Source organism: Podarcis bocagei (genome assembly GCF_964188305.1).
Source record: "Podarcis bocagei genome assembly, chromosome: 13".
Lineage (NCBI taxonomy): Eukaryota > Metazoa > Chordata > Lepidosauria > Squamata > Lacertidae > Podarcis > Podarcis bocagei.
In genome coordinates this window covers 2,779,551-2,888,609 of record NC_138138.1, presented here as the reverse complement: position 1 = coordinate 2,888,609, position 109,059 = coordinate 2,779,551, and the positions used below count along the sequence as shown (strand labels likewise).

Sequence of the window (109,059 nt, the reverse complement as noted above, 5' to 3'; positions counted from 1 at the left end):
CCTGGGTGTCCCTTAAGGAGGAAGAGGTGCAGAAACTTCTGGGCCAGCCTTTGCTCATCTGCTCTGTTCCTTGTCCTGGGGAGTCCTGCTCCCACTTTCTCGCTCTCTAGGGGGCCTGCAGCCTAGCAGCACACCATGGGGAGCCCCACTCTTTGACCACTGCCAGGCTGCCCGCCAGCTAAAGGCAGCGAGTGGTGGATGCCACTAGGCTGTTTCCATAGACTGTACTGGTTCCAAGGCACATGCAGACATTATTCCCGTGTGCGGTTAGGGACACTGAGCATTCCTTGGGAGCAGAGATGATGGCCCTGAGCACCCTAAGCCCAAACCCTATTTGGCCGTGAGAGTGAGGCTCCATGTCTCCAAAGGAAGTGGAGGATTTCATCCTTAAGGAAGGCGATGGATTGGCTGTGGATGACTTTGCCGCTGGAGACAAGGCTCCTCAGAGAAGCTGCTCGTGACTGTCAGATGTCTCTGGAAGACCTTTCTATACCTACAGGCCTTTACAGCTGATTGGCCAGCAATGCTAATGATTATCTATAGTGCTTTATGTGCTATAGTGGCACACCACCTTGATGTTTACGGAGGTGTAAGGAGAGGGAGAGACCTCTAGTGGGAGACACCTTTGGTCCCCACCCTGAACTCAGCTCTCACCTGTGGCTCTAAGAAGCCGTCAGCCTGTGACAGCAGCCACATATGGGAAAGCTAGCTAGTGCTCCTCTGTGTGCAATGGATGGAGCAAGGTTTCTTTGCTCTTCAGAAAACAGTGTGTCCATTTTGGGGGGAAACCCCTCAACCAACAGGTTTGTTTTAATAATTGGATGCTCTGTTTCTAAATTCCAAACTCATTTGCTTGTGTCTTGCTACATTTCACACACTGATGGACGGGGATGCTGTTCCCTGCCCCCCTCCAATACTAGTACAGGCATACCTTTTTATAATAAATTTTTATTGATTTTGCATACAATTATACATTTTTATCCAAAATACAACCAATTGTCTCTTTTTTGAACTTCCTTCAGCGTCTCTGACAATCATCCATGTTTATAACTTTAGTTACACATTCCCTTCTTTTGTATTGCCATTATACTTCCCTTCTCCCACTATTTCATATTAACAATACTTCTCTATTTTTACAGTTCCTCTTGAAATCCCACTAGAGTTGTATTCACTCCACATATGTTTTTCAGATAATCTACAAACTTTCCCCAGTCTTTGATGAACTTTTGGTCTTTGGTGTATCTGATTTTCCCAGTTAATTTATCCAGTTCCGCATAGTCTGTCAATTTCAGTCTCCATTCTTCTATCGACGGTATTTCCTCTTGCTTCCATTTCTGGGCCAACAAGATTCTGGCTGCCGTTACTGCATACTGGAAGAGTTTACAGTCTTTTCTTCTTATTTCCTTTCCTGAAATCCCTAAAAGAAAAGCTTCCGGTTTTTTTACAAAAGTATATCTTAACAGTTTTTTCATTTTATTGTATATCATTTCCCAAAAGCTTTTCACTTTCTTACATTCCCACCACACATTAAAAAAACGTCCCTTCTTTTTCTTTACATTTCCAACATTTGTTACACGTCTTATACATCTTTGCTAACTTTACAGGTGTGATGTACCATCTGTAAAACATTTTCATAACATTTTCTTTCAATGTCGTACATGCAGTAAATTTTATATTCTCTTTCCACAATTTTTCCCATTCATCAAATTGAATATTATACCCAAAATCTTTTGCCCACTGTATCATTACCGATTTAACCTCTTCATCTTTCGTGTGCCATTCCAACAATATCTTATACATTTTTGACAGAGTTTTATATTCATTGTTTATTATGTCTATTTGAAAATTAGATTCTTTTTCTACATACCCCTTTTCTTTCAGATCTTTTTTGAACATTTCATTTACTTGAAAATAATGCAACCAATCATATACATGATCTTTAACTTGTTCAAATGGTTTCAGTTTCCATTTTCCTCCTTCTTTAATTACCAATTCACCATATGTACTCCATTTCCCTCTCATTAATTTTCTTAACGCTCATTACCTCCAACGGAGACAACCAATGTGGGACTTTTGGCTCCAATATATTTTTGTATCTCTCCCATACTTCTATTAAAGAACTCTTGAAGATGTGTTTTCCAAAGCCTTTATGAACTTTCTTCTTGTCACACCATAAATATGCGTGCCAACCAAATCTGTTATCAAAACCTTCGAGATCTAATAATTCCTTATTTTCTAATTTTATCCATTCTTTTAACCAACATAGGCAAGCTGCTTCATAATATAGTTTCATATCTGGCAGGGCGAAGCCACCTCTTTCTTTTACATCCGTCAATAACTTAAATTTTATTATTGGCTTCTTCCCCTGCCAGATATACCTTGAAATCACTCTCTGCCATTCTTTGAAAATTCCTTTTTTTTATATATAGAAATTTTTATTGGTTTTTCACCTTTTATAAAGACAAATACACACAAAAAAGACAAAAGACAAAAACATGTATAATTTCAGAAAATCCTACTTTCCTAACCTTGTTCCCTGACTTCCCCCCACCCCCCCTTCATGCATCCCCATTCCCAGAATTGTGTCAGCAAATTGGTATTTCTCTTCTTAATCATCTTAAAATTACATCTTTTATAAAGAAAAGTAAATTTTTTCTAAGTTGGACTCAAGTTCTCTTCCATTGATTTCCCAATTTGTCTTAAATAAAAGTCATATTAACTAAACCCAAAGGTCTTGAGTGTTTTTACAATTCTATTCTTCCCTCCCTCCCATCCCCGGTTTTCGTCCCTTCCCAGTACATATCCAAAATATCAGTTCTTAGCCTGGGTTCCTCACGTCCGAGGCTTTCAAGTCTCTTTCAGTCCCTCTCCGCCGGTCTTGTTGGTAATCCTTTATGTCGGTCGTCGAATCTCGAAAAAGTTCTGTCACCCTCCAACCATATTCTCTTCCCACAAGAACATTTGGAAACAGCTGCTGGAAGATTTCCACAAAGTCTGCATCTTCAGAGTCAAAGTCAAAGTGGAGGCCCCCATCATATTTCTTTATTTTAAGTTCCTGTGTTCCATAAACTCCCGGGGCCTCCTCCTTCATCTTTTGCATCTTTCGCAGATTTGTGTTAGATGTAATCCAAAAGTCTCCTTGTTTATATTCCACAGATGTCAGCTTCTGGTTGGTACTTTCCAACTTTACTTTCTCTTTTTCTTGTTTAGTCTCTTCCACTTCTTTAGATATCATTTCCGATTCAGCTGTGGATTCTTTCTCATCCAGGTCCTCAACACATTCAGCAGAGCTGCTTGTTCCAGAAGTCAAGGTCATAAGTTGTTTATTCATAGCCAGACTCTGCTCTTGTAAGACTCCCACCAGATGAAACATTCTTTCGATTTCCACTAGTAACTTTCCATCCACAGCCATTGTAATTTCACAGAATTCCCCCTAGAGGGAATCTGGTTACTTAGTAATCTTTCTCCAACAATCCTCCAACTTATTGTTATTACTTTGTTTCCAACAAATTCAACTCAATTGCAACTCATTTTAATCCAGAGGGATCTTAAATAACGATTTTTCCACTTAAACTGTCCGTTTGACAGCTTTGACAGCTGTCAAACTCCGCACCTCTTCCACAAGCTCAAAAGCAGGACGCTCCCGGGCCCGGGAGGGGGGGGGGTTGTTTACAACTGAAAGAAAGCTTCCAACACTCCACTCTCCAGCTCAAAATTTCTTTTTGCCAAATCTTGGAAGTTAATGTCTTTTTCAACTCACCCCACAAAGGGTAGGCACTCCAGCTTAGTTCTTATATCGTTGCTTTAGATCGTCTGCAAGAAGGGGGGGGGTGCGGACTTCCTTTTAGCACATCCCCCGGTCGTCTCAAATTCACGGGATAATATTCAAAAAGTCCAATTCCGTTTTACTCACGGGTTATTCTTTTCAGTCCGAATTTCAAGGAAGGGAATCAGCGCTCTCCAGTCATGGCTCGCGGCTTCGCTCAACCGAGGTAGCGATCGACTCTCAGCACCACGCCACCCTCCGTATCCTCTCCGCAGCCTTTAAAAAGGCTCTTCGTGAATCGGGGGGGCGCTTAAGGTGCCCACCGAGTCTTCAGTCCGCAGGCTTCAGCGCCTGCGGTTTTTGAGGGTCCCCGCGTCGCCGGCGCGGCAAGACCCGTCCTCAGTTGAGCCGATTCCCTCCGCAGCTCGGAGGGAATCCGCCATTTCCAGATCGCGCCAACCCGGAAGTCGAAAATTCCTATACCCTTTATAATGGGTATAGTCTGAAATAAAAATAACATCTTTGGCAGTACGCTCATCTTTACCGTGGATATTCTTCCCCAAAAGGATAATTTCATTCTACCCCACACCTCCAAGTCCTTCTTTATTCCCTTCCAAACCAGAATATAGTTATTTTGATACAAATCAATATTCTTAGATGATAACCAAATTCCCAAATATTTTACCTTTTTCACCACCTCTATCTCTGTTTGTTGCTGCATTATTTCAATCTTAGTTTGTTCCATATTTTTTACAATCATTTTGGTCTTTCTCTTATTCAGTCTAAATCCAGCTACCTTTCCAAATTGTTCCATCTCATCCAATACCTCTTTTACACTTTCTATTGGTTCTTCCATGGTCATTACCAGATCATCGGCAAAGGCTTTAACTTTATACTCATTTTGACCTACTGTCACCCCTTTTATTTGCTTGTTTTGTCTAATTGCATTTAAAAAGACTTCCAGAACCGTTATAAATAACAATGGCGAAAATGGGCAACCTTGTCTTGTTCCTTTAGATATTTTTATATCTTCAGTAATAACATTGTTAACTATCAATTTTGCTCTCTGTTCTGTATAGATTGCCTTTACCCCATTGAAAAACTCTTTCCCCACCTCCATATGTTCTAAATTTTTCAACATAAACTCCCATATAACATTGTCAAAGGCCTTCTCAGCGTCCACAAACATTAAAATTGCTTGTTTATCATTCCTGGCAGTCAGATATTCTAAGACATTAATTATATTTCTTATATTATCTTTCATTTGTCTGCCTGGTAGGAAACCTGCTTAATCCTTATGTATAAATCTTGTTAATATCCTTTTCAATCTCTTCGCTAAGATTCCCGCAAATATCTTATAATCCGTATTCAATAGTAAGATAGGCCTATAATTTTTAACTTGAGTTAGATCCGAATCCTGTTTGGGAATCAGTGTAATATAAGCTTCTTTCCACGTTTCTGGGATGTCTCTTTCTTTTAAAATGTTATTCATAACTTCCATCAAAGGGATCATCAACACGTCTTTCATTTCTTTATAATAACTAGATGTAAATCCATCAGGTCCCGGAGCTTTCCCTCTCTTCAGCTCTTTTATCACCTCTTTTACTTCCTCTTTTTCTATTGGGGCATTCAGCTGGACTTTTTGATCTGTCAGGATCTTCTGCACCATTTTATCTCTTAGATATCTTTCTATTTTTTCATATTGTTCCTTTCTTTATTTCTATATAATTGCCTGTAAAAGTCCAGGAATCCTTTCCTAATTTCTTTTGGATTAGCTGTCTCTTTGCCGTTTATCCTAATTTTGTTGATTATACTCTGCTCCTTTCTCTTTTTAAGTTGCCACGCAAGCCATTTTCCTGATTTGTTAGCGAACTCAAAGTTTTTCTGCCTTAACCTTTTAATGTTCCATTCGACTTCCTTATTTATTATCATTGCGAATTGAGTTTGGAGAATATTGATTTCCTGCTTTGTTTTCAAATTGTTTGGTTTTTTGATCAATTTTTGCTCATTGTCCATAATCTGCCTTAGAATCTCTTTTTTCCTTTTTTCCTTGTTTTTATTCTTCAATGAGTTCTGCTGGATAAAAAAACCTCTCATAACTGCTTTGCTTGCGTCCCAAACTATGTTCATCTTAGTACCTTTGTTGATATTGTCCATAAAGTATTTGGATAATTTCTTTTGTGCTTTTTCAACAACCTTCTGATCATCCAACCAGTTGTCATTCATTCTCCATCTAAAAGTTCTTTCTTCAAAACCTTTTAACTCCATTCTTATTGGATTGTGATCTGAGATTACTTTGGCTTGTATTTCGATTTGTTGGATTCTTGGAGTCAGTTCGTTCGATACCCATATTTGATCTATTCTTGACATTGACTGATTCGGTTCTGAGTAATACGTAAATTGTTTCTCCAATGGGTGTCTTAAGTCTCCAAATATCGATCAGGTTGCAATTCTTCGTCATCGTAAAAAATGTCTTAGGCAGTTTCCCTTCTTTGTTCTTTACATCCCTTAGTCTATCCATTTCCAAAGATACCACTCCATTCATATCTCCCATTATTATAATTTTCTGATCCATATATTCAAATAGTTTTTCCTCCAATACTTTATAGAAATCAGTCTTATTTCCATTTGGTGCATAGATCCCGACAATTATTAATTTTTCGCCTTGCCATTTGATTTGGACTGCTATAATTCTTCCTTCTTCATCTTTGAATATTTGGTGAGATTCAATTTTGTTTTTGATATATAAGACAACTCCCCTTTTTTTCTCTTTATCCGAAGATATAAATTCATTCCCAAGTCTTTTGTTGATCAGAATTTTCTTGTGTCTTTTTGCCACATGAGTTTCTTGTAAACATATAATGTCCAAATTTTTCTTTTTTAGAAATTGTTCAATTTTGTTTCGTTTCCTCTTATCATTCATCCCATTAATATTCCAATTCCATAATTTTAACGCCATAGTGTCTTCCAATTAGTTTGTTTCCTTATAATCTATCTACCTCTTCTTCCTGTTCCTCTTCTTCTTCCTCCGATTTCTTTCCATTCTGTTCCTCTTCCTCTCCTGATTCAGATTCCTCCTTGGATCCTGTTCCTCCTTCTGCTCCCTTGGCCTCTTCTTCTCCCACCTGTAGTTCCTTGTACCTTCTCGTAAATTTCCCTATTTCCTCTGGGCTTATCAATCGTCTTTTCTTGCCTTTATAGAAGAACGAGACTCCCTCCGGAAATTCCCATCTAAAGTCAATCTTATTTTTCTTGAGAATCTGCACCAGTGGTTTATATGGGTCTCTTCGTTTCAACAGCCTTATTTAAAGATGATTATGTAATTCCCGTCAATATATAACCTTTTCTCTCTGTTTCTCTGTAATATCAAATTTCTCATCTCTCTGTCTGTGCTGGTCCCGGGGGTAAGGTACCGTGAGTGTAGCAGAGTCCACACGAAGCAGGGCGAGGTCCGATGCAGAGAGACGGGCGGGGAACAGGAACGCTGGAACAGAAGGCTGAGCAGGTAACAGGAACACCGGATGGTCGGGAACAGGAGGCCGAGCAGGGAACAGGAGTACTGGATAGTCAGGAACAGGAAGCCGAGCAGGGAACAGGAGTACCGGTTAGTCAGGAACAGGAGGCCGAGCAAGGATCAGGATCACAGGAAGGTCCGAAGCCAACAACGACGTTGCTCCCGCAACCTGGGGCCGGGATGAGTGGGCTTTTATCCTCTTCTAAGGTCAGGGGCGGTCCCGACCCCCAGGAGCCCCGCCTACTCTGGCCTTAAGGCGAGCACTCCTCCTGGGGGCAACCAGTTCCCTTCGCCTCTCTGCCCTAAGCCTCTGCAGATCAGGAGAGGCCGAAGGGTTACTGGGCCCTGGAGGAGGCTCACCTGTGGCCACTGAGTCATCAGGCCCCTCTGGGGCCAGGAGGACTTCACCTGGGGCCAGCTCCTGCTGCACTGCCACAGGTGCAGGCTCTTCAGCCTCTAGGCCTTGCCCCAGTTCAGCCGGCCCTGGAGGCGGGGACTCCTGTGCAGGCTGGGATTCCTCTGTTTCATCCTCCGAATCGGAATCCCAGGCCATCACACTGTCCTTAAATGTAATCAAACAGTCTCCAGGAAATTTCTTTGCTTTACTTGTCCTTACTTTCATTCTAAATGCATTTTGTACTGTTTTGGCAACATCTTCCTCTGGCATCTCCAACCACTGCGCAATTTCCGTTGTCAGTCTCTCTCTTATATTTTCATTCTGTATTTCCGGCACTGATCTCAGCCTCAGGTTCACTTCCCTCTGTCTCAGTTCGTTCATAGCAATTGAGTCTTTTATTTCTTCTTGTGTTTTGTTTATTTCCGCCATCTCACTCTTCATCCTAGTACAGGCGTACCTTGGTTCTCGAATGCCTTGTGACTCGAACGTTTTGGCTCCCAAACACTGCAAACCCGGAAGTGAGTGTTCCTGTTTGCAAATGTTCTTTGGAAGCTGGTCATCCGATGCGGCTTCCGACTGAGTGCAAGGAGCTCCTGCAGCCATTCGGAAGCTGCGCCTTGGTTTTCAAAAGTTTTCGGGAGTCGAAAGGACTTCTGGAACAGATTCCGTCTGAGAACCAAGATATGACTGTAAGCCCATCTTTCATGCATTGTTAAGGAAATATTTGGACCCTTTTAGTAGTTGTGTCTTTTCTTTGCTTCCCTGGGTTTTTCTCTTCAGCAAAGCTTGTCTTTGATGTTGTGCAAGAGGCCGGGTCATCTTTACCACCATTCTGGTTGCATTTTCTTACCAAAAAGGCTTCCATGACATCCAAAAGGATTCAGCTGTCCCTCCTCATCTGCATCTCCACTTGCTTCCTGTTCCTTCTGCCGCCTCCTTTCTTTCTCCATCATTCTTTTCTTTCCTCATGTCACCTGCTTGCCTTTGTTTCTCTCTCTTCTCTCTCACCTTCTGCCTTTTTGCCTCCTTCCGGCACTCTCTCAGACTTGCCGCCTTCTTTCACAGCCCTCCAAAGACCAGCAGTCTCCCCGTTGCTGTTTCCTCTCTGCCAACATCTTCTCCCACGTTTCAGTTCTTTCTTTTTCTCACCACCTTATACTTCCTTTCATCTGTTCTTGTTGCCTTTCCTATGAGCATTCAGTTATCCCATCCATGTTGAGCAGCTACAATTCCCTCTCCACAGCTCCCCCCCCCCAGTGCTGTCTGAAGTGAGCGTTTGGCCTGAAAAGATATCCTGAAATGGGCACAGGGAGGAGGAAAAGGGCATTAGGAACTTTGCCACTGCAAGGAGGGAGCTTTTCGCTTAGCCCAGCTCTAGCTCAGGTTACAGGCAGTGGGGTGAGGATGCTGTAGGCATTGCTAGAAGAAGCTGGGCCTGGAATCCCTATTGTATTGCAAAGGCTCACTTCTGGCCCTTCTCCTGCCACACTGCAGCACTGGTTGAAAAAAGGAACCTTTATGGCATTAGTCCTGAGGCCAGTGCTCCCTTAGTGGGTGGTGGGATTACCTAGGGGGCTACGATGCAAGGGGGTGGAGGGGCACGGAAGGTATAAACAACTTTGAAAAGCTAACATCACTGGATCAAGTTCATCTTGTTGAATTAATTAAACTAAATAGTTTTAATTGGATTTTGAATAAATGTGCATTGAATTATGACTGAATTTTATTGTTTCTTTAATGGGTTGTGCAAACTGCTATTCTGAATAAAAGTGGTCTTTCTAGGGTAGGGCACTGGGCATGCATTTATGGAACCAAGGGGGTGCCCCCCCAAAAAAAGTTTGGAACCACCACCTTAGACCATAGCACAGAGTGTGATAACAGCATTTCAACCAGGTAACAAAATTTACATAAACTTACATTAAAAAATCACTACTTGCTCACTATTCAAAATTCATGATAAAGCATAAAGCATACTCTTAAAATAACACACATTATTTATTTAATACAAAACATCATAAGCTTATATCAAGGTTCATTTCTCTTGCTTGCAAAACTTCAGGGCAGTTTGCAGCCATTGTGCCCATGTCCTTTTCCCTTGGCATGGCAGCCTTTTCTGCAAAGGAAGCTACCCTTTGTGCCACATAATGATGAAAATCCAGTTTCTTTTTAGCAGCCCAGAAATTCATTTTCCTGAAACATGGGTCTAAATAACAATTTCTGACGTCAGTGTATAATCAACATTCAAAATAGAACGTGCCAAATCCTGCACTCGAGGAAATGGGGCAAAATGAGTGCCTCATTAGAAGAACATGTCACAGCCCAAACATTGTGTCTTGGTGTGTGATGCTCCTCTGGTCTGGTCAGCCTTTAATGGAATCTAATACACATTTGGAACTACAGTGGTACCTTGGGTTAAGTACTTAATTCGTTCCGGAGGTCCGTTCTTAACCTGAAGCACCACTTTAGCTAATGGGGCCTCCTGTTGCTGCTGCGCTGCCGGAGCACAATTTCTGTTCTCATCCTGAAGCAAAGTTCTTAACCCGAGGTACTATTTTTGGGTTAGCAGAGTCTGTAACCTGAAGCGCATGTAACCCAAGGTACTACTGTATGTCCCTTGTGATTTTGCTCTTAAAGCGATATTATTGTCATGAATTTGTGGGGTGCCTGGGATCCCCTTCCAGTTCCTGGGTGCCAGACACTGGATTTAGTATGTTAAAATGCAAGCAAGCCTAGTGATGGGTCCTTAACTGGAACAAAGGGAGTGGCTCTCTGCCAGAGGGCAAATGAGAGGCGACCCACTTTCAACTCAGTTCAAAAGACAGAGTGTATAGAGTTGGAAGGATTGCAGCTGGGGGTGATGTGGGCTGGAGGAAAAGTCCTGGCCACCCTGACATGGGGAGAAGCGGGACCCTCTTGAGTGTAAGGCTGGAAGCCCCTCCATCCCAGGCTCAGGTAGTATATATGTGGAAAGACACCACAATCTCCGCTTCGCCTCATTGTCCAAAGGGAAACTCAGAACCTGGGTAAACACGACTGGCGCCCCTGGAACCTTACACTGCTCAGCGATTGGGGGGCAGCGTGTAACAGTATTAAGCAAGTAAGATTTCCCGTTTTATGAAGGGGAGCATTCACTTCTTTAAAACAGGCTTTTTTCTGGTGTTCAGCTGCAGTTCTGAGGCTGTTTGGCTCTCTTCTTGACACAGAGCACTTGCTTTTCAGAAGGGGCAGAAACAAATGCTTGCAGTGCGAGGGTTGGAGGAAAGACACAGAAAATAACGCAATATTTGGTATTCTTAATCAAACAACCGGTGATATAACCAGTGACGTAGCGTGGGTTGTCAGCACCCGGGGCAAGGCAAGTAATTTGCGCCCCCTAACCCGTGGATTTGCGCCCCCTAACCCTAACCCCCAGATGTTGCACCCGGTGCAGCCGCCCCCCCTGCACCCCCCACGCTACGCCACTGGATATAACGGAGGGGGGGGGGCAGCGTTGTACCACATGTGAAATGCGGCCTTCCACTGTTCTTCATTTCTGGGGCTTAGTGGCATGTTATGCTGGAAGAAAACCAACTACTATAGTGTGACATTATCTGCTTGTGTTGAGCAAATGTATTTAATTGCACAGGCAGCAACTGCTTACTAATTGTACCTTTTTGGGGGTGTAACACTGATATAAGAAAATATATCGGTTATCTTGCCCATGATTGAATCATAGAATCATAGAATCATAGAGTTGGAAGAGACCACAAGGGCCATCGAGTCCAACCCCCTGCCAAGCAGGAAACACCATCAGAGCACTCCTGACATGTGGTTGTCAAGCCTCTGCTTAAAGACCTCCAAAGTAGGAGACTCCACCACACTCCTTGGCAGCAAATTCCACTGTCGAATACAGTGGCACTATTACTTCCCTTGATCTAGATGCTATACTCCTATTGATGCAGCCCAGAATTGCATTGGCTTTTTTAGCTGCCGCGTCACACTGTTGGCTCATGTCAAGTTTGTGGTCAACCAAGACTCCTAGATCCTTTTCACATGTACTGCTCTCAAGCCAGGTGTCACCCATCTTGTATTTGTGCCTCTCATTTTTTTTGCCCAAGTGCAATACTTTACATTTCTCCCTTTAAAGTTCATCTTGTTTGTTTTTGCCCAGTTCTCTAATCTGTCAAGGTCGTTTTGAAGTGTGATCCTGTCCTCTGGGGTGTTAGCCACCCCTCCCAGTTTGGCGTCATCTGCAAATTTGATCAGGATGCCCTTGAGTCCATCATCCAAGTCATTGATAAAGATGATGAATAAGACCGGGCCCAAGACAGAACCCTGTGGCACCCCACTAGTCACTCTTCTCCAGGATGAAGAGGAACCATTGATGAGCACCCTTTGGGTTCGGTCAGTCAGCCAGTTACAAATCCACTGAGTGGTAGCAGAGTCAAGACCGCATTTTACCAGCTTCTTTACAAGAATATCATGGGGCACCTTGTCGAATGCCTTGCTGAAATCAAGGTAGGCTACATCCACTGCGTTCCCTTCATCTACCAGGCTTGTAATTCTGTCAAAAAACGAGATCAGGTTAGTCTGACATGACTTATTTTTCAGAAATCCATGCTGACTATTGGTGATCACAGCATTCCTTTCTAGGTGCTCACAGACTGTTTGCTTAATGATCTGCTCCAGAATCTTCCCTGGTATTGATGTCAGACTGACTGGGCGGTAATTATTTGGGTCCTCTCTTTTCCCCTTTTTGAAAATAGGGACAACATTTGCCCTCCTCCAGTCTGCCGGGACTTCGCCTGTTCTCCAGGAATTCTCAAAGATGACTGTCAGTGGTTCTGAGATCACATCTGCCAGTTCTTTTAATACTCTTGGATGCAGTTCATCTGGCCCTGGAGACTTGAATACATCTAAACTAGCCAAGTATTCTTGTACTATCTCCTTAGTTATTCTGGGCTGTGTTTCCTTTGCTGAATCATTTGCTCCAAATTCTTCAGGTCGGGCATTGTTTTCTTTATCGGAGAAGACCGAGGCAAAGAAGGCATTGAGGAGTTCAGCCCTTTCTGTGTCCCCTGTTTGCATTTTACCATCTTCTCCTCTGAGTGACCCCACTGTTTCTTTGTTCTTCCTTTTGCTACGAACATACCCATAAAAGCCTTTTTTGTTGCTTTTAACCTCTCTAGGTTGCTGCTGCCAGGATTCAATTTGGAGTTTAGTTTTGAGTGCAGTTTGGTGGTTAATCTTAAACTGCATATTGTCACAACAAGCAGGCTGGAACCCATAGTTGGGACTAGCCACAGTACATAACACGGTACTGTATTTAGTAATCTTGTGAGAGTTTTCCAATATCCATTGTTTAAAGTTCACCAATAAATATTTTGGCTTTTGTTTCAACTCCAGTCCCTGGGAATAAATACTCTCTCAACAGTGAGATCATCAAACTCCCTGTCAATTAAACATGCAGAGCTCTTTCTCCCCCCCCCCCACCCGCCCGTTTCGCGCAAAGAGCACATATTTAGCTACACAGAAACAAATATTTCCTAATAAGTTTTTCCAGATGAATGAACAGTTACAAAAGGCTGCCTCCGAATGTAGCACAAAACATAAATAAATCACAAGATAACCTCTGCAATATAATTACAGGCTATTTTCCATCGTAAGCAGGGAGTCATTTGGTTCTTTGTACTCTGTCTGAAGATATCTGAGGTTTTTTTGTTTGCTCTGGTTGCTTGTTAGACAAGCTAAGGTCAAACTCAGTCTCACACCCCTTGTGTACTTACGTGCACAGAAGCAGACATAACCAGAAAAGTTAAAGGCACAACAATTATATTTCAGTTCCCATGCATAGTATTTTTCTGGATTGCACCACTCTGGGGGGTGGTAACAAGCAGTGGCGTAGCGTGGGTTGTCAGCACCCGGGGCAAGGCAAGTAATTTGCGCCCCCTAACCTGTGGATTTGCGCCCCCTAACCCGTTGATTTGCACCCCCTAACCCTAACCCCCAGATGTTGCGCCCGGTGCGGCCGGCCCCCCCTGCACCCCCCACGCTACGCCACTGGTAACAAGGTGGGTCCCCCTTACTTGGAAGATGTGGGGCATGCCAGCCGAGAGTTTGCCATTTTGTGCAAATGGCTGGGGAGAAAAGCTACTTCAGCCGGTACTCCACAACATCAGGAAGTCAGACAAAAGATAAGGACATTGTCTATGCCTCTTAACATGTTCTATGAGTGGGCTTCAGGTAGCTAAAAAGTCAAAATGTTGCCTTTCTTTCTGACAATTGTGCATTGAGCATGTTTTTCTACAAGCACCATATGCAAATGTCTATGGAGCTGTTGCTCAAAAATTAAGTTGACCGTCGGCTTCCAGGTTTTTGCAATTTCTAGTTCAACATCTAGTATCAGAGACCCCTGCCTGCTCCTCAGAGTGTTTGTTTGACCTTTGGAGTGTCTGCTTTGTCCTTTGGATTCTCCATGCTTGGTACCAGGTCAGGGCCACACATGATGTTCCACCCCTGCTCCACAGCAACGAAGGATAAGTACATAGAACTCCATTTGTCCTCTGTTACCCCCCCCCCAACTCTCCATTTCTCTCTTGTCAGGGGGCTTATCAACCATAGTTAGCAGTTATGTCCAAACTGTGAAGCTATTGTTGGCATCCATCTCAAGCAACAGTGGAGTGTGCCTCCAGGGTGAGGTCCAACCCCTGCATTAGCAGCATCAGAGTGACCTCCCTGGGGTGCAAGCCTGTGTATAGAGGTCCTGGGCAGTCCAAACACAAGACCCGCTCTCGGCCACGCTGTTGTGGTCCAAAAGAAAGCAGAGCCAGATGCTTGGCTGCAGGAGTTGCTATAAGGAGGCGGACAAGGCGCCATCTAACTGTCTCCACCCTGGATTTGTGGAGGGTTTCCTCCTGAGCCTTTTCTTCTCCTGAAGATACCCAGAAAGGCAGTGGAAGTTTAGGATCAGAGTTTTCCTTCTCCTAGATAGGATCCCTTCCCAGGCAGATGAGCCCCATCTGCCCCTCACTTCCCTCTATGGCAGGGGCAGAAACCGCTTTCTTGACTGTTGGACTCACCCACTATTGGTCTCATCTGCTCAATCCACTATAGCCCCTCTTCGCATGCAGCAAAGCCCCTAACTCCCCAAGGGTTTGAGACCCATTGGCTACCCTCCCCTGGTTTAGCTGGCAGTCGAAGCCGTTTCCTGGGATTGTGGCCACTGTTGCATGCTGACAGCTTCTAGGAGCCACAGGTAACCTGGTTATTTATATACTTCTCCTTGACCCAAAGACTGCCAAGGTGGTAAAGGACATAATCAAGCAAAAATTACAATATTTTATAATAAAATGTGATAAATCAATCAGTAAGTAATGTAAGAGCAAAATCACAACATAGGTCAAACAAAAACCTCATTGAGCTCTCAACAGCCCTCTATCTCTCACACCTAGGGATTAAAAGTATACCAAGGCAATAAGAAATGGTTTTAAAATGGGAAGAATTAAGATTGACAAAATTGAGTGAGATGTTGAAAATGTGGTCTGAGTGGATCAAGGTGGTGTTCAGCATGTATCAAAATTTCCATCTTTAAATATGTTGTCCTGCTTTGGAGTCTTCATTAAGATGCTCATTGAAGCCACCCGTTACCTGCAGTGGGAGAGAACGTGGTGTTGAGACATGCATTATGTATAGGCACAAGAAGATTTCCCCTGTCTTTCATTTTATAGGTTCATTCTGCTGTGTCATCTATTTCTCCTGAAAGCTGGTTTAACTGGGCTGATTTCTAAAATTAATTCTGGAATCTGAGCCTATGAGGTATTCAGTTCTTCCTGCTTCCCCAAGGCCATCTCTCTCTTGGAAGGTTTTCCGTTCAGGAGGCCTTCAACCACAGTCTTTCAAAGAGCAAATGTGCAAACTGAGCCATCTGGCCAAAATGTGGCAGTGACTCCTCTAGTGTCAGCCATGTGTTGAGGCAGCTGTACATACTGGGCTGCACCTGCACCTGACTCCCAGACAAACCTCCCCTGAACAGCTGTTGGGTGAACAATGAAATTGGGAAGACAGGTGAACTTTGTTCAGTTGATCTTGGCTCAAACATTAAAGCTCTTTAAGCCTTCACTTTTTCTTAAATGCGCTTTGAACTTTGTTATGGGTTGAACTGTTCCTTTATGCTCGTTTAAAAGGTAACACTCTCAGGAAATGTTCTCTTGCAAAATGCATTGATGGCAGCCTGGATCAGAACAGCAAAGCAGGAAGACTCCTGAATCCCAGCTGTGGATGTTTGGCTGAAGAAGGCCGTGGCTGGGGGTGGCTGGGCCTCGTTGCACTTCCACTCTACTCAGGCCTGGCCAGCACAGCCAATGGTCAGGGATGATGGGAGTTGTGATTCAGGAACATCTGGAGGGCCTGACCCACCCAGTGGCCCCGCTTTCCTTGAAGGTGCCCCAGGCTCTGCCTTTCTCCCGGGGTGCCCCATTTCGCATGGCCTCTGGATGTGGGCCACGGAAGCAGCTCCTGGATGCCACAGGGTAACCTCCACTGGCATAGATAGATGGTTAACAGGGTGCCATTGCAAAGATTGTGGTGTCTGAGGTTTAGGATTCTTAAAATGCGAGACATGCTAATTGGAAGGCAGAATCCCATGTGTTGTTATCTGCTTAAGAAGACGGATTAGTATTTTGTGTTATCTAATTAATAGATGCATGTTTAGATTATAATGGTTCTTTACAACTTTGTCCCTTTTAAAAAAAAAAGTGATGATGTTGTCTGATTCTTATTTGTAACAAGGTGTTATTATTCCTATTGTTATATTTGCACAATTGATAATGGCATAGAGTTCCATGACATTTTTGTTTTGTTTTAAACGTAAATAATATCCTTTGATCTGAAAGGTGGTTTACGATAAAACACGCTTCAGTCCATTCTCACATGTTCACAGCTGCCCACTGCGGAGGAACGGCAATGAGGCTCAGCAAAGCCCTCTTCTGCCTCATCTCCACCCCTGCCCCTGCTCTGTAACAGGAGCGGACCTCTCCTGTCTCCACGCAGCCCTCCCTGAGCACAAACATATCATACATGGGCTGGTTCATATATGACTGCAACCTCAAGTGAAGGGTGGCACAGGGGAATGGGCTATCATAGATCATCACCTCAAATGCACGTTTTGCTGTCTCACCAGTACCATCCATTTACAGTGGTACCTCGGGTTAAGTACTTAATTCCTTCTGGAGGTCCGTTCTTAACCTGAAACTGTTCTTAACCTGAAGCACCACTTTAGCTAATGGGGCCTCCTGCTGCTGCCGCGCCGCCGGTTAGAGTAGTCTGTAACCTGAAGCGTATGTAACCCGAGGTACCACTGTATATCGAAATCAGCCCTTCCTGCTTCACCCTGCCTAACATGTAAACTTGCACAGAGTTCGCAGAGAACCGAAGCATCTTAAGTTCTGTGTCCTTTCTCCGCATTGAGGAGTTTTCTAAAGGCAGAAAGAAAGAGAAGGCAGGAAGACCTGAACACTTTATATTCTGAAATAGACTCTATCAAGCAGGTAAATCAGAAGCAAGGAGCCCTCCTTTTTCCAGGTTCTGGGTGGGGGCTGGCCTGACCTTCACGCTCTACCCCTTAAGAAGTTGTGCACCATTTGCAAAGCTATAGAATTCTGGCTGAGCAGTGACTCTCAGCATGTGGTGGTGATCCATTGCCAAGTAAGTGAGCTGTACCTGTGGGAAAAGGAGAAGAGGCCCCAGGACTCCTAAAAGGGGGCAACTGTACCCAGAGAAATTGCCTTATGCAATTAGCATATCCACAGGATCCCTGCAGGGTTGTGAGCCTGCTAACAGCCTGCTTGTTTGGGAGATAGGGAGCCTGGAAGCTGCTCTGCATCTCATCTGTGTCTTTAATCTGGGCTGACGATGGTCCTTTAAGTGGAAATCCTGCTTATTCCTCAAGCAGATTAGGAGCTCTGCAATTGAGGGTGATGCTGGAGGACGTTCTTGATAGGGATGAGGCCTCTTTTCAGAAGGAACAGTCAAGGTCCTCTGAAACCCTCTGCTTTCTTGAGCTTTTTGGCCTTCTTTCGCTCCCTATAAGTGGTTCTAAACTTAATATCTTTCCTCCTCACTGGATGCAGATGGCATCTCCTGAGTGTCCACAAGGCTGTGCTGTTGTCTTTGAACAGGCCTCTGAATGTGAGAGCATCTGCGTCCCTCTGGAGCTTTACAGGTCCCTCTGTAGGGAAGAAAGTTGGAATGGCCTATTCCTCATTGCCTGAGGGAGGGAGGCAGCCTTGGTTGTTTTGTACTCTTCCTCTGCTGGAAATTGGTAGGACACCTCTGTGAACTGCCTTCTCACCTTCCATAGACACTATATAATCAACTCTTCCTAATCTTGGAGACTGTATTCAGTGGGAAGATTCCCTAAAAAGGCTGTGAGATGCCAGGGAGAAGCGTAGAGGACGCCTGCCCAAGCTCTCGATGCTGCTCTGACCCATCGCCATCGGAACGTCCTCCAGCAGCATCTGGCAAACACAGAAACTGGCCTTGCTGTGGATTTCTGTTTTGAGATGATGCAGGAGGACATTCTGCCCAGCTCTCCTTCCTCTGGTGTGGGGCTGATGGCTTCTTCTGTCACCTCACATACTGTCAAAGCCTTTCTTAGGCAGTTGCTCCTTAATTGGAGGTTTCCACTTTTTCTTATAGGGGAAGTTCTTTTTGTTACTGAAATAAAAACATCTGGAGCAGATCATTAAGCAAACAGTCTGTGAGCACCTAGAAAGGAATGCTGTGATCACCAATAGTCAGCATGGATTTCTGAAAAATCTTCATCAATTGATAGACTCCTACAATCAGGAGCACTGTCTCCCTCCCCCACATTGGTCAGTTTAAAGCCCTCCTGATGAGGTTTCTGAGATTTTTGGCAAAAACATTTCTCCCAACCGTTGTGAGGTGCAGCCTATCACTTGCCAGAAGTCCATCTTCAAGAAACTGCAGTCCGTGATCTAAGAATCCAAAGCGTTCCTGTTTACACCATTTGCGAAGCCAGCTGTTCACTTCCACTATTTTTCCCTCTCTCCCTGGGCCACGTCGTTCAACTGGGAGGACAGATGAGATGACAATTTGTGCATTTAGTTGCTTCAATTTCCTGCCGAGAGCCTCGTAGTCTCTTTTGATCTTCTGGAGGCTATTGCTTGCAGTGTCATTGGTTCCCACATGAACCAAGAGGAAGGGGTATTTGTCAGTGGGTTTTATGATTCCTTGCAGTCGTTCAGTTACATCTTGGATCTTAGCCCCGGGGAGACAGCACACTTTCTGAGACATCTTGTCAGGCCCACAGATCACTGCTTCTGTTCCCCTCAGTAGGGAATCCCCTATCACCACTACACGCCTCCTCTTAGGTTTGGTCGGGGTTCTTCCGTGAGCTGTCCGTTCCAAGGTCGCCTGCACATTCCCTGAGGACTGACTTTGCTGCTCGTCTTCATATACCTGATCGACTGTAATGAGGGAGAGATCCTCAAATGGAGTCTGCTCTTCGTCTTCCATGCTAGGGGAGAGGACCTCAAAGCGATTGTGTATTTCTAAACAATCAGAGCGAACCCTGGGCCTCCTACTTCTTTGAGTCACGTTTCTCCATATATCTGGCTCCTGTGTTGGTGAACTAGCCTCCTTCTCAGGGGAGTCCCCTGTCTCCTCCTTGGTGGAGACGGTGTGCTCTGTTGCTTCCAAGAAGAGCTCCAGCTCTCTAATTCTTTGGAGCGTAGCTACAGGCGACTTTGGAGCGTAGCTACAGGCGACTGCAGCTGTTCCCTCCCCCTCCATCTTGAGAACGTGTCGTTGGGGGTGGCTACAGCGGTCCTCCATCATAAAAAGCGTGAAGACAGGACAAATAACTCCCCCCACAAAAAACCAAAAAAAACCTAGGTCTCCCCCAACAAATGTTTGAGACTAGCTCCCCTAAATCTAAAAGATGGATCAAACTGTGCACGCTGCTAGGCGCGCGCCGCTGCCCTGCTAGCTCTGATAAGCTCCTCCCACAGCTAATGCCCTGCCTCAACAGAAACCCTGCCCCCTCTGACCTTTGCACAGGGAGAACAGCTAATCAGCCACAAAGAAACACACAAACACAAGAAAACCCTTTTTGCTCCTTCTTCAACTGCTGCCCTGCTAGCTCAATTTTAATACTCTAGGATGCAGTTCGTCTGGCCCTGGAGACTTGAATACATCTAAACTAGCCAAGTATTCTTGTACTATCTCCTTCGTTATTCTGAGCTGTGTTTTCTCTGCTGAATCATTTGCTCCAAATTCTTCAGATCGGACATTGTTTTCTTTATCGGAGAAGACTGAGGCAAAGAAGGCATTGAGGAGTTCAGCCCTTTCTGTGTCCCCTGTTTGCATTTCACCATCTTCTCCTCTGAGTGACCCCACTGTTTCTTTGTTCTTCCTTTTGCTACGAACATACCCATAAAAGTCTTTTTTGTTGCTTTTAACCTCTCTAGCAAGCCTGAGTTCATTCTGTGCTTTAGCTTTTCTGACTTTGTGTCTACACGTGCTGGCTATTTGTTTGAATTCCTCTTTGGTGGTTTCCCCCCTTTTCCATTTTTTGTACACATCCTTTTTTAATCTTAATTCAGTTAAAAGTTCTTTAGATAGCCACCCTGGCTTCTTTAGGCACCTTCCATGTTTCCGTCTCATTGGTATTGCCTGAAGTTGTGCTTTTACTATCTCCCTCTTAACAAACTCCCAGCCATCATGAACTCCCTTTCCTTTTAGTATTACTGTCCATGGGATCTCACCCAGCACTTCCCTAAGTTTTATGAAGTCGGCTTTCTTAAAGTCAAGAAATTGAGTCCTAGTATGCTTGGCTGCTAAGTATTTGTCTTTACAAAAGACTGGCCAGGATCCCCAGGGTATCCAATCAAGTAACCATTAACAGGTAGCCTGCCGGACAGGAGATAAACAACACTCTCAGATTTCTGTTGTAGGTATGTGGTGTAGGTATGATGTTTCTGGGGGTGGTCTTGGACTCCAGGACAGGCAATTTAAAATGTCTATATAAGGGCGGGCAGACCTTGGTTCTGGGTCCTCCTTCTCCTGCATGTGAGGGGAGCACCCTGTTGCAACAGTTCAATAAAGATCAGGCTTATGAGCTGCTTTGCTTCTCAATATTCTCTGGTTGGCCTGTTATTTTCTCCGACCAATGGAGAACCTACAAAGGACTCCGGGAGTTGTCGGCTCTGCAGGCTGGTCTGCAGAAAGGGATGACTCCGCCTTCCCTAGAGAGGCGGCAAAAGGGAACCTGCCTGAGTCTTCCTGTTGGAGGAGCCACCAATCAGGAATGTTCTCCAGCAGCATCTTCAAACAGAAATTCTTGCTAAAACAAGTTTCTGTTTTGCAAAAAATCAACTGGTTTTGTAGCAGTATCACTTTAAACCAGGGGTCAGCAAACAACGGCCCCCGGGCCAGCTAAGGTCAGTCCCCATGTGGAGCTAAACGGCATGGCACTGGTTCGTGGCACGGGGACTCACTTCCGCTATGCTGGAGCGGCTTCCTATTGGCTGCAGGAAGTCACGGACGCCTCTTCCGTGCCTCCTCCAGTGTGTGCGGAAATAGCACGTGTGCGGAAATTGCACACACTCCAGCCCAGCAAGAGGTCTGCGGGGGAGTGCACCGGCCTGGGCTTGGTAAGTTTGCTGACCCCTACTTTAAAAACACTTTTTTTTTTAACTCAGTATATCAGTGTGCCATTTGTTCATCAATCTGAACTTCCCACCATAGATATGTTGACTAAGTAATTATCTATCAGTAATTTGTACTAATTGCTTGTCATACATTTTAATAAGATTTTGAAACATTGTGAAAAGGGTCTTAAAATACAGTCATTGCTATAAATCATAGGTGTCAGAAGAAGATTCTAGTAATCATTTTTGAATACACTTGTTTTCCAGAATATATATATTTTATAACGTATCGTGCCAGACATTGCAAAGATGCCTAGACTTGTCTTGAATAACAACCAAATCTATTCTCTGAAGGGAAGAAATATCGACACAGAGCTACTCCAAGTTGCATTTGGGCTTCTTTGCTACAATTTATTGCTTTGTTTTGATATTGTTATAATTTTAAAATACCATAAAATACTGAAAAAGTATGAAAAGAGGGTGGAATGCTACTGAATCTCAGGGTTTTGTAAACTGCCTTGGGATAAGAATTAAATAAAATAAAATGAAATGCTGATTTTTCTGTTTATAGGGTGGAAAAGGAAGAATAGGAGTAGTGATATCTGCATACATGCCCTTTGCAGGTGTGTCTGCCAGGTAAGAGGAAGCAGGTCTTCCGCTTGCCTACGTCTAAAGCCCCAACCTCACCCCTTCCAAATGTTTTAGAGTACCATTTCCATCTGCCCCAGCAAGTGCAGTTAGTGGTCAGGGAATGTGGGACTCGCAGTCCAAAGCATGATTTATTTATTATTATTTATTACATTTGTTGGTCACTTTTTAACTTTAAAAGTTTTGAAGTGACTTACAAGATAAAATACAATGGATAAAAACAGCTAAAGTCAGAAAATTTAAAACAATACAAATATAATACAAAATAACTAAAATGCTCATTCAATAACATAATAAGTACAAATGAATAAAAACCAAACACCAAAAAGAATAGATCACATTAGTTCATGTTTCTCTGTGGAGAGCATTCCACACCTGGTGGGCCACCACTGGAAAGGTCTGTTCTTGTGTGGCACATGGACAAGGGCCTCTGATGAAGACTGCAGGGTCCAGACTCATTTTTCTGGAGGGCACATGATGAGGTAAGGCTAGATTAAAATACGAAGTGGAGAAGACAGGATCCTCAATGGTGCCTGTTCACTTCCAAGATTGATCAGTATAGCCAGTACCTGGACTCTGTATCTTTGCCGCCATATCAAATGACCAAGAAGTGGAATCCAGGGCCTAGCTATTTGTACAAATAGGTTGAGATCTACAGATGTGGTTGAGTTTGGTTCTCAGTGGTGCCTGTTGAGGCCTGGAGATGCTAGTGGACTGCAGTCTGAGATTCAGTTGCATTGAGCAAAATCTGCCCTGTGCCTCCAACAGTGGAATTGCGATAGTGGGGTAGAAGAGATTTGGAGGGGCGGAATCACACCTGGCAGCCAATGCCCCCCCCAATTGGATAAAAGGTAAAGGGACCCCTGACTGTTAGGTCCAGTCGTGGCCGACTCTGGGGTTGCGGCGCTCATCTTGCTTTATTGGCCGAGGGAGCCGGGGTACAGCTTCCGGGTCATGTGGCCAGCATGACTAAGCCGCTTCTGGCAAACCAGAGCAGCGCATGGAAACACCATTTACCTTCCCGCTGGAGCAGTACCTATTTATCTACTTGCACTTCATGCTTTCGAACTGCCAGGTTGGCAGGAGCTGGAACTGAACAATGGGAGCTCACCCCGTTGCGGGGATTTGGAGGGGCAGAATCACACCTGGCAGCCAATGGGTAGATGAGTCTAAAAAGCCCAAGACACAATTTTTCATGGCCCTCTTGCAGTTATGATGGCTCATTTACCCGAAGTAATGTATTTAGTGTTAAAACTGGCAGCGCTAGTGCAATGGCATGTTTGGTGAATGATGTGCATCTTCCATGTGGAGAGGAGCATGAGCCAGTTTATGTCAAGAACTTGTGCTTGATAGAGAAGTCACTGTCATATGTGTGAATAAAAGGATGACTGGGTTTCTTGCGTTTTTCTTTTGGATAACTTCTGAATCAGCCAGGAGGATATACATATCTTTCCACAACTTCCAATTTCCTTTCTTTTTAAAAATGTAGTTGTACTTCTAGCCTGCTCTTCTTGGGCTGGCTTAGTAGCCTTGCATCCAAGAGGATGAGCCGGTCCAGGCCTACATAGCTGGAATGGTGCTGCATCTTTGTTCCATATCCTTCATTGGGCCCATAATTTTCTTTTTCCTCCAGAAGGACCCAGAGCTCATCTTAAAGCATGCTTTGGTATTCGAATGGCAGGGAAACAGCTGTGACTTCCCTTGCTTAAAGCACTGCCCTGATGGCTCCATGCACTGAGTCTCCCTCTGCCCTACTAAAAGCACAAGAAAAGGTAGGAAGTCTCCAGGGTTGGACTTGTTTTCTGTCCTTGGGTTCAGAGCAAATGTCAGGTGGATGGAGCATTTCAATAGGGGCAGAAAGTCATTCTTGGCACTCAGTGGAGCTTCAGTTACCAAAGCAACTAACCTTGGTTGAAAATGAGGAGAATGTTGCATAGCAATTCCCACCCCCACTCCTTAAGTATGTAGTTAATTACCCTTCTAAGGTTGAAATGTGCTAATTGATTCTATGACTCATTTTTAAAAATGTGCCTGAGGGTCAGGGCTTGTCTTGTCCTGGTGGAGCAGGGAAAGAAGCACCCACATTTTAATACGTTTTTGGCCAGTTTTCAAAACGAAAAAGATTGCCAAGGCAACTACTGTAAAAAGATCCATGTTCAAACAATAATGGCCCTATCAGATCTAGAATCGAGTGCGTTTGCCAATTAACCCAGAACGTGATTCAGTTGGTATGAATCTATGAAATATCCTGATTTCAGAGCAGCAAAGCTACTCCCGAAAACAATATAATTTTTTCCTCCCCTTCTCTCAGCAGTGCAGATCAAGCCCTAGATAGATTTGCTATGAAGAAATTATTTGATGATAAAGTTTCTGCTTTAATGCAACCATCCCAGAAAAGGTATTTTCATTTATCTTCTCATATACTTCTGTTTAGGCAAGTACCATACTTCCCTCCCTTCACCACAGTCGGAGGGCCGTTGCCTGCATCTTTCACCATCCATTTCACCACCCTTCCCTTCTTGAGGGTGTGTATATTTTGCTGGGCCCATATAAGAGGGAATCTGCATTATAAAAGGCGTGGTTAACCATGTTTTGGCCCAAGTCCACACTGAGGGTTAGGCTGCCCTCCAAGGGCCCTGTGTGCAAAGTGTGCATATGCACACACACACACACACACACACACTTGCCACACACACAACATGACTACAGACAGGCTTCTGCATTTTGTTTTCCCATCATGGCAACTTTGGGCTTAGGAAGAACCTCCCCACCCCCAGTCCAGTTCTGCCACAGGGTGGGAAAACAGTACAATGAAGGTGCCTGCTTGATCTCAATGGGTAGTTCCCAAGTGCAGGTGCTGCCACGCTAAGCACAGAATCATAGACTCACAGAGCAGGAAGGGACCCCAAGGGTCATCTACTTCAACCCCCTACAATCCAGGAATCTCAGCTAAGCACTGTTCTTCAGCCATTTTAGTTCTTCAGAGTTGTTTGCTATACTAAAGTCAGATTTACAGGCAGCTGAAATTGCCTTCGTAGTAGCAGATCTTGATTACCAGATCCTGTTGATCATACCAAACAATAAATGTAGCATGAGAACCCCAGTTTGCATGTAAGAAACACAGATAACATATTCATAGAAGTGGTTACAATGCAAACATGACTTGAAGTTATATGACTGGAATATTCATTCAATTTAGGATTAAATTAGTGGGCCTTGTAATACCAGAATGGGAAGAGGAATTAGGGCACAACAATTGGCCAAAAAGAACAGAAGCAATCAGCCTGGCAGCTCGGGTTGGTAACCCTAGTTACCCATCCATTCCCTTCACCAGAAAGCAGATGAGTATTGTAGAACTTGTTTGGAGAGGGAGGCTCTTGCTAGCCATTGAGAGGACAATGTTTGGTAGAAAGGCAGGCCAGGCAGTACATCTGTTTGTCTCTCACTGCATAAAAGCTTTCCCAGTGAGCTGCTGCGCTTTTCTCTGGAGACCTACACAGCTGCTGCTGAAGTGGAAAAAGAACAACACATCCCCTCTGAGGCTTTAATAAATATTTAGCCTTGAGAGATCCTTTCCCATTCTGCTCCAGGTCAGCAAATAAATGCAGCATTATTTGGGCGGTTGGGTGTGCTTGCAAACATTGCTTTGAAAGGCACAGATGAGCAGTGCCGTGGGATCGAAAGGAACAAGATGTTTCCATTGGCCCCTTTGAGAGGATGTGCAATATAAACTGTTCTGATTTTCTCACAGCCTTTCTCTTCCGCAAACAAGGATCCATGAAAAGCAGAAGCCCACAGAGCAGCATTTGCAGAAGGTGCTTCATGGCAGTAATTGCAGCCATGGAGGATGGTCAGGGTGGAAGGTGTCAAATTGTGTCTTCAGTGTACGACACCCCACCCCCCACTTGCAATATAATCATTTTTGAAAGGCTTGGGGAGAAATTCAGTTTTATGGCAGATGCAACTTCCTGTCCATTGGCATACCTGCAATGCCTTGTGCTGTACAGCTCTTCAAACTGTGTCGGGAATTGGGATTGTACTGGAGCATCCTTCCCCTTTTTGCCATTTGCATATTAAGTCATTACTAATATCTATGAGACAAGTTAGTAATGACTTAATTTAATTGCCATCGGTGTAAGCAGGCCTGTGCAGAGCTTGTCTGAGGCCTGAGGCTTGAGTCTTGTTAGAATAAAGTTATATACTGTACTCAGAGAAGAAAGCAGCCTGTCACTGGTGGGAACTGGATTTAAGTGATTACTAAGTGCACCTAGGGACGCGGGTGGCGCTGTGGGTTAAACCACAGAGCCTAGGACTTGCCGATCTAAAGATCGGTGGTTCGATTCCCCGTGATGACGGGGTGAGCTCCTGTTGCTCGGTCCCTGCTCCTGCAAACCTAGCAGTTCGAAAGCACGTTAAAGTACAAGTAGACAAATAGGGGGAAAGGTAAACGGCGTTTCCGTGCGCTGCTCTGGTTTGCCAGAAGCGGCTTAGTCCTGCTGGCCACATGACCCAGAAGCTGTACGCCGGCTCCCTTGGCCAATAAAGCAAGATGAGCGCCGCAACCCCAGAGTCGGCCACGACTGGACCTAATGGTCAGGGGTCCCTTTACCTTTACCTTTAAGTGCACCTAATGAATCTGGATGCAATGAATTGTGTCTAGGCCACTAATGGAATTTCCCCCATTTGCTCAAAATAATTTAGAAGAACGGCATTTCTGTGCACTCTGCCACTCATCACGGTGTTTTGTGCATCAGAAGCACTTTAGTCATGACCCGGAAAAGCTGAATAATGGGGAGGAAGGATGGGATGCAAATGCTAACAAATCGTAATAGTAACTGCTATCACCTTAGTAATTCCAAAGCAGTTTGAAGGACTGCACTGCCTACTGTTGCACGGGAGTGTGAGCAGACTGTGCCTTAAAAAACACGGCCAACTATAGGAAGAGCTTTTTCATGTATTGTGTTTGCTTTAATTTATCTACTATGACCGTTTCCCCTTTCAGCTATGCACAATTCTTAAGTGGCCTTCTCTCTGGATCTGTAAAAATGAACGCATCATCTCTCTTCCTGCATTACGTTATCCTACACAGAATTCTGAATTTTGATGCTGGGGGGGGGGGTGACTTTATTCTGCTTGCAGTTGTCCTTGCTCCTAGCTCTATTCGCATGGGTCCTGATTTCATGCTAATACAAGCTCTGCAGAGGCAGGTTTAGGATTGTGCAACCGGTGCAGCCCGTACCGGGTGCCGTGTTTCAGAGAGCACCACAACAATGCTGTCAAATGGAGTGGGGGAGCCGGGGGTGTGTGTGTGTGCCAAATTTTAGCACAGGACACTGCAAAATGTGGGGGCCATACCTTTCTCTCACCAGTGGTGGCCATAATCCTTAGAGGAACAGGTGGTAAATAAATCTAATAATTTCATTTATTTGCTTGCCCGACCTGCTCCATCAGCTGTCACACCATCTGTATTGCTTTGGCCTTGGGCACCACTTCCTCATCCCCTAATGTAAGGAAATCTAACCTGTGGCCTTAGTCCCAGCCAGCACGGCCAGCAGTCCAGAACACAAACAAGCTGTAGGAAGGCATCCTCCAGGTCTTCAGTCTGGCTTGGTGATCTATAGCAGACACCCTATTGTATCCTATTGGATGGGAATAGAGAAATCCTCACTGCTTGGAGGAATTCTGGGTAGTTTGTGGCATCTGTTCCCCAAGTGGAGGCCAGAAGGCAGAATCTCTCTAAAGTGAGAGCACTTCCTGAGGATGGAAGCGCAGACCAGCTCCTGCTTGCCCACCTCAGGACTCCTGCCACAAGGTAAATGAAACTGAAACGATATCAGTGCCCGAGAACTGTGGGATAATTGCTGTTGCATCAACAGAAGACGAAAGCAAAAGACATCCCTGGGTGGTCTTGCCAACTTCTAATCACATGCAGCTAAGCAGGCACATGTGGCCTAAACCAAGCTCTTGCCTGGGTAGGTAGCCTGGACGTGCATTCTAACATAACAGTGTAATCCATGATGCTATGGGAACACCCATTTTTAAAAAGCCAGTCCCCTTTTTTCTCAGATGGTCGGCTTTTTCTGAAGGTGTAGCAGGCCATGCAGCCAGTTTATACATCAGGAATATAGTAAGTAGTAAGCAGCCCTTCAGTCCCTTATCTGCTCCTGGCTAATCTAAAGTTCTTAATGGAGCTCATAGAATCATAGAATCATAGAATCATAGAGTTGGAAGAGACCACAAGGGCCATGGAGTCCAACCCCCTGCCAAGCAGGAAACACCATCAGAGCACTCCTGACATATGGTTGTCAAGCCTCTGCTTAAAGACCTCCAAAGTCGGAGACTCCACCACACTCCTTGGCAGCAAATTCCACTGTCAAACAGCTCTTACTGTCAGGAAGTTCTTCCTAATGTTTAGGTGGAATCTTCTTTCTTGTAGTTTGGATCCATTGCTCCGTGTCCGCTTCACTGGAGCAGCAGAAAACAACCTTTCTCCTTCCTCTATGTGACATCCTTTTATATATTTGAACATGGCTATCATATCACCCCTTAACCTCCTCTTCTCCAGGCTAAACATGCCCAGCTCCCTTAGCCGTTCCTCATAAGGCATCGTTTCCAGGCCTTTGACCATTTTGGTTGCCCTCCTCTGGACACGTTCCAGTTTGTCAGTGTCCTTCTTGAACTGTGGTGCCCAGAACTGGACACAGTACTCCAGGTGAGGTCTGACCAGAGCAGAATACAGTGGCACTATTACTTCCCTTGATCTAGATGCTATACTCCTATTGATGCAGCCCAGAATTGCATTGGCTTTTTTAGCTGCCGCGTCACACTGTTGGCTCATGTCAAGTTTGTGGTCAACCAAGACTCCTAGATCCTTTTCACATGTACTGCTCTCAAGCCAGGTGTCCCCCATCTTGTATTTGTGCCTCTCATTTTTTTTGCCCAAGTGCAATACTTTACATTTCTCCCTGTTAAAATTCATTTTGTTTGTTTTTGCCCAGTTCTCTAATCTGTCAAGGTCGTTTTGAAGTGTGATCCTGTCCTCTGGGGTGTTAGCCACCCCTCCCAGTTTGGTGTCATCTGCAAATTTGATCAGGATGCCCTTGAGTCCATCATCCAAGTCGTTGATAAAGATGTTGAATAAGACCGGGCCCAAGACAGAACCCTGTGGCACCCCACTAGTCACTCTTCTCCAGGATGAAGAGGAACCATTGATGAGCACCCTTTGGGTTCGGTCAGTCAGCCAGTTACAAATCCACTGAGTGGTAGCATAGTCAAGACCGCATTTTACCAGCTTCTTTACAAGAATATCATGGGGCACCTTGTCAAATGCCTTGCTGAAATCAAGGTAGGCTACATCCACTGCGTTCCCTTCATCTACCAGGCTTGTAATTCTGTCAAAAAACGAGATCAGGTTAGTCTGACATGACTTATTTTTCAGAAATCCATGCTGACTATTGGTGATCACAGCATTCCTTTCTAGGTGCTCACAGACTGTTTGCTTAATGATCTGCTCCAGAATCTTCCCTGGTATTGATGTCAGACTGACTGGGCGGTAATTATTTGGGTCCTCTCTTTTCCCCTTTTTGAAAATAGGGACAACATTTGCCCTCCTCCAGTCTGCCGGGACTTCGCCTGTTCTCCAGGAATTCTCAAAGATGACTGCCAGTGGTTCTGAGATCACATCTGCCAGTTCTTTTAATACTCTTGGATGCAGTTCATCTGGCCCTGGAGACTTGAATACATCTAAACTAGCCAAGTATTCTTGTACTATCTCCTTAGTTATTCTGGGCTGTGTTTCCTTTGCTGAATCATTTGCTCCAAATTCTTCAGGTCGGGCATTGTTTTCTTTATCGGAGAAGACCGAGGCAAAGAAGGCATTGAGGAGTTCAGCCCTTTCTGTGTCCCCTGTTTGCATTTCACCATCTTCTCCTCTGAGTGACCCCACTGTTTCTTTGTTCTTCCTTTTGCTATGGACATACCCATAAAAGCCTTTTTTGTTGCTTTTAACCTCTCTAGCAAGCCTGAGTTCATTCTGTGCTTTAGCTTTTCTGACTTTGTGTCTACACGTGCTGGCTATTTGTTTGAATTCCTCTTTGGTGGTTTCCCCCCTTTTTTTGTACACATCCTTTTTTAATCTTAACTCAGTTAAAAGTTCTTTAGATAGCCACCCTGGCTTCTTTAGGCACCTTCCATGTTTCCGTCTCATTGGTATTGCCTGACGTTGTGCTTTTACTATCTCCCTCTTAACAAACTCCCAGCCATCATGAACTCCCTTTCCTTTTAGTATTGCTGTCCATGGGATCTCACCCAGCACTTCCCTAAGTTTTATGAAGTCGGCTTTCTTAAAGTCAAGAAATTGAGTCCTAGTATGCTTGGCTGCTCCTTTCCGCTGTATAGTAAACTTCAGAAGAGCATGATCACTCGCGCCTAATGATCCATCCACATCTACCCCACTAACCAGGTCATCAACATTGGTTAGGACCAGATCTAAAACGGCTGTTCCTCTTGTTGCTTCTCCCACTTTCTGGACAATGAAGTTGTCTGCAAGGCCAGTGAGGAATCTGTTTGACCTTATGCTCTTGGCTGAGTTTGACGTCCAACAACTATCCGGGTAATTGAAGTCCCCCATTACTACTATCTCCCTTCCTTTTGCATGCTTGGCCATCTGTTCACGTGCGATAACAACCCATCACTGAACAGTTTCAAATTGAAAGCTGTGGGTTATTTGTTTGAATGCCTCCCCCCACCCTTTTAAAATACTTTTTATCTTCTGGTTACAAAATTGTACACACAAATAATAAAACATGAATGACTAACAAAAAATGGGTCATTAGGTGGGTAAAATACTAAACATATTATTTTATAATAATGAGGTGATTACAGTAAACCAATAAAACGAGTTATTCCATCAACTTGGAAAACACAAAGCAAAACAAGTCAGCTAATGAGTAGTACCTGCTTATCTACGCCATATTGCAATATACTGACAGGATTGAGCCAGCAAGAAATCACAGTGGGCAAGCTGGAGTTTTTATTAGCAAAAATAGGATCTGCACAGGAGTGTCTGGCCTAATGAGCATCACAACTCATCTCTGGAAGGTCTTGCACACATGAAGCAGTTGCTGAGACTGAAAGTCCCCTGCTCTCCAGGTCCTCCCCCCCCCCCCAGCAATCTGAGACTGCACCTGCGGGAAGGTAACTTCTCCTTGGCCCTCTTCATGCCTCTCCTGGTTCTGGGAGAGCTGGTGGGGAGGGGAGCTTGCCGCAGTAGAAGGGAGAGACGCCTGTGTCTCTTCACCAGCCGGACTCATCTCTGCTTCTTGGCCTCCCTCTTCTCCTGCTTCAACTTCTGCCTCTGGGTCTGAACTGCTCTCTGCCCCAGACTCTGCCCGCTCACTAAGCCCTGTTTCCTCTTCAGCTTCCGACACCTCCCAGTCTGCTCCCTCTTCTCCCTCTGACCTCTCATTGTTGTCCCACCACCAACCCCCGGAGCCTTCTTCCCCAGGGGGTTCCCTTAGGGGTTCCCCAGATGGGGTCTCCCAACACTCCTCTGCATCCAACCAGCCTGTGACATATACTCTGTACATCTTACTCATCTCTGTGTTGTTTCATTAGTATATTTAATAAAATCATACCATACAGTGTAAAAATTATCTTGCTTTTTCTCTCCCCTTGCTACCTTCAATTTTTGTGACAGCTTTTTCATTATGGCTGTTTGCCAGATGACATTACAGTGGTACCCCGCAAGACGAATGCCTCGCAAGACGGAAAACCCGCAAGACGAAAGGGTTTTCTGTTTTGGAGGCGCTTCGCAAGACGAATTTCCCTATGGGCTTGCTTCGCAAAACGAAAACCCATAGGGAAATCTCCGGGGACCTGTTTTAAATTGCTGGCGGTCGGGAGCAAAGACTTTCGCCCACAGCCGGCCTTCAGAAGAGGTCCTGGACCTCTTCTGAAGCCCGGCGGGGGGGGCAAAAGTCTTTGCTCCCCCCCGCCTGCCTTCCCGGTACAGCGGAGACTTCTCCGCTGCCCCGGGCGATCTTAAAATGCTGGCGGGCGGGAGCGAAGTCCCGCCCCGCTCGGGATGGCGGCACAGAGCTGCCTGCCGTCCCGGGACTGCAGGCAGGTCTGCACGGCCACCGGGAGCGGGGCGGAGCTTCTCTGCTGTCCCGGGGAGATTTTAAAATGCTGGGGGTCGGCAGCGAACGCTTCGCTCCCGCCTGCCAGCATTTTAAAATCTCCCCGGGACAGCGGAGGCTTCGCTCCCGCCCGCCAGCATTTTAAAATCGCCCCGGGACAGCAGGGGCTTTTAAAATGCTGGCGGTCGGCAGCAAAGCCCTCCTGTCCCCGGAGCTTGCGGGGCGGGAGGTGGGAATAAGGGCTTTTCTTCCCACCGCCAGCCTTCAGAAGAGGTCAGGGGACAGACTGTCCCCGGACCTGGTCTGAAGGCGGTTTCCCTAGGAACGCATTAATTGATTTTCAATGCATTCCTATGGGAAACCGTGCTTCGCAAGACGAAAAACTCGCAAGAAGAAAAAACTTGCGGAACGAATTAATTTCGTCTTGCGAGGCACCACTGTATACTAGCGTTCAATATTCATTAATTGCAAGGTTTTCCAGGTTCTGGATATTATCGTTTTAGCTGCTGCTAATAAATGTGTTATTGATTCCTTACTTCTTAATTGGTCCAAATCTGAAGTATATAAATTATGCTGGGTTATTGGGATTGTCTGAGCTGCAATCTGAGAGATCTCTCCTTCCAAAATAGTTGCATCTGTGGACACACATTTGGTAGGCACCTGTCATTAGACATCCTTCCCAACATAACAGAGAGCTATTGGGCTATTGGGCTTTACATAAGACAGGCACCTCGGTGCTAAATGCCACCCCGGAGCAATTGATAGTGAACGTTCCCTAGTGATAGCTGAGAGATATTTATATGGGGCTTTTGTCCAAAAATTGTTTCCTTTATCCTCTTCAAAGTTTGTATCCCAATATAATTCCCACCAGCCTTTTAGATTTTGTTGGGGGCAAAATGGGTTCTCAATAGGGGTGTTGTGTTTTACATATATGAATGAAATTAATCTCTTGGTCATTATACTATCTCTTATTACTATCATTTCATATTCTGTCCGTTTCCTTGTAGCCTCATTTTTAATTTTTGTAAATGTAAGAAATGATCTCAACTGATATCCTAACAGCCATGAACATTGATTATTTTCTCAATGGACTTGCATCTCTGCTGCTGTAAGAGGTTTTCCTTTCCCATAATAATCTTTCAGATAGCTCCAGGAATGGCAGCTGGTCTCACAGCTCAGAAGATGTTATGCTTTAAAATTTTAGTTAGTTTCTTTTTTTAATCTGGGCTTGCTGCACTCTGACTCCCCTGCATTCCATGCTGGAATGCCAAGAGATGTAACTTACGGAGTTTACTTTTTAATTGTGTTTTTATCTTTCTCGCTGTTGGCTTTAAATTACTGCCCCGGAGCTGCCATGCACAAGCAGAAATGAATCAGCACCTGCGAGACAAGGTTGGCCAGTGGCGTAGCGTGGGGGGTGCAGGGGGGGCCTGCCGCACCGGGTGCAACATCTGGGAGACACGAGTGCTAAAATCCACGGGTTAGGGGGCGCAAATTACTTGCCTTGCCCCGGGTGCTGACAACCCACGCTACGCCACTGAGGTTGGCTTGTTGCTGCTTAAGTTTGGTGAAAGACAAAAGCAGGAAGGATTTTAGATGGGAAGTTGTAATCACTCGCTTCATCCATAGGGCTCACAGAAGGGGCAGTTGTGCCTCTGTTGCATTGAACAATTCTAGCTAGCCAGAACATCAGGGGGTGTCGTTGAACTCCTGTACCCTCCTCTCCACCCCGCGGTTGGCATCCAGCCCCTGGATTTTCTACCTCCATGATGGCACTTACCCATGGTCAAGCCCGTAGGTCCCTCCTCCAAAAGCCCCAGGACGTTCCCCACAGTAGAAGTCTACACTGGACTTTTTTGGAGAAAGGAAATACCATTTGGGAATGACCTTGCAAGCCTAGAGAGTCCTGTTGCTATAAACCAGGGGTAGGCACCCTAAGGCCCGGGGGCCGGATGCGGCCCAATCCCCTTCTCAATCCGGCCTGCGGACGCTCCGGGAATCAGCGTGTTTTTGCATGAGTTGAATGTGTCCTTTTATTTAAAATGCATCTCTGGGTTATTTGTGGGGCATAGGAATTCTTTCATTTTCCCCCCTTCAAAATATTGTCCAGCCCACCACATGGCCTGAGGGACGGTGGACTGGCCCCCGGCTGAAAAAGGTTGCTGACCCCTTCTATAAACCAACCACTGCTAGATTGCTGTCTGGGATCCCCTGCTAATTTTGAATCTGGTTTTGCCACAGCTGACGAGGTGTTTAATTGGTGTATTGATCTGGACCTTGGTGGTGAGGTCTTTGCTGACAGTGGACAGTACCAGCTCCCGCAGGACAAAATTACACTGATCGTGGAGATAATTCGACAATTTGGCCAGGTAGCCGGATTCAAACTGAACAAACAAAAGACTAAAGTTTTAGAAAAAAATTTAACAGTCACGGAGAAGGAGAAATTTCAAGAAGAGACAGGTTTGACAGTGGTGAAGAAGGTGAAATACCTAGGGGTTCACTTGACATCTAAAAATTTGAACTTGTATAAAGACAACTATGAAAAATGTTGGTTAGAAATTAAAAAAGATCTAGAAATATGGTCAAATTTGAAATTGTCAATGTTAGGCCGAATTGCAGTTATTAAGATGAATGTATTGCCTAGAATGTTATTTTTGTTTCAAACCTTACAGATTCTGGACAAGATGGATTGTTTCAAGAGGTGGCAGAAAGACATCTCGAAATTTGTCTGGCAGGGCAAAAAGCCCAGAATAAAATTTAAAGTACTTACAAATGCAAAAGAAAGAGGGGGATTTGCCCTGCCGGACTTAAAACTGTACTATGAAGCAGCAGCGTTTTGCTGGCTGAAAGAGTGGATGCTCCTCAAGAACACAGATATCTTGGATTTAGAAGGTTTTAATAATGCATTTGGTTGGCATGCATATTTATGGTATGATAAAATCAAAGTGCATAGGGCCTTTAAAAATCACATTGTCAGAAAAGCGCTATTTAATGTTTGGATAAGATATAAAGATTTGTTGGAAAACAAAACCCCTAGATGGTTGTCACCCTTGGAGGCTAAGGCATTGAAGAAACTCAATATGGAGGCCGAATGGCCAAAGTATTGGGAAATCTTGGAACAAGATGGAGACAAATTAAAATTACAAATTCATGAGAAATTGAAACCTAAAGTACGAGATTGGCTCCATTATTATCAAATAATGGAGGTCTATAAACAAGATAGGAAAATTGGCTTCCAGGTGGAGAAATCAAAATTAGAAACTGAATTGTTAGAACCCAATACTAAAAATTTGTCAGGAATGTATAATTTGCTGCTGAAATGGAATACACAAGATGAAACAGTTAAATCGGCTATGATTAAGTGGGCACAGGACATTGGTCATAACATTATGTTTGTTGACTGGGAATGGTTATAGAACACCGGCATAAAATTTACGGCATGTAATGCCTTAAAGGAAAATATTATGAAAATGATCTATAGGTGGTACATGACCCCAGTCAAGCTAGCAAAAATTTATCATTTGCCTGATAATAAGTGTTGGAAGTGTAAAGAAACTGAAGGTACTTTCTATCACCTTTGGTGGACGTGCCCGAAGATTAAGGCTTTCTGGGAAATGATATATAACGAAATGAAAAAGGTACTTTTCATAAAGGCCAGAGGCCTTTATCTTGGGCATTGTCGGTCAATTGGTGTCAAAGAAAGATAGAATCTTTTTTATGTATGCTACGACAGCAGCAAGAATACTTATCGCAAAGTATTGGAAGACACAAGATCTACCCACTCTGGAAGAATGGCAGATGAAAGTGATGGACTATATGACACTGGCTGAGATGACTGGCAGAATCCGCGACCAGGGGAAGGAGACGGCGGAAGAAGAATGGAAGAAATTTAAAACTTATCTTAAGGACTATTATAAACTTGATGAATGTTAGAATGTCGAGGTTTTGAGAAAGAAAGGGCTACAGCGATATAAGATTAGACTGAAGGAAAGATTAAGAAGACATATGTGTGACAGAACTAATTTAGAAGTTGCTGGAAAATTTTGGACATTGGGATGCAGAAAGGGGAGGTATGGGGGAGTCCGAGAAACAAGGTTTATGAAAAAAGGTCATGAAACTATATGTGTTTGTATGTCTTTTTATATGTTTGTATTGTTTTAAATTTTTTTTTTGTAAAATCAATAAAAATTTATATATATATAAAAAAACGAAAATTACACTGATCGTAGGAAAAGACGCCCCAAGGCCAGCATGGACTACTGGAATGGTGTGTAAGGCCACCTGTGCTAGTACCTGGAAAGATTCATTCACCCCCTGGCACTGTCCACCTCTGCCCCTGAGCTAATGGGGGTGGATGAGCTTGGAAGGCAGGATTGTTTCAGGGCTCTCCACCCACATGCACTTGCCAGTGCTATGGCTGCCAGACTTTGATGCCTTGAAAGAACAACATCCCCGGGAGATGGACAACTCTTTTTTCCAACATAGAGAGCAGCTGCCAGCAAGATGATTGGACACCACTTCCATGCTCCCATGCTGATGTGGTAGCTACTATTGAGGCCCCTAATCTTAAGGGAGCTAACTCAAAATCTCATGCTTCTGTCCAGGGCTCGAGCTCTAAGGAGATCCTACGCAACTGGCCAGTTCTGCATTACCATGGACTGGAGGCTGGACTGTTAGCGGACATTCGGGACATTTTAGGGCCATCTATGAAACTAGACAATGACCTCTGCTGCAGCTGGGTGGACATGTACGAGCAGAGCGGCAGCATTGAACTGGTTTTCCATGACTTAGTGTTGCAGAATAACTTCTGGTATCTGTTTGCAAATAGGGAGCTCCTTGTTGAGTTAATACAGGCCTGTAAATATGCTGAGTGCAGACACATAATGGAAGTTGGGCTGCAAGGAGAGGAAATGTGAGGCAGAGCGGTAGAGGCAGGGAGAGAGCGAGGTTGAGATCCCAGCGTTTGTCACCTCCCCCAGTAACATCCAGATCTGCTCTAAGAAGCTCCCAGGCGGCAGGCAGCCCCATGAGTCTTTGGAAGCGGACAAGAGACTTGTAAGGAACTGTCTCTGTTGAAATGAAGTGGGAATTACTGATCCAATTTCCTTATTGGATCAGTTATTCCCCCAAGAACAAACCCAGGTTGCTCTGGGTGTATATAACTGCAAGTAAACATTTTTAATCTAATGACCAGAATGGCTGTAAATATTTTATAATCTATATTTAACAAAGAGATTGGTTGGTGGGATCCTTGGGAAGAACCACGATGCTTGAATGCTTTGAAGTTGCAGGAAGTGGGCTACTGGCTAAAATAGTGTTGTGTTGCATTCCACCCCAGTCTCTGAGCGGTGAGGGGTTGCAGCAGGCACTTACCCAGGGTTCGTGCTTCCTCTGCAATGAGGTTATTTGCACATGTATACAACCTGAGCCTACGATGGAGGAGTTCACAGCATTAACGCCTCAGGATGGTATTGCTTCTCCCAGAGCCACAGCCTTGGATTCCAACAGAAATCAGGCATCGCTGTGTCTCCCAGCTGCCCAGCCTGCAGCTTCTAGCTTGCACACCCCACTCAAGTTTTTTGTCTTTCAAACTACCAGACACGGGAGGGAAGGGGCCCCCTCATTTGTCCTCTGGCACAGAGCCACTTCCTTCGTTACCTTAACAACCCAGGCTTAGGCCGTTACCTCATCAGGAAGCTCCTCTGGCTATTCCTGGAATTGAATCTGTGTGGGATGCAAGAATTGGAAGGAGGCTGGGGCTTACAGCTCCCCCCCCCCAACACATTGCATAGCCTGGCCGTTTGTGGAAGTGTGTGTTCCTTAAATGTTTTGTAAAAGGGTGTTTCAAAACCATCACAACGGGTTGTAAATAATAAAATAAATAATAAAATTATTATTATTATTATTATTATTATTATTATTATTATTATTATTTATTAGGGCCACATGATTTCCCCACCTTCAAGTTTTAAATTACTTCTTTTATCTTCTCCTCTGATACCTATTTTCCATACATTTACTGTCCTCTTCCTTTAGTATAGGTATTGCTTTGGTATCTAGTAATTTATTCTAGAGGGGGGGTGGGGAGGAGTACAGAGAAGAAAAACTTATTAAATTCTGATTTTGTTCTATAAAACCTTTCTTCTGTTTTCATTTTTATACCTGTAATTACAGCTTTGTTTCTCATTTTTTGCAACTAGCAGCTAATAGTTTGGATCCCTTACCCCAATATTCTTAATACTTTTGTTTTTAATGTAGAATTTGTACAATTTTTTTATCAATTTCTATTGCTTTTAGTTCTTTTCACATAATATGTTGTTGTTGTTTAGTTGTTTAGTCGTGTCCGACTCTTCGTGACCCCCTGGACCAGAGCACGCCAGGCCCTCCTGTCTTCCACTGCCTCCCACAGTTTCGTCAAACTCATGCTGGTAGCTTCAAGAACACTGTCCCACCATCTCGTCCTCTGTTGTCCCCTTCTCCTTGTGCCCTCCATCTTTCCCAACATCAGGGTCTTTTCCAGGGAGTCTTCTCATCTCATGAGGTGGCCAAAGTATTGGAGCCTCAGCTTCACGATCTGTCCTTCCAGTGAGCACTCAGGGCTGATTTCCTTAAGGATGGAGAGGTTTGATCTTCTTGCAGTCCATGGGACTCTCAAGAGTCTCCTCCAGCACCAGAATTCAAAAGCATCAATTCTTCGGCGATCAGCCTTCTTTATGGTCCAGCTCTCACTTCCATACATCGCTACAGGGAAAACCATGGCTTTAACTATATGGACCTTTGTTGGCAAGGTGATGTCTCTGCTTTTCAAGATGCTGTCTAGGTTTGTCATTGCTTTCCTCCCAAGAAACAGGCGTCTTTTAATTTCATGACCGCTGTCACCATCTGCAGTGATCATGGAGCCCAAGAAAGTAAAATCTCTCACTGCCTCCATTTCTTCCCCTTCTATTTGCCAGGAGGTGATGGGACCAGTGGCCATGATCTTCTTTTTTTGATGCTGAGCGTCAGACCATATTTTGCGTTCTCCTCTTTCACCCTCATTAAAGGGTTATTTAATTCCCCCTCACTTTCTGCCATCAAGGTTGTGTCAGGTGGTTGATATTTATTCCGGCAATCTTATTTTTTATATATATATAAGATATTTATTGAGATTTTCAAGAAATTACAAAAAAAAGAAAAATACAAAATAAAAATAGTTAAAAACAATTCAGTCTTTCCGTCACATATTTTTCATTTGCTTATTTCCCGGACCTCCTCACGCCTCCCTTTTCTGTATTCCAGTTCAAATTGTTAATTCAGCAAATCCCTCCCCTCTTCATTCATCTTAATCTTCAATTTTAAAATATTATAACATTAATTTTTTACCTATTAATAACCATTTTCTCATATTCTCTTATAGCATTACAGCTAAAGACCACTTAGTTTCTATCCAACATCATTCTAACATTCATTAATTTTACAGTATTTCTGTAGATAGTCTTTAAATTTCTTCCAATCTTCTTTCACCGACTCTTCTCCCTGGTCTCGGATTCTGCCAGTCATTTCTGCCAGTTCCATATAGTCCATCACCTTCATCTGCCATTCTTCCAAGGTGGGTAGATCTTGTGTCTTCCAGTACTTTGCGATGAGTATTCTTGCTGCTGTTGTGGCATACATAAAGAAAGTTCTATCCTTCTTTGGCACCAATTGGCTGACAATGCCCAGGAGAAAGGCCTCTGGTTTCTTCAGGAAGGTATATTTAAATACCTTTTTCATTTCATTATAGATCATCTCCCAGAAAGCCTTAATCCTTGGGCACGTCCACCAAAGGTGAAAGAATGTACCTTCAGTTTCTTGACATTTCCAACATTTATTATCAGGCAAATGATAGATTTTTGCAAGCTTGACTGGTGTCATGTACCACCTGTATATCATTTTCATAATATTCTCTCTTAGGGCATTACATGCCGTAAATTTCATACCTGTGGTCCACAACTGTTCCCAGTCAGCAAACATAATGTTATGTCCAACATCTTGTGCCCATTTAATCATAGCAGATTTGACCGTTTCATCCTGAGTATTCCATTTCAACAGCAAGTTATACATCTTTGACAAAATCTTAGTTTTAGGTTCTAACAGTTCTGTTTCTAATTTTGATTTTTCCACCTGGAAGCCAATTTTCTTATCCAAGTTATATGCCTCCATTATCTGATAGTAATGAAGCCAGTCTCGCACTTTATCTTTTAATTTCTCAAAACTCTGCAATTTCAATTTGTCTCCTTCTTGTTCCAAAATTTCCCAATATTTTGGCCATTTGGCCTGGCAATCTTAATTACGGTTTGGGATTCATTCAATCTAGCCTTTTGCATGATGAATTCTGCATATAAGTTAAATAAACAGGCAGACAACATACAGCCTTGTCGTACTCCTTTCCCAATTTTGAACCAATCAGTTGTTCCATATCCAGTTCTAACTGTAGCTTCTTGTCCCACATAGAGATTTCTCAGGTGACAGATGAGGTGATCAGGCACTCCCATTTCTTTAAGAACTTGCCATAGTTTGCTGTGGTTGACACAGTCAAAGGCTTTTGCATAGTCAATGAAGCAGAAGTAGATGTCTTTCTGGAACTCTCTAGCTTTATCCATAATCCAGCGCATGTTTGCAGTTTGGTCTCTGGTTCCTCTGCCTCTTCTAAATCCAGCTTGCACTTCTGGGAGTTCTCGGTCCACATACAGCTTGAGCCTTCCTTGTAGAATTTTAAGCATAACCTTGCTAGCGTGTGAAATGAGTGCAATTGTGCGATAGTTGGAGCATTCTTTAGCACTGCCCTTCTTTGGGACTGGGATATAGACTGATCTTCTCCAATCCTCTGGCCACTGCTGAGTTTTCCAAACTTGTTGGCATATTGAGTGTAGCACCTTAACAGCGTCATCGTTTAAAATTTTAAATAGTTCAGCTGGAATATCATCACTTCCACTGGCCTTGTTATTAGCAGTGCTTTCTAAGGCCCATTTGACTTCACTCTCCAAGATGTCTGGCTCAGGGTCAGCAACCACATTACCTGGGGTGTATGAGACATCCTTATCTTTCTGGTATAATTCCTCTGTGTATTCTTGCCACTCTTCTTGACGTCTTCTGCTTCTGTTAGGTCCTTTCCACTTTTGTCCTTTATTATGGTAATCTTTGTACGAAATGTTCCTTTCATATCTCCAATTTTCTTGAACAGATTTTTGGTTTTTCCCATTCTGTTGTTTTCCTCTATTTCTTTGCATTGCTCATTTAAGAAAGCCCTCTTGTCTCTCCTTGCTATTTTTTGGAACTCTGCATTCAATTTCCTGTATCTTTCACTATCTCCCTCGCATTTTGCTTGCCTTCTCTCCCCTGCTATTTGTAAGGCCTCGTTGGACAGCCACTTTCTGCTTTCTTGCATTTCCTTTTCATTGGGATGGTTTTCGTTGCTGCCTCCTGTATAATGTTACAGGCCTCCATCCATAGTTCTTCAGGCACTCTGTCCACCAAATCTAAATCCTTAAACCTGTTCCTCACTTCCACTGTGTATTCACAAGGGATTTGATTTATATTGTATCTTACCGGCCCAGTGGTTTTTCTTACTTTCTTCAGTTTAAGCTGGAATTTTGCTATAAGAAGCTGATGATCTGAGCCACAGTCAGCTCCAGATCTTGTTTTTGCTGACTGTATAGAGCTTCTCCATCTTTGGCTGCAGAGAATATAATCAATCTGATTTCGATGCTGCCCATCTGGGGATGTCCATGTGTAGAGTCGTCTCTTGTGTTGTTGGAAAAGAGTGTTTGTGATGACCAGCTTGTTCTCTTGGCAGAACTCTATTAGCCTTTGCCCTGCTTCGTTTTGAACTCCAAGGCCAAACTTGCCAGTTGTTCCTTTTATCTCTGGACTCCCTCCTTTAGCATTCCAATCCCCTATAATGAGAAGAACATCCTTCATAATAGGTAGTTGTTTGTAAACTTGTTTTGAACTTGTTGCCCTGTGTCTTGGCTCCAGGGAAGAGACTTCCTGTTGTAACTGTGTATTTTGTGCCTCGTAGATTTTATTCACTCTTGATTTTTCTTGCATACATAGACCTTTAAACACTGTCTTCATTGTTTCCCACAGCAATTCTGAAACTGTTCCTTCTGTATTATTTTTCTTTTTTAAAAAAAATCTAATGATGTCAAGGACAGGACCAAAATACCAAATATGGGTCACAATTTCTGACAGAGTTAATAGGAACTGTGCACTCACTGGAACATGGTCTGTTATTTTGATTTTGTCAATATGAGCTGTCTGCACTTCCTTTAAAAGTCTATTTTAGATTGTGAGCTAAAAAAAGGGTGACAAATGTGTGGATTGTGTCCCCTGGATTACTCTCATTCCATACATCCCTTAGACCCCACTCCTACAATGTTCTCATCAATTTTAGTTGTTTCTTGCTTTTAAACTTTTAAACTTCAGTGTTGTTTTACATTGCTTTTTCCATGTGGAATCGGAAAAACATGAGAAAAGCCTCTTGAATTCTAATTTTAATCTCCCCCAGTTATTGACTTGTAAGAAGAAAAGCTATTGAGGCATGGCATAAAAAATCCCACTTCCCGTATGAGTTATTCAGAGTTTAAAGACAGCCTGCCCTCTCTCTGAGTCTCTTCCAAACCTCAGAAAAGCAAGCTGGTCACTTACAACTCCAATCCTAAATGCCCAGTAGCCTGAATGCCAAGTGTCTGGGCACATGGAGATCCTAAAACCCTGTGGTTAACAATTGCTGTCAAATTAAGAAACTTTATTAGGAATAAAGGGTGGGGAGGAAGCTGGCAGAAGGTCAAAACAGATTGCTAAATAAATCTGAACTCTGTGGCTCTAAAAGGACATTATTATTATTATTGTTGTTGTTGTTGTTGTTGTTGTTGTTGTTGTTGTTGTTGTTGTTGTTGTTGTTGTTGTAATGAATATAGGGGTTGCTCGTGCGTAAGTTGCCGCCACTCCTGGCTATGTTGCCTTGTTAAACCTTTTCTGTCTGGACAGCCCTTCACTTCGCGGCTGCCTCAGTCGCTAGCAGAATCCGTCAGTGGGCGTTTCTTAAACCTTTTCCAGCATAAAAGCTGTTTGACGCCAAGTCTCCTCCTACTCTACCTGCGTGGAAGTCTTCTGCGCAGGGAGGGTGTGGGTAGCGGAGGACCCGTGCTCTCCCCGCTGGTCTCCAGCGAGGAGTCCTGGAGCCCTCTCGCCGATTCCCCCATCTGCCCCCCTTTATCCCTGGTGTTGCGCTGATTTCCTTCCCCCGCTGAGCTACCTCTCTCCCTGCTGGGTCCCTCTCCAGCATCACTTGAGAGCCTTCCCTCCGCCTCTGGCTCCGATGTCAGTTCCCTCACAATTATTATTATTATTACTACTACTACTACTATTACTACTATCATACAGGCAGTGACCACTTTAGGCGTGTCCAACTGACGCAATCACTGACGCATGCAGCCTTTTGGACCTGGAAGAAGGCCGAATGGGGGCAGACCAGGGGTGGGGGGAATTCGACATGTGGGTTCCAGGAACAGAACCGCCATGCAGAATGATTGCCGCCTGTAATTAAAAAACAATGAAATAGAAATAAAATTATATCTCTACCTCTATCTGTATTGATCTATCTAAGACCTATTAAAACATACAGATAATTCCAGTGGAAAGGGCACAGCATCAGTCTTTTCCTTAAAGGCAGTCAGATTCCCAAAGCCGTTTGGAACAAGAAGGTCTTCACTTGCTGACGGAAGGACAACAAGGAGGCAGCCATTCTAGCTTCTCCAGGGAGAGAGTTCCAAAGTTTGGGAGCAGCCACCAAGACGGCTCCAAGAATCCTAGCTGCACCAGTTCTGGTTTACTCATAAGCAGCAAGGATGGTCAACTTCACAGAAAGTCCAGTTTGGAAGCCTGATGCTAAGAGGGAACCTGGATTCCTGGTGCTGCAAGAAGCGGATCAGCTTTTTTAAGTCTTTTGCTTAATGTGGGAGGAGTGACCCCCAGACTCTTTCTGACCATTAAGATTTTGAGTCAGTCACATATCTCATGTCTCAAGTATCCTCTTTGCATGTGAAAAGGACTTGCAAGGGATACCTGACAGACTGGCTTGGAGAAAAGGTGGGCAGCTCAGTGCTTTTCTTCACATGGTGGAGTTATCCAGTCTGTTAAGGTCATCTTGAGTCCTGATACTATCTTCTGCAGAATTAGCTACCCCTCCCAGTTTGGTGTCATCTGCAAATTTGATGCTTCTTTGGGTTCGCTCAGTCAAATCCATGAGCATTGCACAGCCCACATTTTACCAGCTTCTCCACAAGAATATCATGGGGGACTTTTTTGAAAGCTTTATTGAAATCAAGCAATGTTATATCCACAGCATCCCCCTGATCCACTAAGCTTGTAACTCTCTATATATTTTAAAAATAAATAAGATTACTCTGGCATGACTTGTTTTTGAGAAACCCAAGCTGTCTCTTAGTAACCACAAAATCCTTCTCTGACTGCTCACAGTCCAACTGTTTAATGGTCTGTTCCATGACTTTTTCTGGTATTGATACTAAGCTGTCCTCTCCCCGCCCCTAACATTTGTCCACCTCCAGTCTGCAGGAACCTCCCCTGCTCTCCAAGAACTCTCAAAGATTATAGGTAGAGGTTCTGAGATTACAACTGCGAGGTTCTTAATACCCTTTGGGTGCAGCTCATCAGGGCCTGGAGATCTGAATTCATTTAAAGTAGCCTGGTGTTCCCTGACCACCTCTTTTCCTCGCTTGGGCTGCAGCTCCCTCCTTGCCTTGTTTCTTCTGTTACCACCATGTTGGTCATTGCTTTCCTTTTGGGTGAAGACAGAGGCAAAGTGGTGTTGAGCAGTTCTGCTTTCTCTCTGTTACCCAGTAGCATTTCTCTATCTTTTCCATGCAAAGGACCTACCATTTACTGTTCTTCCTCTTCCTTCAAACAGAAATGAATAAACTCTTATTATTACTGCAAACTCTTATTATTACTGAACTCATTCTGAAAATTAGCCTGCCTGACTTTCTCCCTGCAAGTGTTGGCTACTCATGTAGATTCCTCCCTAGTGATTTCCCCTTTCTTTCTTCCATTTCTTATACTGTACATGCCTTTATTAACTCTCAGCTCATCTGTGAGCTCCTTATGCAGCCACACTGGTTTCCTTAGATGCCTACCACTTTCCTTTCTTGTTGGAATTGTTTGCAATTGTTCCTTCAATATTTCACCTCTAAGAAACTCCCATCCACCCTGCTCCCTTCTCTTTGCATATTTCTGACCATGGATTTTCACCCAGTTGTTCCTTAAGCTTTTTGAAATCAGCTTTTTGAAATCAAGTCCAGAGTGTGCATCTGAATACACTCCATATTCGATAAAGAAAACAATGCCCGACCTGAAGAATTTGGAGCAAATGATTCAGCAGAGGAAACACAGCCCAGAATAACTAAGGAGATAGTACAAGAATACTTGGCTAGTTTAGATGTATTCAAGTCTCCAGGGCCAGATGAACTGCATCCAAGAGTATTAAAAGAACTGGCAGATGTGATCTCAGAACCACTGGCAGTCATCTTTGAGAATTCCTGGAGAACAGGCGAAGTCCCGGCAGACTGGAGGAGGGCAAATGTTGTCCCTATTTTCAAAAAGGGGAAAAGAGAGGACCCAAATAATTACCGCCCAGTCAGTCTGACATCAATACCAGGGAAGATTCTGGAGCAGATCATTAAGCAAACAGTCTGTGAGCACCTAGAAAGGAATGCTGTGATCACCAATAGTCAGCATGGATTTCTGAAAAATAAGTCATGTCAGACTAACCTGATCTCGTTTTTTGACAGAATTACAAGCCTGGTAGATGAAGGGAACGCAGTGGATGTAGCCTACCTTGATTTCAGCAAGGCATTCGACAAGGTGCCCCATGATATTCTTGTAAAGAAGCTGGTAAAATGCGGTATTGACTCTGCTACCACTCAGTGGATTTGTAACTGGCTGACTGACCGAACCCAAAGGGTGCTCATCAATGGTTCCTCTTCATCCTGGAGAAGAGTGACTAGTGGGGTGCCACAGGGTTCTGTCTTGGGCCCGGTCTTATTCAGCATCTTTATCAACGACTTGGATGATGGACTCAAGGGCATCCTGATCAAATTTGCAGATGACACCAAACTGGGGGGGTGGGGGTGGCTAACACCCCAGAGGACAGGATCACACTTCAAAACGACCTTGACAGATTAGAGAACTGGGCAAAAACAAACAAGATGAATTTTAACAGGGAGAAATGTAAAGTATTGCACTTGGGCAAAAAAAATGAGAGGCACAAATACAAGATGGGTGACACCTGGCTTGAGAGCAGTACATGTGAAAAGGATCTAGGAGTCTTGGTTGACCACAAACTTGACATGAGCCAACAGTGGGACGCGGCAGCTAAAAAAGCCAATGCAATTCTGGGCTGCATCAATAGGAGTATAGCATCTGGATCAAGGGAAGTAATAGTGCCACTGTATTCTGCTCTGGTCAGACCTCACCTGGAGTACTGTGTCCAGTTCTGGGCACCACAGTTCAAGAAGGACACTGACAAACTGGAACGTGTCCAGAGGAGGGCAACCAAAATGGTCAAAGGCCTGGAAACGATGCCTTATGAGGAACGGCTAAGGGAGCTGGGCATGTTTAGCCTGGAGAAGAGGAGGTTAAGGGGTGATATGATAGCCATGTTCAAATATATATAAGGATGTCATATAGAGGAGGGAGAAAGGTTGTTTTCTGCTGCTCCAGAGAAGCGGACACGGAGCAATGGATCCAAACTACAAGAAAGAAGATTCCACCTAAACATTAGGAAGCACTTCCTGACAGTAAGAGCTGTTTGACAGTGGAATTTGCTGCCAAGGAGTGTGGTTGAGTCTCCTCCTTTGGAGGTCTTTAAGCAGAGGCTTGACAACCATATGTCAGGAGTGCTCTGATGGTGTTTCCTGCTTGGCAGGGGGTTGGACTCGATGGCCCTTGAGGTCTATTCCAACTCTATGATTCTATGATTCTATGATTCTATGATCCATGTTCTCTTCTGTATCAGGAATCCCAAATGGAGAGAGCCACTTTCTCCCTAAGCAGCTATTTTTCTGTGTGAAAATGGTTCAGTTAAACAATATTATTCCTGCACCTACTTAATGAGTTGGTACAATCCCAGAGGGGCTGAGATTTTTTAAATGTATAAATCAGGTTTCAGCCATTTGGACTCCTGGAGTTCAAAATTATCTCTTTTGACGGCACTTTGAAATACAGCCTCTCACATAATTCCCCTTCTTTGTTCTTTAAGTAGTGTGGGGCCAGAGAATAAAAAGTGTCTCTATTGGAGTGGAACCAGCCCAGCTGCTGAAGGGAGATGTTATGGTAAGCATTAACTGGACTTCGTTGATGTTTAAATGCTCTGGGTGTATTTTTTCTACAGAAAAACACTGTCTCCATCTTCCTTGGAGGAAGAAAACCTACAAATATTTAGTATTTTAGCTAAATTTAGGCAGCTCAAAAGGTTATCCAGAGATGAGCCAAAGTAAAGAGTCATCAAGAAAACCATAGATAAAAAGTCACTTAGTACATTATACCGGGTATTACTAGTACATTATACTGGGTATTATTATGACTTTATTTACAAACTAAATTGGATCCTTTCTGTTCAATATGTCTAACAACAAGGCAGAGAAGTAAGACTAGAAGGCCCTATAGAACAGGGTTGGCTAAAATTCAACATCCTGTAGATTTTGCTTAGCTTTGAATCAGGTTCTTAGGTTGCAGGCTGCACTGGGCAGGAACGGTGCCGTCTGAAATGGTCGAGATCTAGAGACAAGACTGATTAAGGTGGATGGACAGCCCATGTTGCTTTCCAAGGACTAAGAGTAGCTATGGTCTCATTCTTACTATAGCCCTGTGAGGTGACTCTGAGGGATTATGGCCAGAGGAACAGTCTGCATTGCCTGAAGCTATCCAGCAAGATTCATGGCTAAGCAAAGTTTTGCATCCTGGGGTTCTCATGGCTAAACCAATGCTTACTGTGCAGCACACATCTGCCCCACAGTACAGTATATGGATTTTTTTGCTGATATATTCTGCTACATACCTAAGCATTTTGTGCCTGCATGAATACTGGAAGTTGCCTCACCTGTGTTTTCCTCTATTTCAGCTGAAATGCTGCCATAAAAAATACGGATGTACCACCTGTGATATTTTCCGCCTGCAATTCCACACAGGGGCTGTTCAAGGATATAGTCTGGTGTTTGACAAAGAGGACTTGGAGAATGCAAACACAGGCAAGTATCCATCTACCTTTGAAGATGGCAGAGGAGGATTTAAGCACATCTATGTGCGTAAACAGTACTTCTGTCTTGTCAGGATTCAGTCTCAGTCTGTTAGCTGCCAACCGCCTCCAGACACTCACACAAGACATTCACTGCCTTCACTGGTTCTGATTTAAAAGAGAGGTAGAGCTGGGTATCATCTGCGTACTGATGAACACCCAGCCCAAACCCCCTGATGATCTCTCCCAGCAGCTTCATGTAGATGTTGAAAAGCCTGGGGGAGAGGACGGAACCCTGAGGCACCCCACAAGTGAGGGCCTAGGGTTCTGAACACTCATCCAGACAGAAGTACTGTTTTGGGGGGACAGGGCGGGTAGGTGTGGAGGACTACCTAATCCTGAATGGGGTAACTGCCCCTGAAGGACCAGGTGCACAGCCCACTCCCAACAGAGCAAAAACAAAAAAACCCAACATTTAAAACACCACAGATTAAAAACTATTTAAAAGCATTTAAAAGCATTTCCAGCAGCAGCCATGTCCCGGTGGCCTCCCAGGAGCCTTTTAGCTGTTCCGGGTGGGGGTGGGGGTGGGGGTGGGCCCTGCCCCCGAGGCCAGGTAGAAAGGGGCCTTGCAGAGCAGGGGGCAGGGCCTCCTTTCAACACCCACATAAATAAATACGTTGTGCACATTAAAAAAAAACAAAAAACGTTTGGTAACCAGGCATTGATTTTTTAACTCCTTTGTCCTTTGGGCCAAAGCATCAATAATTTTTAAGTGTCTTCCGATGAAATAATCCTTCTATAAAATCTTGATTTCCATATGTGCCCGACTGTTCACTGGGAAATTAACTTTCTAAAACAAATTGTGGTACCTTTCACAGATGAACATTTCCCTGATTATGGGAAAGCTGAACTGTTGTTTTAGGATCCTCAGAAAAAATCCAAGGTGAGTACCCCTCAAAAAATTCCTGCCTTACAGCTGAATCCTATAAGTTGTAACTCCAGACTAGACTCACTTGAGTCCAAAGGGCTCACTGAGGAAGGACTCAATGGCTGGGAACCAAAGGACGTTGTACATGTTTCAGCACTCCCTTCGGGAGGAATGGGGGCTGATAATCTTCAGTACGTAGAATCATATATATTTTTAGAGGTGGAAGGGACCTTGAGGATCATGTGACCCAACCCCATACAATGCGGGAATATGCAGCTGTCCCGTGAGTGCAAGTCTGTGATTTGTGCCTTTGCATTTCAGCCTTCATCTGCAATATCCTAGTTTCATTTAGAAACATTTCCCCTGCCTTGGTCGGCAAAGACTCTCATCCCTGGAAGAGAGGGGAGTGGTTGTGGCCGGGAGCCCGAGCTCCGCCCCTAGCAGGGGGCATTAGCCCCCTGCCTCCTTCTCTCACCTGGCTGGCGCCCACGCCCCTCGGCAGGCACCCAACCAGGTGCCTCCGAGGGGGCGTGTACAGCAGCCTTTTGCTGCGGCGCCAGCTCCTCCTCGGCCTCATTCTTCTCTCCTTCGTCTCATCGCGAGTCACCCACCCTCCACTCCCTTTGAGCTCAGGGTCTTAGTTCATTGGCCTTGCTATGGACCTTAGGTTGGTCGCCCTGGTTGTCTGGGGGGCCTGGTAGGAATTTTTCCATTTGGCATTAGGCTTTTTGGTTTTTTCGCCTACCTCGTAGCAATCGTCACAACTTTTTTGTGGTATTGGTGGGTAGGTTAGGCATTGGAATAATGTGTTGTGGTGTGTCAAAGGGCTAGGTGTGGCCATCGCCTATGCCTTCAATTTTTGGGTATTCCGTTAAAGGAATCTGGCGGTCGTGTACTCTGTCCGATGCCTGCTTGGCGGGGGGCCATGGCACGACCCTCGGTGACATCAGGGGAGAGCCTATAGTTGGATTAGCATCAACAGGCTCCACCTACTGGTGAATAAACCCCCTTGTTTTAGACATCCAGTGCCTAAGCCAATACAGTGGTGCCTCGCAAGACGAAATTAATTCGTTCCGCAAGTCTCTTCGTCTTGCGAGTTTTTCGTCTTGCGATGCACGGTTTCCCATAGGAATGCATTGAAAATCAATTAATGCGTTCCTAGGGAAACCGCCTTCAGACCAGGTCCGGGGACAGTCTGTCCCCGGACCTCTTCTGAAGGCTGGGGGGGGGGACAAGGGCTTTTCTTCCCACCCCCAGCATTTTAAAAAACCCCGGCACAGCGGAGGACTTCTCCGCTGTCCAGGCGATCTTAAAATGCTGGCGGGCGGCATTTTAAAATCGCCCTGGGACAGCGGAGGACTTCTCCGCTGTCCGGGGCGATTTAAAAGCCCCTGGGAAGGCAGGCAGGGGGGACAAAGACTTTTGCCCCCCGCCAGCCTTCAGAAGAGGTCCTGGACCTCTTCTGAAGGCGAGCAGGGGGCGAAAGTCTTTGCTCCCCCCGCCTGCCTTCAAAAGCCCTCCGGGACAGGCAGGCAGGGGGGAGCAAAGACTTTCGCCCCCTGCCAGCCTTCAGAAGAGGTCCTGGACCTCTTCTGAAGGCGGGCGGGGGGCGAAAGTCTTTGCTCCCCCCCGCCTGCCTTCAAAAGCCCTCCGGGCCAGGCAGGCAGGGGGGAGCAAAAACTTTCGCCCCCCCGCCCGCCTTCAGAAGGTGTTCCCGCCCCGCCGCCCGGTTTCGGAGCATCGTTCCGAAGCCGGGCGGCGGGGGCAGGCTTCTCCCCGCCGCCCCTTGCTTCAAAAGAGGTCCGGGGACAGCGGGAAGCGCTTCCCGCTGTCCCCGGACCTGGGGCTGCAGGGAGAAGATCGCTTTTTCCCCGCTGTCCCCGGACCTCTTTTGAAGCAAGGGGCTGCGGGGAGATCGCTTCTCCCCGCCGCCCCTTGCTTCAAAAGAGGTCCGGGGACAGCGGGAAGCGCTTCCCGCTGTCCCCGGACCTGGGGCTGCGGGGAGAAGATCGCTTCTTCCCCGCTGTCCCCAGACCTCTTTTGAAGCAAGGGGCTGCGGGGCGCTTCAAAAGAGGTCCGGGGACAGCGGGAAGACCCGCTGTCCCCGGAGCTTGCGGGGCAAGCTTCGTTTTGCGAAGCAAGCCCATAGGGAAATTCGTCTTGCGAGGCAACTCGAAAACGAAAAAACCTTTCGTTTTGCGAGTTTTTCGTCTCGCGAGGCGTTCGTCTTGCGGTGTACCACTGTACCTTTTCACTGCTGTAATCAATAAAGTTGTGGCCTTTTCTTGCCCATTAACCTTATATCACGTGTCCTTGCGTATTCATTCCACATTGCGGGGATCGGGTCCTCGAACCACAACCAGTAGCTGGCAGTAATCTGTGTGAAACTGATTTCAGTGCATCTCAGAATGCAGCTCTTACTTCATCCCTTAGGAAACCATGTTAGAATTTTATTTGTTTTTAATCCTATGTGAAGCCCACTTTACCTTGATGGTTTGAAAAAAGGTAAGCCCTCAGTATGTCCCCTGAAATGAAGCTGCATAAAAGGAACAATAAAAAACAATTGTTTATTTGTGCTTCTGTTTGCGCTTCAGGAGGGTGAGTTTTGCTTTTTCTGGGGGTACTCAAGGGTACACATCCCCCCCCCAAAGGTTAAAAGTGTGGCATTTACTTGTAAGAACTTCCTGGTGAGAACAGGCACCTTTTGTTCTAAGAAAAAGCACTGCTTAGAAGGCTTAGGACAAAGACCCCATGATACAAATTGGCATTCAAATGGGAAATGCTACCTTGCATGTATAGATATGGGTTTAGGCCAACTCTGGGTCTTGCTGTCAGGGTTTCCTCTGTGCTAGAGATGTCAACAGGATTTTCTGGACTCAGTACTTTGCAGTAGGCCTTCCACAAATTGAAGTGGTGGGTGGCTGAGATCTCATCACCATTGTGCTTTGGCTGCTCTAGAAGCAAAGTAAGAAAAGAAGCAGGATCAGGGCCTCCCTCCAGCTAAACTCTTGCTTGCATGTTGCATCACCACTGCGGTGAGCTTTGGACCTTATTACACAACCATGTTATCTGCAGTGATAAATTCCTTGGGCTGTGGTGGGGCGTGGGGAGGAAGCCCAGAACTTCCAGTTAACTTTATTGGGAAATGAAAACATCAGAAATACTGATAGTTAAAACCCTAGGCATGATTTTATGGGCTTACATTCATTAGTTATTTAATGCAGAGGAAAAAATGCACCTTTCAGTTCTTCCCCACACCTGAACTGTCAGCTCAAAGAAAACTAGAACTTTGGGAAGAAGCAACTGAGCATCTTCACTTACCGGTATGTGCTAGCTTTTTCACATACAGAGAGTTTTGAGGTGGGGAAGAATTCAGCCATGAGACCTTCTCGCCTATACTACTATACTATGCCTTGCAGCATAGCTTCTCTTTCCCTGCACATTTGAGTCACTTCTTGTTCTAGTTCTTGATGAGGAAGTGAAACTCAAAAAAGTGATTCTGCCCCCCATAGTGACCTCAGTAAACTAGCCAGTGCTGATTGGGGGGGGGTGTATTTGGAGATGCCTAACCTAAACTTCTGGTTCTCATATTTCAGGACGTGAACAACTACAGAATGGCCATGGTGTATTAGCGGAGTTCAGCTGTTCCGATCCACTGATTTGCTGGGATTCTTACGAAAACATGAGTGCTGATGAGGAAGGTGAGTTGCTACCAGGAAGTGAACAATACAAGCGATGAGGAAGCCAACAAGGTCCCTCTCAGCCTGTCCAGCTGTGCTTGCAGTCTTGCTGTCATTCATGGCTTTTGTTTTTCCAAAAAACCTAGTTTATTAGGTTTTTCACATTATTACAATAGGACAGTACAGTACCGTATTCACCTTGCCAGCTTCCCTGATGTCCTCTGACCTCATGCCCTCTTTTTTTAAAAAAGCCATCAGCTAACTCAGTTGTTTGGCATGTTTTGCAGTGTTCAGATGTGCACACAGGGGCTTAGACTAAATGAATGACAATGCTCTACTGAAGTCCAGATTAGGATCCATTAAGTCATATTGACAAATTCCACATCAGCTGCAGTTTCATATTAAGCAAGGCTGTTATTTATAGTCAACAGTAGCAGACAGGGCCAAGTTCAATGGTTGTTTATCATCTGCAGAGACCTCCCTGGTTTTAATTAGAACTCCCACAGCTTTGCAGTTTCCCAATATTGTTTCCCAATATTGATTGCAAGCTACATGGTAGAAGCTATGGAAGCAACAGTGGGTGATATGTTTCTTGGAGGCCGGATCTGCTGCCCCTATGAATCCTGCCACCCGAGGCGGTTGTCTCACCTTGCTTCATAGATGAGTCAGCCCTGCCTATGGCACAGTATAACTACATTGTTTGTAATTACTTTATTCCAGCTGTGGTTTGTTTTCTTGCACATATGTTCTTTAAAAGATTCTCCACTGGTGTAGAAGCCAACTTGTGTGCAGTAAAAAGAAGAAGGATAAAGTGAAATTTGGGATTGTTTGGAAGCTGAAGTTGAATCCCACATTCCTGTTATTTATTTATTTATTTAATAATACAGAATTATGGCATTCGATGGTCCTGGTAGATAGATGCCAACAGTGCCTGCAGCAATTTAGCAGCAATCCATGAAAGTGCCAGGTGTCAGTAAAAAGAGATTTACACTTGGAAAGAGAGGTCCACTACAGCGTTAGTGGAAAGCAGCCATTGGTAAAAGACTCTTGCTGACTTTTGGTGAAGCTTTCAAGGTTAGGACAATAAGTACTGTGAAAACCAAAGCTTTAGAAACTGCCCTTGTCTCTCTGGAGTTATTAAGAACTGCATCCAGGTGAGCAGCAGCTGGCTTTCAGGAATTCACCTATGACAAGATGATTGTTTTTCCCCTGGGACAGTTGACTTTTCAGTTTATCTTTCTCCCGCCCTTTCTCCCCTTTTAACTCAAGGTAAATAGTAGTTGAATGGGGAGGTGCCCTCTTGCATATTTAAATACTTGGTTTCCCAGAGGGCTGCTCTGTATTACAAAACTCTAGATTTGAGGCAAGATTACTTTGGCTCTGGTGCTTTGGAAGGAATGCAAATGCCTACTAACAAAAACAGCCCAGTCAGTGCCGTTTCTGGTAAGTGAATAAATGTGTGGTTTGATTTCTGAGCTGTATATGCAGTTCTTTGAAAGAAGTGTGTGTGAGAGAGGGGAGGGGTGATAGAAATTTGGGAGACAAAATAGGTGAGTTTATTTTTAAATCCAATATATTATGTACTGTTACATTTCTCCATTTCCATGTGGCAACCAAAGCTTTATCTGACAAAACTTTAAATTCGCCTTTTAACTGATAGCTCTGATAGTGATTTCTTATCTTTTATTGCAGAATCTGTTGTCAAATTAATAAAACACTCATGCTGCTGTGTTCTTAGACAAGCTGGTTTTTCCTGACACAGAGAATGGGTTTACAACACAAACGTTTTCTTTAATTTTTTTCATGGAGTTCTTCCAGAAAACAACAGTTGAAACCAGGACTATTTTTCTAGAAAAGGAGGTGCTGAAACTCAGTATGAATGCCTCCCTTGTTCTCTTATAATGGCAATGGTGCCCACCTGAGAGGTTCCCTATCAAGCAAACTTAGCAGATGAATGTGAAACTTATTTAAGATATCTCCTCATATGTCAGAATCTAGTTCTTCTCTAAATTCTTTTCCCACTTGTGAAGAGATCCATGCTTTGAGCATGGAAGGCAGTTGCAGAGAGAGGGTCAGGAGGGCTTGCATGAGAGGTTAAAAATAATAATAAAGGTTTCTTTGGCTATGTCTGAAGCAAGAGGAAGAACAAGGAAGCAATAGGTCCCTTGCGTGCAGAAGACAGACAAATGCTATTGGCTGACAGAGAGAAGGTGGAACTACTCAACACCTACTTTGCCTCTGTCTCCACCTAAATGGAAAGCAATGCCCAACCAGGTGATAACAGAATAAATGGTGTAAGGAAGGAGCTGCAGCCCAAGATAGGAAAAGAGGTAGTAAGGGATCACCTAGCGACTTTGAATGAATTCAGATCTCCAGGGCCTGATGAGCTGCACCCAAAGGGTATTAAGAACCTCGCAGTTGTAATCTCAGAACCTCTACCTATAATCTTTGAGAATTCTTGGAGAACAAGTCATGCCAGATGAATCTCATTTCTTTTTTTGATAGAGTGGCAAGCTTCGTGGGAATGCTGTGGACATTGCGTAGTATCTTGATTTCAGTCAGGTTCTCAACAAAGTCCCCCATGATAGGTGGATTTGTAGGTGGTTGACTGACCAAATCCAGAGTGCTCATTAATGGTTCCTCATCATCCAGGAAAAAAGTGACCAGTGGGCTGCCTCCGGGTTTTGTCCTGAGTCTGTTGTTGTTCAATGTCTTTATAAACAACTTGGATGACAGAATTGAGAGGATGCTCATCCAATTTGCAGGTAACACCAAACTGGGAGGGGTAGCTAATGTCGCTGAAGGCTGAGTATATTTAGCCTGGAAAAGAGGAGACTGAGAGGAAATATGATAGCCATCTTCAAATATCTCAAGGGCTGTCACATGGAAGAGGGAGCAATGCAACAGATTAAAGTTGCAAGAATGGAGATTCCAACTAAACATCAGGAAGAATTTTCGGTCCACTTAGCAGAAAAACACCCCCAAAGCATAATATGTCCCCCTCCATGTTTGACGGTAGGGATGGTTTTCTTGGGGTCGTAGGCAGCATTTCTCCTCCTCCAAACATGGCGAGTTGAGTTGATGCCAAAGAGCTCGACTTTGGTCTCATCTGACCACAACACTTTCACCCACTTCTCCTCTGGGTCATTCAGATGTGCATTGGCAAACTGCAGACGGGCCTGTACATGTGGTGTCTTGAGCAAGGGGACCTTGCGGGCTCCGCAAGATCTCTGTCCTTCACGGCGTAGTGTGTTACCAACTGTTTTCATGGTGACTATGGTCCCAGCTGCCCTGAGATCATTGACAAGTTCTGGGCTGTAGTTCTGGGCTGCTTCATCACCGTTCTCATGATCATTGCAACTCCACGAGATGAGATCTTGCATGGAGCCCCAGACCGAGGGAGGTTGACAGTTATTTTGTGTTTCTTCCATTTGCGAATTATTGCACCAACTGTTGTCACCTTCTCACCAAGCTGCTTGGCAATGGTCTTGTAGCCCAGCCCAGCCTTGTGCAGGTCTACAATCTTGTCCCTGACATCCTTGGACAGCTCTTTGGTCTTGGTCATGGTGGCTACTTTGGAATCTGCTGGATTGATTGCTTCTGTCGACAGGTGTCTTTTGTACAGGTACTGTAACGAGCTGGGATTACAGGTAAGACCTCTCCCTTACAGCAGGTGCTTCTAATCTCAGCTCCTTACATACAGTGAAGATACCAGGTAGCCTGACATCTGGCTGGTTAATAGGGGATCAAATACTTATTTCACTCATTATAATGCACACCACTCTCTGACTATTGTCTTCTGGGCTTCTGGGGGGTTTCCTGTTGTTATTCTGTCTCTCACAGCTACAATAAACCTACCATTAAAGTTATGGGCTGGTCATTTCTTTGTCAGAGGGCAAAGAGGCAAATTTAGCAGGGGATCAAATACTTTCCCCCCTCACTGTAACACCGGGAAGCCCAACTTAAGCTGATTTAGTTCAGTGGCCCAGTGCATCTTATGAAAACCCTTCTCCCCGAGAAGATAGCAGGAACAGCTGGCCCTAGGAACTGGTTCCATCAATATCAGCATTTTTTGATTCCATATAAGTACACTTGGAACTTTTTAATATTAGAAGCCTTGAGTTTCACACACACTGTCCAGTGAAGGAAGTGGATGATTGCCATGCCTGCGCCCACCCAGAGAGAGAGCAGGGGCAGCTCGGGTGGAGCAGTTGCCATGCACTCGCTGCTGCCTCCCTTCTCCAATGGGCAATTTGACAAAATGGGTTGTTTTCAAAGATGCCTTGCTCTTGAGATTCAAGTACTAGAACTTTGAGTTCTAGTCTTTTCATTTCAGGCATCAAAGTTTAGTTTGTTAGCTTGAATACTGTTTGATTGCCTTTGTAGTAATTATAGTCATCATTGTTATACAGCTTTTGAAATGCCTGTTGCCAGACAGGCAGCCCCTTTCCTGGCCACGGCTCATAAACAAGAAGCCTGTGGCATGGCTCATTTGGTTGGGATGTGTTAACATTAGAGAATGTTTTCAGGAAGTTTTCATAGGGTTCAAAGAAAGTTTTGTGGGCTGTGGTGTGGTAATGATTTGCTGGCGTGAACTGTAGATTTTTGCAGACTTATTTATTTACGTATTAAATTTGTATTCCGCCCTTCATCTGAAGATCACTGAGCAGTTATGAGTATGTATGTAATGAAGGTGCCAGGGAGGACTCCTTGGGGGGAGCATTCCACAAATGGGAGCCACCACCGAAAAGGCGCGTCCTCTTGATGCCACCCTCTGGACCTCTCGTGGGGGAGGCACCCAAAGAAGGCCCACAGATTATGATTGCAGGGTCTGAGTCTGTCTGGGAGCTCTTACAGCCCTGAGCCCTTTAAGGCTTTATAGGTCAAAACCAGCCCTTTGAATTGGGCCTGGAAACTAATTGGCAGTCAGTCCAGTCCAGCCAGGATCAGTGCAATATGCTCACACTGTCTTGCCCTGGTGAGCAATCTGGCCGCTGAAGTCCACATCAGCTGGAAGTTTCTAAAGCATTTTGCGTTGTAGTAATCTAACCTAGAGATTAGCAAAGCATATATGACAGAAGTTAAGCTATCCCTGTCCAGATAGAGGCACAGATAGAGGCCACCAGCCGAAGCTGATGGAAGTTTGAGTTTATCCAGATGAGGACCCAGAGCTTGCTTTGTTGAGTGCGGGAAGCTGAGTGTGGTTAGGACTGAACAAATCTTTTGCAGCTTGCTGCACAGAGATGCATAGAGAGTGAGCCAAATGAGGATGTGGGCATTCAGAACAAATATTTGCATAACAGTTCCGGGGAGAACCTCACAGAACACTATCTGTGTCATTTGGTGATGCAAGAATTAAGGTGGACTCGTGTTGGGGTCCAGCATCAGTTGACTAAGGCTTAATGGTGGTGAGATGGGCAGAGGGGAGAAGAAAATAACATTTGTGAGAAAGAGTTTGTAGCCTGAAATACCTTCTGAAACACCACTGCTTCACTCTCGCTTTGCTGCAAGGGTTCAAATTTCACAGAACCTGACTGCACTCTCTGGCTCCTCCCTTATGTTTACATTTTTACTCTTTTTCTTCTGAATCCAAAGTTTCCTGCTTCTCTAGTGAGAGCGATTTACCTTCAGCAACTGCTGCATCGAGAATGGCAAAGTAGCTAAAACTGATGGTGTTTTCCAGCTGCTGCAGTTTTGTGTGTGTTGCGTTTGCTGTTGTAGTGTGTGAAGCTGATTTTAAAATAGGGCAACCATTTTGCTGCTTCAAAAAGTTATGGGGCTTCTGTAATTCCTCTGCAAGGTAAGATACCATTTTCTTTAGACTCTGTTTGTTTGTATGTGAGTGAGAGAGACATGCTATGTTCATACAATGCTTTGTGAGTTTGTGTTTAGCAAAGGAGGCAAGGCAAAACAGCAGAAATGACTTACCCTTGCAGAGAATGCAGTTCTGGGCTTGTACAGCTTTGCCTAAGGGCGGAGATTTATTTCTTACGTGTGGGAGGGCAACTAGATTACTTCCTACCTAAAGAGGGATAGCTGGTGGTGCAGGATAAGCAAATAAGTTTCATATATAGCGTTATCCAACCCAATTTAGAAAAACTGGGTCAAAACTGTCATTACTGGGCCCTACAGTTCATGAATTTACCTCGCTAGTTTGCTTCTTTGAATGTGCTTTCTCAAGTCCTGAATGGCTGGAAAGGAGATAGCTGTGAGACAGGTCAGAAAAAGCTGAGAAACAGAAGTGGGTGAATTTTGCACAGAGGAAGTTTAAGAACTCTCTCCTAATCAACTTTAGTTGGTAAGTGTTTGTGACTTTGGCGTTGCTTTTGTTCATGGGATCTGCTTTCAGTGTGTTCGTTTGTAGGCATAAAAATACACATGCAGCCATATTTCTCTGTGTGGCTGCTGATCCCATTCAGTTTATAGTTCAGATTCAGGGCTGGCATTTTACCAGGTCTCTCGGTCATTCAAGAAGAATTTCCTTTCCCCCTTTCCTGGAGGGAGTTGAGCTTAAGAGAAACGGTGTAGGGAAAGAAAGGGGTTGTTTTCAGTTTGATGTAGACAAATTCCATCGCCACTAGCTCAGCTTTACAGTTCCAATCTGCTTTTGGTTTCTTTTCTTTTGGGGGAGGGGAGGGCGGAGTTTGGACAGCTGTGTTACTGTACCATTTTTGCAGAAGGCTGTTTCCTTGGAAAAATGAGAGCAAGGTTTGAAGTGAAATGAAGTATTTCAGCTGTTAATGAGAGTGTCAGCATATTTGGTGAGGTGATCATTTCAGTCAAGTCTTGCTCTCCTAGCCTATCTCCCTCCCCCTTTTTTTGGAAACTTCCTTTCCTTTCATGCTGTGCCTGAGCATATTAGTTTCGCAGCTTTTGATCAGTCTCTTTGGCTTTTAAAGATGTGAGCAGGTGAGGCAAGTGGCAAAGAGACTTGCCAGAAGTGTCTTCACAGCAGAGACTTTCCATGTGTGGGACTTCAGAAACAGGCAAATGACCAAGCACTGAGTGGCTGACAAAATGCCAAGCTTATGTGCTTTCCTAGAATCCAACCGTTTGTATTTTGGTTCTTCTTTTAAATAGAAATGAGAGGTTTGTTTTGCCCTGTTTAATAACAGCTTAGAATAATACTGAGTGCCTCATCTCTAAAATTCTTCAGTCAGGTCGAGTCAAGGTAAGTTGAGAGATGCAGCCCGTTAAATTGGAAGGAAAACTTTTTGCAGACTTCACTGGCGCATGAAGAACAAGGCCCTTCTTTGTATGGTGGAGTTAAAAGGGGGCAGGGATTACTGAGGAACCATGTAAGCTCCTTATGATTTGGTATAAATAATTTGAGTGACTCATATGGAAAGGAATGTTCCTTGAAGGTCAGGTGAAGAAAATGTTACCTGCTGCGTATTCTCCGTAAATATTTTATTTTATCAGACATGCAAAGCACACAAGCTGGGTGTTTTGCCTGCCTAGTGCTTGTCCCTTTCTTAAGTTTCACTCATGGAAAGCCATATCACAGTGGCTTATTCAGCCTGAGAGGATGATTTGCAGGGTTTCTCAGGGGTGGGACAGAGCAACTTCATCCCCACTGAATCTCTCCACCCAAGTTGTGTATCTGAAGGATTTCCATAACTAGAAGTTCCAGGACGTTTCTAAAAACAGCATACTGTACAAAGTGGATCTAGCACAGTTTGAAAGGCACATGTGCAAGATCCCTGCCATGCCTGTGGAGCAAGGGGGTGGTGTCATTACCCCAAGAGATGTTAGGTAGCTTTGTTAGTTCTCCTTGAACACGGTACAGTGGATTGTGGAATCTGTTCCAGGTTTTATAAACCACCTCAGAGTTTGGGCAAAGTGAAATAAATGTATTCTGCACTCCACCAAAATTTCCAGAGAGAAGCTGTTTTGCTCATTCCTTGCATCAGTGCTTGTCTCATAGTGGGCTCTTGCAGGTGAAAATCTGAGTTGGGTCTAAAGGGAATCTTCACTCTGGCAGTGACTGCTGAAATTATTGTCCTTTGGCAATTCTAACTATATGTGAAGCTGTGGTCCTAGCCTCTGGCCATGTCATGAGGTGAGTGTTGCCATCTTTTGCAAAGGTGATTCAATCTTCTCTCTGTCCATGAATAGCTTTAAACATGACTCAGCTGAGAGGCCCCGGGGAAGGATTGACTTGTAGGGACCATACAAGCTGGGAGACTATTGTTCATTAACAGATTCCTATCACATGCTCAGATCTCTGCCGTCTTTTCCCTATGTGGTGGCATAGAAAGCTGCCTTATCCCAAGACAGACCAGTGGACCATGCAGCTCAAGACGACCACAACTGGCAGCTGCTCTCCTGGGTGTTCCAGCTCCACCTGAAGTTGCCAGAGATTGAATCTCTCACAGAGCTCCAAGGGTTTGCAAGGAGCAGCTTGTAGGAGGTTGGACTGGGACACTGGTGCGCCTCCCTCATGAGTAAAACCTGCACTCTTATCATAGGTTTTCCCTCATGGGCCTGGGCTGCATAGCAGGATTGAGGCGGCCACAGTTTTTATCAGGAAAACAGCTTGAGGGGTTAACCCCACCTTCTCTTACTGCTGCACTAAGTCAATGTGGGACCATGTTTGCTCAAAAGAAAATAATTACTCTGCAGTTGACGTTTTGTTTTTCCTTTAAATGGAAAAAGTTTGATTGTTCCATATAAACTGTACAATATTTACATGTAACTATAGTTACTGTAGTAAACAAATCCACAGAGCAGATTTCCCTCTTTGATCAAGCTGTATAATCACAGGTTTGAGACACATCAGTTGATATCAAACCTGCAAGCTCTTGCTTGGAATCCAGTGCGCTGCTGACAGAATGGCTGTGCAGTCATTCATTTGTTTTTCCAATAGGTTAGGGCTCTCTCAAAAGACCGTTAAAATTTTCTGCATGAGCTTCAAGTGCAGAGAGTGTAATGCAGAGCTTTGGAGAAAGCACCTTGTTTATTCCCTCAAATCATAATTCTTTTGAAAAGCCCATTAGGGTACTTCATAGAATTGTGGAGTTGGAAAGGACCCCGAGGGTCATCTAGTCCAACCCCCTGCAACGCAGGTATCTTAATTCAAGCATCCAAGACAGATGGCCATCCAGCCTCTGCTTAAAAACCTCTAAGACAGGAGAGTCCACCACCTCCTGAGGGAGTCTGTTCCACTGCCAAACAGCTCTTACTGTCAGAAAAGTTCTCCGGATGTTTAGTCAGAATCTCTTTTCCTGTAACTTGAAGGTCCTGCCTTCCAGAGCAGAAGAAAAGAAAAGCCTGCTCCATCCTCTATGTGACAGCCCTTGAGATATTTGAAGATGGCTCTCATATCTCCTTTCCAGGCTAAGCATGCCCAGCTCCTTCCACCGCTCCTCCTAAGGCTTGGTTTCCAGACCCTTGATCATTCTGGTTGCCCTCCTCTGCGCACCTTCCAGCTTGTCAGCATCCTTCTTACATTGTGGTGCCCAGAACTGGACACTGTATTCCAGGTGTGGTCTGGAATAGAGTGGAACTATGACTTCCCTTGATCTGGACACAAGACTTCTGTGGATGCAGCCTAGAATAATAGCATTAGCTTTTTTGCTGCTGCCTCACACTGATGCCTCATGTTAAGCTCCTGCCAAAGTGCAGAACCTTACATTTGTCCCTATTGAAATTCCTTTTGTTAGTTTTGGCCCAGTTCTTCAATCTGTTAAGGTCATCTTCAGTCCCAATTCTATCTGCTGCGGCATTAGTTACCCTTCCCAGTTTGGTGTCATCTGCAAATTGGATGAGCGTTTGTGGAGCTTATGCCAATTAGGGGCAAAGAGTGCCAGAAGACCTGCAGCAGCAGGTGGTATTTCTAGGAAGCTGGGAAACGGACTCACCCTCCTTTCTCTCCCATCCATTTGCCTTTGGCTGCTGTCCGCCTCCTCTGGAGTAAGGATGTGCTTAACTTCAGCTGGGCTATGTACTATAGTTTTTAAAACAAGTGAAATAGAATTATAGCGTTGGAAGGGTCATGAGGGTCATCTAGTCCAACCCCCTGCAAATGCAGGAATCTTTTGTCCAGCGTGGGGCTCAAACCCACAAGCCCAAGATGAAGAGCCTCCTGCTACGTGTGGAGTGAGATAGTGGATTATCAGGAGCACACATGGAAGTAATTGTTTTGGGAGTGGGGGGTAGCCAGAATTTTATTCTTACTCTCTCCTCTTTAAAACCGTGGTTTGTAATTGGTTTTTAAATTACCGTATTCTCTGTGGGCCACTAAAATGATGTTCTGAGTGAAATAAAGGTAAAGGGACCCCTGACCATTAGGTCCAGTCGTGACTGACTCTGGGGTTGCGGCGCTCATCTCGCTTTATTGGCCGAGGGAGCCGGCGTACAGCTTCCGGGTCATGTGGCCAGCATGACTAAGCCGCTTCTGGCGAACCAGAGCAGCGCACGGAAACGCCGTTTACCTTCCCGCCGCAGCAGTACCTATTTATCTACTTGCACTTTGACGTGCTTTCGAACTGCTAGGTTGGCAGGAGCAGGGACCGAGCAATGGGAACTCACCCCGTCACGGGGATTCGAACTGCCAACCTTCTGATTGGCAAGTCCTCGGCTCTGTGGTTTAACCCACAGCGCCACCCGCGTCCCTTCTGAGTGAAATACCCTTAAATTAAAGACCCCTCTCTATATTGCATGATGTTGTATCTATTGTTAATGAGGAAGTAAAGTATCACCTTCTTAAATATTGAATAACCTCTTCCCCTCCACAAGTGTTTTTCATTCGCTTGTTTTCTAAAGCAGAAGTTGGACAATGTAGAAAAATCATTCCCATACTTGGGCTGCTCATAGAACTGATGCAGAAGTCTAGTCACCTCAGGGCTGTACATTTGCAAATAAATAAATACATAAATAGCCAGCACTGTAGGTTGTGGAGCCAATATACAAATGCAATTTTGCACCAGAATAATTCAGTTTTCAGAAACAAAGTAGGGAAATGTGCTTTTCACCCCTTCCACGCAATGCTCTGTTTTTGTGAGTCTTGTTACAGAATTAATTGTATAAGGCGAGTAAAATGATTGTGATTTCATCATCCATTCTGGCACAGTTAATGATAGCAATGTCTGCTGCTATTTTTATTTTTATTATTATTATTATTATGTATATATATTGCTACAAAAGTTGTGTGCCACCTCCCCTCCCTGAAAGATCCCAGCGGGTTCCAGGCACTCACCCAGGGTCTGTGCTCCTTTAGAGAATTGAGACATGGAGGAGATTGTCGTAACTTTAAGAAAAATGGTTTATTCACCTGTTTACACTTTCAGTCTGCATGGAGGGCATCCAGATCTTACAGCATAGTCATTTCAAGGGAGCCAGCTTTCAGCCCACCTACCCAAGATGGATTCCAGTCTTCCTTCCTTCCTCTTCTTCCCAGCAACCCTTCCTCAAGACTCCCCCCCCCACTCACCTCCCACCCAGTTACCCTGCCATCCTTCCAACCCCCCAGTCTCTGTTCACACCTCAGGGGGGAGGACAGCTCTCTTGCATTGTGAAGGGCTCTCAATCGCCCTCTCTTGTTTCTTAATGGCCCTAGCTTGGCCATGTCATTTTGCCCAGGATAACCCAGGAATTCCTCGGCAGCTTGCATTTCTCCCTTCGCATTCCAAATAATCAAAATCTCATCATTTACTAAAATCTAGGGTTTAGGAGGGGTTTCCCCCCCAAAAAAAAGTCTATAGTGTGTGTGTGTGTGTGTGTGTGTGTGTGTGTGTGTGTTACCTCGATATTAGACAGGATGAAAGCCAATAAACTGAAGCTCAGGCCAGATAAGACAGAGATGCTGTTGGCGGTGGGGGCGGTTTCCTAGACCAGATGGCTGTGAAGATGCCTCCTCTGAAAGAGTGGGCACGCAACCAGTGGGTCCTTCTGGATCCTTTACTGCAGCTTGAGGCTCAGGTGGCCTCATGTCACAAGTCAGTAATCACACTCTTCAGAGTTGAAGTCAACTCATTATTAGCAAAAATACGATCTTCTCGGACTTGGTTGAGTGTCAGGCCTAATGAGCACAGCATCTCATCCCAGGTAGGTCTGGCCCCATGGATCACTTGCCAAGACTGAAAGCCCCGCCTCCTCACAGCCTCCTTTTCCTTAATGTGGGGCTGTGAGGGTTGAGGGTTGTCTGTTTGGTTGTGGGTTGCTTTGGGCTGCCCTGGGCAAGATAAAGCAACCAAAAATTTAATAAATAATAATAAACAATATTAAATAGTTTCTTCTTGCCCCCGTTCCCCAACTCTACTCTGTTTCGTCTTATATAATGCCTGCTGTATTTCTTTGCAGTCCTGCGCACCCAGGACCCCACGGGGGGCAACTTGTATGCTGAAGCGAGGAAGAAAAGCTGCTGTGAGAGCCCCCTTCCCCGCAGGGCCCCAGCTGCTGCAGTCACCAGCCCTGACCCCAGGGACTATGCCTTGTCCGTGGGCAGCGACTCAGGACACTCTACAGCCTCTCTGAGGACGGACAAGACTGAAGAGCGTCCCCTGCCAGAAACCCAGAGTGTCCTGAGCCCCCTGGAGAAAGAGGGGCTGGCGCAATTGCTGAGCGGCCTTGGTCTGCAGCACTCAGCCAGTCCTCCTAAGGATATGACCGATGCCCAAAGCACATTCAGTGGGACTCGCCACATAGTACCCGCCCAGGTTCATGTGAATGGAGGTGCGGAGCACAAGGACAGGGAAACAGACATTCTGGATGACGAGGTGTCCAGCCACGACCTCCACAGTGTGGGCAGCCTTGGGACTTTGTCCTCCTCCGAAGGGCAGCATTCCAACCACCTTGGAAACTTCCGCTGCCACAAAAGCAGCCAGAATTCTCTTCTGTCAGATGGCTTTGGAAGTAATACTTTGGAGGAGGAGTACAGCAACACTCTGGTCCCAGATTTGGACATTGATGGAGACGCCAGATATGAGAGGCACTTTGGAGGCACCGACCCAAAGCTGTCTCAGCAGCTGCCGAGAAATCCTGCCGTTTCCACCGAGCCACAGGCCTACAGTCTCAGTGGCTACCCAACCCAGACATGGGTGCGGGAACAGCACATGGTCGTTGCTCACCAGTACGCTTACAGCCCAGAGAATGAAGTACGGCTTGGTATTCATGGTGTGGCTGAGAACTCCGGCAACCTGCGCAGCCAAGCCAGAGGTCCAGATACCCCTGTGCGGGGATCCAGCAGCAGAGATGCTGTGCAGAGGAGTCTTGGGAGTATGCCACCGTCCAGCAAGACAGCACAAATCCCTGGCCCTGAGGTTTTAAAATTACAACATAACCTTGAACTGGGATTGAACGTGGGAAACGATTCAGCAGGCTTGCCATCCTCCCCCACCCTGGATATTGATCAGTCCATTGAGCAGCTTAATAGATTAATATTAGAACTGGACCCAACATTTGAGCCTATTCCCACATGTATCAAGACAATCAGCAGAGACACAAGTCAGCTGAATGGCCTTGCAAGCCCTAAAATGGACATGGGAGGGTTTGGGATGAGCCCCAGATTCCATGGGAAGGCAGAGGTCCTGGAGAGAAACCTGCCTCAGCAGGGTGAGTGATTCTTCATGATGCATCAATGAAATATGTTTTTCTTCAGTGGTTAAAAGCTTCCATTTGCCATTGCATAGTGTGAATATGTTAAAAGTTTGTCACTGAGAAATGGAGTATCTCAGTATCTCCCTATTACAGATCTCTGGAACATTGGGATGGAACTGAAGTCATTTATCTTTTTTCATTAATATGTTTTTTTCTACACCTTATATCAAAATAATTTCTATCTTTATATTTCAATCATTATATTAAACCCAAAGAGGCACGCATAGACCATGAAATCCCAAGATTCAAAGTGGCCAATCAGATCTTCCCTGTTACGATTTGGGTCTCTCGTGTCACTTCCTCTCCCTCCAGATCCTCCCTAGGAGAAGATGTTGGGGGGTGAGAATGGCAGGCGACTCATCAAGTAGTTCTCATTCTTTTCAGTTGCTTTAGTTTTGTGAGGTTCAGGTTGGGGAGACAGATGAGTAAGGGGAGAGTATATTCAAATATTTATTTATTGTTATTTTATTAGTTAAATTTGGGTACCACCCTTCATCTTTAGCTCTCACAAAATGTATAAGAAAAACAAGAAGAAAAAAGCACAAACCAGTAAACCCCCTCCCTCACTCCTTTCACAAACACATTAAAAAAGGGTATAAGATGTTAATCAAGCCAAAGGCCTGGTTGAAGAGAGACATTTTCGCCTGGCACCTAAAGGTGTACAGTATAAAGACAGTCCAGAGTTGTGAACATTTTTGGAATTATGAGCAGCGTTTCTTTTGGAGACAGTTACAGTGGCACCTCCAAGTTAATAAGAAAGAGCTGTTCACAGAGTTAGTTGCTCACTCCTCCTCCCAAGCTGGAATGAGCATATCCTATTTGTGTGATTGTACAAATAACCCCACGTTGTATATAGTCGAGGGGGCTGCATGTTTTTGTGCCTCTACAATGGGAAGATGGTCAGAAGCAAGGTTTAGGGCTGCTTAGAATAAATCTTAATTATTTGGTAATATTCTATCTAGCCCAGCATTCTGTCTCCTTAGCAGCATACATAGACCCAGCAGAAGTAGACTTACTTTTTTATTTTGTCTATAATGCAGGTACTTTACTTGTGATTTGCCATTTATGGGGGTGGAAGTGTCATTATTCATTTACTTTTTTCCCCTTAGGAGAAACTCATGAGACAATAATTATGAAAGACTCCCTGTATAAATCTTTCCTTTTTATTATGAACAGAGTTCTCAAAATACAAGCAATATGTAAAAAAGAAAAAAGTTGTAAAAATTCATCATCATCATAATTTATTATTTATACCCTGCCCAGCAGGCTGGGTTTCTCCAGCCACTCTGGGCGGCTTCCAGCAAAATATTAGTAAAGGTAAAGGGATTCAAACCGCCGACCTTCTGAGTGGCAAGTCCTAGGCTCTGTGGTTTAACCCACAGTGCCACCCGTGTCCCAGCAAAATATTAAAATACCATAAATAATGAGACATGCGGAAAGCACCAAACATTGGGAGTGCTTTGAATCTGAGTGTAGTGTTTCGTGTGTGTGTGTTCGTGTTCCCCATCCCTTTTAAGCTCTGAAAGACTTTTGGAAGCATTTGTGAATGTCCCCCACCTTTAACCGTGGCTGTGACATCAAAATCGGGCTCAACAAGGAAGACCTTTAAGGTCTTGCGAGAGCATCGCTGACCCTGTGTTCTGAGCAGGACTTGCCCAGTAAGCAAGGTGGAGAGCTTGAAAGCTCTCCTCCAGCTCCGCAAAGGTAAGGATGCTCACACAGGGGCAGTTCCAAGGGGACGCATACTCATGTATACTCATTTTTGCATATACGCACCATCCCCCAAACAACACCCCCACATAAGATGCAAATGTGCTGTATTTTCAGAGACCACTGAAACATCTCTAGGAGAATCTTGCTGATGAAAAGCAGATCTCAGAAAATAGGCACTGTGTTCTCTGCCCTGTAGAGCTGTAGAGGAGGAATCTGCTCTTCCCAGTTTAAGGCCAACAGAAATGGCTTCGTTCACAGCTGATCCAAGGGTTGAGAGGCCTTTGGCTAATGCCTCTGGCCAGGCCACTCTCAGCTGAATACCTTGCGGGAACGGAAGTAAACACAATCTCAGGGTTCAGGCTAATGTCTCTCAGGTGTTTCCCTTCCCTTTCACCCCAGTTCTCCCCTCCAGCCAGGAAAGCGTCAAATGTTTACTGTGCTATTTCTAAAATTGGATCATCCAAGTTTTCTGTAGTAATAAGATATTTCATAACTTGAATTATGAATATCCAGCTCTTCTGGACATCAGTCATACAAGAAATATGCAAAACAACTAAGCAAGTATTAGAAGTCACCGCAGAACTGGCCCTACTAAACATCTTCCAAGATAATAATGCCCATTTACACCACAAAGAACTCATAACCCACCTACTCTCAGCAGCCAGAAGCATCATAGCCAGACACTGGAGAGACCTGTCAGGAGTAAGCCTGGACCAGTGGTACCAAATAGTAGGGGAAACAGCCCTAATTAACCAACAAACTGAAACTGACACAGGGACAAATAGAAGAAGACGCCTTCATCACATACACAACCCAGCAAGACAACAACAGGAACCCACCAACAGCATTCGAATCAATCTGTCTAACCTGATCCAAAAACACACACACACCTCACTCACACACGAAAACAAAGTTCATCACAAACAAGCAACAATCACACCCTAGGCCAACCCCAACCTCTCTCACCACCAAAGGAATACAAGCGAATAGTAAAGAGAACCCGCACAAGCAACACTGACACAAAACCCCACAAATACAGTAAATAGAATAGAAGCATTGCCACCCAACCCCCTCCCCCCTCCCCCTCTTTCTCCCTTTTCTTCCTAAGGTAACACTAATGTCTCAACAAATGAAACTGACCTGTAGAAAATGTAACTTGAAAAAAGAGACATTGCACATAACTTTTGTAAAACAAGAAATCTTTAATAAAAATATATTAAAAATAATAATAAATTGAATCATAAACAGTGTACTAGAAGCAGACCACTTTTTGCCTGTTCCCTGGAAAGAAAACATTTTAGGATGGAAAAGGGGCTTTTAGCCTAACTTTCCCTTAGGCTGTGCTTAAAAAGGGAAGCTTCCATTTTCCACCCTGCTATGTCTTCCCCATTTCTTTCTCCCCTGCGCTTACATAAAAATACACGCATGTGCTGGCAGCTGTAGCATTTCTGATAAACAAGGAAGAATGTCTTATAAATATTCAGCAACCGGTGTTAGTTCCCTTTTATGAGCAAATAGCAGTACAGGGATGACATATGGCAAGTACTGACCAGGGCTCACTTGGAATGCAAAATGTTAGAATTTACTTTGGCTAGGTTTGCTGACAACACTGCAGTCAGTGATGCCATTTTAAGTAAATCTACTTGATTTTATCCTTGGCAATGAATTACATCCCTTTACTGCAAACTCACTTTACCTGGTGGTCACTTTTTATATTGCCCAATAGATTTTGCTGCAAAGTATTTGTCTGAATAGGGACGCGGGTGGTGCTGTGGGTTAAACCACAGAGCCTAGGACTTGCCAATCAGAAGGTTGGCTGTTTGAATCCCCGCGACGGGGTGAGCTCCCGTTCCTCGGTCCCTGCTCCTGCCAACCTAGCAGTTTGAACGCACGTCAGAGTGCAAGTAGATAAATAGGTACCGCTCCGGCGGGAAGGTAAATGGCGTTTCCGTGCGCTGCTCTGGTTTGCCAGAAGCGGCTTAGTCATCCTGGCCCCATGATCCGGAAGCTGTACGCCGGCTCCCTTGGCCAATAAAGCGAGATGAGCGCCGCAACCCCAGAGTCATCCACAGCTGGACCTAATGGTCAGGGGTCCCTTTACCTTTACCTTATTTGTCTGAATGTTTAACGTGTAACCAGATTGAGCTTCTCTGTGTGTTTGTATCTCCAGGCTCTCAAGCAGATGACGTATTGAGTGGACTAAGCAAGAAGTTAAGCCGGGCACAGTTTGAGAACAATGTCTCAGCCCAGCCATTATATCCGCCTTCTGCGGAAAGACTAGGTTCATACAGGCCTGGAGGGGAGTCAAATGAGGTAAGAAAGTTGGTTGGCATCCATCTGTCTTGAGAGAGAATGGAAGAGTGCGCCTTTGGGGGTGAGGCCAAGCTGTTGGAAGGTTGCAGCACCTGCTGTGGCTGTAGAGGCTGATAGGGGAGAGACATGTTTTGCTGCAGCTGGGGTAGAGGAAGGCATCCGGTGGTGCTGCTGCAGGTGTACCATGGTGTTTCTTCTTTCTGCACTCCTCTCAGCAGTCATTCCTCCTCTGGTCACTGCTGTCGATATGTGACCTGACTGGTTGTCTCCAGGTGCTGCTGTTGTCTACAAGGGAGTCCCACATGGCGGGGTTGATGTTGCCAGCTTTCATGTCATGTTTGCAGGTACCTTTGGGTAACACAGTTGGTCTGCCAATGGGTCTGATGCATGAGGCCACCTCCCCGTAGAGCACATCCTTGGTGAATGTTGCTGGTGTCAGCAGCAAGTTGGATGCTCTGGCACAGCTCTAGGAGTCATTGGCACATTGTCTGACAATCCGCTGGGCATCGCTCCTTGCCTTTCTCAGTGTAGCAAGTGTATTTTCACAGGGAACACTCTTGTAGTTGAGGAGAGCTTCACAGCAATAACAGATTCCATGTCCTTTAATGCCAGCCTCTAACCAGCCGGGAGTGGGTTTGTTTCTGTTGCCCAAGGAGGACATAGCTGTGTTGTAGGTTGGCTCTTGGACGCGGTCTCACCTTGCTTCAACACTATGTCTGGTGCAGGTCAGTAGAGCTTGTTCAACAAAATCAGGGAAGCACTCCAAAAGTTCAGGCATGACTGTTCTGGCAGTGCTGATTCAAGGCTGCACTTTCTACTTTGGGCTTTGGGCTGTCTTTGGCTGGAGATGGATCTTTCTTGCCACCAGGGAGTGACTGTCTGTGTCACAGTCAGCATTGTGGTAGCTCCGTGTGGCACAAACACAGTTCAGTGCTGATTGCCTGGTGTCAATCAAGTCCAGCTGGTTCCTGTGGCCTGATATTGGCTGTTTCCACTCAATGTTTTGCCTTGGTAGAGAAGAACGTTCTCGTGGTGCAGAGGCTGCGCACTGTTCAAGCAGGCCTTCCTTTGCCCGTTTTCCTTCATGCTGCCAAGAATACCAAAGTGGCCTATGCAGTGTCCAATGTGTGATGATCGTTCCCAACTCTAGCACTGAATTCTCTCAGCAGGAATAGGTGTTCTCAGGCTGGGACCCTCCTGACAACCTGGTCTTGCTCCTCTTAGAACTGGTCCTTGGTCTGTATGGTCAGAGCACAAAGTGGGAGCCTAGACACTCAAGATGCTATCCAGGCCGGAGGTTGTTGAGAGGCGGAGGGAAAGCAAGCATTCTGAGCCCTCAGGTGGTGATTCTGTCACAGACAGAAGAGAGTTCCTCACTGTGAAAGCTATGCCATGAACTTGCCCTCCTTGCCAGAAAAAGGTGTAGTTTTACTCTCAGAGGCTGCCATTCGAAGTGAGTCTGGTGTCCTGTAGAGCGACAAGGTCAGTGTTGAGCCTTTTCAGCTCACGGTCAATGATGGCCATCTTCCATGAGTCATTGACCTGTAACAGGCTGGTGGACAAGCCAGGACACGTGGTCCCGATGTACCAGCTTGCTAGGCACAAAAGAGTTTGTTTCCATTGCCTTAGGGATTTCATTCTGGATTTGTGTAGAGTTTACTCCTTCACCTTTTCTTCTCCGCAAGGCAGTGGATTTGGATTGTTCCTCAGGGTTTACTCCTGAAACTTTTCTCAAGAATGCGTATGGCTGCAAGGCATGAAGGTTTAGGATCAGCATTGTCCTAGACAGGCTCCCTTTCCAAGATGACAAGCCCCACCTGCCCCTCATTTCCCTCAGCAGCAGGTGCAGGAAGCGCTTTACCGACCATTGGACCCAGTGTTGGTCTTGTCCACTCAATCCGCCAGAGCCTGTCTTGGCATGCAGGGATGTCCCTCACTCACCAAGGGTTTCAGACCCATCAGTCAACCTCACCTGTTTAGCCAGGCGTTTGAAGCCATTTCCCCCCAGGGCGTGTCCGCTGTCGCCTGCTGACAGCTTCTAGGAGCCGCAGGTGAGAGCTGAGTGCAGGGGGGGGGGACCAAAGATGAGCAAACTGCCCAAGAAGGAGCGCTGCGTGTCCCCCACCAGAGGTACTTCCCCTCCCCTGACACCCCATACACCCCAGGTAAGAAAGTATTACTTGAGAAAGAATGCCTAATCTATCACTGTTTTAGGGATTGTCTGCATGCCTTCAAAGATTTGGAACCAGCCCTGTGCTGTTGTTGTAGTTACCACTTTGGACCCAGGAGATGTAAATCTGGCAATGGGGTCAGTGGTCATTTCCCCAGGTTAACTGTGACTGGGCTGCATGTGTCCACTTGTCTGCGGCTTTAGGAGCGCTGAGATCTTTCCATTTTAAAAGTGGGCAAAAGGTTTATGTAGGCTGATTTGATCATGCCTGGGAAAAATGGGCTTCCTCCATGTTTCTGTTTTATATTCCAGAGGCGTGTTGAACACTGTCAGGAAGAACCGGATGAAGAGGACAGCAGCATCTTCTCACCAACAAAAAATGGGAATCAAATGCTCCAGACTACTCCAGCATTTCCAGTATCACCAGAGACTCCCTATGGTGAGACAGCGTCTTTTGGATTTTGCTTCTATATCTTACAACCAGGGTTTGTTCAGCCAGAACTCACCGGAACTCAGTTCTGGCGCCTCTCAGGTGCGTGCCACTGCCATTGTCCTCACAGCTCTGGCCTCTCAGAGCTGTGCTCTTAGAACTGTTAGAATTGTTCCACAGTACAGACTAGACTTTCCTTGTGCAAAATAGCTGCAGCTTCTTCAACTGTTTGCTTAATATTAATAACGGGAAGCAAAACAAGGAGTATAAATAGATAAAAAAGTAGGTATCTTGTGCACTTAATGGTCATATAAAAGACGGAATTTCAGCAGACATGTCTCTTCAGACTCTCACATGGCAAGGTGCACCTGCCAAAATTCCCTTTTCTGTATAGCTGTTGAAAATACAGGGACTTCGTTCTTCTTTGCATTTGATCACCCTAGAGACCCAGACCTATTGCAGCATTAACAACAATAAAATTGCTGAAGTGTGCAAGAGGCCTGAGTTGGATCAGATGCTATATTTAGCTTTGCATGTTTTGTCAGCTAAAACAGTTAATCATTTACAGAGAATCCAGGTACACATATTCCTGAATGTGGACTCTGCTCATAGGTGACATTTTAAGTATATTTTCTCCTGCATGGTTGATGAAGTTTGGCGCTTCGTGAGAACAAAGAATTTATAGAATATTTTTCCTGCTGCTAACATTTCTGTGGACAGTCTGCAAATTCAGTCATTTTGGCTGCTTGAGCAATGATACTATGCTAATTACTGAAACATTTCATTGCATAAATGATATCTTAAGCACTGCCTTCAGAGTTATATAATCTATTCAATACAGAAGGCTTTTGGAGTGTGGGGTGTCCAAGTGTGAACTTGCACACGCATCCATACTCACCTCGATTATTATTACAGGCACACACACACACCCCCCGCTTACACAGGGGTTACATTCCAGGAGCTTGTGCATGTAAGTGAAACTGTGTAAAGTGGGGAGCACCCCACTTTAATAGGGAGAGAAGAAAGAGAGACAAGTGTCTCTGGAGTAGAGAGGCTTGGAAGTTGGCAACTCCCCCCCCCCCAGCACGTGAAGAGGCAGTGGTGAGGGCGGGGGGAGTAAGGTGCACCAGGTGAGCAATAGGGGGTTGAGGCTAAGCTGGACAGGTTGACCTTCCCTCCCCACTGCCTCTCCACGCACTGGCACCTCATTCCCAAGTGGGGGTTGGGGTGCTTGGGTTGCCTGCAGGCTCCACCCCAAGGCTGCCAAGCCATCTCAGCTGTGGTGCCCTGCTGCAAGCTGGGCAAGAGGGCAACCGAGAGCAGCCACTGTCCTCCCACCCACCCCCTTGATGCTGCTGCCCACCACATCCTGGTGCTTCTGCGCTGCAGCCTTTCCCTGGTTTGGGCAGCAGCCCCAGCGAGGGGAGGGAGGACAGTCTATGTATTTATATATTTTGTGGCCGTCCACATAAATGCAGTCACACAGGAGTGGGAAGAGGGGGGGTATATAAAAACAGGATGAAATAGATTAAGACCACAGAGCCATCCATATTCCCACCTAGGCAAAGAGAAGGGGGCAGATCTAACCTTAATAATATACATACAGAAGCATCACAATAGAGGTGGTGAGACCTACTAGGGGCAGGTAACAGAAGCCTGGAGATCCTCTTAGCAAAATGGGACCAATTGAGCATAAGTTGCCATACTTTGTGCTATTTCTAGTGTGTCCCTTGATGGTGAATTGTCCCAGAGCTGGACAGAACTTCTCAGAGGGAGCTTCTATTATTGGGCATGTTCGTAAATGAACTGTTTCTGGTGGTATTTTTCCCTTTTCTCCTTGACAAAAACATGTTTGTCAGAGAGGACTATGATCTGTGCATGTTCAGTCAAGCCGGGTGCTTTCTGTTTCTGCATACCAAAATATGTTGTCACTGTCAGTGAAAATGACTTGGAAGAAACAAATGATCTGCAATCAGACTATTTCTCTGAAGATCTGTCAGATAGATGCCCCAGAATTCTTTGGCTTGTTAGGTTCATCCAAGTTTTTGATTAAACTGGTGTGAGATTCCTCTTTTGAAACTATAAAACAGAAGCCACTGATAGGACCTTAAAGAAAGTTAGTTTTTAATGTTTACTCCATGAGTATGTTCTTGTTTTCTCATGTTTGTTAAAAATATACCCTGCCTTTCACCTCAGTTAGACCAAGGCAGCTGGACAGTAAGCATAAATGCTGCAGCGCTCTGAGCACATTATAATACATGGGTGTAGATCTGGAGCAGATCCTGCACCCAAGATCCTGCCCACCCCATTCCCATATCCATACATTATATCTAAATGAATGTCTGGGAAGGGCTCTAGTCTGCACTGAGCTAGTGTCTTCTTTGAGCCAGGAAGCTCTTAGTTCAAATTTCATCCATGAACTCCCTTGGTGGTCTTAGGGAAGGCACTTTTCTCTCTATCTTGTGCTATTCCCCCCCCCCCCACTATGTCGCTGTGAGAATAACTGCTTTTTCTGCACCCTGCATTTTGTGCTATCGTAAGGTACCTTTTGTGTGCCTTGCTGCTAATTTATTCATCATGTTTGTCTGCAGGTTTAAATTCTGCATTTACTGGATGCTTCTGTTCTTATGTTGTGTTCTTACCTGTTTGTGAGTCAGATAATGAAGGATTGGTGAGATTGAGGGCCAGGACACTACTGATCAGGCTTGCCTCCCATGATTGAGGGGCCTGGGGCCATGCAATGTCACCACACACATGCATGCACTCCCCACAACATGCACGCATGACGTCAGCACGCCCCACGGCCCCACATAGATGGTGCCCCTGCCACTGATGCTTGGGTCTCCAGCAGAAGGAGTTATGGCAGTGAAGATGCGAATGGCCGTGAAAGGGAACTGAGCAGCCTCATCCTGTCTCCTCTTGTCCAGGAGAACCCTGATTGTTGAATCAGCAGCTCCCTTGAGTCTTCAGCTCCTTCTGTTCAATGCCAGTGGAACATACAGTGGTACCTCGGGTTCCATACGCTTCAGGTTACAGACGCTTCAGTTTACAGACTCCGCTAACCCAGAAATATTACCTCGAGTTAAGAACTTTGCTTCAGGATGAGAACAGAAATTGCATGGCAGCGGCTCGGCGGCAGCAGGAGGCCCCAGTAGCTAAAGTGGTACCTTAGGTTAAGAACAGTTTCAGGTTAAGAACGGCCCTCCAGAACGAATTAAGTTCTTAACCCGAGGTACCACTGTAGTTCATTTAGGGTTTAATCCTGGATAAGCATGTTGTTCTGGTTTGTATTACTAATACCTAGCTGGAGAAAGGGGGTATGTTTGTAAGCCCTCCCAGTTATGTCCATAGGTTTCTTGGAATGGTCTTGATAGGCAGGAACTGCAATCTTCTCATTTCAAGTTCATAGAATCATAGAATCATAGAGTTGGAATAGACCACAAGGGCCATCGAGTCCAACCCCCTGCCAAGCAGGAAACACCATCAGAGCACTCCTGACATATGGTTGTCAAGCCTCTGCTTAAAGACCTCCAAAGTAGGAAACTCCACCACACTCCTTGGCAGCAAATTCCACTGTCGAACAGCTCTTACTGTCAGGAAGTTCTTCCTAATGTTTAGGTGGAATCTTCTTTCTTGTAGTTTGGATCCATTGCTCCGTGTCCGCTTCTCTGGAGCATCAGAAAACAACCTTTCTCCCTCCTCTATGTGACATCCTTTTATATATTTGAACATGGCTATCATATCACCCCTTAACCTCCTCTTCTCCAGGCTAAACATGCCCAGCTCCCTTAGCCGTTCCTCATAAGGCATCGTTTCCAGGCCTTTGACCATTTTGGTTGCCCTCCTCTGGACACGTTCCAGTTTGTCAGTGTCCTTCTTGAATTGTGGTGCCCAGAACTGGACACAGTATTCCAGGTGAGGTCTGACCAGAGCAGAATACAGTGGCACTATTACTTCCCTTGATCTAGATGCTATACTCCTATTGATGCAGCCCAGAATTGCATTGGCTTTTTTAGCTGCCGCGTCACACTGTTGGCTCATGTCAAGTTTGTGGTCAACCAAGACTCCTAGATCCTTTTCACATGTATTGCTCTCAAGCCAGGTGTCACCCATCTTGTATTTGAAAAATACCACATTGGTATCATTAAAACATCATAATACAGTGGAACCTCGGTTTTCAAGCTTCTCGGAAGCCAAATGTTTTGGAAGCCAAATGCCAAAAACCCAGAAGTAATTGCTTCCGTTTTTGAAGACGCCTCAGAAGTCAAACGGCTTCCGCTGCATGTTTTTCTTTTTTCTCAGTGGATTTTGCCGACTGCCCCTTGCTCCTGATTTCCAACGTTTTGGAAGTCAAACGGTCTTCGAGAACAGATTATGTTCAAAAACCGAGGTTCCACTGTACTATAAAATTATAAAATACAGAGCAAAATACTGCTGCAATCCCAGGAGTTGCTGTGGAAGATACCCACAACTGGCCAGTTTACATATTGCATTTGTCCATTTGAGGCTACGTCCTTGTTTGCACAAAAGAGCACTGTGAAAATGTGTCTTCCTCTACTTTTAAGTTGTGTGCCAGGTAAGCAATCTGGCCCACGAACAGCTAATCCCATTTTGAAAAGCAGGTAGCCGCCTTCAAGCAGTATGTAGTTCCCCCTGGCTTTTCAAATTAAATGTAAACATCAAAAACATCCAGCAGTGGAAACTTGGTAGCTGGCATTGTGAGGGCAGCTAGTTTTGCAATGGAGGGTTCCTGTGTGCTTCTGAAGAAACAAGAATGCTCTGTGTATCCCACTCTGGGACTTATAAAGACCCTCTTGTCTTATGCCTCAAGCAATGAATTGAGCTCCCTTTGTGTAGCTGCATTACACAAGCTAAAACATTCTGCACCAAGCCAATTGCCAGAGATTTGAGCTGCGTCTCACAAATGTTCTGAGCTTGAACATTTGCTGCCATAGAATCACAGGACTTGGAAAGGATTTTCAAAGGTCAGCAGAAGCTGACACAGAGACTGGATTCATTAAGCCAAAACTGTCCACAGAGAGAGGTTTCTTCAGTCTAGCTTTCAAAATCTCCAGCCCATTTATTAACCCACTCCGGCAAAACCGTCCCAGCGTGCCAAGGGGGGGGGGGCAGTCAGGACATGGTGGAGGACCACTTCTCAAATGGCTAGGCTATGAAGAGGCCTGGCCTGGCTAGTAAGCAACAGGTTTTTTTGGAAGCTTGTAACTGAGCTCACAAAACACCCCACCAAATAGCATTTGTCGTCTGTCTTTCTTTTAAAACTTCTCTTAGTTCAAGGAGCCTTAAGGAAGAAAGGCTCACAAGAAGGAAGAGAAGCGGACTGTTCTGCTTAGCACCATTGCTCTTGCCTTGTCAGGGCCTTCCTGAGAAGCAAACGAAGCACCCAGGCAGAGTACAAGCACGCCTGCAAAAAGTGTGTCCCTTATGTGCAGACAGGAAGGGCCAGGCAAGCGTCTTTTTTGCTTTCCTTGCTCCCCGTGACCGCAAGCGAAATATGCCTTTGCTACTCTCTTGCTATCTTTCTCTTACTGGCACTGGGAAGCAGTTCTTGTGGGGAAGGTTCTATAGGTTGGGCAGTGAGGCCCATCTCTTCAGTCCCTGGCCATGATCCAAACAGAGATAAGCCCCGATAGCAAGGGAAACTTCTTTCTTAAGGCTTCTGGGTTCAAGCAGGGGTGGGTGGGGGAGTGATTTCTGTGTTGTTATTGTGGATGGGGAGAGGAGTGGTCTCTTTCTGCCTCCTTTTCAAGCAACCCACCAGCAAAATTTGCCCCATTCCATCCATTCCTGATAATGGCCCGTCTGGCTTCCATTGAAAACTTCTTACCAGTGGGGTTCCTGTAAGAAATATCTTCAAATATATAATGTATATATTGCATTGCATAAATTCTGCTGCCTTTTATTCATTTTGGGTCTAATCCAACCCAAGTTGGTCATGGTGCCTTGTCTAACTTCATTGCTATAGTCATGACTGGATTGCATTGGAGATATTTTATGGCTGCCAGATCTACCCTATGTAAGTATATGTCTGTCTGTCTGCATTCACTCCTTTACTAATATCAAGGCGATGGTAATTGCTAGAAGTAGAAATCAAACAAGGTGTGGATCAGCCCATATTTATCTGACTTCATCTCGCTTTTTTTCCTTGCTAGTATCAATCAGTTCTTCAGAATTTCTAGCATCTTTTGGAAAGGTGGTGACACTTTACTGCCTCTCAAACCAAGTTTGAATAATTATAAATGTGCTGTCAGGAATAACATTTATTGTTGTTACATGGAAAGCTATCCATGTTTCCTTGAGTGGGGGGGGGGCGCTGTGGCCCCTGAGATGTTGTTGGCTGCATAAGCATAAGAATCAGGGACAGTTGCACTCCAACAACATAGGGGAGCCTCAGGTTCCCCATTCCCATCCTCAAGGATGTCAGTCCCCCCAGCTTCCTGGATTATTCTTGCTGTCAAATGTTTGCATTGTTCTGTTTCTTGTGTTTACACTGAACTTCCAAGAGTTTGTGGATCTCAGAACTCAGGTGGAAGGTATTTGATGAGATGGATACCATTTTAGCTTCCAAAAACAATACCCTAAAATTTGTAATCACAGATAAAGATAAATATTTGCTACAAAGCAAAACATGTGTGTCTCTTCTTCAGTATGCAGCAGGCTGGATTTTCCTGAATAGATTTTAAAAGGTTGTTTGTTTTAATAATTGGTAGGCCGCCCTTCTGCATAAATATTTCTAGGATGGCTTACAAGTTAAAATATAGAACACATGCAGACAATGAAAATCAAGATAAAAGATAAAGCTGTGACGGGGTGGGAAAACGCTCTGCCCCACCCCCTTCTTTGTCCAGCTGCAACCCAACAGTCCTACAGTGTTGTCAACAGGTCTTACTCTCTGGTAGTTGCTGCCACCAGCTTCCCACTTATGGGAGGGGACCTGGGTGCACCAAACAGATTACTTTTGGAAAGGCTGCAAGCCAGTGCACTTGGCACTCCTCAGTTTAACCGTGACACAGATTGCTAGGGAAAGCAAGGCTAGCTTCCAGCTGCCAATTCCTTGTCCAAGATCAAAGAAGCTTGTTGATTTCCCCAGCAGACCCTGGGGACTCTGGGACCAACGTGCCTTTGTGTTTCCCAGGCAGTTCCCTTATTAGTTACTCAGAGTGTACAAGCAGCCTACACTCCCCGACTCTCTCCCACGTCTCGGAAGAGCACGCTGGTCTATTACAATTCTGATCCTAAACTTCCTAGCCTATTCTTTACATGACAGATGTTCTGGTTTACTCACAAGTAAGCAGCAAAGATAGCCAGCTTCATAGAAAGTCCATTCTGGACTGCAGGGAACTTGACTCTCGGAACCCCTTCCAGCTCAACAGTATGTGTGTGAATGTGCTTATTAAGATTTTTCCTAAGTAACAAAAGTACATGCAGCATCTGTTTTCAAATCATAGAGTCCTTCAAACAGGTCACTTACATTCAGGGTGAGACATTATTGTCTCTCTCCCCTCTCCTGTGGCTGTTTCTGACCAGTAAGATCCCAAATGTTCATATTATTACCAAGCAAAGTATTGAAAACTGGTGGTTTATTCTGTATGTTAAATGTTGGAAGTAAAGAATGTTTGCTCATTCATTCATTTATTCATACAAGGAAACAAACACTGAACTTTATTTGCTGCCAGTTAAAGTCTCCGCTTACAATACAGCCATTACTCATTTCATGCTAACTGTAGGTATATAATTTGTTGTCCAGGTAAGACTCTCTAAGAGTGCATGGCAAACTGATAAAGAGCACACTCTTGAGAGGGAAACTCCAGAGCCTGCAATCCTAAACTATGAAATAAATTCAGTGAATTTAGTGGAACTTACATCTGAGCAAACATGCAAACGATGGCACTGGGAAAGGATGTTTTGCTCTATGAAACTTGGAAGTAGGTGATGAGCAGGTCTGCCTTCTCCATCACCCAACAGCCTTTCTCCATCTTCTCCATGCAAAGGACCTTCTCCTTCCTTGGTCTTTCTCTTTCTTCAGCCATAAGTGAAAAAACCACTTTCTATTATTAACTTCTCTTGCAAGCCTGAGCGCATTCTGAGCTTCAGCCTGCATGACCTTCCCTCTGCAAGTGTTGGCTACTCATTTATATTCTTGTAGCATTTCTAGCCACAGTGCCCTATGTTTGACTGCTAGGCCCATTTGTGAAAGTAATTTTATACAATAATGTCCTATTTCACTGCAGATTTGTTCAGCTTCTCCTGAACAGGGAAATACCATCTGAAAGCTGAGAGGGAGGGAGAGATAACAAATCATGTTTGGGGAGTCTCCCACTTCCTTCTTGGGTCTCATTTTTTAATGTGGAAAACATTAAACCCCCCCCCCAAAAAAATAGGACTGCTTGCTTGTCCTTTGGAGAGGCCCCAGCAGCAGACATGTAATCTAAGGAAATTAACCAAGATTACTTTCTGGTGGGAAATGGGGCTTCTGTGCTTTCTCTTTTAAAATGTTGGCAAAAACGCTGAGATATTACAGTCCACGATGGAATGGCACAAGCGGGCGGCTGTGCTGCTTAATTTGAAATGGCTGTGAAAACAGAAGTGCTTGGCTCTTTTAGCAGGTTATCATTTTCCAGAGAGGATTGGGGGACATTGAGTGAGTAGGATGACTTTTCCTCACCTGGACCAGACAGGCTTTGCAGGCCTTTTGCCTCCTCCTCTTCCAGGGCCCTCCTTTTCCCTTAGGTATTTAAATGCACAGTGTGAGTTTTTTCTTTCCTTTTCCTGGCCCAAAGCTTTCTCTCATGGCGCCTGGGGCTCACAGGGGTTGGAGCCAGCACTCAGCTAGCCACTCGGCCTTCCTTCCAGGCCTCTTCTTTTGGCTTCTTGCCTTCTGTGTTATTAGCGATGGGGAGGGCGAAGCAAATCACAGTCTTAAGCCTGTCTCTGAGAGGGAGTGGAGGAGGGAGTCTGCAATGCTCCTGCCTTCTCTTGCTTGGACTGCTTTGCTAATCTTGCAGAGTTCATTGCTCCAACAGCAGCATGCCTGGTATTGGTGCAATTCTCCTTGTTGAGTAGCAGGATCTCCTTTAAAAAGTTGGCAGGTGTGGTCACTGTTTTTTTGGCAGGAACCAATGTTCTTAATTCACTTTGAGCGGGAGATTTGTTGGCTTTCAGCTGCTAGCCTAGGACAGTGAGGTCCTACACAATACAGTCATACCTCATGTTACATTTGCTTCATGTTACGTTTTTTCAGGTTGCGTCTCGCAGCAACCCGGAAGTACTGGAAAGGGTTACTTCTGGGTTTCACCACTCACGCAGAAGCACTAAATCGCGCTTTGCACATGCATGGAAGCACCAAATCACACTGTGCACCTGCGCAGATACGGCGCTTCAGATCGCGGGCTTTTCATGATGCGAATGGGCCTCCGGAACAGATCCCGTTCGCAACCAGAGGTACCACTGTATCTTGAGACTGAAGAGTCACGGTTCTTTCCGCCTGCAATGCATTTTACAGTTCTCTTTGGGTGGTTTTTTAAGTTGTATTTCACTGCATCTGTAATGCACTATAATTGCTCCTGGTCATATTCTGTGGGAAAGGAGGGATCTATTCTCTACCTGTGTTTACTATAATTCTGGTCGTGAACATCCCTGGGCAGGGGGAATATCTTTGTATTGTCCTTTCTGTAATGTCTCAAGAGGTGGGCTCAGTGCCACCCTCAGTCATGTTGGGGGGCTCAGGACTCAGGCTGGAGTCTCCTTTCTCCCTCCCTCATAGTAAACACAGGAGGGGAAGGTCTCTTCCTAGGAAGCCCATAAGGGAATGAGTTGGCACCACCCGCGAGGTTTATAAAAGAGGACCTTACAGAGCTCTCTCCGGTTGCCATTCTGTGAGGTCTCCTTTCTTCCTCTGTTTCAGGGATGGTTCTTCTCCTGTTGTCATGGAGCCAGCTGAGAAACATGCTCAGGGGCCAGAGGGTGCTGGTCATGTTCTCGCCTCTCCACAGTGATCCTCTGTAAGGAAGAAGGAGCACGGTCTGACCATTCAGCCTAAACCTCTTGGGGTGGAGGGTGAACTTTCTGAGGAAGAAATGATGGTGGTTGGCTTCTCTCTTGTGCAACATTCTTGGTTTTCTTTTTCTTCAGGATGGGATAAATAAGCAGCTTACCGCCAACACCTTCAAAGACATTGTCTTTCCATCCTACGTTCAAATGTTTCTTCAAGAGAGTTGTGTTGTCTTACTCCCCGGTCATATAGATTCCTTTTCTACAACCTAAATTGGTTTGTCACAGCTCTCCTGACTCCCCATTTTGAGTCCTTAGCTAACTATGATCATAAGTTTATAACCAAAAGCTAAACCCTGAACAAACTGAGTTGGTCTTTAAGGTGCTACTGGACAATTTTTTAAAAAAATGTTTTTGACTGCGTCAGACCAACACGGCTACCTAGCTGACTCTGGAACCTTAAAACTGTTTTCCTAGCAGCCATCTTCCTGCACTCATGACATGCCTGTCAGAGTGATGGGTGACCCGGGAGAGCTGCTATTTCTCCCTAGCATAGCACATGTTGGGGCAGAGGCTTCGCTGGGAAGGCAACCTGTGCCCAGAAACAGAAACTCTCAATTGGCATCTACTGTACTATATATGTGTATGTGGGAGGCAGTGGAAGACAGGAGTGCCTGGCGTGCTCTGGTCCAGGGGGTCACAAAGAGTCGGACACGACTCAACAACAAGTATATGTAAAATTAGCCGGTGGGACTCCTTGCGGGGGGGGGGAAGATGTTTCCCTGCAAGATGCCTGGTAGGGCAGCGCATTCTCAGGAATTGCCCAGTGGTCAGCTCAGGGTGGCCCGTGGGGTGAGTGCCAATATGCCTCTTCATGGGGGGATGTAAAGGGAAACATCTTGAGGATGCCGCGTGAGGCTCCCCCTGCCACTGGGCTGTGCCTTCCTGATCCTGCTTTCCGTTCTGGGTTCTGCGAGGGTGCAGCGTGCCAGGTGGGAAGCTGCCTTTCCCGGAGCCCCCGGGGTCTAAAGAGCCGGGATGCCCAGGAGGCTTCTGCCCGTCCCCCCCCCCCCCGGCCTGGCGGGCTCCTCCTTCCCCGGGCGGGCGGGCGGGCGGCTGGAGGTGGAGCCTGGGCGGGTCGCTGGGCGGCCGCGTCTGGCCGGGAGGCTTCCCCGGGGAAGAGGCGGCGGCGGCGCGGGGCTCGGCCATGGCGGCGGCGCTAGGTAGGCGGCGGCGGCGGCGGCTCCGAGGGGCCTGGACGGGGCGGGGGGCGCGCGGGAAGGCGGGCAGCTGGCGAGCCCCAGGCCCGGGGCGGGGCGGCGGCGGCGGGCGGCTCCTGGGCTGCGCTCGCGCTGGGAGGAAGCAGCCGAGCCGCTTGCCCGGAGTCGGCCCCGTGGTTTGGCACGGGCTTCCCCGGAGCAGACAGGGACCCCGGGGCCCCGATCCCCCCCCAGAGGAGAAGGGTATTCCGTCGGGATGGGAGCGGGCCTTTGTTGGCCGCGGAGGGGGACTGCGCTCCCGGCTCAGCGCGCCATCCTGCACGGGCTCTTTCCCCGCAGCTGAGCGGATAGGATCGCCGCCGCCGCCTCAGCGCGCGTTTGGTTTGCGGGAGGCGCAAGAGCTGAACCACTTGTCGTGTTTCTTGCAACTTGGCCCGGGGGAAATGGCCAGGCCCTCTCTGGGCTGGAGGAGCTCTCAAGGAAGAGATTGCGCGCAAAATATTGGGCGAAGCGTAGACTGGAAGTCATAAGTCTTACCGGGATCAGCATAAGAATGCGCCGGGTGCGAGGCCCTTCGGAGAATGGGCAAGCAAACAGGATGCTAGAAAACATGGTAAACAAGGTCATCTAGGAGGACCCCTCCTGCCTCCAAACAGGGCACCTTCCAGCCTCATAGTCAGAAAAGGAAGTTAACATATTGATGAAATTTAAACCTGCTTTCTCTCTAGGAGGGTGCCTGTTTGGCTCCAGAATCTTCATTTCTTCTTGACAGACATAATATTTTGTTTTGCATTGAGGCACCTGCTCATCTGGATGCTGGTGGCGCTGTGGGTTAAACCACAGAGCCTAGAGCTTGTTGATCAGAAGGTCGGCAGTTCAAATCCCTGCGACAGGGTGAGCTCCCGTTGCTCGGTCCCTGCTCCTGCCAACCTAGCAGTTTGAAAGCACGCCAGTGCAAGTAGATAAACAGGTACCGCTCCGGAGGGAAGTTAAACGGCCTTTCCATGCGCTGCTCTGGTTCGCCAGAAGCGGCTTAGTCCTGCTGGCCACATGACCCGGAAGCTGTACGCCGGCTCCCATGGCCTGTAAAGCGAGATGAGCGCCGCAACCCCAGAGTCGGCCATGACTGGACCTAATGGTCAGGGGTCCCTTTACCTTTACCTGCTCATCTCAGGGGGCACCATCAACCGGTGGGAGAGTTGCTAAATTCTCACAGATTAAAAGTGCATAACTGCTGAGATGGTGCTCAGTGTCACTTCTGAAGAATACCATTTGTGCTAACAAGCAAATATCTACTTTGCCCACTGCCCAGATGACTCTTGCTTCTCTCCTCAGAGGCTTACCTAGAGGGCACAAAATTTGCACCTCTTTTGGAGGAATGAGTGGGCCCTCACAGCAGCCCTGCGGACCCCCTTCCCCAGCCAGCCTCTGTGCTGGCACTGCTGGCTTCTTTCCAGCCAGCTTACGTCTGAGTAAAGTGTGCACTGGGGAGCTACCTCCAAGTTAGTGCCTTTCTGCTGGTGCCTCCTCAGAAGTAAGGAAAAGCCAAGCAAGGTATTGTCAGAAGTTCTTGCCTCTGGCTTTCCAGACTTAGGCTGCAGTCCTGTGTACCCACTTTCCCAGGACTAAGCCCCGTTGAACTCAGTGGGATTTACTTTTGAATAGACATTTATAGGACGGTGTTGTGAAACACCCAGTTTAAGAGTTGCTTGTGAAGACTGAATTATGTCTCTTTTTTGTGTCTGGACGTGGTGGGAGGCACAGATACATCTCCTTGCCAAGGGCGCAGAGGAGCCTAGGTGCACGTCTGTCTCCTCTACGAGTTCTTTTTATGTTTCTGATGGGAGTTTTAGTCCTACCTGTGGGGTACCACATTCACTGCCCCTTCTTACAGTGGTTCAACCCAGACAAGTCTATTACCAGTGAGAACTGGGCCAAAGTTGCTCAGGAGTGATGATAAGAGGGTTCCTGTTTGCAAACGTTCTTTGGAACCCGAACATCCGATGGGGCTTCCGCGGCTACCGGAATTGGCTGCAGAAGGTTCCTGCAGCCAATCGGAAGCTGCGTCTTGGTTTCCGAACTTTTTGGAAGTCAAATGGACTTCCAGAACGGATTCCGTTTGGCTTCCAATGTATGGCTGTACTTGTAATTGCTTCCAGATATTTCAGAATAAGCCAGGATGAGTGCACAAAGAGACTTGTATCTGTCTGGTGGCGTATGATTAAAAATACATCCTCACTTTGTTTTGTCCCTAGTCAAACGAAAGACATCTTTGCCTCATTTGAAAATAAAAGTAGAGCACTCCTAGTTTTGCTCATAAGCTGGCACTAGTGTGAATGTCACCCCTGACGTCCCAGTGTGGCCAGGAGGGTCTCTCCCCACCTCCGGTTTCGTTTGATCCCTAATTAACATAGCTGTTTTGGCAGAATTATCCCTCACCCCATTTATCTCCTTTGTGTCCTAACCAGCAGTATGCAAGTTGCTATCATCTAAGAATTTCTGCCATTCCACCACATAACCCAAATCAGCTAAACTTTTGGGAGCCTCCCAAAATTGCTGATGGAGCTATTGCAGCTTCATTGTGAACATCTGAAGGGCTTTCAAGGCTCAATTTAAGAACGTATCCACAAATTGAATTGCGGCATATTAGTAATTACAAATCACAAAATCATTCTTTTTAAAATAAATAATATAACAGCTGGTACTTAAAGCCCCAGAAAGAAGTAAGTTCCTGAGAGCTAACATTTCTAATGCTCCCCCCCCCCCAATGCAGGGGATTGGGGGGGGGAGTGTTGTTTTTCATCTGCTGGGTCCTAAGTGTAGGGTTAAAAAACATGGGAATGCGGGTGAATTTATTTTTAAAAAATAAATAAATACGTGGTTATCGTGTGCAGTGTTCATATACCATTTTAGAGACAGTCTGGGGGGAAAGAGTGGAGTAGAATGACCAGTTTGGTTCCTGAGTCTTGTTGCGCAGACTGTAATTCAGTCATCCCTAAGCTGGGACCTCCTGATGTTTCAGACCACAGCTTTCATCTGCCCCAGGGAGTGTGGCCCATGGTCAGGGAGCTGCGGTTCAAAACATCTGCAAGTAGATGGTCAAGGGCTCCGTTATTCCCTACACAGACACACCAAGAGGCTGTTTCTTTGTAGGAGTCATGGCACACGTAGAGAGGTTTCTTTCTGCCATGAAAGGAAATTTGATCTGTGGGCCATGCTGGAGATACAACTTCCAGACTACACCCAGTGGATGTTCTGAATGCTGATGACTCTCCAGAAGTGGATCTGGCCCCGTGATGCCTGGACAGGAGACTACTGGAGAGCCATATATACAAACCACTCTGAGCAACTCAGAACAACCTGTGTGATTACAAAAACAAGGACCAGTGCTTACTTAGAATGATTTCAGAATGTGTTTAGGTGCCAAATTTTGGGACACAAAATCTCTGCAAGACAAGAAAATGTTTCTGCTCTAGAGACAGTAGTACCAGCAGCGGTAACGCTGTACCAACACAACCCACCAAGCACTTTCTATCTTTGCTTTATTTGAAGATAAAAACAAATGTACAGTGGTACCTTGGCTTTTGAACATGTCTGCTGATGAACATTTTGGTTTTGGAACGCTGTAAACCCAGAAGAAAATGCTTCGGTTTTTGAACACACCTCGAAAGTTGGAACATGCCACACAGCTTCTGTATTGAGTTTTCGGTTTTTGAATGTTGCAGAACTTGAACTTTCTTCCAGAACAGATTACTTTCAAAAATCGAGGTACCACTGTATTGTTGTATTCAGTCTTTGTTTACACATGCCTCTTTGGAGTAGTAAGGTTTGTTCTGGTGCCTCTTAATGTGTGAACTCTAGGGAGGGCCTGTATGTGACACTGGGCTATGTTTTGTGAGCCACAGGCTATACATGATGCGGGACAGTGATGCACATTTGTATACTCAGCGGTATTTAAAGTATGTGATCAGAGACCTATCTGTGCAAATTAGAGACCAGGAAAGAGCTTGTAGTAAACCTGCCAGGGCCCCCGGGATGGTGTGGTCTTGGCACCTCTTCTGTCTGCTACCAGCCAAGTAAAATTGTGGCAGAAATCAGTATGTAGTCCCTCAACTATGTCTGAAGAATTTGTAGATAAGGATGGGAAGAGGAGGGACCATTTTAATCAGTCCCTATTCTCCAGCTTTGTTTTGATGGTGGCCAACAGAATGAGGTTGAACCCGACAAGACATAACCCCAACAAGACTGTTTGTGGGGTAACTGCCCCTGAAAAACCAGGCGCACAGCCTTGGGGAAGTTTGGTACTCACAGCTGCTTTTGGAGACACAGGTCAATTCTGTGTCCAGGGCAGCTGCCCGGAGTGGCTGGGGCAACCCAGTAACAAATTATTATTATTATTATTATTATTATTATTATTATTATTATTATTATTATTATTACTGCTACTACTAGAGTAGCTAAGAGTTCTGTGTTTAATGTGATCTCAGCCAAGTTAAAAATTTAAAGAGTGCTGAGAGAGAGTCTGGTGCACAGATGATGTTTCTTTGGGTATCTTGCCTTGCTTTCAAGTGAAAAAGTGGCATGGATTTAGCTTTTAACTGTATTTTTTTTAAAAAATGATGTATAGCTGGAAAGTCCAGGAGACAGGTCTCTTTCAGGAATTAAAAAAGGAAGTGTCAGGCTAAAATTGGGGAGCATGATGTCAGTAGCAACAGGTGATCAGTGATCTGGCCAGGCTGCTTAGAAGTCTTGAATGTGCGGGCAATGAAATAATGGAGGCAAGACCAAGTTGATCAGGCTTTCTCCCCATCTTCCTCCATTTCAAATATAACTGAACATTTAAGCATTAAGTACAGATACTCTGTTTAGTTCTGGTTATTTCCCTATCCTCCTCCTTTGCACTTAAGCGTTAGACCACACGCCATTTTCCTCTTGGTGTGTTTTGTTGTTGATTTAGTAGATTGCATACCTACATCCTATTAGCAATTGTTTCCTTTAGAAAAACAAACAAGTTTCCTCTTGTTTCATTTTTCTGTAGCCTCTTCCGTTAAAATTCAGTAAAAATAAGGAGGAAGTAAAAGTTGTTCTATGATGGCTGTTCAGTTGAGTGATGAAATTTGTGTGTGTGAATCTACCTTGGGAAGAAGTCAGTAAAGAACTCAACACCTTTAGTTTCTAGGCCCAAGTGGGATACAATACATTCATTTCTCTTCACTCACATCTTCATTTGTTCTTTTGCTTAGGCAAAAGGTAACAAATGCACTGCAACTATTGTTTAGTTTATTTTATTTCTAGCTGAAGTGGCCATATATTGTTTGCTTCGTATCCTGGATAGCAGGATTGTGCAGCAGAATGATACTGACCTTGTGAAGAAGTGGATCCATGCAAGGGAAGAGGGATGATGGCACCTTCTGCCTCTGAGCAACTTGTGTCTAAGATGATACCTTCTCAGGAGCTGCCATGCATTCCCTTCTCTTCATGAACCTTCCTAGGTTTCATGTAGGGGACCTAAACACATACGTTTGAGTGCCTGCGCAACAGCTCCTGCACAAATAACACCTTGTTGAGGTGGAGGTGGGGGTGAGCCTGCAGGTGTGACCCCGATTTCCTCCTCTTCCCCCCTTTTGGCTGCAGCACATTCCATTTCTACTAATATGCATAACTAGACTGGTGGCCATTGCAGGTTTATGGACCATAACATCCATTTCCTTCTTTTCACTTCTTCAGAACCCCAGAGTTACGTGGAAGGCCTCAGTCATTCCACTGTGAAGCCTGAAAGCCCCGCAGGCCCAAATCCTGCTTTGTTGCGGACGGATCCTTCCTGCCGGCAGCCTTTTGCAGCTGTGTGCTCAGTCCCATGTCATCGCCCTGCCCAGCAAGGAGACAGGTAAGACAACTTCTGCGTCTCTTAATTTTCAGCCACCTCATTTGGATGTAGAGGAATCTGATTCCAGGAAGAATTCCTTAAACAGTTTATAGACCCAACCCTGAATTGTGTCACCTTGAGGCGTAACCCTGAGGCAACCTTTCTGAGTGCTTAATGGTCATTTTTGATACTTGGTTTGAAAGTCAGGAAGAACAGATTATTCTGTTTCTGGTCCATGTCAATTTCACATTTATTAATAAATCTGTCGCATTCTATTGCCACATTAATCTGACTTTTAAAAAAATCTGCATGGCAGTTTGCATTTACATACATATTTGTATACATTTTATTATAAAGTAAGTATTTAAACACTTACTTCATTGAGTTGAGAACTGTATCACAGAAGTCAAAGAAGTGTTCAGTCTGAAGGAGAAGTACATTCAAATCGTCACATTAGTCTGGAGAGTGTAGATCAGATCCCTTCTCGCCGGATTTTGCCATGCATTTCCTGGGCCACTGTTTGGATGCAGTGTTGAGATGGATGAGGAAAAACAAGCTAAGCTTGAATCCTGGCAATATGGAAACACTCTAGTTGTCTGTTTCCTTTAATTTGCTCCCACAATCTTTTCTGCCACAATTAACTTGCTGGTAAATGTTTAAGCTGATAGCTTCAGTGCCTCTAAATGTTAAATGGGAAGCTGCCATCATTATTTATATAGCTGCATAATATACACAACACTTTTTGCAGTAACTTGAGCACAAAGCAAGTCCTTACTCTGCAGCGCTTGCAGCCTAAACATCTCGGTTCAGAGGGACCAGCGAGCGGACAGGAAGGAAGACATGGGAGAGGCAGATAGAAGGAGGAATAGATGAGGCAGTTTAGATAACTTCCTGTCTTCCTGAGGTAGTTCCATCCTGTCTGGATCCTGTTTGTTGCAGCCCTACAGACCCAAAAGGTTTTCCTGCAGCTGCACCTTTCAACTGAATAGGGAGCTCTTCCCAAAGTTAGTTTACATTGAGAAAGCTCAGTCTCCAGGATGTGCAGTGCTGCGGTCAGGGAGCATCTTCTGCAGCTCCACTGGACAGTGGGAGGCGCACAAACAAGGACCCTGAGAGGGCCCTTTCTAGGCTCTTTAGACTTGTGGTGCAGGCCCAGAGTACCGTGGTTGCAGGACAGGAGTATTCACAGCTGAGCAAGATTTCTTTTGCCTGTCCATAGATTGGCCTTGCCGTGCCAGAAGGTGTTATGGACTTCATAGATTAAAATAACCCTTAAAAAGGTCAATTGGTCGCATTTGACAGGAAAGTGCAGGAGTTAAAGGAGAAGAATGTGGCACCTTCAAAGGTGTCGAGTGTTTCCAAAGGCCAGCTGCTAGGAGCTGTGCCATCCTTAGCCAGATGTGGAGCATCTTTGAGGCTAACCTCACCTGTTTGAAATTGTGGGGCCTAGGTTTGGGTGGGGTCAGGAGAGCTCACATGAAGGGCCGGGTGTGTCTTTCCTATGGCACTGATTCAGGCTGGTTGCCTTCACTGTTCATTCCCCCTTTCAGTCAAATGTGGCCCAAATTCAATCCATGTTATGCGTCCCGCCTCTTATTTTCTGCCCTTCAGTTCTCAATGTATAAAGCCATCAGTCTTCAGCAACCTTCTTTGAAGATGCAGCCAGTGGTTGGTTGGAGGGAGCCCCTTTGAAATCTCCGCAGAGGGGGAAAGGCACCTAAAATGGGAGCATTTTCCTCTGTGCAAGGAAAGCACTGGGGGAAGCATTCTGAATGCAGACTACTGCATGGGGGGGGGGGAGGTCCTTTTAAGAATGAAGCATTCTTTTCTTGCCAAAGGTGTTTGGAAAACCCCTTCCATTTGGGAGGCGTTGCACTTTGCACAGTGCTTTTGAAGCGCCCAACAACCAGCCTATTCCGTCAAGCGCTGCCCTGACCTGTCCCAAAACATGATGAATGTGACTGAACCAAAAAGGTCTCTCAAGCCAAATAAGGAGGTCCCCCAACCCTGCCAAAAAAACTTGGTTTGTGTAGGTGGCAGAGTTGGTAGGGAAAACTGAGTCAAGTTGCCTCTTTAAGTGACCACAAAATGGATGATTATGTGGCCACTGCAGACTGTGCTGGTGTTCTTGAAATGAAAATTCCCTAGAATGTGCCCAAGGTTGCAGTCTTTTCAAGCAACTTAACATCTCTCACATTATGTTTTTAAGTCTTTGAGTGTATTAGTGAACATGGCAAATAGAAGTTACGTTTGTCAGGGATCGAACTGAATACAGAACACTTTTGAGTGTATATTCAGTAGCAAACTTGAGTGTGCTGCCACATAATGTGAGGTATAGCCATTGTACCACAAACTAAAACGCAGCGCTGCATATTCAAATGTTTTAAAGTGCATTTTTGAAATGGTTTGATTGTTGTTTCACATTGTTTTCACTTTTTCAAACAGTCCAACTGAACAAGTTTGGCAGCAAAACAGTTCTCAATCCTCCTCAACATCCCAGTTTTCTGGAATAAACGACAACAAGTTTACGGGAAATTATCTCACATCTCCAGAGTTTTCTGTTCCTGTTCAAGATTGCTCACACTTGTCTCACTTCCAGATCAAGGGACTTCAAGCTGGGTCATTTAACTGCCAGGAAAGTTTGCCATTGGGGCAGCAGCAGGAACCTGGGGCAAATACCAGCACCCAAACATTCCTCACTTACGGAGGGATCAGTGCCAACAGCTGCCAGCCACTGGCGGAAATACAACCTGCTTTTGCATCAAATGCCAATAACGTGTCTCCCCAAACTCAGAAATCTCCAGGGGACAGTGACATTTTGCCACACCGTCTTCTTGCAACAACTTTTGGACACAACAGCCAAAGCAGTGCAAATCAACAAAATCATGGAATGAGCATGCACCCTCAGCCCCCTCTTCCAGAGAAGAAGAGGACATCGGAGGGAGAACGTTCTTTCAGCTCTGTCTCACCATCTTCGAGTGGCTTCTCCAGCCCACACAGTGGAAGCACCATCAGCATTCCATTTCCAAATGTTCTCCCAGATTTCTCTAAAGTTTTAAACACTTCACCGTTGCCAGGTATGCTCTGTGCTCATCAGAATGAATTCCAGAAGAATAACTGTGTTAATCTGAAAATGAGCCTTGGGCCGGGTCAGGGTTTTCCAAACATGGGTCTCCAGCTCTGGGTAGTGTTGGCACCCACAGGATTCGCAAATGAGGTGGTGTCGTGAATTGCGCTACTCCAGTCTAGGTTTGGAACGCTCCCCTCATGTGAAAAAGAAATTTGTCTGCAGATAGAAGGCCAGAGGATCAGAGGGAGAGGTTCTGGCTCAGGACTTTGCCTCCCATGCTTTGAAGTGGCACAGCACATTCTGCCACTTGGGCATGGTCTTCTGCTGCATGTTTAGACTACAGCCAGCTCCTCAGATGCTGCTTTATGTTAGGACAGCCATAGTGTGCTGCTGCCGCCTTTCACTTCTCTTGGGCTTACTTCTTTTTTACCCCATAGAAAATCCAGCTGACAAGCAGGTGACTGTGAAGTTTGTCCAAGACACCTCCAAGTTCTGGTACAAACCGGAGATTTCAAGAGAGCAAGGTTTGTCAAGTCATGCCAAGTTAAACACCTTCCACAAGGAGGTAGCTTAATAGCTCTTTGTATTTACTTACAAATACTTTTGATTCATTCTAACTTGGAGCTGCAGGGTGAGTTGCACAGGGTTCCTTTTCAGTTTTCACTCCCAAAGAGAAAAAAACGCCCAGCTTCTAGTGGGGACTATCAGTAGGCCGGAAGAGGTATATTTTAAGAATGCAGGGAGCATGTGATTGCTCTTCAGGAGCACTCTCTCTCTTCCTCCGCCCCCTTCGTCTTAGATCGCATATGATTATTCACAGTACCAGCTATATCTTTGGTCATATAGAAAAGTCAAAAAGCAAGTGTTAGGGGAAAGTTATCTGTTTAAAACACGCGTGGAGGGGGGGCAAAGTTGGTGTCCTCTAACACTTCTACAGATCCTCGATGAACTTTGTCCAATTTACACTGCCTGCTGGCAAACAATAAATCTGTTTTAATATAGGTTTTCTGAAACTGCCAGTTGCTGCAGGTGTAGCAAGATCACAGAGTAGAAAAGATTATCAGAGAACACACCTGCTTGTTTGCTTTGGATTCAGAAACCCAAAAGCTGAACATTAAGTACTGTACAATTAACAGACAAAAGGTGGTTTCTCCTTTGGGGGCGGATGCAGATGGTTCTGGGGAAATTGACTCTGGGCAGCGAAGTATTGCTAGTTCCTAGAGATCAAATATTGTTACAGGGAAGGTTGTAAAGGTTGAATAACTGGCTTTTGGACCAAACAGTTTTCTATTGCTTCTCTCAGTCTTCTGCTGCTTTAGCCAGGTACAGACAGAAGGTTTTACTATCCCAACCATGGTTAAGATATTGTAAAAGCACCCCATAGGTTTTTCTTCTTCTTTTTCCTCACCCTTTGAGGGCTAACCATGCTTGGTTTCAAATCAGAGTTTGCAATGGTGCTTGCAAGTAGCTTGGCAAATTGTGGTTCCAGCTAACTCCAGTTTATCATCAATATCCCTACAGACCTAATACTTCTGCCTGACAAGTGAGTAGGTTCTTCTGGAACTCAGAAGTGACTGAGAAGTGTGTGTGCTCATTTCTGGTACTTTTGACCGCTTCACCTGGCAGTCTGTGGGTGGTCAATTAAATTTCCCATAATATCTTTTATGCAGCATCACTCTGGGGTATTGTGGGAAAATTAAATACCTACGTGCCATTTCCAGGTTAGCCAATGGCTGGGCATCCACCAATGTGAGGGGGTCCTCCCGGGAGACTAGACTGACTTCAGAGAATAAGGAACTGAGACCATCCATGGTGTGACACGCTAAGGGGTGTGAGTAAGGCTTCCATAGATAGACCCAGTCAAACAAAAATGAGGTACTCCTTTTAAACTTGGTTTGCCTTGTTTTAGGAGAGGAGTTTTATAGCACTTTCCTGTCGGATTACCAGCTACGTTTGTTTGTTACTTGCCTAAAAGCAACTCGCTCCCTCACTCTTTTCTCTTTCTTTTTTCTTACCTCATGCAGCCATTGCTGTCCTGAAGGACAAGGAGCCTGGATCCTTCATTGTCCGGGACAGCCACTCTTTCAGGGGAGCCTATGGCCTTGCCATGAAAGTGGCTATACCTCCTCCTTCAGTGTTGCAGCTGAACAAGAAAGGTGTGATATGTTTTCTCTCTCCAGTTTAAGGAAAGGGGTCTATACCTCCAAAGTTGAAAAAAAAAATCCTTTGCCCTTTGCATTCTAACGTAAGAGGTACATTTTTGAGATTGCCCCATCGCTGTTCTTCCGTTAGTGTTTGGCATTTGTTTTTAGCAGATGCTGGCAATTGGCAAGTTCTCCATTATTTAGTGCAACTTTGAAAATAAGTCTGCGCAACTAAAAAGAAAAATGAAACAAGCCTCCCAACTGCACCACCGCCACAGATACACACACACACGATCAGTTATTTGTGGCTTAAAATACTAAAACTTACCAACTTGATTGCCTGGAGCTCAGAAGCTGTTTACAAGCCTGGCTGAAGTATTGCCTCCCTAATTGTTAGGGACCCTGGAAAGAGTCAGATTCCATTGCATAGGAATTCTATCTTTATCTGGAGGCAGTAATGCAATTCCTTGGAGGAAATAGGGAGGAAAGAACCCAGAGCAGGTTTGAAACAGTAGCTCAGAAAGCCCTTGACAAAGGTAGCAGAGCAATAAGGAGCCCTCTCAAATCCTTGTGCTTTGCCACATAGCATGCCAGTCTTGCTGAGGGAAAAGGAAAATGGCATGCAGCGTCGGGCTGCAATCCTATACAATTTACCTGGGAGTAAACCATATGGAACTCAGTGAGGCTTACTTCGGAGCAGACATGAATCGGATTGTGCTGCAAATCAGTATGCCTTCCTAGAAGAGACATGGTTGGTTTTTAAAATATTTTATACTCAACAAACTATTCTTCATTGAGCTAAAATCCATCGAAGTAATATTTTGTGAATGAGCAGTGGAAATGAAACTGCAAGTGTTCCATTTTATGTTCCTTACACCATGTAATATTTCAGCAGTAGAATGCAAACTGCCATGCACAATTTGAGGATTGTGTTTTCTTGCTATGTACCAATTAAATTGTGTGTTCTGTGTCTTTCCTTCACAAGTTTCATCAGTGGAGATTCTGGGGTGTTCCAGTGCTACTTGCTTACTCTTAGGAAGTCTAGTAGTTGGATCAAATTAGATCAGTTTCCTCTTGTTTGTATTAGCTGCTTAGCTATTTGAGAACTGTACTGCTCCCACCCCTCTATATCCAGGCAGAGGCGGCCAAAGGTATTTTAGTGCCCCAGTTGGATACATTTGAGAGGCGTTTCCAGCTTTTCTTTCAGTGTTGCAAATAATACAGTTGTGTGCCTTTTGGATTACAGTGGTGCCTCGCAAGACGAAATTAATTCGTTCCGCGAGTTTTTTCTTCTTGCAGTTTTTTTCATCTTGCAAAGCACGGTGTCGGGAAAGTTTTGGAAAAGCTTCAAAAATCACCAAAGTCTTCAAAAACCTCAAAAAAGGCTACCACACCGCGTTCTATGAGTTGCTCCTCGAAGTCAAGTCGCAACTGTATTAACGGTTTTAAGAAAAAGGAAACAAACTTGCAAGACATTTTCATCTTGCGAAGCAAGCCCATAGGGAAAATCGTCTTGCGAAGCAACTCAAAAAACCAAAAACCCTTTCGTTTTGCGAGTTTTCCGTCTTGCGAGGCATTCGTCTTGCGAGGTACCACTGTACATGGAAGTTTTTCATTGCACCCCGAAGTAAATAAAGTAATAAATAAATAAAATAAAACTATTGGTGTATTCCAAGCAGCCACCCAAGATGGATTTAGGGGAGCGTGACCCATACAGTCACACTGGGTACCAAGCCACAGGGGGCACCATAACTATTATGTGGGGGGGGGGCAAATTTTGGTGTCACACGGGGCACTGCTGAAATTTGAGACCTCAAGGACTGCTACTGCAGCCACTAGTGATTTGTGTGGTCATCAGTGGCTTCTCTGGATGTTGTCTGCTTCTCCATCAAGCGTTGCTCTCCGTTGCTGATATGATATACGTTTCCCCTTCACTGCAAATGCAGATGAACCAACAGCACGATCCGTGTGCTATGGTCCTCATGTGTACAGTCCTTTTCTTGTGTACTGTGACTAGGCAGTCAGCTCCAAGGCATGTACAGTAGTACCTTGGTTCTCGAACTGCTTAGTTGTTGAACAAATCGGCTCCCAAATGTCGCAAACCCGGAAGTTAGTGTTCCGGTTTGCGAATGTTTTTCAGAAGCCGAACAATTGCAGCTAGTTGGAAGCCGCACCTTGGTTTTTGAACAGTTTCGGGAGTCGAAGAGACTCCCAGAACGGATTACATTCGAGAACCAAGGTACCATTGTACTTGTAGGTGATGCCATTCCTTCACATTCCTTCATTTGGTCTAATGACATTGTTTTCTGTTGTTTTATGCCGCAGTTGGAGATCTGTCTAATGAACTTGTCAGGCACTTCCTGATTGAGTGCACCCATAAGGGAGTGAGGTTGAAAGGATGCCTCAATGAGCCATATTTTGGTAAGGATATTTTATCTATCTATGGTTCATAAGTGGTGGGCTTTAGGAAGGTGATGAATGAAACTTGGGCAATTTTTAAATTCCTGCTTTTGAATACCATTTAAGGCCTTGCCTCCCCTTTTTCAGTGTTGTTTTTTTTTAAAAAAAAAGTTTTATTACACTTCTCCTTTTCTCCTCCATCTCACACTGATGCCTTGGCAGAAGGAAGCACCACTGGAAAGTAGGCAGCTCCTCCCAGGAATGGAGCTCTCCGTCTCTCTGTGCACCTCACTCTGCCCTCTGCAGAAGTGTTGCAGCTGCTCTACTTGGTCCTCCTTCACTTTCCCTAGTAATGTAGAGATTCCCAGAGAAGAAATGCAAGCCGGAATTCAACTTAGGGGGCCAGATATGTGATGCCACTTTAAACCAAAGACTCGTACAAAGTCTTTTCAGGTCAGGCTAAATAAGGGCTGCTGAGTCCTGGCATATACAGTGGTGCCTCGCAAGACGAAATTAATCCGTTCCGCGAGTCTCTTCGTCTTGCGGTTTTTTCGTCTTGCAAAGCAACCCTATTAGCGGCTTAGCAGCTTTAAGAAAAAGGAAACGAACTCGCAAGACGTTTCGTCTTGCAAAGCAAGCCCATAGGGAAATTCGTCTTGCGGAACGATTCAAAAACGGAAAACTCTTTCGTCTTGCGCGTTTTTCGTCTTGCGAGACATTCGTCTTGCGAGGTACCACTGTATACAGAAACTACAAGTTGAGACACTAGCATTTCATGGCCTCCTTCCACCGCTGCTTCTACGTGAGATAGTCAATATTTTTCATACTTGGTATGCCATGTTGGAAATTCAAGTAGATGAGAACTCTGTATGCATGGAAGTGTTTAAAGAGTGATCTAGCAAGTGAATCCTGGGTTAGTTTGCTGAATTGAGAGGCCCGCGAGAAGATCAGATAGAGGTAAGTTTCAACAGATAAGTTATCCAGTGCAATCCAGTTCTGTGCTGCCACAGAGAGAAGCCTGTTGAGAAAGGATAGCTGCTGGCTTAAGATGCAGGACGTAAGAACAAAATAAGAAACTTGTTACACAAGCCGGAAGTTAACTTGATGCCTTCCTTTGTTTTAACCACAGGGAGTTTGACAGCCTTGGTGTATCAGCATTCAATTACTCCTCTGGCCCTGCCCTGCAAGCTGCTCATCCCAGACCAAGGTATTCCCATTAAAAGAGGAACAGGCTGTGCCTAATCCAGGTCTCGTGTAAACGTCTGAACCAATATGCATGTCCAGCACACTCACGTATTCAACACACAGCTCAGAGAGGACTAGGAACTATTATGGACACACCGGAGGAATAGAGAAAGGCTGGTTTATTTATGGAGGCTCCTTCAGAGAGCAAGTGGGCAGCAAATCATACAGCAAACACACTTTTAATTATGAGAACAGAAGAGCGAGTGTAGCCTTTCACTACAGTAAGAGAAAGAAAAAAGGAGAGGAGCAGTGGGTGAGCCTGATCTAGTTGTGAACAGAGAACTTTGGCCTCCATAGGTGTTAAACTCTCCCCTTAGAGTGCTTTGCACTGGCAAGGCTACAAGTGTCTTCCACACATTCCTTGATCTGTGGTCCAGCGAAGCATGGAGCTGTGAGCTGCCCAACCATTGAATATCTGGGGTTTAAATGCCGCTTTTAGACCAGCTAAAGTGGGGGGGGGGGGCTTCCTGAGTAAGTACAGTCATGCTTTAAGTCCTTTGCTTATTTCGCTCAAGTTCCTGTCAGTTTACTAATCTGTCCTCTAAGATAAGTTTGAAGTTGAAGTGACGTGGCCATAGTCTGAAATGTATATTAATTGAATAATAAATTTATTCTTGGATATTCAGTTTACTTCTCAGCAGAATCTCAAATTGTGGGAATCTAATCGGGACATAGAAATAGAAGAGGAAATTTGGAAAAGGAATACTTTGTAAGTCAATTTCTTCCAAGAGAATGGGGCTTGTTAAAAATCTCTTTGGGCTGCTATCATACCCCTAGGAAGCTATCTTACCTAAAACCTAATAGCTCTCTTCTCTGCTGGACAGAGTGTGCCACCAGTCTTGGGACACACAGACATAAGAGGTGCTTGGACTGTTCAAAGATAGAAACATTTTGGAAACATATTTTTCAGGAAATGTTTTTAATCACATGCCCAAATGTCCTTATAATTCTTTCTTTGGCTCTTTTTAATTTATATAAAGGAGATACAGAGCAATTAAGAAGGAACTCCGAATGTGCTTGCTAACTGCAGCACATACAATCATAGCCAGACATCAGAAATCTTCAAGCCTTTTCGCTATCAGTGGTATAATACAGTGGTACCTCAGGTTACATACACTTCAGGTTACATACGCTTCAGGTTACAGACTCTGCTAACCCAGAAATAGTACCTCAGGTTAAGAACTTTGCTTCAGGATGAGAACAGAAATCGTGCTCCGGCGGTAGCAGGAGGCCCCATTAGCTAAAGTGGTGCTTCAGGTTAAGAACAGTTTCAGGTTAAGAACGGACCTCCGGAATGAATTAAGTACTTAACCCGAGGTACCACTGTATAGTTAATCAAACTGTGCTACTAGGAAAACTGTCAACAAGTTAAAGGTGACAATTGAGCAAAAGAAACGTGGCAGTTCTAATGCCACTTGGTATGATTTTATTGTTTATAAAATAATGAAGCACACGGAAGCTATGTGCCATCTCATATACAATACGGTCTGGCTTGTATAGACTTGAGACACTGCTTGAGATCCAGCACCAGCTGATTTGTAATTAAAAAACCTGAGTTTCTTTCATCATGTGATCATATAAAGCATACAGTATTTAAAAATGAATAGTTTCAGTTCCTTTATCATATATTGACAGTTAAATAAACACTATTTTAACCGTCCAAAGCAAATATATAAAAAGCAAGCTTGAATTTTCAACCTTGTACTACAAGAGGCTGCAAAGTGGCTGTTTGCTTTATTTACAGTCAAGCACTTTTAAATATCATGCACTCACTGAAATGATTGGGACTTAAAAATGCTTGACTGAGTTTGAATTGTTCCCAGAGTTTTCTCCTCCCTTCTCATATGTAGCTGAAGGGGTGAGTGTACTTTGGAGCTGGGTGCTTTTCTTTATAATAGCTCCAATAAGGTGTCATGTAACACCGAGAATCTGACTAACTTCTCAATCCAATTTATACGGAAGATGCAAGTTTCCATTTCTGTCTGCAGACCCCCTGGAGGAGATCCCTGAAAGCTCTCCGCAGACGGCTGCAAACTCTGCCGCAGAGCTTCTGAAGCAAGGGGCAGGTCAGTGAATAGCTCTTGGCGCATCAATATGAGAAGGCTTTGCATGCCACATAAGCACCCAAGTGAGTTGTGATTAAAGGCTGCAGACTGTTCTAAGCTCTTTTAAAGAGAAACCTAGAAATATAAACAGTTATTTTTTCATCATTTTGGTGTAGCCTGTGAATGTTATAGTAAACTTCTCTGTGTTCCTAAGAGAGGGGGGTGGGGCAAAAATAAATTAAAAGTTTAATTAGTGCACAGTGGGTCTGAATTTTGAGGCTAATAGCTGCTGCATGGCATTCTGTGAGCTTGTATACATACGAGCCTGAATGTCTACCTAAACGTTGTGTGAAGGAAGTTCCTGTGTCTTCTTTGCAATATGTCTGCCATCAGAACCAAAGTAAGATTTTCCTGTACAGATCCTGCTCACCTTTATGGTTCTTTCCTTGTATTTCTTCCTTTACGGCATGAACAGCATGCAATGTTTGGTACCTGAATTCTGTTGAAATGGAGTCCCTCACTGGTTATCAGGCAGTGCAGAAGGCCCTGAGTTTAACCCTGGCTGAAGAACCGCCTCCTGTCTCTACTGTGGTCCATTTCAAAGTCTCTGCACAGGGCATCACACTGACGGACAACCAGAGAAAGTGAGTGCTGGCACTGCTATGTGCTTGGTTTGGGGGTTGTTGGAGGTTTCAAAAGAATTTCTTTCTTTTTTAATACGTATGAGCCTATTGGAATGCTTCATGATAATTTTAGTTAGTTTCAATGTTTACCTGCTGTTTTTCTGCCAGGCTTCCAAAGTACACATCGTGTTTAATGCCTAGTTAGGTTCTTTTTTTTTAACATGGAACAGCAGCCATGATAAAGGGCCTAAACAAGACCTATTCAGTAGTGAGGGTTTTTCTTAAGCTTTTATGCTGTGATTTCAGTTGAAATCACATCCCCCAGCAGCTGCCGCTGCATTGCAATGGCATTACCATTGATGCAACTAGCAGCCTTCCTCACAGGTGAAATAGCAGCCTTAACGGCATGAGAAGAAAGGGTTAACATCCTCATGCACCACAATCCTTATTCTGATTGGCACCTTCACAACTGTCAGTTAAAGGTTTATAAAAGAATCATGCAATGCCCGTTGCAGAATGTATTTTGTTCTTACAACAAACATTGTCTTGCAATTGCCTATCCCCTCAGGAAACCACCCCCTGGTAGAATGTGCCTGAGATGTAAGCACATAAATTTATGTAGCCATAAATTTATCACAACATTTCTTAAACCTATTTTGTCATATTTTCTCTTTCCCTCAGGCTCTTCTTCAGGAGGCACTATCCGGTCAACACTGTTATTTTCTGTGCTTTGGATCCACAGGACAGAAAGTAAGGACGGCAAATGCTTTTCCTAATTCAACATTCATAATACTGTGTGAGACTACAAAAAACACTAATAGAAATATTAATCTTTTCTCTCCCCCACCCACCTCTCCCTGCCTCTTCTGTATGCAACAAGATGGATGAAAGAGAGCCTTTCAGCAAAGTAAGTAACAGCATGCATCTTACTATCCGACCACCTTGGCAAACAGCTTATAGCATGTCCAGGACTCTGCATTTCCTTCAGATATCCTCTAAATCGGGACTATTGAGCAAGGCTTGGGGACTCTTATCAGGTGGCAATTTGGAGTCTCAAATGTGACCCATGGCATCTTCCACACTTCTACAATTTTTGGAACAATCTTTATGTCCTGGAAATGATGCCCTTAGTGGGACAAGAGCAGAGACATACAAATGGCGTCTGCTTCTCTTCTCAACATCCCCCTTTCCTCTGCATTCCGATTCAGCGAGCATTGCAGGAATTGGGAATCATGGCATTTGCAACTTGCTAGTATTTGTAGCCCAGGAAGAAAGTTGTAGGAGGAGTGATGGTCTAGTCTTGTTGGATTGGGTGAAGCAGAGTCTGGCAAGCATGTCTTTTGGAAGACCAACAATGACATGTTCAAAATGGGGCTTAGATGGTAAAGTACGAAGAGATGCTGGTCAAGGGATTGTGACTATTTTGAAGAAGATGGTACTTGTAGTTAAACAATGAGTGACATTTTCAGAGATGTACCAATAATATTGGCTCCTTCCTCCTCCAACAAAACTAGCTTTGGATGCATGTGGGAAATTTTGGTTTGGCCCCGTAGCATTTGCTTGGTGGGGAGTTTGGTTGGGCATTTTGAGTGACTCCCCAGCTCTAAATATGCAACTTCAGTTAAATTTCTAAGTATTTCTAAAATGGAAGTCCTGAGGTGTTAAAATGCTCTAGGGCAGAATGGTGATTCTGTGGTAGGTGTTAACTATTGGAGATCCCTGGATCAGATCTACCCCTGTGAGAGGTGCCCTTGGGGCACAGGAGTGGTTGGAGGAAGTGAACAGCATGTGAGCGCTGACCTAACATCTCCTGTAGTCGCAGAAGACAGTTGGGAGTGGGGGGCAAGTCTGCAAACTACTTTCTCTTAGTTTGTTCTGGCCTCCAAAATAATTCCATTATTCGCTCTGTGGCGTGATGCTTCTTTCTTTTCATGCGCATTTCCTTTGCTTTTGCTTTCTACAGGGTGTTTGGGTTTGTTGCAAGGAAACAAGGTGACGCTGCAGACAACGTGTGCCACTTGTTTGCAGAGAATGATCCAGAGCAGCCTGCCAGTGCCATTGTAAACTTCGTATCAAAGGTCATGATAGGTTCCCAGAAGAAGAACTAAGAGCTTCCAACTGAGTGCTGCAGACGAACTCACAGGAAGGATGCTGAGGCAAAGTGTTATGAGATTATGGCCACTCAGCCTGCATCTAGCGGTTTCCCAGGACGACATTCCACATACAAGGCTGCCATCAGTAACATCACCTGACCATTTGACAGGTTTTGACATACAAGTGCAACGTTAAGCAAAGAAGGGAGCTAGAAGTCAGCAAGATCCCTAAAGCCCATATCTGAACAAATTTTGGAAGAAAGACTTAAAGCAAGGGAGCCAATAGTATTTTCCATGATTTTTCGCCACATTGGGCTAGAATCATAGCATTGTAGAGTTGGAAGGGTCTTGAGAGTCATCTAGCCCAACCCCCTGCCATGCAGGTAGAATGGGAGGTGGGAGCCACATTGCTTTTAGCTGGAATTCTTGCTAGGAAACACACAATCAAGGGCAGAACTACACTTAAAGAAATCACAAAGGGAACAGCCTCTGGGTGCATTTGTAGGGAAGACGTGGTAGCTACAGTCTGGGTTATAATTGCAGGTTCTCCTTTGCAAGTGCCCACCTCTGCATTAGTGTTATCTCAGCAAATTCAGCTTTGGAAATGCATTTGCTGATATAGCATATATTTCCACCTGTAAATAATTGTTGTAGCTTCATTTGATGATAGCCATGGCCATTCTCTTCCCTTGTTTTCACATAACAATCAAACTTTAAATGGAAAAATGTTGTGTTCAGAGGAAATTGGTGCAGATTTATTTGGGATGGTGCAGAGGGAGAGAGAGGGGTTTTTGGACTGCAAAAAGAAGCCTGGGTGCCTTTAATTTATTTGAAGGTAAATGGGAGGGATTGGTTAAAGAAAAATGCAATGCATGTTATGTTATTTTCATGTTGCTTCTTATACGAAGAATTTAAGTAGGGAATGTAACTCTTTTCATGGTTGCAGGATAAAAAGGAGGGGGAAAGCACACAAGAGAACATTTCTGTATAATTTATAATATATTGCTGTAGTCAGACTATTTATAGCAGGCGTGGAGAACCTGTGTGGCAACTCTCATCAGTCCAAGCCAGGAAGGCCGATGGTCAGGCCGATGGGAGTTGTAGTCCAATGATATCTGGAGGTGCCACAGGTTTCTCAACCCTTGTGGCGCTAAGCAGGCCTCTCTCTGTTGTACAGTATTCTAATTCTGAGCATACTGTTGAAGGCACCGTTCATTATGATAGGACTTGGGCAGGAGATCCATTCAAGCCCTGAACTGAATGAGGGTTCTGCTGCAGCGCCACTTGGAGCAATGCTTTTTTTAATGTATCCTGTATTCCTTCAGTAGCGGAGACTTCGCTTGAGCCTTGCTGTAGGAAGTAGTTTTGTATTCTGACTTTAAAAGCAGCCTTTACGTTTACAGTAAATATTTTCATATTATTTTCTATTACTTAAAATGATGGTTATGAAATCCAATTTGTATGGATGGTTTTTAAGCTGATTTTTATTTTTAAAATCTGGAATAAATAAAACATAAAGAGGAAAAAATATTTTTGTTGCACTTACCCATATTTTGAAGATGGTCTGATTCTGTTTTGACAGTATGGCACATCCTGTGCATGTATTGCTTATGAAGACAACACATGTGACAACTGCCTCTTTAAGATCCATCTTGCGACTTCCTTCACACACAGACCCAGCAAGATGGAAACTTTCCATTGATTTGAGCCCATGCCACAGGAATCCATGTGTGAATATGCAACCACATACGCCTTTGAATCAGGGTAGTTGAGTGAATCAAGCCTCATAAGCAGCATTCTCGCGGTCACTAAAGGAGCTAGGTTTAGCCCCCCAACCAGATATGTCAATCTCCCTTCTTTTTTGTTCTATGAGTTTTTTTGGCTCCTGTTTGTTTGCAGCGTCTTGAGAGGGTTGTGATATCCCGTTCTTGTTGGTTAATTTCTGAGGTGGTTTGCTTTTAAGGGATGCTGTTTCTTTTATACAGGTTTCTCTGACAACCACTTTCATTGCGTCCCAGAGGAGGGGGGTCAGGCATGGCCAAACTTGCCCTCTGGATGTTTTGGGACTACAACTCCCATCATCCCTAGTTAACAGGACCAGTGGTCAGGGGTGGTGGGAACTTTAGTCCCAAAACATCCAGAGGGCCAAGTTTGGCCATGCCTGAGGGGGGTTGTTGGGTTCTCTAGACCAGTGTTTCCCAACCTTTTTTGGGCAAAGGCACACTTGTTTGATGAAAAAAATCTCGAGGCACACCACCATTACAGCCCCGTGACGTCAGCGCGCAGCGTCGCGCCGGGAGGGACGCACGAAAGTGTAAGTTTCAAATTTTTTCCCTCCCCTCCTGTGTAAAGGGGAATGCACTCTGCTAAGTAAAGGCACTTGCCACAGGGCCACGCAGCCAAGGGGTCTAACTCTGCAGGGAAAAGCTTCCTGTCTTTCCTCTGCCCCCTCCCCACCGGAAAGGGATGGTGGCTGCAGGCTCTGCCCCCCCTTAACATCTGCAAAATGATTGAGGCTGATACATTGTGTTACAGGATTTTATCTAGGTAACTTCCCTGAGCTGTCAAGTTGAAAGGGTACATTCAGGCATATTTGCAACATTTAACAACTTTAAAGATGTGCCCCCCCCCTGTAATTTCCATAACAGTTGGAAGGTCAAAAATATAACCTCCTATGACAACTCCTGCAACCCATGAGCTTTCAGACAAAGATCATGCATGGACAAATGTAAAGATCTTTGGAAAGTATTGATCGAAACCACAGTAACAAACGAATCAATGTATCTTCAAGGGAAAGAATAAGTAGATCCATTTGCATATATAGCTCTGTAGGCTTAATTATATTCCATTGCTATTTTGTTATTGCTCTTTTCCTCTGCTTCTATTTATTTTTAATGCATGTAACCTTTTTATTCCCCCTCCCCCCCCCCGCCAATTTAACTCCTTGTAATACTCTCAATAAAATATAAAGAAACAAGAAAGGAGATTCCCACAAAACATTAGGAAGGCCTTTCTGGTGGTGAGAGCAGTCAGACAGGGGAAGGGGCTTTTAGGGAGAGGTCGGGGGGGGGCATCTGCCAGGGATGCTTTAGCTGTGAGTCCTGAATTGCTGGGGGTTGGACTGGATGACCTTTGGGTTCCTTCCACCTCTATGATTCCATGACCTTTAAGGGAAGTCACCTCCATCTTCCTCTCAGAGCAGATGCCCACAAGCCCTGGGCAGGAAGAGCCAGAGAGAGAGAGAGAGAGAGAGAGAGAGAGAGGAGGAGGACATTCCTAAGAACCGGCAGCTCAGCTCTCGCCTCCCTCCAGGAACCAGAAAAGCCAGTTTAGGGCTCAGATCTTTCCCACAGGCCTTTCTGAGTTCTTCTCCGGGGACACCCCAGGATGGCCAGAGCGTCACAAGAACCGCACCAGACATTCACCAGACCCCAAATCTTTCCCCCTTCCTGGCCTGAGAGGCTGCAAATTCTACCTGCCTTCCCCCCTCCAATTGATCAACACACAGAGATGCAGGTGGCCAGGGACCCACCTGTGCACACCTGAGCCTGCAAGAGGCAGCCAAGCCCCCTTCACCGCCTGCCCCCCCCACCAGCCCCCTCTCCCCTCCTCCCTAGGCGGCAGCTCCGCCATGACCACAAACGGCGGCGGCAGCAGCAGCCGAGCGCGGCCCGGGCTCCCCTCGCCGGCCGCGGGAGCCAAGGCGCGCGATAATTTTCTTAAATTATGTCAGCGGCGCCCGGCAGAGCAGCCCTCTCGGCCACGGCAGCCCGGCTCTCCCAGCCCCCGGGGGCCGCCCTCCTCCCTCGCGCACCCGCAGCGTTCCCGCCCGGAGAGGCGGCGGTGGCAGCAGCAGCCGCGCGCGGCCCGGGCTCCCCTCGCCGGCCGCAGGAGCCAAGGCGCGCGACAAGGGAGCCAAGGCGCGCAATAATTTTTTTAATTATTGGGGGGCGCCTATGAATGAGAGGCGGGCGCTGTGGACGGAAGCGCTGCCCGCCGAGCTCGCAGGCAGCCAGGCAGGCAGACGGCGAGAGCCCCGCACTGGGCGGCCTCTCCTCGCCGCCGCCGCCCCGCCTCTCGCCGCCCGACTCGCCCGCCTCCCTCCCACGGAGGTAGGCTGGTGTGCCGTGGGAGGGAGGCGGGCGAGTCGGGCGGCGAGCACACGCGGGGCGGCGAGCGAGCTCCCTCCCACATCCCATCGCCGCTCGCTTCGGCCGGCCTACTGGGCTGTCGCAGGCGGAAGGCCTGCGCATGCGCGAGGTTTTCACGCCTTCCTCCAGTAGGCCGGCTGAAGCGAGCGGCGATAGGATGTGGGAGGGAGCTCGCTCGCCGCCCCGCGTGTGCTCGCCGCCGCCGCCCCGCCTCTCGCCGCCCGACTCGCCCGCCTCCCTCCCACGGAACACAAGGCAACGTTCCGCGGCACACTAGTGTGCCGCGGAACACCGGTTGGGAAACACTGCTCTACACCATTGTCCTTCAAGTAGTTTTGGAGGGTCTTCGAGAGACTCTCTTGCGATTTGGTTTGTGTTCAGTATGGGACTAAAGGACCATGATGAGGTGGCTTGTATTTTCTCTCCTAGTTTGAGAGAAGGCATGGTCCATGATCTTAAAGTTACCAACATTTGTCGTTCCAACCAAGTGGATCAGGCCTGGTGAGAGCAGAATGCTAGCCAATCTGGACATTATGGTGTGGTGCCCAGACTTGAACATGTGTGGCTGGTGTTGCCTGGGTTCTTTTCACCCCATATATCGTACAGGCCTCCATTTTTTTAGCCTTTCTAGTAGCCTATGAGAGTCTGTTTTGGGGTTTCCCTTGAAGGAAAGTTGCCCATGTGGTTGTGGGGCAGATGTCTCTCAAGGAGGTGCCTCTCACATTTAGGTTGAGGTTGCCTCCCAGGATTGCTTGCCCTTTGGAGATGAATTTATTTAGTGTTTTCTGGACAAAGTCTCTTTTGAAATTGGGAGCATATATAGAGCCAATCGTCGATTTAGTTTTGCCACCTAGTGTTCTCTTGGAAAAGATGAATCTGCCTTTTAGTATTGTTGTAGCTTTAACATTTAAGTCTCTGCTGAGCACTATGGCCCCTCCACATGCTTTTCCTGAGCCAGGGGACACTCAT

General features: G+C 45.3%; 1 protein-coding gene across 1 annotated transcript; it reads left to right on the top strand.

Annotated features, from left to right (window-relative positions):
- Nucleotides 1-24,301: 24,301 nt before the first annotated feature.
- TNS3 (tensin 3) lies at nucleotides 24,302-105,469 on the top strand. Its single transcript, XM_081168481.1, is given in 21 exon segments — nucleotides 24,302-24,372; nucleotides 47,412-47,435; nucleotides 47,437-47,485; nucleotides 48,273-48,399; nucleotides 49,268-49,306; nucleotides 49,309-49,332; nucleotides 52,914-53,018; nucleotides 65,301-66,551; nucleotides 70,480-70,622; nucleotides 73,105-73,231; nucleotides 90,181-90,340; nucleotides 92,765-93,396; nucleotides 93,827-93,913; nucleotides 95,414-95,545; nucleotides 97,859-97,954; nucleotides 99,063-99,140; nucleotides 101,167-101,244; nucleotides 101,699-101,867; nucleotides 102,528-102,596; nucleotides 102,727-102,753; nucleotides 103,810-105,469. Coding segments are annotated over 21 exon segments (3,618 nt in total). The 5' UTR covers nucleotides 24,302-24,316; the 3' UTR covers nucleotides 103,955-105,469.
- The last annotated feature ends 3,590 nt before the right edge of the window (nucleotides 105,470-109,059 follow it).